Below are 124,990 nucleotides of genomic sequence, written 5' to 3' on the forward strand. Positions count from 1 at the left end.
CTCATTTGAAAGATTTCGGTTTCATTAGCTTCTTATATTCAGAGGTTATATCCAAGAGTGTTGCATAGTTAAATGTTTCAGTCGCGAGTGAATATATGGACAGGCTGCAGGAGTTTGGTAACATGCAGAGCGGCTTCATGGAGTGTAGGAGTCAAGTAGGAACGGCAAAATCTATTTAAATAGGAAATTAAATCAGCATAAATCCAGATAAATCAAATTGGGGAGAACTGAAGCTCTTTTAGGGGGCGACTTTCAAAGGAGGTCCTGTTTAAAAACACAATGACTTTTTATCAGCTTTTCTATTGAAACAAGCATCATTATCAAACAGTTATTTGTGTTATAAAAATGATTTAATAAACCTCATTTTGCGTAACATATACTAATCAGATGGATTGGTCCTGCCTTGAATCGTACCTGTCTTGATGAGTCTGAATGCAGATGTTTACATGAGTATAATGATTTTATGTCATTTAAAAAGATTTTTTTTTTTTTTTTACTGCAATCTAAGGTAAAATCTCTGCTTTATTACAGTCTGGCCAGCCTGAAAACTTTAGCTGTTTCTAATGCACACCTGCTCCATGTGTGTCCTTTATTCTCCAAATCACAGCACATATAGTACTTTACAAAGGCTTTCAGACCCCAAAGCTTTTTTCCCACATTTTAGTTGTGTTTTTTTCACAAACATTGCTGTTTTTATTTTAGTTTCTTTTGACAGAGTAACACAAAGCAGTGCAACATGCTGAAATGTTAGGAAAAGGATGAATGAAATGAATGTTTTGAGTAAATGAATATTCACCAAGGTGTGCAGAAGTGTAAAGCAGTGCTAGGTTATAAAACAGTAATCCAGGCTTCAAAACTTTAAAAGATTGTTGTTGAATCCATTATATTGAAACTGAGAGATTATGGAACAACTGCTAATCTACCAAGACATGGCTGCTCAACCTCGACTGACAGGCCGAACCAGGAGAGCATTGATCAGAAAAGCAGCCAAGAAACTCAGTGTAACTCTGCACAGAACCGCAGCTCAGATGTGATATTCCATTGATATGAAAACTATTTATCATGTAAAACACACATTGATGGAAGCTGGGAAAAGAAGAAATAAGGAAGAAGGAAGCACTGTTAGCAACTGCTACGAGCCATGCAAAGCATGTTGAACAAGATGTTCTGGTCAGATGTGATAGAAATGTTAGATGTTTCACTCAATTTTCACCATGATCCCCATGGTGAAACTTGGAAATGACAGCATCATGCTACGGGGAGAATTTTCTTTGGCAAGGCTGGGGAAGGTAATCAGAGTTTAAGAAAATGGATTAAGCTAAATGCAACAAAATTAACAGAAAATTTTAGATTAATATTCATACAGTAGAAAAGCTTAGTTAGAGTGAAGACTTTAACCCAGCTTAAAAAGGAGGTAATGGATGGGGTGTTTTTCACTCAGGTTGATGGATCATCTCCTCTGTCTTTAGATGTACAAAGAACGGTGAGACTCAACCCAAAGGAAAAACAGGGGATTAACAAAGTATGGCAATGAAATTTGCAGAGGGTGGAGGGGACAATATGAAATAAAAATCATGAATAATTTTGCATGTTCACTTTTTTGCACTACTCTGTATGGATCCATCAAATAAAAAAAAACTCACATAAAATACACTGGACAAGCTAAAGGCATATTATTGCTTTCATCATTTATTTGTTGTTTATGTATCATTTGTAGAACCATACCAGATTTATATGTATTTGATAACATTAAGATATGTTTGAAATGATTTAGCTGCTTTTATCACGTTCAGATTTTCTTCTGCATATTTCCTCTCCTCTCCAAAGCTGTCTGACCTCTTTTTATCTTTTCTTTTCCCTTTTCTCTTTGTGAACTCTTTACACATAATCGACATCTTTAGAACTGGGCTGTTGTCTGGCAGGAAAACTCCATTGCCATTTCTAACCAGGTAGTAAATAATTAATAATAGCAGAAACAGCCAAAAATGAAAAAAAAAAAACCCTGGCACTAAACCAAACTAGTTTTTACGTCCGTGAGGACATGACTGCTTATTTATGCGTGCTGAATATTTTATGAAAATGGATGCAATGGAACCTAAGCATGTTTTTCCACTTTGCTGTGTCCATTTCTGGTTGTCTTGTGCCTCGTTAAATAGAAGAAAAAAAAGCGGAAGACATTAAATATCCAGAGTGGCGGTTATTTTGGGTACATTAGAGTACTGGATTCAGCAAAATATAAATTGAAACCAACAGTAAGTTAATTGTTATGAATGTTTGATATATATATAGAAATATCCTAATGTGCTGCCATTGAGTAAAGCAAATCTATTCTAGATTTTACTATGCGCCAAATATGACAGGATTGCTTTAAAGATTCAACACATTTGCTAATTAATATTTGAACTGCCTTATTCTATAAAAGTTTGAAGAGTTCTGGATTCAAATTTAGCTCATCATTTTATAGTACAGGCTAAACACCTTTTATTTCATGCTTCTTGGTTCTTCATTATTTTATATTTGATAAATATATTCTATTTCTTTTATTTCTGGTTTGTTTTTTTAAATGTCTTATTTTCCAAGGTAGTTTAAAACTATCGGGATGTTTGCTGATGACGCTTTTCTCAAACCATGTAAAGACATTAAATACATTAGAATACAGGTTCGGATGAGGCTCACTTGTTAGAATTAAATTGCCTTTAAAAAAATAAGGTGTTAAACTAACTTGTCATTAAGTCCATATATCTGAATTGAATATATTAATTCATTGGTTATTAAAACAAAATCCCTAGAAAGAGAAATGGAAGCTTAAAACAAGATTCTCTGAGTAATCAATCTAACATAATTAAATTACAATAAATAACAACATTTTCAATTAATTTAAAAAGTATTGAATTAGTCAATTAAAAAGAGATGCATGATGGTCAGGTGAAAAAAAATATGCTGTCTGCATTATATGAATACAAAACATGTATTTAGAAAAGGCTGGGAGTTATTAATGATATGTTTAAAATAAAAAATGTAATGTTGAAGAAATAACGTCTTCATGACTTTTAACAACTACAGTTCTGGGATATTTACACAAGAGTTATGTAATATATCAAATATAAACAGATGAAAAATGTAATGTAAACATGCAGCATCAGTGGCAAACAGGCTTATGTTCTTCGTGTTTTTCATGTTTCTAATGATTAATCGGTAACTAGATCATGACGTAACCAGATCAGAACCATAATTATATAAAAATATAATTACCTTTCTTTCTAACACACAGCAAATAAGACAACATTTTCTCAGGCGTATTACTGTTAGAGGTAGACAAATTATTTATACTTGCTAAATGCCAGAATAGTGACAGAATGAGAAAAAAAAAGATTTTCTTCAAATTCAGAATGTTACATATATGTGCTTAATTACATCTTGACAAGTTTGATTCTAATACCTTAATTTGGATATCTGCAAATCATAATACTCTATAGGAGCTCTATTTGCTTTATTTAATTTTATTTAACTTGATAGTTATTGTTATTACTGTTGATCTTTTTGAAAGGCTGTCATAACCTCTTCTCTGCAAGCATGTGTAATATGCATGAATGAACACAAGTATATCTAAAATACAACATAAGTTTGGTGTAAGCTCTTGAAAGTAAGTCCAAAACAGCAAATAAAAGAGAGATGCCCATAAAAGTGAAACTTTTCTGCTTTTTAAGAGATTTTTAAACAATTTTGAATTTATAATAGAATTAGACTGAATATATGTGTCCTAAACGATTGGCCCTTATTTTTGCCTGATAACAGATCTGGAATTTTCTTCGGTTTGGGGCCGATACCTACCGTATATTAGTATTGGATTGGTGCATCTCTAATAATATCATAGTGCTGTAAGCCAATAATAATAGGCTAACTGGCAAGTTAGCATTTTACAATTACAGAGTTAAATGGAGGAAGAGGAGCCATGGGTGTATTTTAAGGCTCACATGGGTTCCTTCTATCGCATCAGAAGAATATGAAATCAGGCGTGACGTTAGAGTTCAGACCCACATGAGTCTGGTATATCTCTAGTGAATTATATAAAAAAAAAGAAATATCTGTCATTAGTCTGGCATTTGGTAAATTAAAATAATTTTGATAAAGAATTAAAACAGTAAAGGTTTACGTCAATTTCATGTGAGCCAGTAAGGGGAAAAAAGCAGTCGTGTCTTTTTATATTTAGTTTTTCTATTTTAGAAATAGATGTCTTTATTTTCACTGACCTGGAATTTGTGCGCTAAAAACATTCAAAATAAAGGCTTTGCCTTAATTCATTGGAATAGAAAACATACTTTAGTGTAAAATAATCTATATTTTTATGCTTCTTGAGAAGCTGATATCAGTTTACTTTTGAATAATTTAGCCTACCGGTGTTGCTTTAAGCATAGGGTAATTTTTACCCAGATAGAGAAAGAAATTCAGTGACAGAATTTAAGATAATAATTAACTAGTGGACAGCAACCCAACATCAATCATAAGCATCTTTTAAAAACAACAAGAATCATGCAAAACTAGTGCAAGATGGAAAAGAAAAACAATGCATCATGCACTTCAGCAGCAAGTTTAAACAGTGAGGCTTTATGTAAGGGGGTTACTATTATGGGGTTTTGGATTACCTGGTGGTTTTATGCAACTTTGTGTGTTAGATAAATACATATTAACAAATATTTTAAAATTATTGTAACAATGGGTATTCCTTCTTGGCTCATGAAATTTCCAAAGGAACGTAAGGTGCCACAACAAATGCTGTATTTTGCATTATCAAATTACTAATAAGATTCCCCGAAGGTAAAAACGCACAACTTTCACACTACAGTGCATCATGTATATGGCTGCAGCGCTCCCAGATGAGATAAACAAATGCAAGACTTCAGCAAAGATGGATAACTTCTCTACTGCATGCTCACTAGTTAGCATTTAAATTCATTTTCTATCTAGCACATCCTTTAATGCTTTATGTAAATGACATTGTAAGCTCTACTCAGGCATGTTTTTTTCTGGGAACCAGATTGGTTGGCCAGAGTTATCTGTTGTATAATTCATAATGATCCCAGCAGATTTTAATAAGAGATGTGTCTGAGGAAATTACAGTGAGATTGTTTCAACATCTGGATAAAGTCTGCTCTTTCTGACTGAAATAATGCAAATGACTCGCTGTGCAGCCTCAATTAATCAAGTATGGCCCCAGTCTGCAGTAAGAGGTACACATCTATTTTATATGACATGCAAAGAGTTTCATACGAATGATTCAATAACAAACCAGCGGGTCATGCTGCCTCCATTGGGGCATCCCAACAGTAACGACTCTGCAGTTAGTTCTGCGGCTGAGATAAAATCGAACTAGGTGCGTTATTTTTCCAACATGGCACAGTGGAAAAATAAATTATGTACAAACTTTTTCTGTCATCTGTTATGTAACCTTCAAGTCTTCAGTGCTACGATAGCGTAATCTTTGACATCCTGCGTGAACCAGCAGACACACGTCATGTTAAAGGTCGGTAGATCTCATGGACCACAGTGACGCCTACAGATGGTGTGCCTTAAACTGCCTCAGCTATCCAAGCAAACTCTACATTACTGGATTCCAGCTGAGCTCATGTATCGCTGTTACCTGATGGGTCTCTCTTCCTTCCCTCATGAAAAAATATCCTCTTTGTCCAGCTCTGGCGAGGCAGGCCTTGAAATGTCAAAAAGAGGCTGCTCGGAGCCAGTACTTGATTTCCTGGCTCGAAGGAGTTTAAGTGCTTCAGCAAGTTGCGCCTCTAGGCCAGACATTCGGATGCTCAGGCTCTTAATGTCCTCCTTGAGCTCCAGCTTAAGTTCCTGAAGTGAGGCCTGAAGAGTCTGCTCTGGGATGGGGTAAAAGGCATGCCTGGTTTCTGGAGGCTGGGCAGGACTGCGGTCCTGAGGGGTCATGCGAAACTCGCCCACTTTGTCCAGCCGTAGGTCACTTTTGGTGATCCCGCTATCACACGAGTCCGTCTTCTTTAAAGTCGTGTGCGGCTCGTGCTCAGTTGTCCGCTCAGGTAGAGTTTCCATGGATTCGGCTTTAGCCACCTTGTTCCAGTTATCGGCTTTGGCCATGGACTCCTTGAAGCGACCCCAGCCTTTGACTTTGACCGGCTCAGCAGGTCGGCAAGCTGCCAAAGAAACTGTTGAAGGCACCTGCAGCTTTGCCTTGTCTGTAGAGGTGCAGTTTGTCGGCGTTGAAGGTGAAGGGACCGAGGAGGAGGGTGTTGCTGGGCTTTCTGTTACCGTGACGATGCTGGTAGTTGTGACAGGGGCTTTGGCCATCGATACCTCAACATAGGTAGGACCCTTCTCAACGTCCTGTTCGTTGAGGTCCTGTTTTTGGGTGGCCATTCGGGCTTCTTTCTGCTGTCGGAAGCGCTGGAAAAGTTTTCGTACTGGGTGATCCGGTGGCAGGTTCAGAGGGGCTTCATTTTTCCGCCGTTGTCGCTCTTCCTCCTCCCGTTTCACATCACTGATCTTCCGGAAGACAATCTACAAAAGAATAAAGAGAACTCATGATGACAACATAAAGCATCACATAGATCTGATTAATAAAAACATTAGTATCTAATAGAGCATATGACAAAAGATCAACCAAGGTCTGTTCTTAGATCATGCTCTTTAATAGCCCTTTTTTCCCCCTTGTTAAAAACTGCTAATATATGGGGAACTAAAAATTTTTTGGGAAACAAGTCGCACCACTGATTCTTGAGTTCTTTTGTTCTGGAGAGTTTTTGTCAGCTCTTTTTAAATTGGCTCAAATTCAGTTTGTGTCTGGTAACATTTTTAAGGTAACATGGGTGTTTGAGAAGCATTTAGGTCTAGATTATTATATATATATATATATATATATATATATATATATATATATATATATATATATATATATATATATTTTTTTTTTTTTTTTTTTACCAAAACTATTACAAATCTATTTATTATTTATTATCTTTTTTTCAAAATTTTCCAGATTATTCTCCTTTTCAGTCTCCAGTCTTCTTATAGGATCTCCCTGAATTAATCTCCATCAGTCTGTACTTGACCAACTTCCCTTTCCCCACTTAATAATCATCATCCTTCACATTGGAAATAATGTGTGTAGCATGAGGTGCCCTGTTTGCTACAGTGTTTATCATGTAGGCTAAATAATTCAACTTAGGTCTTATTTCACCAGGACATCCGTGTCCATACAGTACATGGCTTTTGGCAAGAAGCAAACTAGACTTCTTTTGGCCTTCATTAAACATGACTCCCTTGTTACCCCGCCTCCAAAGTATTTGCAAGAAAAGTAATGCCAGAGTGGAGGCCTGCTAAACCAGAAACATAAATCAATCGAGAGTCTAGTCTGGGATTATTTACACTGGGATTATTTACACTGTTTAATGGTGTGAAGGATGAACTCACCGTATGTTATTCTGATTATAAATATAAACACTCAATAAAGTCCTTAATAGCACCCATTTTGCCTTGCTGCATGGAGCACAACTTGTCACAGTAATCAATTCTACTAAAAATCAATGCATGAATCAGTTTTTCTAGATCCTTCTTGGACATTATTTATTTAATCCTGGAGATGTTCTTCAGGTGATAAAAGGCTGACTTAGTAACTGCCTTTATGTGCCTCTGAAGGTCCATCTGATTTCATCATGACACCAAGATTTTGGCCATAATCAGTTGTTTCTAGCTGTATTAGCTGAAGCTGTGGGATAACTCTGGATGTCTCCTCCTTTGGTCTGAAAATTATTACCTCAGTTTTGTTTTTATTTAGTTGGAGAAAATGATGCACATCCATGAATTGATCTGTTCTAAGCATCTAACCAGCGCTCTGAAGGGTTCATTGTCACCTGGTGACATTGGTGACTAATACAACCAATTGATCAACAGTATGTGTAAAATGACATGAAAAAAACATGCTGGCAATGAGCCTTGTAGATCAGGAAGGATACAACAAAAACAGAGAGCTACAGTATATCACAATTATTGAAACCAAGTGGCAAATAGTCTGACAGTATGTAAGGGCAACATACCCTGTATTTTAATAATAGTTTCACATCTCTGTGCATTGGAAATTACAAGTGTTTCACATATTTTATTAAACCTTATTTATTGAAGTAAACTAATAGGATCTCATAAACAAATAATGTGTATGAAATATTTTTGTTTATTTAGTTAGTATTTCATACAGCTGTCCTCAAAATTATAACAAATATAACAATGGACTATTTCTTTTAACTAAGGTTATTGTAATCAACTATTTAGCCCTTCAATTTATGGAAAGATTATTTTATGACTGGTTATCAATCTTGGTCAATCTATAGGCTCAATCGTCTTTAGAATAATTAATGAATCCATAACTTGCATCCTTAGTGGTATCAACATATTACCCCTCTTGAGCTGTGGAAGTCTGCAGCCCCTCCTTTATTCCCATGTGCCAGTTTGTGCCATGCTTAAGCCAATTTCAAGTTATATTTTAGACAGATGATTCATCTTGATTATTGTTAAACCTGACATGCTCTATTCTTTTATCTTTATGATGCTTTTTGATTACAATGTTCTCTGCTGAGACCTTCACAGAATAGCCAGTTTATACTGATAATGAATCAAACTAAGGTAGAGAGTAGGTTTTATTTAGGGCATCAGAGTAAAGAGAGCAGACATCAAATTTGTTTTATGAAAAAACGTTTTAAAGTATGTATTGCTTTCCTGCAAATTCTAAAAAAAAGGTTTTACATAAAATCAAAGTAAGACACGATACACTGTGTTGCTGCAATGTGACAAAGCACAAAAAAAGTTCAGTTAGTTTAAACATCTTCTTACAACTTTGTTTCTTAAGGAGGAGTAGCAAAAACAAGACATCAGTTTGATGGCCCATGCTGACTGTAGTGGTCTGTCAGGAAAAGTGTCAACATTTCCAAGTGTGTGCACATTGTAAATGTCACTTTTAAAGAAAGCATTTCCCAAAAGAGACAAAGAAATATCATATCAAGCCGCTGGCAAAGAGACACAGTAAGTGTACCAGGTGGCTGCTGCTGCATCTTTCAGGACACCTAATCTTGACAGCTTTTCAATACAACCCTCATTAACAGAACAGTTTCTAAAGGCATTAAAATAGGGGTTTAATACATGCTAAATAATTTCATTAAAAAAATATTAAATCCAGCCTTTACTAGTTTAAAAGCTCTTAAGTCGAACTAAACTTTAACAACTGTGTGAAGCAGCTCTTATGCATTCAGTGAATCCTAATGTAACTGATGAAATCAAAGCAGCTACTGTGTGCAAACAAAAACAGCTCTATTTGAGCAAAGGCTGCCCGCTAAAGAAGGCTGGATAGTATGTTGTGTGGTTGAAAGCTTTAAATATGTTGCAGCTTAGTTGAGATAAGGAGGATAGCACAAGGATATTGGGGCAGCTGGAGCCAAAAACCTGTCAGCTGACATTATGGCCAGCCTCCCGAAATCAAAATAAGGAAAGCGTACTGTTTGCATCTGCATACATGAACACATACAGGCCTCTGTACAAAGACTTAAAAAGAAAGAAGATATTTATTCAGCAGGATTTCTACCTTGATTTTGTTAGCAGGATATTATAAAAATAAAAATAAACTTTTCTTTTTGGCAAAGAGAAAAAATAGAATAAAAAACCTGCATTGTTCCATTGGTGAAGATTCATTTATCATCTGAAGGTTGGTTTTAAAGCAAAAGAACAAACACCTGCTACGACCTCAGCCTCCTCATTGCCACTTTAGAAAAAAGAAAACTAAAATCGTAATAAGAATCAAGCATACCAGTTCTTGTATTTACTCCATTTAGCTCTGAGCTTTTTAAGTTTTTAAAACTAAAAAAAAAGCTAAATATGTACCTGTCTTATCATCTTATTTCTGTTAAATTTGCATCTGATACAAAATACAGTTTAAACACTTCACTACCTATGGACGAGCTGGGGATATGATGATACTGAGACCATAACTCAGGAACATGACTTGATCTTTTATGAATATCTATCTGCTAATGGCCCAGTGAACACTAGAGACAGGCTGCAGATCCAATGCAACCTTCTAACAAAAAAAAGAACCAATATTCCTAATATTTATTAAATCCTACACAGTAAAACAACTTAAAGATAAATTATCTCAAGGACTTACTGTATTGGTAGTTTTTGCATTTATTTTGGTACAAAGACTTCAACAAAAGTGCAAAGAAAATACCTGCGAAATTTAAAAGTGCACTTTGAGTACAATACCTTTGCATTTTTGCTGTTTGCCATCCTAATGCATAACATAAAGTGCTGTGGTTTATAAAGGGCTCTGGTTTATAATTAAAACACCAAGGGAATGTAATCTAAATTTTCTGGTATCTTGCTACACCTCTATACCAGTTAACTGTCCATGTTTATTACCATTTGGAAAAAAAGTTCCTAAACACATGGAAATGAAAATATTTTCCATATTATTTAATTATAGAGCCATGAGTTTAAAACACAATGCATTTTTATTTCAACCTTTGCATAACATAAGCATAGCAATCTATGCTACTAGGATCGCATGACCAACCATGTGAGGTTTTATGTTTTTTTTTTATATACTGATACTCAATATCAGTTTATCTTGAAAGTAGAAAAACACAATCCTAACTTCATATTTAGTAGGCCTTTATCAGTACTGAACATTTCAGGCATTTCTCTTTTTCTCTGTTAATTAACAATAAAATGGAAGACATTTTTTTTTTACAGATAGCATTGGTTTTATCATGCTTTGAACTCAGTTTGCTATCCTTAGTGACAGAATTTTGCCCTTTTTTCAGCTTTGTCCAGAAACTGAAAAAAATATCTTGTCACGTATTCAGTTAAAGGGTGCAGCCTTAGATGCAATGACTTTTTGCATTCCTTGCTATAAACTGCAGAATGATATAGTACGCTCTGTTCTCTCACTTTAATTCAATAACCTTACTGCTTTGTTCCCTTTCTGTCTGCTTTACACCTCTGCTTATCACCAAACACAGAGCCAGAAAATAGCTCATACTTTCCTTTTTCATTCTATTGTTGTTGTTTGGCATTCTTAACAACATTCGTGTCATCCTTAAAGGAAGACAATTTCTTTCCTTGTGATCTCTGCGACAAACTGTTTTTATAACTGGTACCTGGAAGGAATGTAATTTGCTGACGTTTTTATCTACTGTGCTTAAGGGAAGTCAGTCTCACAAGCGCAGTAGAGTATTAAAGTCAATCCTTCGATCCATCTCTTAGTCCACAGTTTTCCCTGCAGTATACATTTAGGAAATGCGTTAGTGAATAGGGACGTTGATTCAGAAGATGAGATTGCCTTTTTATATGCAGGCAATTCAATCTTACACTCACGCTCTCCCGGACAGGCTAACCATATGGATGAGGAAAGGACTGGTAGCTATACTTGCCCTGCTGATCACAGCTGTACATTTCAGGATTTGAGAGTAGCTTTGATAAATTGTCATTGATTGTTAAACCATGCTTTTATCAAATTTTTATTTGTTTTTGTTAAGGAGAAAGTTGGTGCATTTATTTGCAGATTGCATTATTTGGATGATTGGTTGTCTGTAATTACACAGATGTGGCTGGTAATAACGTCTTTAGCAACCCTAGATTTTAAGTTTCTAAGCAGTAGTTGTTAGTTGGCTCCTAACTAAGGCGTAGGATTCCCAAGTCTTGGAAGACCAAGAATTTATACCAGCTGAACTCATTACTGTCATATAAGGAATTTATGATAAACTATAACAGTGATGAAAATTTGACTGTGAAAAACTGGTGATATGACTCCATAGAACATCAATAAGGAGGATGGATGGATGGATGGATGGATGGATGGATGGATGGATGGATGGATGGATGGATGGATGGATGGATGGATTTTTCACATTTAGTTTTCTTTCTGTTCTTATCGGGTAAAAAAATATATAATTTCTAAATAAATATCCAACCCTTTCCAGCTTTTGTACGCAGAATCAGTGTGTAATAATAAATCCTGTCTTCCATCCACAAGTAGAATCACTGCATTCATTTTTCATCTTAATATAAGCAAAACAACAGATTCCAATTTTAGGGAGCTGTCCTTTAAACACTAAGCAGCAAAACTAATAATTGTGCCCCAAGGTATAAAAATATATCTCGGAGAGATATTATATGACTTACTATTTTCTCATCTCTTATGAAAAATGGCGTAATACAGCACTGGTGAATAATTTGGAGGGAGAAAACACACAACTCATTTCACCAAATCCAGCTTTTATTTATTTTTTTTTTATCTCTTTGTGCCTTGTAGTCTTCTTCCCTTCATCTTTTTGCTCTGGCAGCCTAAATACCATGTATGCTTTCAAGTATCTAACCTAGGGTGAATATACCATGAAGAAACGTTTTCCACTCACCGAGGATCAGAATCCACATTGATTTTATATTTAAGGTGGAGAGACAAACTTATATTGAGGAGCTCACTTTATATTGTTCAGATATAACAACAACCATTTCTAAACATCTGATGACAAAAAGAAGATAAAAACAGGACATGGTCAAGCAAAACATGACTTAAATATCAGGCTAAGAACCAAATTGCTGGGTGTGTAGATTAAAATAAACCATAAGACTAACTCAGAGAGGGGTCTAATCTGATTGTTTCTCTCTGATGGTTTGTGTGGAGGTGTCTCCTCTCATAAACTGCAAGCAAAGCTCTCACATGTCTCCCTTCCTATCCTCCACTTGAGCAGAGCTGCCACTTTAGGAGCTCCTCTGTGCATCTTCTCCCCCACAACAGATGCAAAGCTGTGACTGTGGAGCAGAGCGAATTTGTATTCCTGCAACACAAACACACACAAGCACACACACGCTGGGGTACATGAAGAAATTACAAAGCTGGATGTGCTGAAAACAAGGTCTTTTGTTGTGGGACCTCCTTTTAGCAAATTAAAACAATGTTTTTATCTCATGCATAGAAACACGACATCTACAACCACCCAGGTGCTGAGTGACGAGGGCCTGGCTGTTTCTCAGGGAGGCTTCCTGGCAGGATGTGGACAGATGAGTCTCAAACAGGTGCATCTCAAGGAATTAGAATTTCAACAATTAGGTTTATGTATTCTCGTATTTTAAACAGAAATAAAAAATGTAGATGAAGGTAGATTCTGATATACATGTTGTCATTATGACCTGCAGTTGATAAAAACGAATATCGCATTCTTAAAAAATTAGATACTAAATAAACCAGTGACCAGGATTTTTAAAACAGAATTGTTTGCATCCTAAAAAATGTGTGCCGTACAAAACATGCTCTTAATAACTTATCATAAATTCTTGCATCAGTGCATCGTGGTATGGAGTCAATTAAGCTGTTGTTCTGCTGAGATGTTAATGAAGCCCATGCTGTTTTGTAAAACAGATTAAAAACTAAGAACGGACAGATATATTCACAATTTTCATAGAAATAAAGTGCAATTTTGCCTAAATTGTGTTTTTTTTTTTTTTTTAGATGAACCACTTATTCTTAAACTCTTTGTGGTTTACATGCCCAGCACTGCATTCAAACAGCAGAATAAACTAATGATGAGATCCAATCAAAACACATTTTTACAGTTATTACTTAGAGTCCTTATATGTAATTAGCTGTGATTAATGTTTGAGTATTGCAGTACATGCAGAGGACTCCAGTCCTCAGGTCCCTTCATTGGCTGCCCATCCAACACAGAATAGATTACAAACTTTGCCTCCTCACTCACCAGTGCATACATGGAACTGCCCCGGCTTACCTCAAGGAACTCCTCACACCTCACACCGCCTCCAGAACCCTCCGCTCCACCACCTCCACCCACCGACTGCACCAGCCAAGAGTCAAGCTCTGCACAATGGGAGATAGGGCCTTCCAGGCAGTTGCCCCACAACTCTGGAATGGCCTCCCAGAGTCCCTTAGGGTCCCACAGAGTGTGGAGGCCTTCAAGAAAGGCCTCAAGACATTTTTATTTAAAAAAGCCTATGAACATTAGTTAGTATTTTATCTGTGTGGTTTTATGGTTATTTTACTGTTTTGTTTTTACTACGTATGTTATTTTACTGTAATGTCTCATTTTAACTATGTATACCGTTTTTATTATACGGTTTTGTTTTAACTATGAATTTTGTAGCACTTTGAGATTTTTTTTAAATGTAAAGTGCAATACAAATAAAATGTATTATTATTATTATTATATATTCAACCCAGTCTCATGGGAAAATGTACCCCCACTACGTTGGTCCACACTGCAAAACGTAGTGGAGGTACATTAATGGCCATTTTTTTGTGGTACTGTTACATTTCTTCTGCCTATACGCTTTCTATTGTTTTACGTCCTAGTCACGTGACTTTCGAGATTCCAGCTGGGAGAAGAAAAAAAATATATATAGATGGCCGACATTCGCTCATTTTTTTGTGGAAAGATGAATGACTTGAGTTTGTTTTTGCATTAAAATGAGTTTTGATTACATTTCTAGTGAGAAATGTATACAGGTGCTGGTCATAAAATTAGAATATCATGAAAAAGTAGATTGATTTCAGTAATTCCATTTAAAAAGTGAAACTTGTATATTATATTCATACATTACATACAAACTCATATATTTCAGATGTTTATTTGGTTTAATTTTGATGATTACAAATGACAACAAATGAAAATCTCAAATTCATCATATCAGAAAATTAGAATATTGTGAAAAGGTTCAAAATTGATGGCCCCTGGTGCCACACTCTAATCAGCTAATTAACTCAAACCACCTGCAAAAGCCTATAAATGGTCTTTCAGTCTAGTTCTATAGGCTACACAATCATGGGGAAGACTGCTGACTTGACAGTTGTCCAAAAGACGACCATCGACACCTTGCACAAGGAGGGCAAGACACAAAAGGTCATCGCTAAAGAGGCTGGCTGTTCACAGAGCTCAGTGTCCAAGCACATTAATAGAGAGGCGAAGGGAAGGAAAAGATGTGGTCGAAAAAAGTGTACAAGCAAGAGAGATAACCGCACCCTGGAGAGGATTGTGAAACAAAACCCATTCAAAAATGTGGGGGAGATTCACAAAGAGTGGACTGCAGCTGGAGTGAGTGCTTCAAGAACCACCACACACAGACGTATGAAAGACATGGGTTTCTGCTGTCGCATTCCTTGTGTCAAGCCACTCTTGAACCACAGACAGCGTCAGAAGCGTCTTGCCTGGGCTAAAGAGAAACAGGACTGGACTGCTGGTGAGTGGTCCAAAGTCATGTTCTCTGATGAAAGTAAATTTTGCATTTCCTTTGGAAATCAAGGTCCCAGAGTCTGGAGGAAAAGAAGAGAGGCACTTCATCCACGTTGCTTGAAGTCCAGTGTAAAGTTTCCTAGTCACGTGACTTTCGAGATTCCAGCTGGGAGAAGAAAAAAAATATATATAGATGGCCGACATTCGCTCATTTTTTTGTGGAAAGATTAATAACTTGAGTTTTTTTTTTGCATTAAAATGAGTTTTGATTACATTTCTAGTGAGAAATGTATAGTTTGTTGCCAGAATATTTACTCAGGGAATGTACATATTCACTTGCTTGTTCGTTTCTTGCAAAGATTTTTCAAGATAATGTCAAACTGTAACATTTTGGTATAAACATGGCTGAGATTTCTCTAACTTTTAGTGGGAAAATCAATAATTTCAATCAGTTTCTGCATTTAAATGGGTTTTGATTACATTTATAGCGAGAAGTGTAGGGTTTATTTACATAATATTTACTTCGTGAACATACATAATCACCCGCTTGCTAGTTTTTGCTACGTTTTTCGGATCTCGTCAGGATTATGTGAAATTGCAACGTTTTGGCTGCTACCCATCGCCTAGCATTTAGCTGCCGCCCCGATTCAACATTGAATTCTTTGTGATTTAACTCCATCTGACGGATCAAACCCTCGCCACTGCGTGCGTGGCGTCTGAGGTTGATTTTCAGATCAATGCATTACGTCGTGGCATACGGGAGAAACTAATTAAACTAGTTTAAAAAAAGGATCATGGGTTAAGATCGGATGTGTTTTATTTGGAAATCTACCGGATCCTTTGTGCAATTAACTTCCTGTTTGGTGCGATCTCATTGATGGGTTTTGACCAGATTTTGACCAAAGAGGAACTAAAAAAAAACAAAAAACAATTTGAATACACAACCAGCATATCTGGAATCAGTGACAGAGAGCGACTGGGACCAGAAGTTTATTAATTTTTCCCCACTGATTTCCATTCAAAATGTTTTCGCTCCCACCGGGCTCTAGGGAAGGGGCGGGCATACCGCCACCTACTGTTCATGAGTGTGTAGCAACATTGTTTTACATCTATTAAATTCTATTTTTTAATTTTGTATTCTGAAGATAAATAAATAATGCTTTCCTTAATCTATAAATGTCTTTTATATTTCCCATTAATCCTTTAAGACTCCATTCTTGGCCTGTCCTCTTTTCAATGTCTTCCTTTCAGGTCCAGATGTTTTACAGTTCATCAATACGTGTTCTATATTTTCTATCTCTCCACATCCTTCACATTTATCATTATTTTTCCTCCCTATTAAGTATAAATTGTCATTTAAATAAGTATGACCTACTCTTAATCTGATCATTATTATTTCTTCCCTTCGGTTTCTCTCATTAATATTTCTATTTAATACTGACTTTTGTACTTTATATAACCTTCTTCCTTTTTTATCTTCATTCCACCTTTTTTGCCATTTTTCAATTTCTTTCCTCTTAATAAATGATTTTCCTTCCCCTTTCCCTAAAGGAATTGTAATTGTTATTGCCTCCTCTAATTGCTCATTTGTCTACTACTACTACATTTTCCCACTTTGACCTTTTAAGGTTAGCATATTGACCAAAAGCTGACACCAAAAATAAAGCAATCGATTATGTACAACAATATGCTACATTTAATGAAGACTAATACAGATTTTACTCTCTTATAAGAATTAGTTTTAGGTTTTATAGGGGAGAGTTTGTATCGGCAGTCATCTGGGAATCTTTTATGTATTTACTGGTAAAGAACAACCTCTCAGCCCATTTAATGTAAATGTTGCGTCGAACCAGAAAGTTATTTGAAGAGCATAGATGCATAAATATGTGCATAGCTTTAACAAGGGCCTCATGAAGGTCTGTTCTGTTATTCTCTTTTGGAGAATATAGACATTGTGGGCATTCATTTCCCTGATAAGCTGGTGAAGATTCTTAGACATCCAGGTCATAATCATTCCAAAAAAAAAAAAAAAAAAACTTTGGACTTTGTTTTTCAAGTTTGAAGACTTCCCATTCAGGACGTTTTTCAATTCAAAATTACAGTAGCCCAACATATCCTTGTTTTGGCTAAGAAAATATGAAAATTGAACCTGATGCCTGATCCCAATAGCTTGACTCTGAACCGAATTTGATCCCTATTACTTTTTGGCCACATGCACATTATTGTGCTGCCTGGTCAACCCTAAGAAAATGTTCTGGAACTGCCACTGAACTGACACCCAATGCATGGAGGGTAACCCAAAAAGGGCCATTGTTAGAGAAACTGGGTGCCTACAAAGTGCTGTTTTCAAGCTAATTAATGGAAAGTTAGGTGGAATGAAAAGTAGACAAATAACAATTAAATTCCTTTAGGGAAAGGGGAAGGAAAATCATTTATTAAGAGGAAAGAAATTGAAAAATGGCACACAAAAAAAGGTGGAATGAAGATAAAAAGGAAGAAGGTTATATAAAGTACAAAAGTCAGTATTAAATAGAAATATTAATGAGAGAAACCGAAGGGAAGAAATAATAATGATCAGATTAAGAGTAGGTCATACTTATTTAAATGACAATTTATACTTAATAGGGAGGAAAAATAATGATAAATGTGAAGGATGTGGAGAGATAGAAAATATAGAACATGTATTGATGAACTTTAAAACATCTGGACCTGAAAGGAAGAAATAGAAAAGAGTTGAAAGGACAGGCCAAGAATGGAGTCTTAAAGGATTATTGGCAAATAAAGGAAATATAAAAGATATTTATAGATTAAGGAAAGCATTATTTATTTATCTTCAGAATACAAAATTAAAAAATAGAATTTAATAGATGTAAAACAATGTTGCTACACACTCATGAACAGTAGGTGGCGGTATGCACGCCCCTTCCCTAGAGCCCGGTGGGAGCGAAAACATTTTGAATGGAAATCAATGGGGAGAAATTAATAAACTTCTGGTCCCAGTCGCTCTCTGTCACTGATTCCAGATATGCTGGTTGTGTATTCAAATTGTTTGCAACAAACTACAGGTGCTGGTCATAAAATTAGAATATCATGAAAAAGTAGATTGATTTCAGTAATTCCATTTAAAAAGTGAAACTTGTATATTATATTCATACATTACATACAAACTCATATATTTCAGATGTTTATTTTGTTTAATTTTGATGATTACAAATGACAACAAATGAAAATCTCAAATTCATCATATCAGAAAATTAGAATATTACTGAAGACCAATAAAAACAAAGGATTTATAGAAATGTTGGCCAACTGAAAAGTATGAACATGAAAAGTATGAGAATGTACAGCACTCAGTATTTAGTTGGGCCTCCTTTGGCCTGTATTACTGCAGCAATGCGGCGTGGCATGGAGTCGATCAGTCTGTGGCACTGCTCAGGTGTTATGATAGCCCAGGTTGCTCTAATAGTGGCTTTTAGCTCTTCTGAATTGTTGGGTCTGGTGTATTGCATCTTCTTCTTCACAATACCCCATAGATTTTCTATGGGGTTAAGGTCAGGAGAGTTTGCTGGCCAATTAAGAACAGGGATACCATAGTCCTTCAACCAGGTACTGGTAGCTTTGGCACTGTGTGCAGGTGCCAAGTCCTGTTGGAAAATGAAATCTGCATCTCCAAAAAGTTGGTCAGCTGCAGGAAGCATGAAGTGCTCTAAAACTTCCTGGTATGTGGCTGCGTTGACCCTGGACCTCAGAAAACACAATGGACCAACACCAGCAGATGACATGGCACCCCAAACCATCACTGACTATGGAAACTTTACACTGGACTTCAAGCAACGTGGATGAAGTGCCTCTCTTCTTTTCCTCCAGACTCTGGGACCTTGATTTCCAAAGGAAATGCAAAATTTACTTTCATCAGAGAACATGACTTTGGACCACTCACCAGCAGTCCAGTCCTGTTTCTCTTTAGCCCAGGCAAGACGCTTCTGACGCTGTCTGTGGTTCAAGAGTGGCTTGACACAAGGAATGCGACAGCAGAAACCCATGTCTTTCATACGTCTGTGTGTGGTGGTTCTTGAAGCACTCACTCCAGCTGCAGTCCACTCTTTGTGAATCTCCCCCACATTTTTGAATGGGTTTTGTTTCACAATCCTCTCCAGGGTGCGGTTATCTCTCTTGCTTGTACACTTTTTTCGACCACATCTTTTCCTTCCCTTCGCCTCTCTATTAATGTGCTTGGACACTGAGCTCTGTGAACAGCCAGCCTCTTTAGCGATGACCTTTTGTGTCTTGCCCTCCTTGTGCAAGGTGTCGATGGTCGTCTTTTGGACAACTGTCAAGTCAGCAGTCTTCCCCATGATTGTGTAGCCTATAGAACTAGACTGAAAGACCATTTAAAGGCTTTTGCAGGTGGTTTGAGTTAATTAGCTGATTAGAGTGTGGCACCAGGGGCCATCAATTTTGAACCTTTTCACAATATTCTAATTTTCTGATATGATGAATTTGAGATTTTCATTTGTTGTCATTTGTAATCATCAAAATTAAACCAAATAAACATCTGAAATATATGAGTTTGTATGTAATGTATGAATATAATATACAAGTTTCACTTTTTAAATGGAATTACTGAAATCAATCTACTTTTTCATGATATTCTAATTTTATGACCAGCACCTGTATACATTTCTCACTAGAAATGTAATCAAAACTCATTTTAATGCAAAAACAAACTCAAGTCATTCATCTTTCCACAAAAAAATGAGCGAATGTCGGCCATCTATATATATTTTTTTTCTTCTCCCAGCTGGAATCTTGAAAGTCACGTGACTAGGACGTAAAACAATAGAAAGCGTATAGGCAGAAGAAACGTAACAGTACCACAAAAAAATGGCCATTAATGTACCTCCACTACGTTTTGCAGTGTGGACCAACGTAGTGGGGGTACATTTTCCCATGAGACTGGGCAGACACATTTCTTCTTCTTCTTATTGATTTTTATTGGCGGTTGGCAAAAAACGTTAGGTGAGCATTACCGCCACCAACTGGTATGGAGTGTGGACTGGGCAGACACATTACATGTGTACTGTGATTTTTAAACAGCAACTCGTACCTCTGTATTGTGGAAGCTGTAATTTGCTGCATTGCTGTCATTCTGTAGTTCATTCAACCACACAGATCCTGATGCAAATCGAAGGGCATATAAGCCAGAATGCTTTATACTTCACATTATTCTAAACCAAACAATTATATAGGGAAAGAAGTGCCATACTTTTATACTTACATTTCTATATTTAATAGTATTCAATCCATCTCCTTCCACTCCTCACAGACACTGCATTTTAATGGAAAAATATTTTTAAAGTGAAAATAAACCTCATGTTAACGAATAAACTTGTCAGACAGGTCTTGAAGAAAGCCTCCAAAGAAGGCAGTAGCAGAAGTTTTTTCCAATTGGCCTTCAGCTCACCACGGCCCTGCACCACAGTATAATGTGGTTTAAATGCTCACACTTGTCCTTATGGTTGTATATTTACTGCTGAACTTGCAGCAGAGTTGAATGCAATGCAAAATGGTTCGAAAGGTTACAAAGAGGTAGTCGCAATTATTTTCACTTTATGAACTACCCAGGAAAATGTGACCAAAGGCTCTGTCGTTTGCTAAAGCAGTCTTAGATATAGATCTCAGCACAAGATTTACCCAGAATCCTTTTCATGAGGTGAGAAATACATTTGGCTAAATTGTGCCCAAAGGACAGCGGCGGCCAGCACAACGGACTCCTAAAGTTGTTATGGAGCAGTTGTTTAACTGATTTTCTCTAAATTTGCTGCAGTTATAATAAAAATGTAAATAAGTGAAGTCTGACAGACCTCATAGATTTCCAACAATTATTTCTATGTTGTTTAGTTTTTAAAAAAAAAGGTAAGTCTCAAGGTTTTTTTTTTCTTGTTTATCGACAAATAAATCAAACTTGCATCCATGTTATACTAAAGAATAAAAATAATTCTACTTGTGTTGGATTCAGGAAGAATAACTTTGCAAATAAATAGAAATTGAGCCTGCACACGAAAGAGGTTTTAGCAGCTACAGTACTGCAGGAGCGGAAGGAGAAGCCCAACCCAACTTCAAGCTTTCCTGTTTCAATGAACCCCCTCCTGCAGCCGTCTTTTATTAACAGAGCATAGCACATGATTACAAAACAGTATTTGTTCTGACACAACAATTGATCAGTTCATAAAGACAAGATGCTCCATCAGAATGACAAGGCAAGATGGTCTCCTGACTGCATCACAAGACACAATGCAGCAGGCAGGATGGTCTCCTGAGTGCAAAAATCTTTCATAAGCACACAATTTTATAATCATCATTGATTAAACCTGACAACTTGATTTATTTCTGTAATTTCAAAAGGAAATTGCTTCCTGAAATAAAAATAAAAAAAGTTGATTTGGGATTTTAAGTCACTCTAAATCCTCTACATGAATTCATTTAAGTGTCCTCAGTGGAGATGCTTTATACCAGGCAATATAGTCACAACAAAATGTTCTGGATTGAAACCAAAGCAAATTTGACATTTAACTTTTTTGTTTTTATCTTACACCTTCTTGTATGACTTATAATATTAGATTCAAAAATTTGAGCTCTGCGAAAGGAATCTTTAAAGTTTACACTGAAAAACAGTATCTATCTTACTTGATTTTCTGTTATACTTTCTGTACTTTATTTCTTTAGGATCTAGCTGTTTCAAGCTGAGTTTCCATTTGTTATCCAGCACTGTTTCATAACATTAAATCATCATCAAACAGCAGCAATCTCTTCTCTCTCTACTATTGACCAAACTTGTGAAGATGGGGACGGCTGTTAAACTCACTGTTCATTAGCCAGATGAATCAGTTGAAGCTGGGAATCTCTTATTTACTCATTTAAACACCAGATCACATAGATTTAAGATTCCATAGTGCTTTTCTTAATTCACTATACTTTGTGAAATGATTTTATAAAATTGAGCTCTAGAATAAACATATGAAATCACAGATTGAAAAAACTCTAAATCATGTCACAGACTCAAAACATGTGTTTTTTTGCACCGTGTTTATTAGTCCCACAATGTTTACATTTGATAACTGCTGCACTTTAAGCAATGGAAATGAGAGCTGTACAAAACGAAATTTCCTTTTGTATACAATCTGTGTATACAAAATGACATTTAAGTTTGTCAAAGTGTAAGTCTAAGTCATATTCAACTATTTAAGCCCTTTGTCTATTCTTCGTTGTTTCAGCATTTCTTAACCTAATCCTTGCTATAAGACGGCTTGTGTTCCCGCAACATTCATCTGACCTTTGTTGTATTCACAGCGTCTTGTGAGAGGAGAGATAACCATTAAAACTGTCAGTCCATATGAGTAATGATGCTAACTGTGATCTAACCTACAGCTTGCATTAGAGAGGCACACTCTAATTTACTGCTGTGGTTATATGCATCTTCCCATATGTAAACCTATGATGACGGTACATACCAAACAATTTAGCCCTCTGAAAAATTCATGTCTAATTAATTGACAGAAGGTAATTTACAATCCAGACCTGGAGTCCATTTGCTAAAACAAATGTAACCTCAGCCTTTGCTACCATAAAAACTGCATTTGAAAGATTAAAATGTTCACATTTAATTTTACAGAAATACAATCCAATTTGTTTACTAATCCCATTTTAAAACAATATATGGTTTAAAGGAAGGGCTCTATTAGGGTGACCAAACGTCCGTATTTCCCGGGACATATCCGTATTTTACGTCCTGTCCCGGGCGTCCCGGGTTTTTTTTAGAAAGTGAGGAAATGTCCTGATTTTTTTCGACGCTCCGTGTGACGTAATCCCTGAGCCGCGTCAGTGCGGGCAGCCCTGTTCTTAATCAGAGGCTCTGTTCGAAATCCTGGGCTGCATCCTCCAAGAACGCGGTCTACCTAGACTGGATCCTTTGAAGTCCTTGAAAATAAGGAGGCCGGAAGAGTTTTGGCTGTAAATTCGAACAGGTCCACCCTTCGGCGGGTTTTACCGCCGCGCCGCCGTATGCTCTGTTGCTTAGCAACCGTGAAAGTTGACACACAAAGCAGGAAAAGAATGAATATCGAGGTTTTCAAAACTGTTTGTTTATTTATTTATTTAAAAAAAAGTTAAAGTAAACAAAGACTACACTCACAAGAATCCAGAGTGGAATAAAGGTTCCACCCACCGGGAGCAGGAACAAATCAAATCAAATGTAATGATAGAAACCTTAGTCAGTTAAATAACATGCTGCTGTCATTCTGCACATCTCTGATGTTGCTGCTATTTTCAAATATCCATCACTGTAAAAATGTCCATAGCTGCATATTGGTTATTTATTCTCCAGTTTTATATTGTTAAAACACTTTACAGTATTGTATTGTTTATATTTTAACTCTTCCCTATTATGTTATTCTTATACATTTTTTTAAGGTCCACATTTGTGTGACAATTTTTAATAATCTTTCTGCTGCTGTAAATTTGCCCATTGTTAGACAATAAAGGGATTTTCTATTCCATAAAAGGGTTAGAAATATATAAGTAAATCTAAACAATGTATGTACAAAATATATCTGCAAAATCTCTAATATTCGAAATCAAAAAATACTTAGTTAAGCATATTGTGCAAAACAGCAATAAAAAAATTAAACTCCTATCAGATTTATAGTCCCCACTCTGCAGATATATTAGAATCTGTCCTTAAATTACAGCCAAACCCATTTACACAGTAACAGATTAAAACCTTTAGATAAACCAAACATTACCGCCACATATCTGACTCTATAACCATTAAAACAACTATTTTCATTCATTTCAGACGGAACTATTCACAGAGTTGTATTATATTAAACTGAACTTCCAATTTTCACCACTGTTCGGGGCCAAGTAACATTTCCTCTGATCACGGAGCAAATCCCGATGATGAGACATTATTTCTTTCATTGTGCTATTTATTCATTACAGGAATTGGTAAGCATTTTTAATAAATACATTTTGAATAAAATTATCGTTTGTTATTGGAGTTATTGCTGTTGACTTTTACTGAAAAGCATTTTTAACAAATCAACTGTAAATATAATGTTAGTGTAGGATTACGTAGGCCTGCGTTAAGTGAGTGCATGCCACAGACATCTCTATGTATGGGAACAGAGATCCCCCCCCCCCCCCCCCCCCCCCCCCCAAGGTGTCCTGGTTTTCCCAAATTAAAATATGGTCACCCTAGCTCTATATGAAGAGAATTAGTAAAAATAGCTTACAAGAAGCAGACAAAACGATCATGATTTAACAAAAAAATAACAAACAACTAAGGTTGTGTTAAAGACTGGGGGAAAAAATGTGTTTTAAAAAATATTTAAAAGAAGAACATGATGCAGCCTGCCTAAATGTTGCTGTTGGTCCTAAAAATTACAAAAAGCCTGATCCCCTCTGTGGTTCAGCCTTGGCTTTGGAACGGCCAGGAGCTTGGCAGCTGACAGCAGTATCTTTGAAGGAGAGTGTGGGTGAAACAAGTCCAAAAGATGGATTAAGGCCATTAAGACCTTTAAATATGAATACACTTTTTTTAAAGCACAATTCTCTCACCTGTGTGACTGAGTTTAAAATCAGCACCTGCATTTGAGTACAGTGAATTACAATTACCAAGATGTTAGGTAATAACTGGTTAGGCATTCATTTTAAACCCTGTGTGGACAAAACTGTCCTAGTTTTGGCAACTTGCTGCAGCTGATATGTTATTTAATGGTATGACTACTTGTCATATGACAAGCCATAGAGGCTGAAGAATGGATTACTAAATTAAAATGTGAAAGTCTGACAAACTTAAAGTAAAGAGGAGAAATGAAACTTTTAGTTTAATTTTTAGTTTATTTTTTTATTTTTATTTTTTTTATTTTTAGTTTAATTTTTTACTGAAAACGTTCCAGGTGTCAGGTGTTTTTGCCATACACAGTAAAAAAAAATCTAAAAATGAGTAAAAATTTCTTAAATTAAGTATATTTACCTGTTAGAAAGTCCATGTTGTTTAGATGTTTTTCTGTTGGAAACTGTTCATTTATACTGTGTTTTCGGTGAGATGTCATATGTCCGACGCTCATGAACGCACCATAAGTGTTCGAAGCTTCATTGAACGCACCACACCTGCAAGTGAGATGGCTGAACGTTTTTCCTGCTGATACAGCAGTGTAAAGCTCATTATTTCCCGTTTTTTTCCTGAAATTCTTCATTTGTATGTGTTTACTAACTGGACTTGCTGTGTGTACATGTCAGAAGGTGAGTTTAATGGCGCTTCATTCTACTGTATGCTGTAACTTGCATATTTCATGATTACATGTCTAATATTTACTATTTTATGCTGCTTGATGTTCAGCTACCAAGCTAATTTTCACCATGTTCAATGTGTGCTGTATTCATGCTCACAATATATTAGTCATATGTGTTTCATTGCTAAATACAGTCTTTATGTTTGAATATACATATCTTATGTATATTATGTATGATGTGTTTGTAATGATTGTTATTCTGTATTCCTTTGTAGAACCACAGTAAATCTACAACAAACCAGACATCTGCTTCCGTGTCTTTTAACGGGGACACATTCCATACACCTTGCCGCTCTAAACCAGTTAACTCCTGGAGAACACCTCATCTCCTTTTCATGGTCCTTCGAGCCGGATTAGAGTAATATCAAGGTATGGATCCTGCAGATGCCCACACTGAGCCAGCACGCCAACGTGCTTCGCAGAGAGAGCGATATCCACCAGCTTACCTGAGTGACTATGTGGTTGCAACTCTCCCTTCAGAGGGACAAACCCACACCACACACCCAGCTCCATCCATCCAGAGTTCACATAGCCGGAAAACAGGCATGTCTCGGAGGAGCTCCAACCCCAGGTCTAGATGCTCATCTCGCTCAACCACCAGCAGATTCTCCTCTCACATCTTATCAGAGTTAGACACAGCTCAACTTGAAGAACGAGTGAAGGAAATGGAGCTTGAGGAATTACAGCAGACAATAGAGGAGGATCAACAAGTTGATAACGAGCGTCAGAGGCTTCAAACTCAAGCCAGAGAAGCCCAACAGCTACAAGAGGAAGCCATCAGAGCACAAGAATTGCTGGCAAGACAGATGGAGAAACGACGCCAGCTAAAGAAGAAATGTAATGAGCTGGAGATAGCTAAAATGGTTACTTCTCTCCTCAAAGTGAGATCCCAAGATTCTGGTGACACCGGATCCTCCTCTCATCCACCAGATCAGCACAACCTAAGTAACCCTGTGCCTCAGCCAACTCCAGCTCCTCTTCCCATGGCTATTGCTCCACCTGCAGCAAAGCAACGTCCTGCTCCGCCTCCTACAGCTGCACCTCCACCCTCAGTAATTGTAGCTCCGCCTCAAGTACTTCATGCAGCTCTACCTTCCACGGCCTCAGCTTTGCCACCAGTGATTGTGTCTACGCCTCCCATGCTCCATGGAGCTCAGCCCATTGTAGCCCCGGCTCCTCCTCCGGTGAGTGTAACTACACCTCTCACTGTTCCAGCTCCGCAGCCTGCAGCTCCACCACTGGTGAGTGCAGCTCTGCCTCTCACTGTCCCAGCTCTGCATCCTGCAGATCCACCTACAGTGAGCGTGGCTCCGCCTCCAGGGCAATGTCCACCCTCACCTCTTCATCCACCATTACAGTCAGCCTGTTCATCTATGCTTCCTGGTTTAGCGGCGGTGGACTACAACCTAGTCCCTGCTCCATACTCAGTTTATCCAGCGCAGCATCAGCCGACTCAGTCAACCATAACATATCCTGTTCAAACAGCGTCCTACCCTTCAGCCTTGCCTCAATCCAGTCCACAACAACCACAGGCAGCTGATGTTTCTCAACTCTTTTCTCCTTCCTATGGTATACCCAAACCTATGATTCCTTTCTTTGAGAGCGGCAAAGAAAGCGACTTTGATTTACTAAAGATAGCGCTCGACAATCTTCTGAACAGCCATGTTCACCTGAACGAGCAGTACAAATATCAAGTGCTTCTTGGACATGTGAAGCTGCAGAGCGCGCTTCAGCTGGCTAAAGCCTTCATGTATGATCCAAGGCCATATACAGCAGCCATGCAGGCTTTACAAGATAAGTATGGTCAACCCCGTCAGCTCGTCCAAAGTGAACTGGGTGCCATCCTAAATGCTCCAGCACTCAAGTTTGGTGACTCTGAAGCATTTGATGCATTTGCCCTATCTATCCAATCACTAGTAGGCCTGCTTAGGACCCTGGAGGGTCAGAACGGCTATGAGCTGCGATGTGGATCTCATGTCGACCGACTGCTGAGCAAGATGCCTCCCAGCTACCGTGATGGGTTTGTGGAACACTGTCTTAACCAAGGTATTCTTAGGACAGGTACTGACCAAACTTACACCTTACCTGATCTGAGTTCCTGGTTACAGATGAAATCCCAAGCTAAACGCATAGCAGGTCGAGCAGCTTCGATTTATAACTATGAAGCTCCCAAGCCACTGAAGAAGGACCAATGTCCCTTCAACCGATCAAAGGAGAAGTCAACAGCATTCCTCCTCACTGCCAGTGGAGACCAAAGCCCCAAAGGATAAAAGTCTTCACCGCCAAAGCCCTCATCCAAGCCCAAACCATATTGTCCTCACTGTGACAGTAAAGAACATTTCTTAAATGCCTGCACAGAGTTCAAGAAATTGAACATCAACCAGGTTGTGAGGTGGATACAGGATGGACATCGATGTTGGAAGTGTGGACGATCTCATAAACCAGAGTTTTGCACCCTCAAGCGACCGTGCAATACCTGCAAAGAGCAACATCTCACAGTATTACACGATGCAGTCCAGCAAACTCAGAAGAGTGTCTTCATGGTGACGGCTCCGACTGAAAAGGTGTACCTGGACAGACCAAACAGATCTCCCAAGGTGATGTTAAAAGTTGTAAAGGTCCTACTCCATAATCAAGACAGAGTACTAGAGACCTATGCAGTTCTGGATGATGGTTCGGAGCGAAGCATCATTTTGCCACAGGCTGTGCAACACCTGAATATCACCATGCGGCCTGAAACACTTACCCTCCGAACTGTTCACCAGGATGTGGTACAGCTTCATGGTGCATCTGTTGCCTTCTATGTGTCTCCACTGCCTAAACCTGAAGAGAAGTATTACATAAGTGATGCATTCACAGCTGAGAATCTTAGTCTCTCAGAACATTCATACCCAGTGAGAACCCTCCAAAAGAGATATAAACACCTCCAGCACATACCATTGCCTCCTGTTGATCACGCTCAACCCTTGTTACTAATTGGATCTGACATGGCTCATCTCCTGACACCGATAGAGCCGATCCAATTTGGACCTCTTGGGGGGCCTATCGCAGTCCATACCAAACTGGGCTGGTCACTTCAAGGTCCCACCAGCTTTGACCAAGTTCCTGGATCCAACCAGCAGTGCCTGCTTACAGCAACAGTATCGCCTTCCTCTGAACTCTTCAAGAACGTTGAACGCCTCTGGCAGATTGAGACACTGCCATACACAAGTGAGAAGCAGGTCACCCGATCGAAGCAAGATCAGCAAGCCTTAAACCTGCTCCAGACATCCACTGTCAGGGTAAATGTCGAAGGGGTACAAAGATATGCTACACCACTGCTTCGCCGAGCCATCTCCACCATCCTTCAGGCTCCTATGGAAGCAGTGTTGCCAAGTCTTCGTAGTACAGAGAGAAGACTCGCCAAAGACCCACAGCGTGCAGAGGTCTACTGTCAAGAGATCCATAAACTAGAGAAGATGGGCTACGTAGCAGTGGTACCACCAGAGGCAGCAACATCAACTCCAGAATCCTGGTTTACACCACACCACATGGTGCGACATAACAATAAAGACAGGATTGTGTTCAACTGCTCCTTTCAGTATGGAGGAAAGTCTCTCAACAACCTTCTTCTTCCTGGACCTGCCCTAGGCCCATCTCTGTTAGGAGTCCTCATACGGTTTCGTCAATACCCAGTTGCAGTGAGTGGGGATATTAAAGGTATGTTCCACCAGATTCGCCTTCTGCCAGCTGACAAACCTGTTCTGCGCTTCATTTGGCGGGACATGAAGAGAACAGAGGAGCCAAAGATCTATGAATGGCAAGTTCTTCCCTTTGGCACCACATGCAGCCCTTGCTGTGCCATCTACGCCCTGCAGCGGCACGTCCAGGATATTTGTAAGTCTAACAGCCATCTCGTCGATTGTGTTGAACAGTCTTTCTATGTGGATAACTGTCTCCGCAGCACCCACTCGAAGGAGGAAGCAAAGGATCTGGTGGATGGTCTAAGTCAGTTACTCATCACAGGGGGCTTTGAGATGCGGCAGTGGGCTAGCAACATCCCAGAGGTCATTGAGCACCTACCATCTGACATGAGATCTGAGAGCAGTGATCTGTGGCTTTCCCAATCCAGCATGAACCTACAGGAGCCAACTCTAGGGTTACGTTGGGATTGCCTCCGCGACTCCCTGAAGTACAAACATAGAACAGTGGAGAGAACCGAGCCCACATTAAGGAACGTCTATAAGGTACTTGCCTGTCAATATGATCCCCTAGGTTATATTGTACCGTTTACCACCAGAGCCAAGATTCTGGTTCAGGATCTTTGGAAAGAACAGATCGGCTGGGATGAGCCAATTCAGCCACAGAGTCTCCGTGACAGATGGCTCGCCTGGGAACAAGAGATTCCAGAACTCATCCACATGGAAATCCCCAGATGTTATGCACCAGCTTCTGCAGACTCACCATCATCAACCAGAGACCTGCACATATTCTGTGATGCTTCTGAGAGAGCCTATGGGTCTGTCGCTTACCTGAGAACAGAAGACAGTCAGAATAAAATCCATGTCTCCTTTGTTCTGGCCAGGTCACGTGTGGCACCAAAGAAGCAACTCTCCATGCCACGGCTAGAGCTGAGCGCTGCCCTCACTGGTGCACAGCTAGCCAGTGTTCTTCGCACTGAACTCACCTTACCCATCAGGAAGATAACACTCTGGTCCGACTCTACTACAGTTCTACACTGGATCAGGTCGGAATCTTGTCACTATAAAGTCTTTGTGGGTACCCGAGTGGCAGAGATACAGAGCCTAACGGACGTGAACAACTGGAGGTATGTGGACAGTGCTAACAACCCTGCCGATGACATCACCCGGGGTAAGACCCTGAAGGAGCTGTCCCGACCACATCGTTGGCATAAAGGCCCTGAGTTCCTGTGTCACACAGAGGATTACTGGCCAACCAGTCCATCATCCTATCCAGAGACAGATGATGGTGAGCTAAAGAAATCATCCTTCTGTGGACATGTAACTTTTGACACCTGTCCGCAACTCCCTGATGTGAGCCAATTCTCAACATGGAAGGACCTGATGCAGACAACCGCACAGTCCCTTCACGAGGTGGCTGAGCCAAACTCTGAGCCACCTAGTAAAGCAGCTGACTACATCAAGGCAGAGAACCTCCTCCTTAGAAGGGCGCAGTGGGAATCATTCCCAGAGGATGTCAAGGCTCTCATGTCCGACCGACCTTTACCAGCCTCCAGTCATCTGGGTTCCCTTTCTCCAGAGTACGACAAGGACACAGGACTAGTCAGGGTCAGAGGGAGGTTACGGAGAGCAGAGCAGTTACCACAAGACACCATCCACCCAGTTTTGCTGGATCCCAAGCATCCACTAACCAACCTGATCATTCAGGATTTCGATGAGACCCTCCTGCATCCTGGGCCCGAAAGGGTCTTAGGTGAGCTGCGTCGTCGGTTCTGGATTCTGCGGGGAAGGGAAGCAGTAAAGAAGTGTCAGATTCGTTGCATGCAATGCCAGGCATGGCGGGCTAAACCTTCTGTTCCTAAGATGGCAGATTTACCACCTGCACGTCTACGCCTCTACAAACCACCATTCTACTCAACTGGAGTTGATTGTTTTGGTCCGTTTACAGTCAAGCTTGGACGGCGAACAGAGAAACGCTGGGGCATCATCTACAAGTGTATGACAACCCGCTGCGTGCACTTAGACCTCCTAGAGAGCCTAGACACCAATGCTTTTCTGATGTCTCTACGACGTTTCATCTCTCGAAGAGGCAAACCTTTTGAGCTCTTGTCTGATAATGGGACCAACTTCACTGGTGGAGCCAGAGAGCTACGTGAGGCCTTCGAGGCAATGGGCCCTCAACTGAAGGAACAGTTGGCAGCACAGCAGATTGAATTCTGCTTTAATCCCCCAGGTGCTCCTCACTTCGGTGGAACATGGGAGAGAGAAGTGAGGTCCGTTAAGACCGCTCTCAAGGTGGTACTTAAGGAACAGACAGTGCCTGAAGCAGTGCTCCGCACGGTTTTAGTGGAAGTGGAGGGCATCCTGAATGCTAAGCCCCTTGGGTATGTCTCGTCAGACGTGGCTGATCCGGATCCCATCACACCTAGCATCCTGCTAATGGGACGTTATGATGCATCTCTTCCACAAGCTGTTTACGATCCTAGTAACACCCTGGAGAATCGTCGATGGAGGCATAGCCAGGTCCTTGTTGATCACTTCTGGTCCAGATTTATCAGGCACTATCTGCCTAGCCTGCAGGAGAGACAGAAGTGGCTGAAGGATCGAAAACGGCTCCAACCAAATCAAGTGGTGCTCATTGTCGATCCACAGCTCCCACGGGCTTTATGGCCTGTCGGAAAGGTACTAACCACTTACCCAGGGGCTGATGGACGCGTCCGGACCGCTGCCATCAAGGTCAAGGATCGGACATATGTCCGACCAGTAGCTCGGCTGGTCCAGCTGCCTAAACTGGAAGAGGCAGCCGAAGATTTAGTTACTTAAGTGGACTTTCTATCTTGGATTCGACTGTGCGTAGACAGTCGGGGGCGGCTATGTTAGAAAGTCCATGTTGTTTAGATGTTTTTCTGTTGGAAACTGTTCATTTATACTGTGTTTTCGGTGAGATGTCATATGTCCGACGCTCATGAACGCACCATAAGTGTTCGAAGCTTCATTGAACGCACCACACCTGCAAGTGAGATGGCTGAACGTTTTTCCTGCTGATACAGCAGTGTAAAGCTCATTATTTCCCGTTTTTTCCTGAAATTCTTCATTTGTATGTGTTTACTAACTGGACTTGCTGTGTGTACATGTCAGAAGGTGAGTTTAATGGCGCTTCATTCTACTGTATGCTGTAACTTGCATATTTCATGATTACATGTCTAATATTTACTATTTTATGCTGCTTGATGTTCAGCTACCAAGCTAATTTTCACCATGTTCAATGTGTGCTGTATTCATGCTCACAATATATTAGTCATATGTGTTTCATTGCTAAATACAGTCTTTATGTTTGAATATACATATTTTATGTATATTATGTATGATGTGTTTGTAATGATTGTTATTCTGTATTCCTTTGTAGAACCACAGTAAATCTACAACAAACCAGACATCTGCTTCCGTGTCTTTTAACGGGGACACATTCCATACACCTTGCCGCTCTAAACCAGTTAACTCCTGGAGAACACCTCATCTCCTTTTCATTACCCTTAATTTGAGTGGGTAAATATGATGATTTGCCAATGGAATTAATGTTTTTACTCTTAAAATAAGATAATTAGGCAATATGCACTTAAATAAGACAATACAATAGTTATTTCATAATTTAAATGTGAATTGTCTTTGGCAAGGTGTCTCCTTTTCCTCCAAAATTCAAGAAAAAAAAGCACTTATTTTAAGAAAATATGATTTATTTAGATTCCAAATTTCTGCAGTGAAGAGGCTTTAACTTAGAAAGGTTATTAGTTCTTAATATATGTATTTCCAAATGTAATAAATATACTCCAATTAACTATATTTATATTTTTTTTTAAATCAGTGTTCGACTGATTTTACAAAAATAAATGCATACAGTACACTGTGATTACAGGTTTCATATAGTTTTAACTATGGTTTTAATACTTATTTTGGGAAAGGCTGGTGACATCATGTAAATTTTGTATACCAGTATTTACAGATAAAGCTTATAAAATTTATAAAGTATCAAAATCAGCAATGACTACTGTTAATATTGCCAAAATAATATGATTTTTAATTGCTAAAAAGTAATGCAGTTTGTGTATTCTGCTTCTTTTTTTTTTAACCCTTCACTATTATGTTATTTTTGTACACTTTTCTAAGGTCCACATTTCTGTGATCACTTTTACTATAATCTTTTAGCTGCTGTAACACCAGGATATCCCAATTGTGGGACAATAAAAGTGATTTTCTATATTTTTTAATAGAAAAATCATGGTTCAGTATTTTCACCTCAACAAGCTTCTTTTAGCTGCAATTTCTTGATGACTGGATCACCTTTTCACCTCCACACCGTCTCAGACTCAATGCAACATAAAGTAAAGACACAAATAAAACCTGACTCGTGAAATGAATGAAGATGTTTTTGTAGTTGCTTTTGCAAACCATTTGGAGAAATAGGCAAAATCAATGAATAGGTGGGTATTTTTGTTCGTGGTGACGTCTGCAGGGTCACTTACCCTCTTTCTTAGGTTGTAAGTGAGCAGGAGGTTTCTGGAGAAGTGGTTTGCAAAAGCCGTGTAGAACTCCAGGACCTTCTGCAGTGCATCGCGCTTAATGACGTGGAGGTCGCAGTAGGTCAAGGCTCTGACGTTGGCGCAGGCCGGAGCCAGAGTCACCTCCTTCCAGAAAACATCCCCAAATACATCTCCCTTACCTGCAGGGAAACAATCTATTTTAAAAAGAAATCACCGTAAATCCTGATCTTTGAGTTAAGACAAAGAAACAGGTATGTCTGTTCCCTTGTAGAAAAACGAATAGAATGAAAGAAATGTAGTGAATACATTAAAGTTCAATTGTGAAGTGTATCTCTCATGAGAATACAATTTTAGGTCACTGGATCTTGTTCAAAATTCAGATTTCTGCTAAGGAAATCCAATATATGTGTTTTGTTGATCTGCTCTAAAGCAGTTTCAATCGAGTCAAAAAAGTTTTGTGACTTCCAATTCCAATTAAGAGATAAAGCTAAAAACAGTTTAATTGAAGAGAATTTCAAGACTTTTTCTCTTTTGGTTACAAGTTAAATATTATACAAATAACCCATCAGAAAATCCTTTTTTGTTACTTATTTCCAGCTTATATAGTACAATGAGTTAAAAATGCAAACCCAACTAGAGTTTACTGTAAAAAATATCTAATAGCTTTGTCCATTTTACTTCTAATTCACACTTTTACACTAATTCATGTTTTTCAGCCATTAGAAATCCAATGAAATCATTGCTTTGTCGTTTTAAAATGACAAAATATGGAAAGTGGTAGGAATACTCTGGTTTTATACTGCTTTATTTATTCAGTGTCTTTTTTTATTATATTATACTTATGTCCAACTGTCGACCCAGAGCTGCTAAATAGTGTTTTTTTTTTATCATAAAATGTAAATAAAGTAAATAAAATCTATTCTACTCTCTTCTACTTCTTGCAAATTTCATATAAGACAAGCTTAGTCAACACAAACAAATTAAATTAATACATTTCAAAGTACTACCAGTTGTACAGTAGATTCCTGGGATTAAAGGTTTTCGGCTGCTCAATAATGTAAGTTTTTTATTATGGCTGAAAATGATTATGAATTATAGATTGGATAGATTTTAAAGAGTATGATTCAACAGAGCAGTTAAATGCTCCGTATGCTGCAAGGTGTGACTCATGCCTGGACTATTATAAGTTGAAGAGCTCAACATAACCATATGAGACGTGAAGAGCAAGAAAAACATTACAGCATGATGTAACAGGATGACTTACTCAAGAAAAGACCAGAAAACTACATAAAGGAAAAGAACAATTGTATACATAGATATTTAATGTGAAAACATCTTCAAATATAATGTTTCATACATGTATGACTTCCAGGGCTTTTGTAACAATCATAAATTGAGATTTATGGTCACTACTTTAACAACAGATCTATTTAGACATCTATGATTATTATTGATCAGAGAAATAACTAATTATATGAAGTGAGTGTAAAAGAAATACCAGATTTGTCATAAATCTTGGCTGCTGGATTGTGTGTTTCTTTTGTGTTTACAGCATTATGCTTGAGTGTAATTTATTAGTTTATTCCTGAATTCTGTTCCTTGTACATTTGGATTTATGTCTCTTAGTTCAGAGTAAAATTTCCACCCTTGGTTTCCAGTTATTTGTGTCTCATTTCAGCTTCATCTGTGTTGATTAGTTTCCCTCCCTCAGTTTTCCTCCTTTCATTCTGATTAGATCCTCTGGTTCATTTGTCATTCTCCTAACCTTCCTCAGTATATCAGCTCATTGATTAATTAATTACATGTCCTAGTCCTCCTTGTGCTTTTCCCCCAAGTTTGCCTGTTTCTTTATCATGAAACCTTTTGTTTGCTACTTCTGGAATTTTGTTCCCGCCTTAAATGAACAAAAGCTGACAAAATAATCTTTAGCCGTTACATACAATTACTAAAATAAATAACGTTAACCTGGAATATGTCAGCGTTTTTAAACTCACACTGATAGATTTAGAGTTAGTGAATAAAAGCTGGATCCAAAGTGTATTTCTCTTAAAGGTTAATAATGATTAGTTATTTAGATCTGCATTTAAAAATGTATCCATGTGCTTTGGATATTTGAGGGTCAATACTGCAGGGCATCCACTGTTTTGGTCCCCTGGAGACCTTTATTCGTTTTTCACAGATGTATCAAACCAGCTACAAATTGGCAAAGAAGTCTAAAAAATCAATATGAATTGGACTCAGCCATGCGTTCGGGGCATGTCACTGTCAGGAGTGTGTGACACAGTTATTGATTCACACCCTACAAGGAGTTTATGATTGTGGCACTGTTTCAGAGAAAGAAAAAGTCTAACAATCTTCACCTTGTATCTATGGTTTTGTACATTTATGGATATAATACCAACTGTACACAATTTGCAAATCTCTTTTTGCTAAAATAACATAATAATACTGTTGTCATCACCAGCTTTCTTTGCCGCTTTGTACCTTGCCTTGCAAAATCTTTGTAAAAGTGTCTATGGAGCCAGAATAAGTAATGAGACCATGTGCTGTGAAAGCTGAAAATGTCAAATTGGTCACAAAATGCAGCAGAGAGGATCGTGTATTAGACTGAAGCAAACAAATTCTAGTCCAAATCCTGAATCATCACTAAGCAGAAAGTGATCCTGAGACAGCTCAGCTTTCACTTCACTCAGTAAGAATTTACAAAGTGCTGCTGCACAGAAACAGAAAAGCAAGATTAGAGACCAAAAAATATTGTGGAAATCCATGTTTCCATCCTCACTGACTGCTTTTGAGGCTAATGTGCTTTTTGGAATGAATACAAAACAACTGCATTTGCATCAAAGCGTGAGAAAGCATAAATTAATTTTTAATAACATTGATTAAAACTCTGCTTTGAGTGTCTAAAAACCACCTTGTCTTTGACCACATCTCTCTGTAGATTTGAAGGGGAATTACATTATTTAATAACATCCATTGCACATATAAGCTTTTAATTATAAAAAAAAAAAAATCCTTTTTTTTTTTACCACTGACTCCTTGCTTTACTGCTTTAAGTGACAGATTTGTATTTTCGTTGTTTTTTTTTACATCAGTCTTGAGGTAAGATGAAACCAAATAACTTTGATGAAGAGCTGCTAAGCTCCAAAAGCCAGGAGGATGAGTTCTTCAAGCATATTGATCTTTCTTTCATCAAAACATTTAAAAGGGAACCATGGTGGACAGAAATTTGTAACCAACTTGAAATGGGGAACCGTTAGCATATTGAAACGCTAACACGGATTATCTTGGCTGACATTAAGCACAGCTAAACCATTTTAAAATGTTATTATTATTATTATTATTATTATTATTATTATTATTATTATATATTATTATACCATTAGGTAATACTATGCAGTTATTTGTGCACAATAATTATGTTTTTGATTAAAATTATTTCGCTAAAATAACATCAGAGCGCTTATATGAGACACACTTATTGATATTAAGTGTGTCTCAGCCCCCCCATCACTGTCCACCACATTGGATCAGTCCATTAGTTACACATTTGCAGAAAGGTCCAAACAGACAGCAGCAAACCATTTGAAAACAAACGATGCGAAGATCAGTGTTGCAAACTTAGCACTTTTGTCACTATATTTAGTGACTTTTCAGACCCCTATAGCACTCTTATTTCAAAAAAGCGCTTAGCACTGAACTCTGCTCTCCAGAGCAAGTACATTCGTAACCCTATCATGATTAATGCAGCAGACAAGCATGATCAAGCAGATCATGGCTTGTCTACAGTGAAAAGATGGACTGAGTTATTTACTTTTGCCGTCGCCTTTTTGGAAACACAGGAAGTAGCAATTGGATAAGTAGTTTAGTGCTTGGAAAAAATATTTAATTCCTTTTAAGACAGCATGAAAAGTCAGCTGAGTACAAAACATATAGAGGAAAACAAGAAAAGGGACAATAAGAGAGGGACAACAAAGTAGAACGAATAATGTGTGTGTATTCTATTAAAATTTCTGTATCCGTATAATGGGTCAGTTTTATGTGTCGTCTTCTCAATTCAGAGGGCCCCCTACCTGTCTTTGCCTAGGGCCCCAAATTTCCTAAATCTACCCCTGGCTAAAACTAACATGTTTCTCTGGATTTTCCACTTTAAACACTACTCACTAAACAAACTCGGTTTTAAATTTTACTAACAGCAGAGCGGCCATTTTGTATTTTGAGCTCAGAGCTGTACCGAAAACTCCAACTTTCCCACTTGGCTTTCTGACCTCATATGGGCTGTCCAACCAAAATTTTCAAGGTAAAGATTATGCATTTCAGCTTTGCCACATGTAATGTTAATTACAAGCCCTTTTATTGTAATATTTTGAAAGTGGGAAGTACCAAAAAATTGTTGTGTTACAAAATCATAAAAAAAATGTTTTGTTTTTCTTACTTTACATAAATCAAAGCTTACCTAAAATAGCCACCACCTCATCATCTTGTATGACTTCTAAGGATCCAGACACCACGAAACAGAGGCTGTCCACGCTTTCACCAGCGTGGTATATCAAGTCACCAGGAGCGCAGTGGATCATCTGAAACTCCATAGCCAGAGCCCTGAGACACCCGTCGCTGGCCAGTCTGAAAGCTGGATGCTCTTTGAAAACTTTGCGGTTGAGATGAACACAAATATCTGCTCTCATGTCTTTTGGACAAATCTGTAGCACCTGGAAGAAAGGAGAAAGGGACAGAAGGATTTTGTAGTACAGTAAAACATGCAAAGGACATTCACCACAACATTTCATTGTGTGAAATATAAGAGTAGTAATATTTTTAAAGATTGAAATCTACATCTTTATTAATTCCACATTAATGTAAGAGGAAGTTAATTAGATGTACTGCTGCTACTGGCATCCAGTGATGCTGTCAATAAACTCAAAACTAAAAATAGTTCCAAATTATTTCTAGCTTAAATATACAATGGAGCCCCTTGTAAACATGTTACAACCCTTAGAAGCAATAGGTCTAATGCAAGAACCTTTCGTACCAACAAATTCGTTCTTATGTTCGTGTGAGTGATTTAGGAGAAATTATGTATTCACCATTTTTCTCCTATTTCTAATCTTCTCTCAAATACAAAAAAAGTTTTCCAAGTGCTGCAGACTTAACATAGGTATCCTGCACAATCAGCTGTTATCCAAACCTATTTTTTCACTAAATGACCAAATTGTTTTATTTAGAAGCAATTTTACATTTGATCGGACTACATAATTATATATTATGCAATGCTGCAATTATAAATTCCATTTTTATTCACTGATGACAGAACTATCGGTCACTAAAGCTGCTGCTGGTATGTCAGTATCCAAAGAAGACTGGTTTAATTTGTTGCCATTTCGTAAAAAGAAAGAACAGTAGATATACTCCTAGTTTTTGGTTCCTGAGCTTCCTGTTGATCAGTTCTGGATTATGGCTTCTGTATTTTTACTTCACTTAATTTTGCAAGAAATGTTTCTGCCTGTTCAGCTCAGCATTTGGGTCCTCAAAAAGTATTCATTAAACTTGACACTTTGCTTTTAATGGTCCTTTAATTCTGCTGCTCAGTCATCAGATCGTTGATCTTCAAACCCGTAAAGTTTTCCTTCTTCATCTTCAATGCCATTTCTATGAATGAAGACTTTCTGACAAGCATGGGAAGTTTTGGCCCTCCCTATTATATCGCACTATCAGGGCAGTAATTATGCAGATTTGCATTTCTTATTATCGCATGTTTATGTGCTCACAGGACGACTGCATTATATTTGCTCTAATTCATTTAAGTTAAGGTTAGTCGATTCCGATGCGAGTTCGTAAAAGCCCACGATAGGAGAGAAAGAGAAGTGTATGACAAGAATATGAAAATGTTCTCCATGAGACCGATTGATTCTGGACAGTCATTTTTTAACACTCTCGCTTTCAGTTTAGAAATAGGTCATGGTTCCATGCATTTTAGAAAAGGTTCCCAAGGTATTTGAAACAGAAACATGCCCAAAACATTTTAGATCCTCTACCGCAGGATACCCACTGTCCTTCATGTTTGAGATGTGTCTTCTCAAGCACACCTGATTCAAATGATTTTATTTCCTCCTCAACAGCCCTCAAATGCTGCAAAAGCCTGCTTATTACCCTTTCATTCAGGTTGGAGTAGTGTGGAGGCAGGGAAACACCTAATACATGTAGGACAGTGGGACCTGAGGACCAGGGTTAAGAAACCCTGCTATATCATACTTAATGGTGACCAGGACCTGCTTTTCCACATATTCATCCTTTGTTTGACGCCACCATGTAAATGTCACTGTAAATGTCAACTTTGGTTTCATTTGACTAAAGAAAGCAGTTCCAGTTAAAGTCCCAGTTCAATTCTGCATGTAGAGTTAAGTAATTATGACATCTAATTTTTTTTTGATGAAATGTAAATAAATACTTCATACTTCTTATTAGTCTTTATGGATTATTTTACGTTTACATTGTCCTTTCAAAGATGCCTGTGTTCCCTCTCAGAGACAAACCTGTTTGACTGCATAGTGTATGTGAAGCAACTTAATCAGTAGTCAGCTTAAGATGCTTCTTCCCAACCGCCATCAGACATCTGAATGTTGAAAAAAATCTAAATCACGTCAAAGACTTTGCATCAAACTGACCATATCAATGAGTTTTTTTTGCACTATGTTTTTTCTTCCATAATGTTTACATTTGATCACTGCAGAACTTTAAGGAATTGGAAATGCCATGAGAGCTGTACAAAACAAAATTTAATTGACAATAAGTGTTGTCTAAATCTAAGGAGTTCAACATATCACTAGGTTATCATCCAGCCACAGGCAGAAATCAAGTGGAAAGTAAAAGTTTTAAAGTGAAATGTTTTAAAAATACTTAATTTAAGGGATTGTTACTGGTATCAATACTTTTGCTGCTGGTCATTTATTACTGAGCATTGGATTTTGTATTAAATCACTGAAGCATTGCACCGAATATAAAGTCTGAACTTTTGTGTAACAGTGAGATTTTGCATATCCAAAGCAAAATCAATCAATTCTAAGGCTTTTTATTAAAGCACTTTTCATCTTTCAGTCTTACAAAAGGAAAGAGCGAAGGTAGCTATCAGTGCAGCATCTTTCTGCTTGCATGCTGAGTGTCACAGAGTGGCATCATGTTGTTCACATACACCTACTCTACGGGATGCCAGGCTGTCGCAGGGCCCTACTTTTAAAATAAATCTCTTTGAAGATAAATGGCAGGCAGAGAGATTATGTGCCGTTTCTAGGACCTTTAGCTCAGCCTGAGCCTGAAAACACACAAAGATCCAGTAAAAAACTAAAGGGACTCGATGGGTTCAGTTTAACATTTGATTACAACATTAAGTTATAAAGAAATCCTTGTGGTAAGATGTATGTGTTGTTTAGTTTAGCTTCTAATTTCAAATAAAATGATTGGATCAAATGATTGGACTTTAGACAAGTGTTTTTTTTAATTAGATGCACAAATGAACAGTTTCTGGCCTCAAATCACCTGAGTGGCTCCAGACCAAATTTGCTGTTTTCCACTTTAAATGTCTAATTTCAAAACACTCAGCTCATTCTACCATCATCTGCCAACATCCAGAGCTGGACGTAAATGTGAGCCATTAGAAAAATAAGAACATATGAATTTGATGGAAAAAAAACTAATAAAGAAAAAGCTTTGTATTTTTTTTATAATTCAGTTGTCCTGCATATTGTCAAATAAGTGATATGAAAATAATAATACTGCTTAATAATAACAATAATATGATAGTATATTATTTAATTCAAAAGCTTAGTCACTGACAAAGGTAAATATAAACACTCTTGAATCATCCAAATTAACTCAAAAGTTCACATTTTTAGACCAAGAAATAAAGATTCATACACCATAAGAAATTATAAATATATTAACAGACAATGATCAAAAGTAATTTCACAAAATGAAAGTTTAAAATATAAAAAGATGAAAGCCGTGTACAGATCAAGGTAAATAACTCCATCACAGCGAGCGATGCTCTAAAAGGAAAATCTGCTTGATTAGATGTCCTCATGAGTGTACACTTGACCCTGGCTGTTCTCTTATAACTCAGTTAAAAGATAAATTACATTTAAAACCAGCAAGATTAATTATCTTTTCAATTTACATCCCTATAGACAATGCGGGTGGGATCAAAATGAGCAAATATAGTGTCGAGCCAAAACTGGATTATACACCGTAAGCAGTAAATGGATCTCCATTTTTATTTTACCTGAACATGTATCTAAAAACATAAAATTCTCACCAGATGTGTGTAAGAAACCATCCAGTCCCCACCCAAAGAAATTAGACCAACAATGCATCTACAGTAAATTATGTCATTTGAAAAGGAAGGTTCAAAAAGCAATAGAAAGTTATGGCACCAGCTGAGATCAATGGTCATTAGAAGGCAGTCCTTCCTCTTAATGCATGTTGGTATCAGCTGGGTCAGTTCAAGCAGAAGGCTTAAAAAAGGTGTCTGATTAATTAGTTCTTACACAAGAGACATCTTGGGATAATCAGGGAGCTATCCAGGTGAAATGTGCAGCCTTTTTTTCACAAGGAATAACCATGTAGATGACAACAAAAACATTTCTAAACTACTTAGGATTCAAGTGAGTGATGTTGGGACCATAATTTGAGGTGGACAGTACAACTTTTAATCGTAGACAGAGTAATCATTTCTTACCTCTTAATCCTCTTTAGTTTGTTTTACTGAAACAGTTGAATAATTGTTTCTCTGAGCGATCTAATTTAAGTTCAAAGTACAAAGACAATAACCCTTTATTTTAGGGATGCACGATATTGGGATTTTGCCCAATATCCGATATGCCGATATTTTAAAACTCATGTAGCCGATAACCGATACCGATGCCGATATTAAAGCTGGACAAAAATAAGCAGTCATTGAAAATAGCAGTTTTGTTATCCATTTCTGACACTTTAAAAAATAATATACTCAAATATATTTCCATATGCTGATATCAAATTGATTTTTAAAAACGCGGTATCGATCTATTTTACTTTCGAAATCTCGTGAAATTTCATCGTTCTGTTACAAACTCTCGTGATATTTTGCAAATTCTTGTGAGATTTTGTTAGTAAAATAGATCGATAGGTCGTCAATATATCAACATATAAAAATATGGCAAAATCTCTTAAATTTTTCGGGGGATTTTGTAGCATAACGATGACATATAGCAATATTTCATTAGTAAGAGACTGATATGGTGTTTTTAAATGGCAATATATCAGCATATGAAGATATTGTGATATTTTAATGTATCAATATTTTTCCCTCGTCTTTAGAAGTTTTTAAGTCTGTAAAAAAACTTTTTTTGAGGAAGAAGAAGTAGTATTTATGTATTTTTTTTTTAGACTTTAGAAACTCAGAAGCTGATCAAATATCGGGTTAAATATCGGTGGGGTGGCCGATGTCCGATATTCAGTTTTAAGGCCGATACAGGCCGATCCCGATAGGGGGCCGATTATATCGTGCATCCCTACTTTATTTATATTAACCAGTGTGCGAAATACCTGTCAATATTTGGGGGGGGTCCTGATCTCCCAATTGTTGCGCAATACCGATCTAAATTTTCTCAATATGCAGTAGGCCTATAACATTTCAAAGTCAAAGTCAGCTTTAATGTCAATTTTTCAGATTCACCAGACATACAAGGACTCGAGAGGACGTTTCTCATTCACCAACAGTGAAACAGATAAAGCGCACAGGCACAACAGATAAGATCAGTTCCTAATACTAAAATTTTAACATTCAATTTCAAAATAAAATATAAAATGTCACATGTCCTGCTTTAATCCAGTTTCTGACGAATGGAAATGGGTCGAATTTGTCCAGAGGAGGTCCGTTGAGGTCCACAAACAGGAGTGAAGACCTGCTGTCTTCACGCAATCTGTTCCACGTTGCCCGTGTTATTAACTGCGGAAAAGCACATGGCTAATTTGCATACGCAAGCAGGATTGGCTGGCTCCACTTGGCAAAAAACAGAACATATTTGTTAATAAAGCTTTTGAATTTTAATACTAGACATGTTGAGCTTAAAAACATTTTAGTGACCATTAATGACAAAAAAAATGTAAGAACCACTTTAAATTTTGCTTTTGTGGCTTTCAGGGGGTCTCATGGGTTAATCGGAGGGGTCGAGCTCCCCCGGACCCCCCCGTATTTCGCACTCTGATATTGACCTACACAAACACCTTAATGAAACCATATAGAAAGATATTGCTATTATACATATGTATACAGTAAAAATAAGCGTGCAAGTATAACATAAAACTGACAAATATCTTTGGAACTAGAAATTGAAAAAAAGGTGTAGTTTATAGTTTTTTTTCCTGAGTCTAGGGAAGGTAGAGGAGAAATAAGCATATGGAAAAAAAATCCTCAACATAAAGCCCTGTGGCATCTTTTATGACATTCGGAGATGGATTCCTAATGTTCTTAATTTAACAATTTTGGAATACAACTAAATATATATCAAAAAAAGATAGTTACTAGTTATTTTTTCACTAACATACAAAAATGTATTTGGTAGGACTATTATAACTTGACAGCACACAATGGTAGTGTCAATTTTTTTTTTTTCCAATATTCCATATATATATATATAAGCCAAATATGATTAAAAAGTCAAAATGCAAATCAAAATCTTTATTACTGGATCCCAGTTGGTCTTAATACACATCTTTGAGGCCCTAAATTTGTGTTGATCAAGCTTTGAGTGATAATAATTTTATTATTATTATTTTATTATCTATTTGCTATCTTTAGGTTTGTAATTAGAACAAAATGATAAATATATATACATGGGTTCTTTTTCGTAGCCACCTTGCTTCATTTTTGTCAAAACACCCTTTTTTCAAACCAGACATGACTTTCTTTTTTGATATGATAAGAACCGTGCCTATCAGGCTGTTAAACACAACCTATACTGTAGGCTTGGAAGATTGGCCTCCTCATCCACTGTTTCTCTTCCTTTTTTTTAACTGTATCACCATTTTATCTGTATCACCATAAAACAAGATAAAGCTGACCCAAAGCCCTTTGACCCTTTCCTATTACCCCTGACCTGAGACCTCTGTAAATCAAACCCATTCTTTCTAACAGTATCGGTGATGTATTTTCCTGAAGCTTTAAAGTTGTTTTGATTGAATAATGGACCTGACATTGCATAGTTGAATATGCTCTTACATTTACCAGTAAACACTCTCAGGAACTCTAGTAAGTATGCCTTTTAAAAAAGTGTTTAACAGATGTTTACATTATTACCAATGGATCCTTACCAGTGAATGTTTGGTCCACAGTAGTTATCCACAGTCTTCTATTTAACTGCTGGATGCATATCAATAATTCCACCACTGTCTCTTTTTTAACTTGCCTCTTAAAAGAAAAGTAAGTTAATCACTGCCATGGTTGATAGTTTTAGCTGCGTAAAGTGAATATTCTTCGGGGGCGGGGGGGGGGGTTAAGTAGATGTTTGCAAATGCTTTCTATTTGCAACAGAAAAATTTCGTCATCTGACAACATGAAGCAGGTTTAAGTATATTAAAAAGGAAGATAGGAAAAGGAAGCTGCTGACTGCCACTACCTCGACATCAGTGTTTGCCAGTTTTGGGTACTCTAGCCAAGCTGAGTTTTGCTGAGTCAAACTGAGATTTTGTCAACCTGAGTTTTAACCTTGCTGTTTTTGTCTTTGCCTCTCGGCAGGAAGTCATCCTGCAAACTGGATTTTTTGGACCTTCTCCCCCCTGGAAGGATTCTCTGAGCATCAAACTGAGCTGAGGATTCAAGCTAGTGGTTTGGATCTACTTTCCCCCAAGAACTGTTTGGGCTTCTCTCTGAGCAGGGGATTCATCTCCACAGGAAACCGTTCAAATACCGCAGGAAAACTAAGTGGCAGTCAGCTCCTCCGTTCCTCAAGGAAACACCGCAACCTGGGTAAACCCTGTCCGCCCTCCAACGAGCAAGTCATTCACTGGAACAACCCACACCGACTGGATTCAACAAGAGACACCTTTTTCCGGAAACGTGAGTCCTGTTGCCTTAATTTTCTTCTTCAAATCAAAGACACAAATTTCCCACTGAGCCTGAACTAACCGCAGAATCTTCCCCTTCACTTTTCAGTCCCGGTTCGACAGTGTTCAGAGCAGCACTAGACTCCTCTCCACCTACTCTCAATAAAACCTGTTAAACTTTCCCCTGGTCTGTCTGTTTGGTCTTCTGCATGTGGGTCAGTTATTTAGATAAAATCATGACAAAAATCAGAAATCTAAGCAGACACTGTTTTAAAACGTTATATGAAAAGTTTGTAAATCCACAAAAAAACTAATGGGTATATTAATAACACTGCTGAGGATCTTTTTTATTCTAATGTAATTGAAAATATTTATTTAGAGCTCATCCCAAGTTTGTAGTTTGATAGAGGAACACATTAAGGCAAACTATAAGCTCCTGGTAAAATAAAATGCGGGTTCTCTACGCTTGGAGCATCTGTTACAACTTAAAACTTTGGCTAAAAATGCCTCTAATATAATAAACTGTTGCAATAAATGCCTAAGTCAATATAAGAAATTATGAATCAAAAATTACAAAAAAAATAAGCAGTTTTTCATTATTTTGGTATTGTTTGGGACCCAAATGCAGAGATGAGGATAGCAGGAGCACATAAAAAAAAACAAACAGAAAAAATCTGGTTTGATAAGCCAGGAAGAACAGTATGGAACAGTATCACCTGCTACACAGGTGAGTGAATGCCAGATGTGGAACAGCTTTTAAAGATCAGAAAACTGAGGCATTGAGATAAAACACTCAAAAAGAATCAAAAAGAGCCAACTGACCTAAAACTCCAACAGATTAGCTTCAAATTTGATAACAACATTTTTATTTGTTATCCCTGTCAGTTAAAATAAATAGTTACAGAGGGCTAAAGAGAGACCTTAACCTATTTATTCATAAACAATGAACCTGCTTAATGGAAAGAGATGATGACCGAATCCATAGATACTACAGGTCAATGATATTAAAGTGACTGACTAAAGAAAGTTATAATTGATACGAGGCTGTTTGTTGCATGGAGACCAGATTATATCCTATAGTGGGAATACACACAATTTTTGTAGGTTATGTGCTGAAGAGATTAAAGTTGGATTTCACTTAAAAACAATCCTTGAAAGGTTGTTTTTTACAGTTTGTGAGGAGGAAGGCTGACCGCCTGCAGCCTGACTGCCTGCAGCATGTTGTGCAAAGTTTTCATCAGTTCTTATCAGATTTTTGAGGATTGAAAGAGAGAAAAAGTTTTGTTTTTTTACCTTTCTCTTATTTATCTCTTAACATTTGTTGCTGTTTACTTTTCAAATAAATATATTATGTTAATGCATTTTATGCAACTCAGCAGTGTGTTCTTTTTTTATTACTAAATTATACAGTGGTTTATGAATGTCACTCAAAAGGATCAAATATGCACAGAGTAAAATTAAGAATTTTTTTCTTAAACTTACTTTTTGCTTCCTTGTAGGGAAAAATAGATATAAGGGGAAATCTTACAGAATCGGGAGTAATGTAATCAGATTTGCTTTGCGTCAGACAGAATTACCGGTATAAATTTCTTCCAAAAATGATAAAAGATCAGGGAAAGCAATTGCTGCCTTGTCCAGACCCTTTTGATTTGCTAGATGAGGTATCAAGAAATATATCATGAATTATCTCATTTGCATTTTGGCCACCATTCACATTCTGTCAGTAATATGGGCCACTATTAATCGGACTAATGCCTCCAGAGTGTTCAGTTATTCTCTCTGTGAAAGATCTGTGGAAAAAATGTCACTGGTTACGAATGGATTTCATTTATAGACATATTTCATGACAATGCTGGATCCTGCGAAGCTGATCTGTCAATAACTAGGCTTTATTTTTTATCCAGGAGAAGTGTTGAGATTGATTCATTTTAAATAACTTAAACCCCTGTTAACAAAAGAGGGAATGTATTAATATGAGGGTGGGGTTGTTGGCTTTTGAAGCTATTTCCTCACAATTAACTGACTGCATGTTGTTACTTTTGCAGAGAAAACATTAGGCATTACATTTTATTTGCTTTCTGAGTAATAATATTACCTTGATATCCTCCAAAAGACATAAATATAATATATTTTGAATAAAATGCATAGAGAATATCAGTAACATTTGAACCTACCTTTTCTGTGTCAATACCCCGTGACATGGACCAGGTAGAGGCGATGTAATCCATTACTCTTTCACTCAAGCCTTTGGGGACCTGGTAGAGTTTCAGGAAGTCCCGGACACTGTTGAGCATTTCGTGGTAACGATTAGTGTTGGCATACATCTGCTGGAAGATGGTGGTCACATTACCAAAGATGGTGGCATAAAGAAGGGCTGGAGAAACACAGAGAGAATTGATATGACATCAACTATTGCAAGATTATAGATTGTTTTCATGATACAATGAAAACATACAATACCTCCATCGATGATAAAAAGGAAATTTACTGACTTCATTTTGATTTAAAAAGCTATAAATGCCTTTTTTTTATCATTTCTTATATAAAAAAAGGTTTTCCTCATTAACCACAAAGTATCACTTTCTGATACAAGCTTTGGCTATAACTCTTTATTAACATTAGAAATGTCCTTAAAAAAACTGCTTTGTCGAGTTGATATGTTAGAAATGTTGATATGAAAAAATATTTTGTTTCAACTACAACATAATTTTAAATTCTAGAAACCATAATTAATTAAACGACAAGTAATGTTTGTTTTTTTCATTGCTCATTTGTTTTTTTATTCATCTAATAAATAAATTCATGTAATTATAAAAAAAAATTTTTTTTTTGGTTGAAATTGTCTCTTTGGGACTCAAATGTGTTTTCATTCAGACAACTTAGAAAAAAATTACTCATGCCAAGCGGAATGTTCTCTGGATGGAAAATAAGAACTTTCATAATCAATAAATACAGCAGAGTGCAGATGGAAAGGTTCTTATACTTTCTCAAGTGCGAGACCTTTCACATAATGCTTCTTCAGGGAAACTTTGAAAACAACAGCAGCATCAAAAAATGTCTTTGGAAGTTTTTTTTTTTTTTTTTCCTGCATCCTCAAGCAGAAACATTCAGGCTGAAAAAAAGGCGGGGTGAGGAGCATCAGTGCAGAACTATTTTTAGGTTGCTCCAGAGATGCTCATTTTGTTTTCAGACCTCTCCAGGACTTTTACTCCCTGTGGCCCTCAATGTTCTTTATTGCTGTTGTTCTTCGTGATGTTGCCATGCCAGAAGTCAAACCTAAATGTGTGATTTTGATTGATCTTTTCTATATAAAATTAAGCTTAAGTCATGTGCTTTTAACTATATGTGGATATATTTACCTGATTATGTCATATGAAGGTATAAACTAGCCCCCTGAGAAAGAGCTTAAATTTGTTGGGAGCAAATAGAGATTTGGTACAACGCATTGGCTTTGTACATGATCTTCTTAAAAAGACCTAAACCAAAAGTAATCATTTACACCAAGATAACTTTTTTTTTATTTTTTTTTAAATTTCTTGTTTACTTAGAGGCCAAATATTTAATGGTTCTAATAAAGCCTCAGATGCAAAAATCCTAAAATTCGGATCAAATTCCTTCTCTTGTAATCTCTTTATAAAACCTGAAGATTTTTGGTTTCTTGGTCTGTGAATAATTTAAGATCCCTTTGGCAAATTCCTAATAATGAGAGAGGGTCTGGTAATTCTTCTATAAAGCTTTTGTTGTTTTGGACCAATGGTTGCAGCTCTGAAAAACTCTCCCATCTACAGAACCTTGTAAATGTATTCATAACCTTTAAAAATTTTGTCATCTCACATCCACTTGCTTTTATGTTTTTATTTGGATCATTTGAAATGATAAATCAACACAAAATAGAGTTGATTCATTAAAAAATATTTTTTGAGATTGTCTTGAATTTAGCCACATTCAACTCCTAATCAACTTTCACCAGCTTTCTTTAACAAAACTATCCCCAGATACTGATACTGCCACCATCAGTAGGGTGTTCAAGGTAAACAGCTTCTCCTGAATGTTTGCTGAATCCTCTATAAGAATTGTTGCAAAGGAGACAATAGACAGGTATCCCGCTAGCAGGGCTGTGGAGCTCAGCAGCTCCTCCAGAGTAACATGCACCTCTTTCTGGCTTCTCTGAGTAATGCTTTCTTTACCCAGCTAGTTAAGTTAATCAATCATGTCTTGGTAAATTTGCAACTTTCAGCCTGACGTGTTTATGATTTAATTTTAGTCCAACACACACAGTAATATCAGGCTATAAATGCAGTGAGATGTGTGGTTGACAGGGGCATGAAAGCTGTTCCTTTGCAAGGCGCCTCATAAATAATGTGGATGATCAGGACCAATCAAGTCTCCAGCTTGAATATTATTTTAGGCTTTACTGTAAATGCTTCAATAAATCATTTGGGAAATTACAGAGAATTAATAATAACTAGGCCCAAATATTATCAGACATCTTGCCAAAAGGGAAAACTCACTATTACGGCTTCAGTTTAAGACGTTTGGAGTTGCTTTTCATAATGCTAAGTCCAACATTACAAGTTGAAGGAAGAATTATCAGAAAGGGAAAAGAAAAGAGTCAAGCGGCGGATCAGAGGTGGAACAGCTGGCGTGAGGGTTTGGATCAAAGCTATCAGATGTCTGCTCTGTGTGAGCTGTGTTCTCTTGGCAATGGAGCCCTAATTAGCCCTGCTTGAAGGGACGGAGAGGGAAACATGCCAGCCAAACATTTCAATTATCTTCTGACGGCGATGACAGTAACCTGCGCATGCATCGGTGCATGTTTGTTTATTTCACAGCGCTCAATCAAAGTGCTGAAAAACCTGCGTAGGGGAATAATGCTAATTAAAACCAGCTCAGGATTCCTTTAATGGGGGAATCATCTGCATCCCTCTGCTGTAGAGACATGCCATCACAGGTTGCAGACCCAAAATACTGTTTGTGGCTATTTAGAGAGACTTAGGTGGATGACTGGGCCTCTTTCCAAGCAGGAAATGCTGTTAGAGAGGAAACTCAATCTCTCTGAAAGTAGAGCTTCATCCAGCAGGCAACATCCTCATGAGCTTACTGTCACACAAAACATCATTGAATGGCCTCAAACAGCTGGCTCATTTGCAGGTAGTTTAAGCACAGTTGATAGAAACTCCAGCCCCGGGGCCACCAGTTTCTATGGAAACAGGACACATGTACAGTAAACCCCCTCCCCTCTTCCCCCTACTGTTTCCCATGCCACCCTACCATCCCTCCCCACGCTGTGATCCTCCACTGCCAGCGCTGATCCAATGCCGCTGGTAAAAATAGCAAGAATCAGTGCATCCATATTTCATAGAGAACAGCCGCGGAGTACACATTGCATCTACAACAGAATCCTCCCGACGCTGTCGGATTTTGGGAGATTTAAGGTGATTTGTCTCTCACAATGAAAATTTGAAACAAAGATGGGTCTGAAAATGAGTTTTTTCTGCCTCCCACCCCCACCTGCACCCCACCTCCAACCCGAGAGAGTATTCATAAACGCGAACAGGCAAATCGAAGAGAAAGTAGAAGGAGGAGAAGGGCGGGAGAAGAGGGGTGGGGGCGTGTGTGCAGGATTGTTTCTCTGCTCTCAGGGTTGAGACTGTAGCTGACAAAAGTACAGCGGAGGTGAGGGGTGATTGCGGTGGGATCAGAGGGAGCGCTGTGCTAAATTGATCTGGCAGTGTCAGTTATTGCTCCGAGGTTGTTCTCTGTGTGCAGTAATATGAGCTACAAAAGCAGAGATCCTCATCAATTACACAACGTGAAAAGAAGGGAAATTTTGCAACCCTATAAATCCTAAATACTGATTTATTTATAACCACAAAAGATGAACATTTAACAAGACTTTGTGAAAAAAGTAGCAAAGTTTTTCCTTGGTTGTTAAATTCCAAAACTTTAGAAATTCATTGGGATTTATGAGTGGAGTGAAAGGAAACTGATCAATGTTTTTAAAACTGTTTCAAGCATCAATGTATTTGTATTGAGGTTAGGACTGAGCAATATGGACTTAAAATCATATCAAGATGTTAACCGAAACCATGAGATAAAAAAACAACAAACAAACATCCTTATCAGAATAAGGACAAACAATATGATAAATGTCCATCCCTTAAGCTCTCTAACTTAAAGTTATAGAGGATGATCTTTTATTTCCTGGTGGATCATCTAAATAAGTGGTCCTCCTAATTGTCAATAATTCTGGTGATATGCTTACGTAAGGCTGTCCTACGTGCTCATCCCCGGTTAGCTCTCTTTTTCTGCACATGCGCACTTTCAGGCATATACACTATATTGCCAAAAGTATTTGCTCACCTGCCTTGACTCACATATGAGCTTAAGTGACATCCCGTTCCTAATCCATAGGGTTCAATATGACGTCGGTCCACCCTTTGCAGCTAGAACAGCTTCAACTCTTCTGGGAAGGCTGTCCACAAGGTTTAGGAGTGTGTTTATGGGAATTTTTGACCATTCTTCCAGAAGCGCATTTGTGAAGTCGCACACTGATGTTGGACGAGAAGGCCTGGCTCTCAGTCTCCGCTCTAATTCATCCCAAAGGTGTTCTATCGGGTTGAGGTCAGGACTCTGTGCAGGCCAGTCAAGTTCATCCACACCAGACTCTGTCATCCATGTCTTTATGGACCTTGCTTTGTGCACTGGTGCACAGTCATGTTGGAAGAGGAAGGGGCCAGCTCCAAACTGTTCCCACAAAGTTGGGAGCATGGAATTGTCCAAAATGTCTTGGTATGCTGAAGCATTCAGAGTTCCTTTCACTGGAACTAAGGGGCCAAGCCCAGCTCCTGAAAAACAACCCCACACCATAATCCCCCCTCCACCAAACTTTACACTTGGCACAATGCAGTCAGACAAGTACCGTTCTCCTGGCAACCGCCAAACCCAGACCCGTCCATCAGATTGCCAGATGGAGAAGCGCGATTCGTCACTCCAGAGAATGCGTCTCCACTGCTCTAGAGTCCAGTGGCGGCGTGCTTTACACCACCGCATCCGACGCTTTGCATTGCACTTGGTGATGTATGGCTTGGATGCAGCTGCTCGACCATGGAAACCCATTCCATGAAGCTCTCTGCGCACTGTTCTTGAGCTAATCTGAAGGCCACATGAAGTTTGGAGGTCTGTAGTGATTGACTCTGCAGAAAGTTGGCGACCTCTTCGCACTATGCGCTTCAGCATCCGCTGACCCCGCTCCGTCAGTTTACGTGGCCTACCACTTCGTGGCTGAGTTGCTGTCGTTCCCAAACACTTCCATTTTCTTATAATACAGCTGACAGTTGACTGTGGAATATTTAGGAGCGAGGAAATTTCACGACTGGATTTGTTGCACAGGTGGCATCCTATCACAGTTCCACGCTGGAATTCACTGAGCTCCTGAGAGCGACCCATTCTTTCACAAATGTTTGTAAAAACAGTCTGCATGCCTAGGTGCTTGAATTTATACACCTGTGGCCATGGAAGTGATTGGAACACCTGATTCCAATAATTTGGATGGGTGAGCAAATACTTTTGGCAATATAGTGTATCTGTGGTGAGCTACGGTTTAAAACAGTCATCGAAGCTCACCTTTCCTCACCACAGGTCTTTAAAAATGGACGAGGGCTGTTAGAGAAAAAGTTTCTACGAAATGTATGAGAAGAAAAGAAAGGCCTCAGAAGTGGCAGATATATGCTACCCCCTACCCAACAGCGGCGACTAATAACAAAGATGGCACAGGCACCGTGTGGTGGAGCAGGAGTTACGTGACCAACAGGCAGCAAAAATTAATGATCATATGTCTGAACGATAAGTTAAGTGAGTTCACTTTAAAGTCCACTATATAGTCTCTGCTCTATATAGGGATTGAGGGATTTGGGGGACACAGTAAGCCTGTATGAGCTACGAGAACAGCAACTTTTAAACAGAGTGTGCACAAGGAGAAATGGGCTTGTGCATGCTCTTGCATGGCGTTCCCTCTCAGGAGCGGGTACAGGGTTGTTCATGCACATTTTTTTTAAGTGCAGTGGGGAGGGCTTTTAAAAAATTTGCAAAAATCCTCCACAATACCTTTAATACGTGTTGAACCACTTTTGGCTTAAATTCCAGCTGAGTTGAATCTCTACTGTAAATACAGAGACTGAAATTTTACCCATTCTTTTTGGCTTTTCAACAACAGTTTGCAAGTCTCAAAGGTCCCATATTATGCAAAATTCACTTTATAAACATTTTGTAACAGTGGTATGTGTCCTGAAGCCTGTGTATGCGATTCACGAATGAACATTTTTTTTCCCACTCTAACTGCCTTGCTCCACCTCTTTGCTAATGTGTGCTACCAAATGCTCTGTTTGAAAAGCATTCCCCTTATGATGTTATAAGGGGAAAGAAGCTTTCCAGAGCAGACTATTGCAGCCCATCGGCTTCAGCCGTCATCTAACGTGTTATCCTTTGCTCCTAGTCGCTATCTTTACAAACTCTGACTGGTTGTCATGGTAGCGGGTAGTGGGGGAATAGCCTTTGGGATGAATTTTCTCCGTAGGATTTAGTAGGATGTAGTTTCGAGCTGGACCATTCTAACGAAGCGTGTTTGTAGTTGTTTTCCAGCTGGAAAGTGAAACTTAATCTCTTTTTTTTTATAGGTTTCTATCCGAAACACCCTGCATTTCACTTTGTCCTGTTATTCCATTATCCTCCCTGTCTGTTTTGAAGAACTGAAAGCCCTCAGTATGGTGCTGCCAGCATTATGTTGCATTGTGCGGATGGCGTTTACTGTGCAGCCCCCCCCCCCACACACACAGAAAAGGTATTTCTTGGCCTTTCTTTTGAGAAGTTGTTTTTTTGTCACTCTTCAACTAAAATCTTGTCCCTCCAGCCATGCAGAAAAACCCTGGGGCAGGAATCGAACCCAACACCTCTTCTTGCTGCAAGGCATCAGTTCTACAAATCTTCCTGCCCAATTAAACATTAAAAACACTTAAACGGTACATTGAAATTTGTGGTTGTAACTGAATTTGAAAACATTTAAAGGATGTAAAGACTTTGCAAGATACTGTAAACTACTTAATTTCAGGCCTACGACTTTCAGGGGGCATTACAAAGTGTTCACTAGAAGATCTAAATATCTGTGTTATCACAGTAGCCCTGGGTCATTGTATTGATTCAGACTGAGTGAGTCCGACAGCAGTGCTGATGAGATTGTGATAGAAAATCTCATCTTGCCATTCATTAAAGCTCTCTATATCATGTTAAATATTCGCTCTGATAGAAAGGCTTGTTATGTAATGCTGGTTACAGTAGAGATGAGGTTTCAAACCCACTGAATGCTTTCAATACTACTGAAAGCAGAGCAAACAGAAGAATTGTTGGTAATACATACTTACTTAAGCTCACAAATAAATAGCAAACTGATATGATTGGTATTATTTCTGATGTAACTGTGGTGAATTGGTGAGTGCATGGTGCCAATTGTCATTTAGAATCTACAGTAATGGGGATATACAGTAAAGTCATTAATGTAAAGTAAATTAAAAAAATCTACTAACCAAAGGGAAAAAAGGGGAAACTAAGGCGTGCATTCATAGTCAGCACCAATTTTCTTTAAGTTGCTCCTTTTTTTGTACTTCATCTTTGTTGCCATTTCTGGATTTTATCTCTTTACCAACTTTGCTCAACCAGAGACTAATGTTTTTGCCCATTCCTTTTTTGCACAATCTAATTAGACAGAAAGCATCTGTGAATATCAATTTTCAGGTCTTTTTCTCATAGATTTTCAAAGCCCTGAATTTGACTAAAAACTCATAATAAAGCCTTGTTTTAAATCAGTTCATTTTGGCTGTTTCAGTGAACTGTTCAGCCTCTACCACATTATTTTTTCCCCATAAATTTACTGTTTTTAGCTCCATCTCTATTCAGATTGACTCAGCAAACTTCCCTGTGCTTGTGTTTTAAAACTTCCTCACAGCATGACACTGACACCCCCATATTTCACACTCTTAGGTGTTGAATTCAAGATTAATTCAACATTAATATTATTTTTTTTGTATTTTAGTTAAAAAGTGTATTTCCTAGTATCAGAGTAAGGGTGTAACAAATACAAACACATGCCAGATTTCTTAGAAAATTCCTCCCTCTTCCTAATAATAAGATACTTTGCTCTAAATTCTCAATGAGAACATAAGTGTGGGAACACTTTTGCGAGGCATTGTAGGCAACTATTAAAATCGACCCAAAGCCTGTCATTTTAGCATCTTATTTACCATTTCTGGCTTACTATTTTCAGTATCGAAACAGAAAGCATGTGCTAGAAAATCTAAATATTTTACCATGTTATCACACAACAGACAAGGATAATGAGTAAAATGTCACTTTATATCATTGTATTAAACTAGGCTGAATGGAGGCGACAGCAGTGCTGAGATTGAAAAGGAAACTAAGGGAGGGTAATTTATTAGTGCTTTCTCTGTATGATGTTAAATTTGTGGATATAAAGCCTGAACTAGGTTACATTTCTTTAAAAAGCTGTTACATAACTTAAAGTCTTGTTCTAAGCTTAGGTGAAACGGCAACCCAACAATGTGATTCAGTGTTAATTAAGGCCAAATATAGGTGTAAAAATACATTATAAGGTGATCAAACTGAACAGCATAATCTAGGTCAAAGCCCAACATAGTGCTTGGTCTATCATCTGGTTGAAGTTTCCCAAAACTTCCATGACTCCATTAATAATTCACTTATTTGCAAATTAGTGCATTGCAATGTCATTCTCAGGTAACACATATCAGCATCAGTAGAGAGAACAGACACCACTTCCACTCACATCCAATCATCATCATGGCCACAGCAAAGATTTTCTCCCCGTCGGTCGTCGGAGCGATGTTGCCGAAGCCGATGCTGGTCAGACTGGTCATGGTGAAATACAGGGAGGTGATGTAGAGGGAGTCCTTGTTCGGGCCGCCCTCCCATATCCCTGAACTGACGTTGAAGCGGTAGGGCCTGCCCATCGAGTTACCCAGGATGTACAACCAGCTGTCTGTGCGGACAATATTGGTTTCCTCATCAACCACCTCATAGTCGCCAATGCTGTACCTGAAGGAAAAATAATGATATAGTTCAATTCGATTTTGTCATAACGTTGGTTTTCATTTATAAGGCACAATGTTCAGGCAATTAACTAAATAAACATTAAACAGCACTGAAAAAAACTTCCAGAATTCTGTCTGTCCAACCAAAGTAAACAAAATATATCCTCTTGAAAGTTAAAAAAAATCATTAAATATATGAGCATAAACATCCCAGTGACCCAGTTTTGTGGAGTTAAAGTATAATGAGAGTAGAAATGGAACCTCCTCACAAAGCAAAGTCCACAATGAAAACTTTTCACAAAACTAAGCTACTGTTCAAATCAGAAGGCTCTTATGTTAATAATAAAAGTAACTTATTATGTCCACACAGCAACAGCTTTTTTGGATCTTGATCCTGCATTTTTAGGTTGATAAAAAATCTTTTTTATCAAAAAATCCAGTCCTCACCTCCGGACTAACCCCCCCCCCCCCCCCCCCCCCCCCCCCCCCCAAGAAAAAAAGGCCCTTAGATAAAATATTTAACACAATAAGAGAAAGATTCAATTGTGATCAAATGATATTTCAGAAGTTCAGGAGACTGACAACACAGCATGCCGCTGATGTAATGAAGGCTTTTGTTAAAAACAAACACACAGACAAACTTGAAAGTGGATGCAAAGCTGATCTGCTAACCGGGGACACACAGGGTTTGCGTTTCTATAATGAGTAGACAGCTTTATGCAGAACATATGCTGATGACCAAAAAGTGCTAAATATTGAAATGGGGAATATGCTATTGTAATGTCTTACTGCCTGCAAAGGCATTTATCAAACCTGAAACAGATTTTAGTAGCAGTTTGTGTTTCCTTAGTTGGCACATTTGAAAGTTGCACACAAAAATGTCTGCAATTGTACATTTTTAGACAATAAAAGAGACTTATGTATCATCATCCCAGCAATATAGTAGTACAGCTTTAAGGGACAACAATGTTTTATCTGGAATCCCTGAAGGAAAGAGTTTCTATGGAGCAAAGAAAAAGTTCCACAAATATACTGCTGTGTGTTTAATAAAATGAAAGGGTGGGGCGGAAGATGTCTGTGCGGGAAAAAATAAGGTAGCAGGCAATTAATTCAAAATGAAAAAAAAAATGATGCAACAACTAAGTGTCTGTAGCAGGTTTATATACACAAACAAAACTGAACAAAACAGCCACAAAAGAACAAGAAAATATCGGGGCTTGTAAAGGGAGAGGCAACAACGTCGTCCTCAGCTGATAATATGACGATGCAAGGCTGTGATGTGGGTTAAAATGGGCTCAAATCATTTTTTTTCCAGGTGTTATGGATATTATATCGTTTTACTTTAACCTTTATTATTATTATGTTCTTTGCTGTTTTTGCTGGGGTTTTTTTTTTAAGTCACTGTACCACTGGTAGATTATCACACCACATGCACCATGTTTCAAATTAAAACAAACAAAAGTTTCCTCTAATTTCTGTTTTTAAAGTATATTATTTCTTAATAAAAGTAATTAAATTAGCATTCCACTGCATGTCTAAGTTCATTTAAATAGTTGAAAGCGTTTCTGGTTGTTTGATGTTCCTGAAAATACTTTTACTAAATCCTTTTGAAAAAAAAACTATTTAAGAGTTTGTTTTTGCTTTCGTCAGCATCCTAAAGACATGCTGGAAAACATTTCTCAGAATCCTTCTCACCCAACTAACCATCTGTGGGGTCTGATTAGAGACTCATAAGTTGTTTGAACTCTATAAAAATGTTTATTATTGGGGAAAAAAAACCAACAAATTTTCTCGGGTTAGAACCCTTTGCACAATGAGATAATTACAGTGTTTCTCCAAATATGTAACAAAATCAATAAATTATAAAAAAGAAAACATGCAGAAAAGACATTTGAAAGTTATTTTTAACTGAGGAATGACCAAAGGGGAATCAAAGTGAAATAGCTAAACAGAAAAAACAACAGAAAAATACATTCAACCTGTTTACCAAAAATTTATTACCTCAGAGAGACACAGCTGTGACAAAAACAAACACTGAAATTGTAAAAAAATTTAAAATTAAAAGTAAGTAAAGCAAGTAAGAAAAGTAAAATAAAGCAATTAAAAGTAAGTAAAGCAAACTAAACTACATGATGAACAACTAACAATAAAACAATAAAAGTCTACAAAAATCCCTATAAATGTAAATACAAAAGAATACTGTCCAAATCAGCCTAAAGCGATCAAAATGGCCGGAATTATTCAATTAGGAGGCACAGTAAAAATTAAGGGTCTCCTGATCCTGTATTGATATCAGAAATCAGTCCAATATCAGAAAATCAGAAATATTAATTTGTAGAAAGAACTAAAAATAATGGCAAAAGAACAAATAAAAAAACTGACAACTATTGCATTTGAAGTATTTCATGTATTAAAGTAAAAAAAAAAGTCCTCTCTATGTGTTATTTTTATGAGATAAAGAAAATCAGTGAGTATTTCAACAGCTGAGGGATTTTGCATGGAAAAAACAATTCATCATCAGGAGCACCTGTCTGGGTTCGCTATTTGCATATGAAAATAACTGGCTTCCTGTATAAAAGCTTTTTTTTTTTTTTCTTGTCTCCCAATGAACACAACAAAAATATGTGCTTTCCTTTACCCCTCTGTGGAAAAAAAATAACAATTCTCTTCATAAAACAAGCAACAACAAAAAAAATCCAATATTCTTATTCAAGGGCAAATAATCTGCTTTTGTTTTTTACAGCCATAGTATTAAAGTAACCCTTCAGCCCCCTCCATTCTTTTCTGGGTAAAAGAAAATGACAGGCAGAGAGCAGGAAGCCAGCTCCTGCAGTCGCTGCTGTCATCCCAGTTGACGACGGTTAAACTTTTCTCGAGTCGCCGACGCGGCTCGGCATGTGTCCATGGCAACCGCTGAAACCACACAGGAGCTATTTTTACTGGTATGGCTGTCTGGTTTTGGAGCACCATCAGGTACATTTATTCAGGTTTGATTATACTGCGTCTGGACCGACGCTTGACGCAAAACCACCCCGCTTGGAGCCTCCATGGGAAACGAAAAGTGGGTGAACATTTATAATAAGTGTGTAAAAAAACCAACAACCAACGAAACAGAAAAAAAACACATCTGCATAAAAGATCAGTATATTAATGAAAACAACAGCAAAAAACTGATTCCCTGTTTTGTGTGGGTGTAGATTTAGATATTCAAGATAATGTCTTCCTCATTATGTCTGTAAACCTTCTCATTAACATAATAAATCAGACACAACACATGATGGAAACTTAATGCTTCCACTACACTCTATAGCCCCCCTGTCGGGTCGATGATCTGATTAGATTTTGGAGGCCCATCTCCATAAATTTACATACAGATGAGAAAAACAATATTTCTCCAGAAAGTGCAATAACTCTTTAGCCTTTGAGATTCTGGGTTCAATGAATCATAAAAATATTTCCTTATACAAAATAATGAAAGCACAGATCAGCATCATAAGTGACCCCTTTGGTATAAAATAGATGCAATCAATGCTCTGTAATATTCCTGTAAAAAAAAAAAAAGCGTTATGTAACGTTTTGCTGATCTGGGACAAACATACCAGATGCAGGCCAACCAGTGTGCAGCCAGCCCAAAAACACAGACCAGCAGCACCAGGACGGCCGCCCCATACTCGATGTAGTGGTCCAGTTTACGGGCGACCCGACCCAAACGGAGGAGTCTGACTACCTTAAGAGAGCTGAAGAGACTGCTGATACCCTAAAAAAAATAGAAAGAATAGGAAAAATGTTAGAGAAGAACGTTCAAAGATCATGATAAGAGGTTTGAAAGCTGCTAAACAATTTTTTCTTTTGTTTATTTTCTATTTTTTTGCTTATAAGTGTCATCGCAACAACCTTATATAAGAAAAAAACATACCCTTTATTGGTTCTATTTAACACATTTTTTCAGTGCTCTTAGAAAAAAATTTGTAACATTTAATATTTTTTAATTCCTGGAGAATTTTTTTTCTATTTTCTCATATATTTTTTTATTCTGTTATATTTGACTAAATCAAATTTCTATTAGAATACTAACAATTATTAGGAAAAGGTAATCTGTAGTCTTTTAATTAGCTTTGCTTCTTAACAAACAGACATATAATTAGAAGCATCCCATTAAAGTTAATCAGCTAAAAGCAGTTTCTGAACTGTTTGTTTTTCAACATTTTTAGGTAAAATCCAACAGAAAATTATGAAAATGAAGTATGGGAAAATATTGAAAAGGATTTTCTGCATCTTTAGAGCAAATAAAATCGATCATCTTTAAAATATTTATATGTTGATGAAAGCGGAAGAAATGACAAATACTGAAAAAAATGATAATTATGAATCAACATCAATATTTGAGTGTAAAAGCATTCTTCCACGCTGTCATGAAACTTTACAACCCTGGGCAGCAGTAACCAAAGGCTAAATGTCTAGTCAGCTTAGCTGCAGCCTGAAACACCCTATCACTGATTCCAAGCGACAACTGTAATCCCATCAGTCTGCTCTGCAGTTCTGTTGCTATTCTTTATGTGTGTGTCTGTGCACTATCCCCGTATTGATTTTGCTAAAGTGCTGTGGTCTGCAATGCGAGTACAACTGCTGTGCTAGCTGCCACCTGATCTGCCCATCAGACACCTAAAGTTCAGCTTCTATGAAATCACTTTCCAGCCTTTAGATCAGACACTTGTGATGGCCACTCCTGAACATTGACTTTTTTTTCCTGAAGCCACTTTCAGACTGATTTGGTGATATGCCTTGGGTCACTGAGCTTTAACCCTTATGTGCCAGATGTTTCTTGACAATTTTACAAATTGTTCTACTCTGGTGATGTCATCTGCTTTGTAAAATGCAGCCACACACCATGGTGTTGCCACCCCTATACCTCACAGGTAGGATAATGTGCAAACATTTACTTTTTCTTCAAAATCAGACTATGATCATTAAGACCAAATGTACTCAGCCTAAAAGTGGAATAATTTCACAGCAGTTAAAAACACCCTCCGACAACATCTTTATGAGTTTAGTTATTTTGTTATGTTAAACCTTTGTTACCAAATAGATTGACCCTGGGATACACATATTTATGATGGCTGGACATCCCGCTGATTATACCAGCATATAACTGAACATATATAGGTAATAGGAAATCATACCCATTTAATGAATTAGGTTCACACTGGAAAAACGATCTAGAAATAAGTAAAGATTTCTTAAATTAATTTATTTACCCTTTATTTGAGTAGGTAAATAGGGTAGTTTGCCAGTGGAATGAGTATTTTTACTCTTAAAATAAGATAATTAGGTAATATGCACTTGAAATAAGACAATGCAATTGTGTTTTCCTATTTTAAATATAAATTGTCTTGTTTCATTGGCAAAATATCTCTTTTTCCTCCTCAATCCAAGAACATATGCACTTATTTTAAGAAAAAAACAACTTGATTTTTTTCCAGTGCACAGTTCTCCCTCTGATAACTTGCTGATATAATAATAATATTGGTGACCCTAACGAGAAATTATCTGATTTAATGTCTCAGTGAGATTAAAAATGACATTGTGTCTGATTGTACAGTGTACAGCTATCTGTTTTTTGCTGACATATTCAGTTAATTGCTTTTGGTCTCACTTTCACTCACCATATAGGTTTTATTTTATATGGTTACTAAGTTGAAGCTGAAATATCTCAGTTGCTGAAAACTATTCTCATAAATATTTGTTTTTCTCAGAGTCTCTAATGTGAAGAGTATTTTAAAAACTTAAACATTTGATGCACAGCCCTCACAGAAGCCAGAAAGAGTAGAACAACCACTATGTACAAAAATGGCTTTGGGAAAAATTCAATAAAGTCAAGATCTCTCCTTAAGTTTGTCATAATTTATGCAGATCCAGTTAACAATAATTCAGTTATTTGCTTCTCACCAGCTTTATAATTTTACATTTAAACTATGTCACATTTTCTAGGCCCTTCTTGCTTAGATACACTGCTCAACATAAACTTGCTGAGGTATTTAGTCAACAGCAACGCCAATGCTTTTGTTAGAGCAATTAGGTGGTTTTGGTCAAGCTCTGACACAATTTTTTTTTTTGGTTAATAAAGACAACAGAAAGAAATTTCATCACAATTAACGGGCAGCCATTTTACAATATACAACAATCTGAATAAAAACAAGTTTGTTTCCTTTGGCCCTGTGCCAATGACAACAATCTATTTATGTTGAGAATGAGGGGAAAAGTTTTTTTTTGTTTTTTTTATCATACTTTTTAGGTCATTGCTATTTCCATATGAAAAGTCTGTGATTCCTTCACATAACTTCCTGTAGTTTTCAATCAACCCAGAGATACATTAGGCTCAATACTTAAAACCTAATCGCTCCACTGAGTAGAGATGTTTAACCTGTTCAGGAAGAAATTATGATTTAAAAAAATAAAAAGATCTAAAGATATTCAAACGACAAATTGAAAAACCGGGGGATATAAAATGAGACATACCTAATTTAGCATGAAAAAGGGAAGAAAAGAGATCAGAGAAGTTCATCGCCAGTTTATATTTTATTCCTTTGTAAATACCTTTAAATCTTTCCAAAGATTTTTATATTTTTGCAAAGACATAAAAAAACTGTTTTTAAAACCGCGTAAATCACAATTTCTTTAAAATCTCAATCTGCTCTTTTTTACAGCAGCAAAGTTTATTTTTCACTTATTAATATTGCATATTGGTAGGTGTGTCTTTGTTCTTTCATTTGCCTGGCATTTTTACTGGTGATATACCTGAATTTCCCCAGTATAGGGAGAAAAAAGATCATGTCACTTCATTTCGTAAAAGAGTCTAAATGAGCCATACAGCAGAGTATAACGCATTAGTAAATATTCTGCACTTTGATAGATCAACAGCTTAATTTTTATGTGTTTTATTTTTGCTCATTTTAGTTCTCTTACAGTTTTCGTACCGACAAGCTGGGATCTCTCTTTCTAGTTGTGATCAGTTCATGTGTCATGATGTGCAGACGCTAGAGGTTCGCTTTAAGTGTCTCTTTTTCAATTCATTAGGCCCCTTCGTGCCTTGTTTACATTATGGGCTCTGTTTTATTTCAGTAGTCTGCCTGTGAATTTTATATCTGGATTTGCTCTCCCACTTTTTTCTGCCTGTGATTATATTTATTGTTTCCATCTGTGTCTTATCAGGCCTTACTGAGATTTAAACTGCTTTGAACTTAAGACTTGTTTTATTTATGACAGCCTTTCTGGTATTTCACCTTCAGTAGCCAACAACCTACCTTACTTCTGCTGCGTTTTTCTTTAAAAAGTTTTTCTGGTCTTTATATTTGCATTACAACCTTTTATTATGGTATCCTGCATTTAGATGCTATCATTTCTGTTCCACATGAGGTCAGAGGTCCCTTATTCAGAGAAAAATAAATCCTCAAATATAATCCGTACAACTAACACAAGTTTAATCTAGTTACCATACAGAATGAATATACAATTAGGTACAAAGCTTTATTATAGAATTCAAATAATTACATTTTTTTTCATATTTTTATACATTAAAACCACAAACGTCATGCACAATTGTTGTTTTAGAACAACAATTGTGCATGCACACCAATATTCATTTTGGTGTGGTGTGCATTTGTATCCAGCTCCCTCTACTCTAGTACTCTTGAAAAAAATCCAGTTCAACAAATTGCCTTCACTTATCCTCAAATTAATAAAGCCAGTCCGTTAGTTAACATTATTATAGCTGCAAAATAAAGGTAATCCATAGCTGTATATTTCGAAAAAGAAAAAAATGCACCAGTAAAGTTTGGGATATGGTGATGGATAATCTAAAGCAGGGTTTGCTTAAACAGCAAATATTTAAAGGTTTGAGCATTTCACAGAGCACTGCTTAAGTACAAACCTACTGTATATCTGAACTGGCATGCAATGACCTGGCATGAAAGCTTTAACTGGCATGAATGCTCTAACCATGAATGCTTTAACCAGAGAGGAAGCCATGAGGCTCAGTCTATCTCTGGAGGAGTTGCAGAGCTCTAAACCTCAGGTGGGAGAATTTCTTGACAATTCTTAGATCTGTTTTCTGCAAATTGGCCTTAATGCAAGAAAAAAAAATCAAATAAAGTTACATTTCAACCAGTAAACGTGGAAGATGCTACTATTAGATCAGATTAAAACTGAACTTCTTGGACTATGCCTATAAAGTGCTTTGTGAAGCAGACAGCTATCACCCCAAAAAACACTTCATGCTGTGGAGATGTTCAAAAGGAATATGACTGATCCGAACTGATGGGAACACAGACAGAGCTGAATGCAGACTGAATCTGAAAGTAAACCTACTGGGGGCTGCAAGACACTTGATACTGAGACAGCGGTTCCAGGAGAAGGCGAACAACAAGCCTAAACATGCAGCATTAGACCAGGATGGTTCAGGCTGCACTTAATAACTTCTGCTTCAAAAGAAATCTGCAATTAAAGCTGGTTCTAAAAAATATCGAGCCAAGGGGGTGAATCCAAATGCACACCATACATCTAACATTTTATACTGTCAAAGTAAATGCAGTTTATTCTTGGTTTAAATTCTTTTTTTTTCCTGCACCTCGTATCTTAGCAACATTTTGCTTCCTTATCAACTAATATCTTAATAAAAAAGAGGTTTGTAGGTAGGTAGACCCTTATAAGGCGGGAAAGAAAGAAAGCTGCAATAGGGCTTTTAAAGACTTTCAAAATTTTAGGAAACTGTGGTCAGCAGGAAAATTATTTACCCAAACTGTTTGTCAAGTGTCCATTTTTTAAGTAAAAACACTGTGCATTGTCATATTCTGATCAAACTGAAGCCTACTTGGGTGACAGCTCGGTGGTTCCAATTCTTCCCATCACGTCCCATGCATGAACACAGGCAGAAGAGGGAGGGGGGGTGAGGCCATGCAAACAGAATGGGGGGGTGGGGGGGGGAGAAGAAACAAAGGCGAGCAAGGTGAGAAAGAATACTTATTACTCATAAGCAACAAATAAAGACATGGAAAAAAATACAACGATCAAAAATGAAACAGGAAAAAAAAGCAACCTGATCTAAACGCACTGTGATCAAGGCATGCACTGAACAGCTTATAATGTTTATAATCAACCACTGTTTCTTTTAAGATTTGTAGGAGAGAAACAGCCATCAAAGTTATTCATGTCACACATTAAGCTCTAGTGCGGCAGCAAGATGTCTTTATCTTTTTGTGATATAAAATACAATATGCTAAGTCATTTCAAACACAGTGAATAAGTGCTTTGCAGATAATCAATAATCAAAATGATATCCAGGGCAAAATAATCTTTTTTTACTTTTCATTATTATTTATTGTTTGTCTATTATTGAAACCCTTTCCAGTCAAACAATCCTAAATGCTTTATTATTCCTTTAATTGATTTATTCTCATTTTCCTAATTCCTTATATAGGTCAATTTTTACTTATAGCTTCTGTTTATTTCTTTATTCCACTCCTTTTTTAATTGTATGGTTAATAAACGTTAAACATTTTTCAACTTCATCAACTATTGAAGTGTAATTAAATTATATATCTTTAAGTTTTGATATATTTTTTACTTAAAACCCAAATCACTGTATTATTCCAGGAATGCTTTTTGACATTTTCTTTCTACAGAAAAGCACAAAAATCCTTCATCAATTGTGTGCATTGATGGACAGCTAAATTACATCACACAACTATTGTTAGATTTTTGGTAGCTATTCCTATTATCCAGCATCAATCTTTTAAACAACTCAGGTTCATTTTTTTTTCTCAGGGTTTTTTTTAATCCTGAAGGTTTCTCCCACACTTGAACTTGTCAGCATTTCTATCGCTGCAGCTCTGAATGATCCTGACAGGACCAAAATGCTGGTCTTGCAGAAACAGATCAATGAAGTCTGCCCACACTGGAAGCCCTATTTTAAAGATTTAGTAGCGATTTTTGTGTTACCTCAGACTGTGCGAGCAACCTAATAGTCCCCAAGAGCTGAAATCCAGAGCTGGACTTATTCTGATACACTGCAATGTTTAATGCTATCACAGTGCTTCACACTGAGACAATAACACACATAAATCATGAACCTTGACATGTTTAAGCACATTGAGGGACACAATCATGAGCTACAATGACAGATGATGAATGCAACACCACACAGCTGAGTTTAATCACTGTGAATCAAATTAAAAACAGATAGTGTACTTACTTCTGGACCAGCAGGCACAACTCTAAAGGAACCTTTATTTTCTTGTATCCAATAAGCCTTTCAAACAAATCTAGATAATTTTTTTCAAGCTCTGTCAATAAGTTTTTCAGGATTTAGTTTATCAAATTCACCTGTATGAAATAATACAAACAGCATTCCTTGGAAAAGTGGGTAAAAATGCCAAATAAAATTAATCTTTATTTGCAGTAAATGTTGAAACCTCTTCCTTGTTTTAAAGGTATAGTGGAGGACGTTCTTTTTCCGGGTGGCTCATCAAAATTAGTGTTCCTCCTAATTGTCCATCATTCTTGTGATATGTTTACATAAAGCCGTCCTACGTGCTCGTCCCATTTTCACTTACCGGTGGTGAATCTGACATAGTGGAAATACTGCAAATCTTCTTTTGGAAAGTAGCTTGTATGAGCAATGCAAACAACAACTTGTAAACAGAGCGTGCATGAGAAGAAATGGGCTCGTGCACGCTCTGGCACGTGTTTAATAGCCGTTCCTTTTCTGGAGCAGGTACAGGGTTGTGCATGTGCATTTTTTTAAGTGTGAGGGCCGGTCTTTTTTTTTTTATTCGCAAAATCTTCCACTGTAACTTCAAAGTATATTACTGGCGCGTAAGTCATTATCTTATCAAATGATGCAGCAATTCTTTAAAACTAGGAAAAGAGTCAATAAGTCAGATGTGAGTTGGTATTTTGGTCTGAAACGTCCCATAATTGTAGTAAATAAAGGGTATGGTAGACTAATAGTAAAAACCACAGCCCTAGTAGTTAAATTTTTCTCCTGTCTTTAAATCCTCAAGGGATAAAGACAGGAGAAAGGTTTAAAGTGACAGCAGTGTGTAATTCAATCAGTGATTCATTCTTGGAAAAGACATGTCAAGAAGGTGGCCCTTATTCATGCTAAATTTATTTATATAACTTCAAAAAAGTGCTGAATAGAAAGCACCAAAAAGCATTTAAACACGAATAAAAGAAGACACGAACAGCATGTGTACAGTGAAAAGTATTTACCTCTGTAGGAGGTTTTTTTGTTTTTGTTTTTTATTATCACATTACATTTTTTTTTCTTTATCTATTTTTATAAAATAAATCCCCCAAAAGTGTTTAAGTTGTGCATATGTACTCTTTTTTCTATGAAGCCCTGACAACGTTCTTGTGTAACAAGTTCCCCTCAGAAGTTACATACTTAATGACATGATGGTGTCACATAATTTGTCAGTTTAAAAACACATTTTTTTAAAGATTAAATGTAACCCTTAAAGAGTTACAGAGTTCCTGCAGCAGGGGCTGAAGTGTCTGTCCATATAACCGCAATAAATGGTACGATCCATGGAGATGGATCTTATGGAAGAGTGGCCAAAAAAGGCATGAGAGCAACTCCCCAATGTATGGAGGAACATGTTCTGGTCGAATATGACAAGTATTTTACTTTTCATTCATTAAGAGATGTTATGTCTGACATAATGCCAACATATCCCATCACCCCAAGGACACATTCCCAGCAGTGAAACATGGTGACAATAATAAACTTGCCTAAGGCAAGGGAAATGGCGGATGGTGCTACATACAGGAATATTCTTAGGTAAAACTGTCTGTGATTTCAGACTGGGACACTGGCTCACATGTCAGCTGGACACTAACCTGACTCATACCGTTAAACTAACTGGTTTCCACTTAATTGGTTTGAGGGGAAACACTTAAATGTTTTGGAATGGTGTAGTCAAATACCAGACCTAATTGCCATTGAGAATCTATGTGGTTAGACATGAAGATTCCTGTTCACCATTAAAAAAAAATTCAGCATTAAAGGAGCTGGAGCTGTTTTGCTTCAAGATGGGGGGGGAAATCCCACTAGAAAGATGCGTCCACCTCTGCCAATTAAACCACTTGCTGTTTTAAATGGCTCTACAAAGTGCAAAATTTAGAGATCAGGTGAAGAGATTTGAAGTTTTCTTTCATATAGGCCTATTGTTGTTCACTTGACAATAACCGAAAAAAATAATACATCTTCAAAACTGTTGACATGCTCTGTACTGTAAAAAAAAAAAAAAAAAAAAAAAAAAACATTTTCAAACAACCAATTTTGAACATAGGTTGTGAAGCAACAAAACATTAAAAATGCCAAAAAGCTAAATACTTTTTCAGGCTATTATACTTGATGATTAAAGTGTATTACTTTCTACAAAGCCAAGTAAAATTTGAAGTTTGAGGCCTTGATCTAAAGGACTCAGAATTTAAGGAGGTATGTGGGAAATTAAAGTAAGCACAGAAACAATGAAATGTTAAGCTGAAAGGTTCTCAGTTGCTTTAAAATGGACATTAGAACAAGAAAAGCATGGAATAAAACACAAGGAAAGTCCCAAAAGCCAGAAACTCAGACAATGATTACTTCAGCAGAATATAAAACTTAAAATGAGTTCAGATATTTATGAGAATGATACATCTTTATGCGTTTTTCAGCTACATGTTTGAAGTTTGTAAAGGAAAACTACAATTATCTTCTTTTTTACCTCACTTTCTTTAGAGATATTGGAATTTTGATTCATATTTTCAAATTCTGGCCAATAAATGACCAAATAAACAAACACCCCTGAATACAAAATCAGTATTTTTTCATAACCATGTAGATTTCTAGACCTACGGTATATGTTAAAGAAACCCTGTGGGATGAGCTAAGAAGAAAATGGGATAGTCGAGAACTCAGCAGCCTGGATGATCTATGGAGAATATCTAACGGGGGGGGGATAAAATGTCACCAACCTTGTAAAATGTCTTACGTGAATTATTCCTGTTCTGTAGTAAAAAGAACTATTGCATGAATGCACATATATTTATTTTGTTGTTGTTGTTTTTTATTCCAAGGCTTTATTCTAATGGCTGCTATAACTTCTGGAGGATGCCATAAACTTTCTCAGAGAGAAAAAGGAGGGGTAATAAAAAATAAAAAAAATCAGATAATCAGAAAAACTCCATTCACCTTACCTGAAATAAATTATAAAAATAGCATATTCAGCTAAAACTGCAGAGCTCAGCACCACTACTATAAGAAAGGAAGCCAACTTTAACCCACATTTTCCGATGATTTGGTCCTTGCCAGCTGTCAGGAGGCATTAATGGTTTTCCAGTATCAGTGTCGCAGAGCTCTGGAGTGTGCCCTAGTTTAACAAAGCAATGCCTCTTTGCCAATTAAAATGTGCCAATTAGCTTGAGATCCTGTGTTGGCTCTTCAGCAAATACTCATCACTACGGAAAACATTTAGATAATTTATAAATGATTACGCTCTTAGTTCAGACTTATTCTCAACCATTCAAAAGAAAAGAAAACCAAATAAATTTTATGTAAATTGGCAATTAGATGTATTTTAATACAGAAGAGAAAGTAATCTGTCAATTTCGTTTAAACCCTTCAATGAATTTTTAACATTCAACTTTTAAACAAACTTATCTTTGATTGACACCTCTTCAATCGCTAACAGACTCACCTCATCTACGTTCTCGAAGGCGTTGATGACATCATAGGGCAGGCAGGAGAGCAAGTCGATAACAAACCAGGTCTTCAGGTAGTTCATGCGGATCAGCTTGGGGTCCGAGATGACCTCGCCTGCGGGCCCCACGAACGTGGTGTGAAAGTTTAACACGATATCCACCAAGAAGATTACGTCCACGATGCTGTCCACCACCAGCCAGGTCACGTTGTTCTGCTTGGTCTTGAAGGAGACGTTGTAGGGCACCATGATGGCGGTGTAAAAGGTGAGGATGAGGATGACCCAGTCCCATGTGGTTTTGAAGAGGCAGTAGTGCAGGATGATGTGAGGAGGGGTTTTGGGGGTTTCCTGTTTGTACTGAGGTAGGATGTCAGAGCCAAGCTGAAGTACCTTCCAAGCAGCAGAGCACAATAAAGATAACAGAGAAAAATATACCGATTTTTTTTCCACCATGGGCCGAATTAAACTGTAGTTTTCTGGCTAAATTGAACTCACCTCAGCTAGACGGGAGTGCTTATGGACATTTTCTCCTTTATGAACCGTAGGCTGTAGCTGCTGTAACACTCCCCTGCTGCTTGTTAGAGCTCGAGTCAGTCGTGCAAACTTCCCCCAACCTGGAGTTTATACAAACACATTGTGGATAAGAACCAGGTACTGTATGTTTATTTTCAATCAAGAGAGACATTCTTTTAAAATGCCCTTTTCTGCTGCAAATCTGTTCATCTTTAGGTAACTATAACATCAGATAGTAGAGCATGCCTCACATGTGTTGCAATGAGAAGATGTTGAATGCCAATGTGCCTCTGGGAAAAGAACATCTATGAATCTGTGTATGCTAGTGAGGGTGGATGGGACCAGAAATGAATTATTTAAATCCAGTCTATTTGCTGTTTTTCTAGATTTAATATGCTGCAAGGACAGCTTTCAAAACGAGCCCTCTAATCATATGGGATCACTTAATATCAGTATCAGAAGATGGATAAACATCACGCCTCTGTGGGAGAGATTAGTTACTGTAAAACTAAATGAATGCAGACCTGACATTTTTAACATTTTTTAGATCAATCAGCACAGGTGGCCTTATTAGAACAGCCTTACAAGACACAAAGCAGGCTGCCAAAATCTTGATCTCTTTTGTAAACTGAATTAGCCAGGGACATTTTTCATTTGTTGTAGCAAAAGTAAAATATTTCTAAATGATCCTTATACCGTGCTCCTTCCTATTTCCTTTTCAAATAACTCACCAATAATATTAAAAGTTACACATACCGACATGATGCAGAGCAGCGCTGAATTTAAGCATCACATTGCTTTTCAAACCAGCAGCAAGAAGCAAACATTTTTGCAGTTGTTTCCAAACAAATGGTGCAAGTTCTTAAATTTAAGAACTTACACATTTAAGAACTTATACATTTCTAATAAAATTTTCAAATGTTGCTTTTTTACATTTTTTATGTTTATTGCCATGCAGAAAGAGAAAGTCAGGAAGGAGATGGACCGGAGGCCAGCAGCAGAGTCCACCATGTAGGTTCTGCACAGGTGAACAACGAATAAAGGTGAGATTATAACATCCTGAAGATTATCTATTGCGCGGAGAAACCAGGCAGGTATCAGGAAGAGATTTTTAGATATATTTTACAGGAAAGGTGGAATTGAAAGCAAGAGACTAAAAAATATGTCAAAAATCCTGAGAGGGTGGTTACACTCCTGGAAATATGGTTTGGATTCTTTAAATTATGCTATTGTTGTTATCATTGGGATTGTTGTTATCTATCTAAATGTCATTCCATCAAAACATTCCGCATTGAAAAAAATTTAAAAAATGAAAATAAACTTATGACAAAATACTATTTTCATATTATTTTATAATTCACAATCCACCTGCCAAACAAGCTGGGGGCCAAAAAAGGTTCACTTCAGGCCCTTCTCATGAATGAATGTGAATATAGATATTATTTAAATTAGTTAAAGTTTGGAATATGTTTCATAAAAAAAAAACAAAATTGTGGAATGCTGGGTCTGACCTTTTGAAGAATCATCCTCAATGGGCTGTTTAAAGGCTGTGATATCGCTGAATGTACAGAGGAACAGAACCACTTTCTCTTGTTCATTGCGAATGGGAGCAATCTTCACAAAAAACCAAACCGGCGTTCCTGGAAACACAGAAGACATGCTTAGCTTCATCATCTGCTTACTTTGAGAGGAAATTATCTATTATGAATGAAGAACAAAACAGAACTTCTTAAAGGAATGCAAAAATGCCTACATTTTATGTACAGAAATTGATTACTTTTTATTTAATTCAGATTTTCTGATATACTCTTACTTTTTTTCCCCCACATCTTTTAAGGTACATGTATAAATATATTTTGAAAAAGTAGAGCAGGTTACTATAAAAACGACTGTGTGCCTGCCATCTTGATTTTTATCCCTTAATCTAATATTACCCATTATAAGTATTTGATATCTTACTAGATTTGATCATTTTATAGTATAATTGTTTTGCCCTGTAACCAAACAAATAATATGTACCTTGAATTTCTAATGAAATGTACACAGTTATAATGTTGTTAATATTTACACCAAGAATAAGCTGATTTTATTAATGGTGAAAAATGCACTGCTAGATTCACATCACATGTCTAATTTTTTCATCCTAGTTTAAAAATAAAAACATATCTTAGAATTCCCTGGAAAAAGATGTCATCATTCTAATAAAATTTTAGAAAGATTAAAAAAGCTCATATCATGGTTTAAGTAGGTGGAAAACTTGGGAAATTTATATGTATTTTTCCATGTACTATTTTTATCCAGACATTAAAAATCACATTATAATTTAAGAAAAAATAATACTTTTCAGTCTTTTAAAGACTATATAAAAACCTATGTTTTAATCAATCTAACTGTAATTCTTATCATTTTTACCAAATTATTAAATATTAATAATTCTGTCTTTGTTTTCTTTTATGAACATGGTCAGTTTTGTTTAGATTTATTCTATATAAATTGAACCATTATCCCTGACTTATTTTAGTTTTATTAGAAGATAATGTGACTCTTTCAGGGGAAAAATTAATAATAAGAAATAATAAGAAAAATGGGAAGTGATTATAATGAATATGTGCTCTAAATAATTATTATTCACTGAGTTCATGTATGTGATGATTATGTAAAAGCAACTTATTTTGTTATTTGTGAAAGAAATCAATATGGGTTTGGGAATAATTCAAATTTATTTCAGAAAATTATTATTTTTGTTGTTTGTTTCACTTATTGTTCTAATTAAGCAGAATTTGTAAATGGGCTTTGACTGTTTCTTATATCACTACACTACACTTTAATATTCTATTAAATTTCACCTGCACATGAAAAAAAGCAGCAATATTTTCCTTTGGAAGGTGTTCTAGTATGAATCTGGCTCTTAAACCAATTAGCACATTTCTACAGACGCTGAAATGTTCTGGGCTGCCTTTGAACTACAGAGGCTCTGAAAGCATTTGCATTACAAAGACTGGAGACTCTCATTTCTCTGTTTCTTCACATCCACTACTGCTACTTACTGTTCTTCTTGTACATCAGGATCTCAAATGAGTTCATCTCATAATTCTCGAACGTCAGTCGGACTTTTTCCGTGGTGTCCTTGTCAGTGAGCTCCCCGTACATGAAGCTGAAAACAAGAGAGAATACATTTAAATACTTGATTGACAGCCAGGGGAAGATTGCTAAGCAAAGCTTAATTTATGAATATATCCAAGCAGCAGCTGCTATTTTTGTTTTTGTTACTGTCTGTCAGTTTGAAAAAGCATGTGAAGGATGGGTTTTTTTTTTTTTATCTTTTTCCACAAATGATAAAATGCAGATCAGGTTTCTTATCAGCTCTGCTGTCAATTCTAGACAAGCAGCACCCTCAAGCTGCCAAATTTCCCCTTGTCCTTTAAATGAGCAGCTGCCTCTACCTCCATTATTGTTGTAAACCCTCCAGTCAATCTGCTAACTGTAAATTGTCTCAGTAACATGCAAAATACACCATGTTGTCCATTGTCTACATGCACAACTTATTACTGGGAATGGCTACTTTAAAAATAATTTCTTTCCATATTTTCAGCTAATTTATGGCCACTTTTTAGCACTGTTGAGATTTAATATTAATTTCTATCCAGGTAAAAGTTACCGAACGCCTTTTTCTTGAGTCTCTGCTCTTTATTTGGGCTGTTTACAGTACATTTAGCCATGCCCTGGAGATACCTCTATGCTGCTCAGTGAGCAGGAAAGAGGCAGTATTTCTGTCTAAAAATGTTCCAGTAAACTCAGTTATTGTGTTTAAAGCTGCAGATTTTGCAGAGGGTTGTCTTGATACAGGCTCAAACTGGGATCCGTTTTTTTCCTGTGTAAAACCAGCAGCTATGAAGAGAAAGAAATGTAAAGAAGGAGAAAAAATTGCATTTTTTGTCCCCCTTTATAAAAGAAATATAATAATATAAATATAAAAAAATAATCAGAATGGTTCTAACTATACTATCTGTTAATGACACAAGGTGTACGCCAAAGCATTTGGAGCAGCTGAGACAGATTCCAGCTTGTACTAAAACAAGAAAAAGAATAAAATGTTAAGATATAATTCCTTTTTTTATTCTATTTTATCTGTCCTATGTGTTTTATTGTGAAATTGGCCATTAATATTGGCCCAGAAATGGCCATTGCAAAAATAATTGTCAATCACAAGGAAAATAAATATTTACTAAGAGTCATTTCCTGAGCCTTATAATCACTTGTCATGTCTTCTTTAAAACTTTTACAGGATGCAGCACATGTTAGGTTTCAAAGTGAAGGTAGAGATCAAAGAATTCCCTTCCCTCAGTTTAGTAAATCCATGCAGTTGGTGTGTCTGTGCAGCAGACTGATTGCGGATCTGCTGGGTTATCATGACATATTTTATTAAAGTAGTTAGTTGTCTGTCACAGATGAAAAACTGCAACTGCGATTTTGTAATCATTTATTCTGGAGTATATTAACGCTGGGAGTGAGAAATGATTCAGCTCTCTGCTGTATTTATTTGAGCCTATTCACTCATATTACTAATCCGAGAGAACAGATTTCCCTAACCTCTATTTTCAATCTGAAACCCGTTTCTTTCTGGGAGCTGAAAACCTGAAACAAAAATTACCAAAACAAAGAGAGAACAAAAATTACAAATATATGTTATTTTGCTTATTCAAATTGTCCTACCACTAGTCTGCGACTTATGCCAAAAAATTAAAATATAATAATACATAGATTGCTGGTTAGAAATTTTCATGCACTTATAATCGGGATGGATGTCTTAATTTAGAGATAACCTAAAATTTGTAGAAACATATATGATTATACAGCATGTTAGACAGTGTCATGCTGAAGGCTATTTCTCTAAAACATCTTATCAAAGTAAATAAAATAATTGAAGATGGTTGACTCCTTCCAAAGATCAGCTGGATGATTGAAACCTTTACACAGGTTAGTCCCCCAACAGGAAAATATCCTAATAACACTTGAAATCTTAACAAACACTGATAAAGGAAAAGCATCACAAAGATGGCTACAAAAAGTAACTTTTTCAGCAAATCAGTCAAAATGAAAACAAAAAGATTTTGAACACATCTTTAACCAAAGAAGGGATATTATTTCACAGTAACCATAGTTTTAAGGAAGAACTGGGACACGATCACTGCCTCCTCATAAAACATGGAACTAATTCAAGGAGATGTCTGAACTAAATCTTTAGAAACTGTCCCCAAATACATCTAAAGGCTTGAGTGAAATAAAACGGAGCACTAGAAGACACAATCTTACTCATAAGACCAGAAAACAATGAAGGGTTAATAATCATGATGTCTAGCAGAGTACCCACTAAATAGGAGTTTAACCTAAAGATTGTTGAGGCAGCCATGAGCATTTTGAACCAAGCTCCAGAGCCATTCAGCTCACTTCATGTGTTCCTGCTGCCTTAAGCAGCCGTTTCCAGCATGATCTAAATATAACTTGTTATGAAATACAAAAGGAGGGCCGTATCTAATAAGACAGTCTGACGCTTTCAGAGTAGCGCTTGATGTAATAACGCTGATTAATGTCGCCCCTTGCTTGTTCTGTCTTTTCTTTGCCGGAAGGAGAGCAACTTTCTTCAAAGAAAAGTATTGCATAATAATTTACAAAGCGACTTCCTTGTCATGTGTGGAAATTCCCAAAGGTCTGCCATAGAGTTTACAAGATCCAGCACGATAAAAACATCATGGAGACACAGGAAGAGCTGTTAAGATGGTGATAACATCTTTGATCTAAACATATCTATGAGCCACAGGGATTTAGATTGTAGACTCTAGGGGAATGAGCATACATTTAGGGTTTACATCGTCCTCAAAAAACATCCAAGACCCTCAACGACTGAATATTTCATAGTAGCACAACCAGGCTTAAAAAGATGGTTCAAGACAGAAACTAAAAAAGGCTCAAAGACCATGTGATAATTAAAACCAAAGTGAAATGTTTGAAGAGAAATGAAAGAAAGAAGTGAAACTTTCTGAAAGACTATCCATCTAAAAGTAATTAAGGCTCAAATCCTACAAATTATGTGTATTGTCAAAAATTTTCAAAAGAATTTCATTATTAGTTTGAATGATCAAAAGTTTCTAAAAGATGTATATATATGAGAATCAACAAAACGTTAGCAACAATATACGTTTGGGTACAATTAGAAAAAGTAAAATTATTGGACTGACATGTAATAACACAGAGCACATGTCAGATTAAATAATACTACTTCAGCAATAGAATCCAGGTGTTACTTTATTGTATGTCTCGTACCATGTCTGTTGGTTGTGCTGTCCTTATTACATCTCTTTGCAGGTGATGAAGCAGACTGAAAATCTTTTGTCATTATCCCCCTTTTATCTCCTCTTACATATTTTCTCCTTTTTTTCTGTTTTTCTTCTTCTGTTCTACTTGCATTGCAGTGTCCATATAATCTGTAAAACTTCCTGCATAATTATAATAAAACAATTTATATGCATGAAACAAGCGGAACACTATGGCAATAGCTCTACTGCTCCACTTGTGAACGTAAAATCTGTTGGGCTCTTTTTGGCATCAAGACAATTATTCTTATTGCCACATTGCCAGGCCACTGTTAAAAAAAAAAAAAAGAAAGAAAAAGTCCAATTATATATTTACATACACAGTATATACAGTAAAAAAGAAATATATTGAGTTGTTTTAGTCTAGTTAGGAATACCGAAAGGGTTAGTATGTTATAAATCCTGGAACAAAAAGAAAACTAACTTTTTTATTAATTCTAACATTTTATTTTTTTCACAATTTTGTAGACTTGCCATTCAGACTATATGACTTCTTTCGTGTATCCTTTAATAAGAATCTTGCAGAAAAGGTTGTAATTTTGGCCCATGCCTTTAGACAGAACTAGTGTAACTCGGTCAGGTTGCTTGGATCTACCTTTTCAGCTCTGTGACTGAAGTCAAACTCATCTGTTAGGAAGAACCACTTTTATCTGAGCTTTAATCTTCAGCCTAAATTTGTGAGATTCTGTCTCAGTACTTCTGTATATAGTCTCTCCATTTTCTTTCTCTCCTTTTTAATGAAATACATAGCTATGTAGACACTAATGCATTTGTAAATGCATGCAGTGTTATGCAGCCACGCCATACTTCACAGTTAGGATTTTATTCGCAGATTTGCAAGCTGGTGTTCTTTTCTTTGGTGTTGCAAAACACATACTCTAATTTAAGGACATGTCTCTAAATATTATGGTTCTTGACCTGGAGAGCAGCCGCAAAAAGTTATAAAATTTTTATGTTGCTTTTGGATGAGGGTGTCTCCTAGTCTGAGAGAGTGTAAATAATTAACTAAGCAAAAACAATAAAATGTGTCTAAAATCTTTATTCTATTATCAGTATTCTGAGATTCTGCCACTGGAAATAACGTTTGCAATCATAACTGACAAAAACATGTAAACTTTAGTCTGACTGAATGTCATGGAAAAGGTTATATATAGTAAATGTAAATATCTGGTTTGACTGTCATGTCCCAATATGAGGGGTTAACTCTGGAAAACAAGATGCAGCAAGAGCAGCACACCCTCATTAACTGTACCCAAGTTCAGCACTGGTTGCTGGGAGACTGTAAAGACATCCAGGAACTCTGCAGTATTTTTCAAGGTGCAGACTGGAATCCAGGATGTGTATGTCAAGCTGTTGGATGAAAGCCGTAAGGCTACGTTAACTGATCAGGACAAGGAGGACAAAGGTCTAGCTGCTCAAATGGGGTTAATAACTTTCACTTCTGATTGTTTAGGCTCATTTAGAAACAATATTACAGCTTATTGAGATGTTGGGAGAGTTGTGCAGCATCATTCAATTGCAAAACAGCATCCAATTAGCAATAACTCTTACTGAATTTTAATGTGATTGGCTTTTTCTGAACTGATGTTCTGCACTGCATTTTGGGATTTTTATTGGCTTGGTCTCTCTGTGTATTGTATCCTTTATTTTACAGAGTCTAAGTGAGTTTTAATATGACTTTAACTTGGAAGCTGAGCTTGACACAAAACAGATTCATTTAAAACTCGGACGTTAATGGATCTAGGATGACTAAACAAAACATAACCAAAACTGGTGTTCTCGTTAGGCTTCCCGATAGACCAAGTCTGAGTAGCACCATCTCACTGCAGAGCTGAGTCTGACATGGTTTTTAGACATGCAGCGTGAGAAGGTAGCATCAGAGAGTCGATTCTCACAGTTTGAGAACATGCATCGTGAGCTGTGAACTTTTAAACCCTGTGGTTTCATTGTACAGTTTGAGCTTTAAAGCTGCAAGCAACGATTAAAAAGATTGTACAATGTATGCCCGTATTAAAATGTTGGCTAACATAATGTACTTATGGATAAATAATAAAATAATAAATATAGAGGATATGTTAGGTTTCTGTGTCTGTTATGTTTTTTCTTTTGGATGTTCAGTTTTGCTTTGCTCTTTGTTTTATAGTTTTTTTTATAGTTTAATTCTTATTTAAATTCTTATTTTTTTGTGTTCCTCTTTGCTGGGTCCTCGTCTAACCTCCTCCAACTCTTCTCTCTGAGCCTTCCTCCTTGTTACAGTGATTCCCCTGATGTCTCCATGGTTTTTGGTACGTTTTGACTTGTTTTCATGTTTATTTGATCTTTGGATTTTTGGATTCCTGGTTTCCTGTTTATTTGGACTTTGTTTTCATATTTTGGATTTTGGATTACAGATTACCTGCCTCTGTTTTCAGTTTACTTTCATTTAATCACCAAGAAATCTCACCTCTGCCTTCCTGCCTCTGCTTTGGGTCAACTAACCATAACCAAATCTTGACAGGATATACCTAATAATAATTAAATAGGACATACCTAACAAACTTTAAAAAAATTAAATAATAAACTGCTTCACTCCGAATTAATATTTTGTCTTCTTAAAATCGTTTCCTCATTTGTCTTCTATTTAAACTTTGGCTTGAACTATAGAAATAACAGGCACTATTTTTCCCTTCATGTTTTATTAATCAAAGAGATATACAATGGAGAGAGTCTGGAGAGTGAGTCAGCAGCTGATGGCTTACAAGATAACATAATAACCATAATGATAGCATTTGTTCATCTACAATCATCTTCTTTATTATATAGTATAGGTCAGATTGATCAATTCCAAAAAAGAAAAAGCAATGAATATAGTCTCTATCACTAAAAATGTACAAAGAGTTTTTAAGGAGTCTGGTGCCTTGGCAATGGAATCAAGACTAAAAAGCACATTCAGTTTCACTAGGTATAGGTTGCTTATAACGGCATCTATAAATGTGCCAACTCTACATGTTGGAATACAAGACCAAACAATGGCAACCAATTTCACATTATCAAAGAAATCAAGTTTCAAGTCATTAGGAGAGGACAGCTTAAAAATTTTGACACTACGTCATCCCATGCTGACATTAATACTCTGCTCGGCTATCGCCAAGAGTGGCAGACAGCATGCTAGCTGATTGCCAAAGAATGCATTTAAGGAGATTTATAAAACTACTACAGCCAACACATACTTAAAAACTGGAGCTATAAGGGGAACCACCATCTCTGCATAAGAAATATGATTGAAAAATATTCATCATATACCATAGAGAGCAACAGCTTTTTTTAAGACGCAAATCAAAAGGATTTCCACATGCATGCTCCAAGGGCAACTCATGTAACTGGGACTAAAGAGTTGTCAATCCTTCAGAGAGTCACTGAGGCTAATCAGGACTAAAAGGCTTTAAACTGCTGGAGCCCATAACGTATTTGACTCTGGAGCAATAGAACAAGGTCATATAGTCTAAGAGTCGAGGTTTACAATTTTCTAAGAGTAATGGGCACATCTGGGAGAGAAGAAAGATAAATGAGGGGATATTCCCATCAAACCTCATGCCTTTCACCCAAGGAGCTGTAAAGGCAGGTCTATAAGCTGGGGAGATGCAGTTTCTTCATGTCTACTTTCAACAACTATCTGAAGAAACTGAATGACAGGTTTTTCCATTAAAACATGTCCTCTTCTCTGATCTCATTGATATGCTCCAAGATACCACCGTTAGGCTCAATTGTTAAAGAGGAGGATTACATTTTCTTTTAATCAGACTGTAGTAATCCATGGTAAACATTTGATTGCAGAACTCTTTACTTTGCTGCAAGAATTTAAAAATTCTTGCAGCAAAGTGAAGAGTTCTGCAATCAAATGTTTTAATTTCTCCTGCAGGACACTAAAGTAGATAAATGTAAATAACTGTCACCTAAACCAACATTTTCTGTTAAATCTTATGTTAGGCCATTTTATTTATGCTACATTTACAAACTAACACATAACACTAAACTAACACTAAAACATAAATCATTATATTGGCTAATATATAGTTCTGTAATATAGAAAACCAAATAAAATCAACGTCTCCTGAAAGTAAAGCATCCCACTTAACACTTGTGTGTTATCAAGTGGGTAAGAATTGCTATGAGCTCTCATGTCTTTTTTTAATTTGTCATCATATACTATATTTAGTTTGTTTTGAAGTCATTTTTTAAATTAAATTTAGAGGCTAGTGTTACAGTATAAAAAGATAATAACAACCGGATTTTATAATCTTAAATTAACAGTTTTAAAGAAAAAAAATTTAGAATGCTTGTTGTTGAGTCGGAAAACTGCCTTTATTTTTTACTGCCCTGGGGTCAAATCATTTCAGAAAATAAAACACATTTTTAAATGGACCCATAAGAATTCAACAAAGCTATTATAAAACCAACAAATGAATTATTTTAATGGACTTATTTCAGTTGAGTAAAAAGGTCAAGGTATTTTGGTTTTTATATGTTTAATGAATTTTCATTGATTTACTAATTCTAAACTAATTATCTCTATCCCTTTTTTCAATTATCCTTCATTGTCCATCAGTGTTCTCACTTACCCTTGCCATGTAGGCTGCTTACCATTTCACCACCTATTACTCATAGAGCAGGGTCTGCATACACTATCCCAATCACTCCTCACTCTATCATTTATTATCATTGTTTGGTGCTGAATCCTCTGTCTTTCTGTTTGGAGATTGTCCTCTGGATTTCCTGTTTTGTTTCTGGTTCTCTCTTTCCAACCAGAACTCACTCTATATTTGGTTCATTTTACAACCATACCAGAAAACTGAACTGGAAGTTAATCTGCAAAGGTTTTAGCAATTAGAAATTTGTCTATCAAAAAACAGTCAACAACCTTGGTAAACCTAATTTCCAATAACCAAGGTGACAGCAGTAATACGTCGATTACCCTAATTTTATAAAAACCAAACCACAAGAAGTCTGCAAAGGTGAAGATGAAGATAAATGTTTGCTTTCATCCTGATTTAATGATCCAATTAAAAAAAAATCCAGTCAGCTGAACTACTTGAAACTAAAGTTATAAATGAGTAAAATATCTAAGTGTAGAACTCCTGGGTTATTTTTTATTTAAAAGCTTTTCCTGTGTTTTTGGAAAAAATTTGATCCTATGAGCAGGAACACTGTAATAATGATGTTGCAATAACTACATTACATACTTTAGAAAAGAAGATATGAAGCCTGGCTCAAGCAGTGGAAGGCAAACTGCTCTGAAACAACTGTCTTCTCAGGAATTACCCATCTAAGCTTACATATCAGCCTAAAAGGAACCATAGTCAGAAAGTTGGAAAAAAAAAACTCACCATTTATTTGATTTCTGGCACAGAAACCGTGTGCTGACATCTCTTCTAAATATATTTAGTTTTCATTCATCAATCATTCATCTCCCATCTACTTACCAAAAACCATATTAGCAATTAAATAATAAAAGCACCATAAATTAATGAAGGGTCCAGATGTGTGACGGATATACCTCTATCATTATTTTTCTTTATATAAAGTTTATTTCTAAGAACAGCAGTTTAGTGATTAAGTTTTTTTTTCTTACTGCATAATCAGACTCTTTTTCCATAACACTTATTTTCAGTTTAGCTTTAAGTATCCATCGTTGCAGAGGTAACAATAACAAGAGTAAGATTTTTCATAGCAAGCTCTGTTTTAAAAGCCAAAGCCACGAGTTATTTTGGAAAAAGGAAATCCAAAGGAAGAAAAACTGTAAATAATTCATACTTAAATCAGCAATCCTGATCATAATAGCACACTAGAACGTACTCCTTCCTTTTTTAAATACAAAGCGTTAGTTTCCCATCTGTGGAAGGTGTCTCTCGCATGACTATATATCAGTAAATAAGGTATATCCATCTGTTTTTCCAGTGTGAGTGAGCTTCCTGTTAAAGAGAGGATCTTTGCAGGTGGATGGACCAACCCATGTTGCTACACCTGAGAATATATCTCATTCAAGATGACTAGCATGTTTATAAGGAGGGAAAGGATCGTCTCTCTACACCGGATGATTATCCCTTATGGTATTCCAGCCAAAGAACTAAACCAAGCCAGGAATATCTTTCTTGTTGAATTCGTCTTCTTTTCAATATTTTATTTTTCCAGACAACCAGTGAACCTCAGTTTGTATCTGATCTTCATGAAAAAGATCTTCCCTGTGTGCAGTAGTTCTTAGTCTTCATCACCTGTCTGTCCTCTCTCTAGCATAATGCAAGTACCAACCCTCTCCTATCTCACTCAGATTTTCCTGGACCTCTGGGGGATATAGACTGCAAAGCCTGCTGGATCAAACCCTACAGATCCATGCTACCTCTCCTTCTTCTCTCAGTAAGCAAATCCATCAACCATCAGTTGTCATCAACCAACTCCTTCCAGTCTGCCTACTCCTGAGCTATCTCTATAGTTATGCTGTTATTGGCTTAGACTGCTGAAGGACACAGGGATCCCTTTTTCATCGTTCTGCTTCAATCTATTACTATTCTCCCACTCTGCAGAATTTGTTAGTTTAATCTCAAACGCTATGCTCTCTTTGCTTTTTCTCACAGTAGCTTCATCTGGTCTGTTCCTGTATGGCGGTGACACCATCCTGAAGATAAATATCAGCTGTGCTGCTGCCATCAAAACCTTTGTTTATAGATATTCGAGATTGGCCTGCTTTTCAATGTAGTCCTGTTTCTCTGACTGTGACTGGCTGGATGTGCTCTCTTCATCCTTTTACATGGGAGCTGGCTCAGAGCTTGTCTGCTGTGTGTTTCCTGGACCGGGCCGTGTGTGGAGCTGGTTTACATCGCCTTTGTATCTCTGCTTCTTTCTGTATGTCTTCTTCGGACTCCTTAAAACCCCGGTCAGCCTCGGCAGGTGGCTGATCACACTGAGTCTGGCTCTACTTCCTGTTAAAAGGGAATTTTCCTCTCCACAGTCGCTACAAGTATACTTAGTGTGAGGGATTGCCTTTGAGTCAATGAGTCGATACAATCAACCTTCAGCAGAACCAGGCTCAGAGTGAGCTGCCATCTGCCGAGGCCGACTGGGGTTCAAGAAGATAACTATTTTATCCTTAAAGCTGTTTCTTTCGCCGTCGGATCAGTGATGTATTTCCGCCTTGGGGCACATAAATCTTTGCCCATAGACCTGCTAAAAGTTGTACATGCGCAGTAGCTCCTCTGCAATGCAAAAAATATGACCATCGTGGGGCGCAGCTCTCCTGTCCCGAGAGTTGAAAGAAACTTTATTTGCACACCACCTACCGCCATTATATAGTTATTTAGCAATAAGGCATGGCTAACTGCATCCAGCAAGGCTAACACTTAATTCTGCTTCCCCTGCCTCCTTTTTCAAATGTCAGAGTCTGACCCAGCCTGGATAAAGACAGGTAAGACTGATTTAAAGCACTTTTTAGAGAATTTTATAATGTTTTTTTTTTTGTTGTTGTTGGCAGCCATGTAAATATACTGTTGTGACACCATAGGATTCATTTGATTGGTTTGTGGTATACATCTATTTTAATGTACTTTAAAATAGATTTGTTTTGCTCTTTAAATAAAACGTTAAAATTCACTGGTTCTCGATGTGATTCTGCATGTGGGTCAAAAAACCTACAAACCAAAGTGACACCCTCCTCCAACTCATTTCAATTACCTCAGCTCAGGGTTTGGAGGAACTTGTCATTAATCATTCATTAATTGTCAGGTGGTGGTATCGAGTACCCTCCAAACTCATTTGTGAGACACATTAATAAATGTTAGCAAAACGCTTTCTATCAGCTCCTCAATTTAGTCAGGAGCTTTCCAGGTTTTATTTCCTTCCTCTTACACCACTTTTCCTCGCAGCGGTCTGAAAATACACCTAAAACAAATCATCTGACACTCGCTTTTTATATTTGTGCTGGCAAGTGTTCTGAAGCTTATGTTAAGGGGGCCCGCAGGTCTGAAATAGTAATAGCCGATGTGCTGGCTGTGACGAACACCAACTCCAAGAGCAGATGAAATCTCCCACGGTTTCTTAAATCTGCCAGCACCAACTGTGATCCTATTTATATGGGCACAGACTTGCTTATTACAGGCACAGTAAAACACAAGTTGGATAATAGCTCCCTTAAGCAGAAATATTGCTCATTTCCAATTGTTTTTATTGCTTTATGCAATGTTTCTGCAGCAGACTGTTGGTCCACGGTTTTACAGTTACAGTGACAAAGAAGTAGTTTCAGCTCTTACAGCCTCCTTACATCACAGATCTGTGGCCCCGTTATCTGCAACAGGAAACACCAACTGGACTCAGAATATCACATCAGATTTTCATTATCTACTTTAAAAGAAAAGCAATACTGGCAGCAGTGTCTACGAGACCATGTTTGATGCACACGTACTTTAATCATTATGGTAATTACCATGAGCTCTTGACTTAATTGACAGCTGTGTAAAGTTTATTATAATGGCAGATAAATGGAAAATTTATAATTTTGTCACAGCTCTGCCTTTAAGCCTTATCAGCGTCATGATTCTGTCAAAGTCAATAAGTCAACAAGTCTGCCACTTTGGGTCACCCAAAAAATCTCCAGAACTCTCTGCATAGATAGAGGGAAAGTAGGTCAATGATCATGATTCAAAGAGAAATTTCATTAGAATATAAAAAAGGCTGTTTTGTTTTGCTGCAACAATTAAATCCTTTTGAGGAATAATTTTAAAAAAAATGTTTTAATGCAGAAATTAGTGCACACTAATAAACAAATTACTAATTAAATAAGTTACACAAATAAGGCTTGCAGGTCTGACTTTGTCTCTCCGTCTGCTGTACTTGAGCGTTCCTTCGAGTCACCTTCCTGCAGAAGAGGCTGTCTTCTAAACAACGGACAGAAAGCACTGCTGCTGCAGAAAATGTCCAGATTGACACTTGTTCTGTGCTCCTCTGGCCTTGGATTGATGTTTTTCTTTTTTTAAACAATGAGGTATGAGGAATCCTCTCAAAGCCCATTTACAGCAATGGAAGCTAGAGCCAAGGGGGTTTCAGTTCCTGCATATTTAAGCAGGTTGGGAAAAACTCTCTATTTTCGAGGGGAAAATAAACCAAAAACTACATTTTAGGGAAAAGTAACTCTTCACATCAGCCTGAACGAAATGAAACACAATAGTGGCAGAATCATCATATGGGAACAGATTCCTTTAGCAGGTACGGGACAGTTTATGTCAAGCCCGATGAAGCATTTATGGTTCAAAGAGAAACTGTTAGAAATGACAAAAGACTTGAGAAGTTCATCCTGCAGCAGAGAATCAACCCTAAATATACAACCAGAGCTACAAAGTAAGGGTTCAGCTTTAAGTTCTCCAAGAGAAGTTCAACTAAATCCTATGGTACCTAGACTGCCTTTAATAAAAATATAATTGGCATTATTCTTAGGGCTGGGCAATTAATTACTCACTACAGCCCTTTAGACGGCGGTTATATATTTTTTTTATTGTCCCTGCCTCCACACAGATGGGAAGAGAAACTCTATGCATGAAAGTAGAAGTAAGCATTTTCCACTCAACAGTAACAGTGAAGTCCTGCATCAATGTACTTTGGATAAGCAGGCGTTGTGAAAAAAAGGAAACACTGGAGTGAAACCTCTAGATGTGTGTGGTTGGGTTAATGGAAAGAATAATTGAAATAAAACTGCACTGAAAAAAATAATGCAACCCTTTTTTCATCTACTTTATTACTGTATTAGTTACTTTAATAGAACTGTTTTTTGTCCTACCATACTTTCAAAAATGGTGTCAAAGTAAATACATATGATTAAGCCAATACAAAGAAATGATTTTTCATTATCTCCAGTTTTAAAAAGTTTGTAAAGAAGGTGGTAGATTTTAATTATTTTAACTAATCCACCTTCCTTCCTCTGCCTCCATTATTGCAGTTGACTTAAAGTTTAAACTGCACACTAACTTTACACGTAGATCTGGTTAGCACTCAAGCTAGTCCCATCCATGCATACTGTACACCTTGAGTTAAAGATGAAAGAGTTGGGCCTGTTTTTTTTGTGTTTAGTCCTGTTTCTCTCCTAAACATAGCTATGGACTCAGCTTTCACTGTGACTAACTGTAAGTGCTCTCTTTCATCCCTGCCATTAAAATTGGCTCAGAGCTCATCTGCTTAACTGTTTTTTTTTTTGTTTTTTTTTTGCTGAACAGAGCCACCTGTGGAGCTATTATATTAGTACATTTTCTACCAGAGAAAGTATTTATGTCTCCTTGAACCCCAGTCGGCTTAGCAGAAGGCCACTCACACTGATCTTGGTTCTGCCGGACGTTTCTTCCTGTTAGAAGAGTTTTGTCTCTCCGCTGTCGTGGCAAGCACGCTAAGTTTGTGGGATTGCTATAGCTTCAACGACAAAATGCAAGCGAATATTTACTGTCGCCACATGCTCATCCAGAAACAGCATGTCCTGCAAAGTTAATGACTCAATACAATCAGCTGGTTTCGTTAGATGGAAACTTTTTGCCAATCTGACTTGTGTTAGGTTTGTCAAATTTAGCCAAAAAACACAAGAAATTATTATGTTTCTACCTGCTCAGAGGAAGCTCTGCAAACTCTGTCAGTAGAGAGCTCTAGTAGATCCAATGCAAGTCTATCGGTAGAATTTATAAGTGCATTTCATTTGAAGCAATGAATTTATAAGTGCATTTCATTTGAAGCAATGTCCAAACATCAACCAGTTTAAAAACTAATATAAACAAATGATTTTTACAAGATACAGGGAGGAGGGGGCTTGAGGGGGAATAGAACTTGCTCTGCCACTATGAATTAAAATCGATAAGAAGTCAAGAGAGATGAAATAAAAAATAAATAAAAATAAAAAAAGTGTGAGAGAAAAGGGTTTTTGGTTTATGGATATGTATGGATATATGTGTACGTATATGTAGATAGAGATATGTCTATACTGTCTATAGTAATTGGGGTGTGTATGTATATGCATGTATGTGTGCATGTGTTTGAGATACGGGTGTATGTGTAAGTATGCATGTGTGTATATATATGTATAGGTATCTATGAGTATGTGTATGTATATATATGTATATATGTATGTATGTGTGTGTGTGTGTGTGTGTGTGTGTGTGTGTGTGTGTGGGTGTGTGTGTGTGTGTGTGTGTGTGTGTGTGTGTGTGTGTGTGTGTGTGTGTGTGTGTGTGTGTGTGTGTGTGTGTGTGTGTGTGTGTGCGTGTGTATATATATAGATATGTATGTATGCTTAAACATAGGTAGAGGTTAATATAGAACAGGGGTAGAATTTAATAAGTTTTATTACTTCTTCCTACTCCTTTTCGAACATGATGGGATGTACATATGTTATTTTTTTCTTTTTCTTCTTTTTTGTTGTGTTTTGTTATGACTTTATTAATTTACTTATATTTGCTTTTTATTAAGTGTTCGAAATAAATGATCAATAATAACAATAATAATAATTTCTAAGTTTTGTTTAACTGTAGAGGCCCGATGAGGGACTACAGAAAAACAATATTTATTAACTGAGATCTAGTTTACATTAGAAAACAGGGTCAGAAAGTCAAATTCTATCCTTCTCTCATTACGTTTTGTTCATCTATTACAAAAATACATCAAAGGTTAACAAAGAAAGAAAAAAATCTGAGTATAAACCATTTTGTACATCATCTATAAATGTAGCTAAAAAGCCCATCATGAAGTTGTTCAAATAAGAAAGGCGATCTAATTTTAAAAACACATGAATGCTGAAAATGGAGTCTAGGCGGAAGTTCAACTAAATAAACTGATTACTCGCCTTCATCCGTCTCCGACACCAGCTAATCAGCTTTGAACCACACCTCCACGAAAGCCCAATCAGCATCCAGAGTTTATCTTAAAAGGTCTCCAATCCACAACTCAGCCTGCTACCCAAAGTGCAGGCAGTGGTCGCGCTATATCAGACTTCAATTCAGATTACCCCGTTTCAACCCCTCCTCCACCATCGTAGCTAAAGCTTCATCAGAGTTTCATTCCTCCCGGACTCTTACTTTGTTCCCTGTCTCATTTCAACCGGTCCGGCAGAATACCACTACATGAGCCTGGTTCTACAAGAGGTTTCTACCCAAAGGGTAGTTTTTCTACTCCACTGTTGCTTCATGCTTTCTTATCATGGACAAGTTCTCTCAACCTGTGTTATCCAAGCTGGACTTCCATCTTCCAGGTCCCTGAGTGAAGCTTTAGTATCAGCTCACGCAGTCCACTGGTTCTCTCCATACAGCTCAAGCATACTGTTTCGCTAACCAGCAGTCTATCGACTGAACAACTTCATCTATCTCACCTCCACCACCAGTTTCGGGGGGGTGTTCTTTATTCCTGTTCATGCTTAGCAAACAAAAGTCTGCTCTATGTTACCTGCCGAGGTCTGAGCACCAAAAACTAAAGTAACTGTATCAATAAAATTCTTCTACCGGTAATTGTTTTTTTCTTTCAGTGTGAGTTTTTCAGATTGAAATCTTTTCGATTAATTATATTAATAAAAAACATAATTATACCTTTGGAAATAATCATTATCCCATTTCATGCTGCTGTAGGTGAGACAGATTGATATTGTAGAAATGTAGTTCTACTTGATTAAAAAAAAAAGTCTTTAAAAAAAATTGATATAAGTCATTTTAGTCAGGATAGAGAAACAGGGGGGGGGGGGGGGGGGGGGGGATATTCTTAACAATCTTTCAAAAACAAACTAGAAATATCTGTTTCCACTGCTGAAATAACTTCCAAAAGTATTGTATAAAAGCAAAACCACCGGTAATTTGATGTGAGTACATCATTATTTTCTTATTCAGATTTGGTCTTGTGAAGGTTTACATGCTTCCACATGGTGACTTATAGGTCAGCGTCTCATTGTCCCTACCTGCAGGTGCTGCTTTTCTGCATCACCTCCGCCCTGTGGTATCCTGACAGCTTGCAGAAGCCATCGTTGCTGTAGACGATGGGCCAGTCTACTATCTGAGCGTTCCCAAGGACAAAGTTGGTATCTGCTTTAAAGAGGAATTAGAAGAAATAAAGAACAACTTCAGAGGAAAATGTGTTTTTCTAAAGCTGTTACACAATTTAAATTTGACTCTAATAGGGGAAGAGATCAAGATGAACGAGTTCAGCAGTAAAAAGTGTTCAAACTAGAGCATTATATGACTTTAAATTATATGGAGATTAGAAGAGTTAAGTCTTGGTCAGGTCTTATTACATATGTTTTAATGCAATGTAGCCTTGCAACAACCTAAAAGGATTGAATTGAGCCATAGTGTTTACCCAATAATGTTTGCTTCAATAATTAGAGCTAGCAGATATACTGTCTCTCAGTGCAATGACAGGTTGATATAGTACACATATATGTATATATATGACATATGTGTACACATATATGTCTACAGCTCATTACGTTCTTCACCCTGAGTAAGACTCTTAATTGAAGTACAGAACACCACAGAACCCACTTCTCTTTTCTTTCTCTATAGAAAGCGTGACAGCTAACTAAGTCTAAGTATTTACATTTCTAAGCGGAAATGTCTTCTTTCAACATGTGAATGAACCTAAATATTCATATATATTTTCACTTTGAGTCCAATGTTTGTGTTCACTCATCAGGGGGATGAGTCGTTCCTGTCGTTCTTTCTCCTGGGTGGAAATAATCATTCAACAAGAAAATATATCCACTTAAAAACACAAGATCATATACAGCCCTGGCAGGTTAGGTAATCTTTTAAAATAATCAACATCTTCCTTGAGTCTGGAAGTGATTAACTCAAAGATGCCTATTTAGAGTCTTGACTTAAATCTGATGGCGGATCTTTGGAGAGAAAGGTCTTCTAATCTCAAAGACTCGAAGCTCATTATCAAAGCTGAGTCTTAGAAATAATAGCGGAAACATGTAAAAAGTTGGTCAACGATTATAGGAAGTTTTCTTTCCATTGTTTACTAAGAAGAGTATTCTATAAATAGCTTTCAGAATTCTGTTTTAAATAAATTCATAGAAAAACAAATCCTTGTCTGCAGCAGCAGAAAACAAGCTTTGATGAGTGCCACTTTTGGCTTTATGTACCAAAAATGCTAAGCTACTGAGTAGAGAGCCAGGGTTTGACCGGATATTTAAGCTCCTGATTTCCCAAGGGACAGCTCCCAACAGTTGGAGCTAAGCAGATCTCACCTCTAGCTAAAAAGCTTGCACTAACAACAACAAAAGCTGACTTTTGTGCTTTGGTGCAGGACGCTAAAGTTAGTCCTGCAACCAGTTCAAACTGCAGCCCCCTCCGTCTTAACTGATGTATTGTTGGGCAAGCCTCACACTCATTATCTACTGATGGGGGTCAGAAGACCTGGTGGTGTTTGTATACGGTGGCCTTGCTTCTGTCAGAGCGCCCTGTACAGTATGTAGCTTACCATCATGGATGAGTGAATGATAAACATGATATACACTTCTGTTGGATATATTGGATGTATAAGTTTTGAATTTCAACTCCCATTCAACAGTGTTATTTAACCTCAATCTAGTGTATAGTGTCCCTATGAGTTAATTTAACACTTCTAAATTCGCTGATAACGTGATAAAGCAAAGGAGCCTTAAACCTTTTGGAAAGTTTTTTTTATTCATATCTTTATGAATAAAATGGCATCCAATCATTCCATCCTGGACAAAAGAACGACTCAGATAGATTTTCAACCAAATTAAAATAACTTTTGCCTATCTATGTCATAATGTTTTTATGATACAGTATTAACAATGGGTTTTATCACCCAATTTATTATTAAAATAATTATTTGGGTGTTAGAAGTACAATACTTTTGACCAGACTTTACATAAAGATATAATTTTTTTAAGTAAAATGTAGAAATTGTGTTTGATCTTTTAAAAGTAAAGACATTTGAACAAACAAAAACAGTCTAAAATTAATTGTACTCATTTTTAAAGTAGATGCAATAGTGTGTTTTAATCTATTTAAAATCTCTTAACGCTAAACACCATGTGACAATATAAGGCGTGCTAAAAGAACAGGGGAGAAAATGGCCACAAACAGCAAACTGTAATCAACAAGGAAAGTCACACTGACACAAATGGCAACTTCAAGCATCAGCACACTGACAGAAGATGAAGCACAAGACATGACATGCCCATGTGTCCTTCACAACAATCGCATGCATGAGGATGTGTTGAAAAAGGGGGCATAAATTAACAATCTCTGACTGAATTATCTCTGAACAAGTATATTTTATACAAATAAACCAAAGAACTATAAAGTGATTTTAAAGTAACAGCATTTATTAAAGAACATTACAAGAAAATTGCAATAAGGAACTCGCTGTGTTAAACTTCAATGTGTACCTGTCTGTCTATGTGGCAGTGTCCAAACTGAAAAATTTGAAAAGAAAAGAATGTTAACAGAGTACAGGGAGAAACATTTGAATGAATGAAGAATGTCAGACAACGATGGTGAGCAATAAACAAAAGACAAACTGGTCTGGTTGTTTAATCTAAACTGTTGTACAATAAAAACTCATAGCTCACTTGTTTACAATGTTTTTAATTAATTCAATACATCTTAAGTGAAGATACTATATGTTATATTTGTTCATCTTTAAAGCATATAACATTTAGGTAAAGATGTACCAATATGAATTTTGTAGCTGATTGCTGTTGATATAAAAAAAAAACTCCAAATTGCTAATCTATGTTTTAGTCGCTTCTTATTATACGTTTAATTCACAGCTTTACATGTTTTTCTTTCTGCCAGCAGTAATTATTTATAAATAGGAGCTCCCACAAAATCTGTCTGCACTAATTTTTAAAAATGCATCAACATCTAAATCATCAGCACAACTAGCATTACTGAAAAACCCCTTTATGTATTGTTTTCTTCAAGACTTACATCATTTCCTTCAGTGTGTGATTTCTGAAAAACTGTCTATATTTCTAAATCCAGGAAACTTTATGATGGACTGAGGCTGGAAGCTCAAAAGGATTAAGGAGAGCAGCTCTGCTATGTTCTTTTAGCCATCCTGTTATCTAATCTGATCTGTCTAAATTAAAAAAATGAAAATGTTTATTTTAGCTACAAGAACCAAAACATTTGAACCTACCCCTAAAAGAAACCTAAAAGATATAGGCTGAAGCCCAGGCTTATGATGCCTGCCCTACTTGCCATCCCATCAACCAAAGACTGAATTCAATTGTCCCAAAAAAATTAAAAATTAAAAAAATTAAAAATACATCAGAAAAACCGTTCCACACATCTCCTCTAAGAGAAAGTTTTTATTTTGATGTAAGTTCTTCCCGTTTTTTTTGTTTTGTTTTGTTTTTTTTTTACATATTTTCACCGCTCAGATGAAAGATATTTTCCCTATTTAAAAACAAACGGAAAATATTTTCTGCCAACAACTTACTTTTTACTTTGTACAAAAACAGCGGTTTTTATACTGGCCAGATCATAAAAACACCATGCACATCATGTATGGTACGACAACAGAACAATAGAGCAGGGGAAGGACCGGCTGGAATAAAGAAAAGACTTTTGTGTAATAAGGCTAACAATTTTAACATTTTATTCTGAACAACCAAATGTTGTTTCCATGATAATTTATGATCTAATGTTATCCCAAGAAATTTGATTTAATGTATCCATTAAAAACTATTTCTTCAATCTTTCAGTCCTCACTGTTTTCCATTTTTGTTATTATATATAATGTATTTTTTTTTTTTTTTTTGCTTATAATAAAATATAATAAATTTTTATCAAACCAATGATTCATTTTAGACAGTTCTTTAGTCACATCAGTCATAAGTTGTCAAATATTGTCTCCGGATTCATACAGGGTTGTGCCGTCAACAAAAAGCACAGATTTTTATATTTGAAAAACCTGACAAATATCGTTTATACACAATATTAACAGCTTTGGACCAATCAGAGAACCCTTGGGCGCCCCGCAAGTTACACCAAGCCTCTCTGCCTGGTGCTCATTGAAGTGAACATACTTACACCTGTTAAGATAACTTTTTATCCAGGATAAAGCTTGTTCTCTGAAGCCATACGTTTATTAAGCAACAGTTTATAATTTAAAATGTGACAGGCTTTCTTGAGGTCTACAAAAACAAAACAAATTTATTTTAATTTATCACTGATTCAATATAATCCACTAATTTAGCAAAAGCCGTTTGAGTGGATTGGCTGCTTCTAAAACCATATTGTTCATTACTCGATACCATGGTTTTAATATACATTTTTTATTTATTCTGTCCCTAAAACAACAGAAAACAGTGTTTGAAAAAGGTGTATAGACCTTATGAACTTCAAATATATAATTAGCTTGATTGTTTTAGCTGTATTTCATATACTGCATTTCATATACTTTGCAACGAGCTGTAAAAAAAATTTACTTACTGAAAGCAAGAATCAAGACATATCTCTACAAAATTTTAAAACCCTAGCCTTTAGAAGTGTATTTTTTGCCACCATTTATTCAATATACTAAAAAAGGTGCCAAGAAATAATAAATATAGGACCTGACAGTATACGGCATAACATGCATCACACATACACTATATTGCCAAAAGTATTTGCTCACCCATCCAAATTATTGGAATCAGGTGTTCCAATCACTTCCATGGCCACAGGTGTATAAATTCAAGCACCTAGGCATGCAGACTGTTTTTACAAACATTTGTGAAAGAATGGGTCGCTCTCAGGAGCTCAGTGAATTCCAGCGTGGAACTGTGATAGGATGCCACCTGTGCAACAAATCCAGTCGTGAAATTTCCTCGCTCCTAAATATTCCACAGTCAACTGTCAGCTGTATTATAAGAAAATGGAAGTGTTTGGGAACGACAGCAACTCAGCCACGAAGTGGTAGGCCACGTAAACTGACGGAGCGGGGTCAGCGGATGCTGACGCGCATAGTGCGAAGAGGTCGCCAACTTTCTGCAGAGTCAATCACTACAGACCTCCAAACTTCATGTAGCTCAAGAACAGTGCGCAGAGAGCTTCATGGAATGGGTTTCCATGGGCGAGCAGCTGCATCCAAGCCATACATCACCAAGTGCAATGCAAAGCGTCGGATGCGGTGGTGTAAAGCACGCCGCCACTGGACTCTAGAGCAGTGGAGACGCGTTCTCTGGAGTGACGAATCGCGCTTCTCCATCTGGCAATCTGATGGACGGGTCTGGGTTTGGCGGTTGCCAGGAGAACGGTACTTGTCTGACTGCATTGTGCCAAGTGTAAAGTTTGGTGGAGGGGGGATTATGGTGTGGGGTTGTTTTTCAGGAGCTGGGCTTGGCCCCTTAGTTCCAGTGAAAGGAACTCTGAATGCTTCAGCATACCAAGACATTTTGGACAATTCCATGCTCCCAACTTTGTGGGAACAGTTTGGAGCTGGCCCCTTCCTCTTCCAACATGACTGTGCACCAGTGCACAAAGCAAGGTCCATAAAGACATGGATGACAGAGTCTGGTGTGGATGAACTTGACTGGCCTGCACAGAGTCCTGACCTCAACCCGATAGAACACCTTTGGGATGAATTAGAGCGGAGACTGAGAGCCAGGCCTTCTCGTCCAACATCAGTGTGCGACCTCACAAATGCGCTTCTGGAAGAATGGTCAAAAATTCCCATAAACACACTCCTAAACCTTGTGGACAGCCTTCCCAGAAGAGTTGAAGCTGTTCTAGCTGCAAAGGGTGGACCGACGTCATATTGAACCCTATGGATTAGGAACGGGATGTCACTTAAGCTCATATGTGAGTCAAGGCAGGTGAGCAAATACTTTTGGCAATATAGTGTATAATGCTTCGTAAGCTTCACTGCTCTGAGTGCCAATGTTTTCTTGGCTGCTGATGTCGATGCAACAGTAAAGCAATATTTAGTCTTGATGCAAAACAGGCACAGCAACACAAAAAACAAAACTGTTTGATTTTCTTCCAGATTGTTGACAAGCAAGAATAAATAACATAAGCAGAAAATATATTGACCACTAGGATGACAGGAAATAAAGTTAGTATTGGAAATGAATGTTACTGTTAATGATATAAAGAGGATTTACAACAGCATTCCACTTTTGAGGTTTATGGGGGGTTCACTTACTATCCCTGGTCCTTTCTCTTCCTCAGGGAAAATCATAGTCAAAAAAGAAAATTTGCAATCAAAAGTGCAATGACATTTCTAATTATCTAATTAGGGCTGCAACTAACAATAATTTTGCAAATCGATTATTCTGTTGATTATTTTTCCGATTAATCGATTAATAATAGGATAGAAAAATATTCCTTGAAGAAACATTTTTTCACTCAATTAAACAAGATGAAACTCAAACTTTGCCACTTGAATAGTTCTGGATAGAGCACATTTTTTATCTTAAACCCAAAATGTTTATATACTCTTTTTTACAATTTTGATATAATTACTGCTCTAAGTGGGTTGCTCTGTTAGCTAGAGGCATTTTAGACCCTCTATACTTAAGATAACAAGTAATTGATTACTATTGTTGACTATTATTTCAATTATCGATTAATTACGATTAATCCCAATAATTGTTACAGCCCTAGATCCAATTCTATAAAAAAAGTATGTTTTTAGACACAACAGAAGTCAGAAGTTCCAGATATTTTTTATACAGGCATGAACCAACAGTATGTTTTTAATGCAGCTTTTTTCCATTTTTGTATATTAATGTACAATAAGATAAAGATTAGGGATATATATTTTTATGCAAAATTAGGAATAACCTTTCAATCGCTTTATTATCGGTTAACCAAAAGCAAATACCTCTTTTTAAAAAAGCAGCAGCACATTTAGTTTCCTTATATGTCCTACAGTCTTTTGGAAAAAAAACCCAAAACAAATCAGTCAGAGTGAAAATAGGCTCGACCCGGAAATCAGTTTCAGTCTAGAAAAGCCTGATCTGTGCTCCTGCAGTTACAAGAAATACCTTTTCCTGGACTATCGGACTCAATTTCCTGTTCCATTGCCACAACACAGAAAACAAGTTAGACACATGTCACAGTACTGATATCGGGTCTATAAAAGGGCTTTTCAACAGGCCGAATGCCACGAGGCCCATCAAAGCCCAGAGATTTTACTCTGTGTGGGCAAATAAGTTATTAAAAATCAGTATCAACTGTTTCAACATCTCCTTACTTCCAAAATGGCTCAAGTACAGATAAGGAAAAAACTGTCAGTAGCCCTCATGAACGATACACTTCTTTTATTTCAGTCATTATCTCAAACAGGTGGTTCTACTAAAATGAACACTTTAACTTGAACACATTGGTTTGGTAGGAAAAAACATCCACGTAAATATATATATATTCTAAATTTATCACAATGGCTCTTAGAGATTAATTAGTACATGTTTTATTAAGATCAACACCAATTATTTAGATATACTGTAAGTCGAAATGAACTTTGACCTGTACTGCAGATTTTAAAGCCAGTAAAAATGGTAAACATTTATTAATCAAACATAACACTAACAAAAGAGGTGTCAAGTAAAAAAGTACAAATGCTTTGTTACCTTTCTTAAGTAGAAATTTTGGTTATACATACTGTACTTTACTGGAGTAATTCTTTTTTAGAAAACTTTTTACTTCTACTCCTTACATTTTTTTTTACAGTTATCTCTACTTTCTACGCCTTACATTTTAAAAATGGATTTGTTAGTGTATGGTCTGTTGTTCACCACATACCAAAATAAATAATCTTTCAAGAAGATGCTAAGTGGAATTTGGCACTCTTGCCATTAGGTATAAAACTAAGAAAATTAAATATAAGGATGTTATCATCCAGAATTGTAGAAAAACTGTTCCTTTAATAGTATAGTAAAGTAACGAGTATGAGTTTTAAAGCCTTAATCCTAAACATTTTTTTCCTGCATTACTTCTACTTTTATACTTTAAGTAGTTTTTTAAAAAAAATGGTACTTTTACAATTTTACTTGAGCAAAAAGCTTAAGTCGATACTCTAACTTCTACAAAAGTGTTTTTAAACAGTAGGATTTATACTTCTACTTGAGTAAAAAACAAATACCTTTGACACCTCTGACTACCAATGGATAATAAATGGAGAACGCAGAAATGAATGCGCCTCATGTGATCTAAAGGCAAGGCCTGCATAAAAGTATTGCAAGAAGTATCAGTCTACCCCTAGCAGAAATGGTTTTAAAATGAATTAAATTACTTTTTCAACAATTCAGAGTTTCTAGCTATTTGTATAGTAATCCATGACTTCTTGTTTCCCCAGAGTATAACTGTAAAAACAGATGCAGAGACCTGTTTCTCTTAGTCACTAGCCTGGAGGCAAACATACTGTATATTTATCCAGTTCCAATGCACAACGAGAAACAGTGGTTAAAAAAATCCCGGAGAACAGCACTATTGTCTCTTGGGGCCACTAAGCACCTACAGCAACAGTTAAACTGGGTGTATGAGAGTGATGCCACTAAAATGGCCTTTTTGTCCTGCCTTCGCAAACAGAAGCCTGAGATTCTCTAAGCTCCACTGGGACTTTCACTGTAACTGTGTGCCTCAATCAGATGAGACCTAAATTATAAAAAACTCACTCTGAGTTAATCAGGAGTGAAACTAGGTTTTGAGAGAAGAGCAATAATTGTGTGAATCGGTTTGAAAAATATAAAGAAAATCATGCTATGAAGAAATTCTCTCATCATATAAATATATACTTCTACAGTGGTGCAGCTTTACCAGAGGTGTTAATAATGGAGGTGAGTATTAGTGTATTGTGTTCATGTTTATGGATTGCTGACAAATTCATCCACATCTGCAGGCTGCTATAAGGTCCGTGGTGTTCTCTTTGTTTAAAGGTGGTTGTTCACTTTTTTTCTGTTATCTCTATGCTAGAATGTAAAGATGTCTGCAGAGAGAGATTTATAACAGGTTTTAATGGAGGCTTAACAGCTTGCCATCATTAGGCAATTAGTGCTATGAGACAAGCAACTGGCAAGGAATGGGAAAAATCCATAAGACTAGGCACTTGTGACGAGCTGTTTATTTAAATGTACATAAAATGAAATGTTTTATTTATGGTCCATGAGCTTCCACACACCACTGTCTAAATGATGTCCTGTAGGATTATAGATTGCATAAAATGTAAACCAAATAACGAAGCACAAGGCCATTTTTACATTTTCTTAAAACATTTTATGCCCAAAATCTTTTTTTTTTTTTGTCACTGAAGAATCTAAATGCAAACAGCTATCAATGATAGTGAAGCTGAAGCTTATTACCGTACATGAAAAATGAAACTCAACAGAAAGCTATGATTACAGCTCAGGACAAAATGAATGGGATATGCACACATACTGTACAGTGTGGCCCAAAAGCTGGATCGCACTGGAAAATACACTAGGATCTCTGCTCCAGCGTCACAGATCACTGCTCAGTGTTACACCTCTCCAGCACATCCTGTCACTTTCTATTTCATCAAATAAAGGCCAAAGGGTGACAGAATACAACACACAGGGCTTTCAGCTGAGTTTTCAATTTGCACATGGGGTTAAACACATTTCTGTGTCCATTATGATGAATTATCCAGTCTCTATCAGTAAACATTTGTGTCCATTCCTATTTCAAGATATTATAAAATTTCATTATTATTTTTTCATGCATGCTTTGTTAATGATTGTGAGAACAGAGATTACCACAAAATTTTACCTTGATTCAGTCTGTAATCGCTTGTTTAATTATGCTATTGTATTCTACTTTTTTAAAAATCAGCACTACTCCACATAGGAAAAAAAAAAAAAAAAATTTTTTTTGTTTTGTCTTGATGAGCAGAATCTTTTGTTTAGTTAATGCTGGATGTTAAATCTTAACATCCTCAGGGATTTGCAACAAGGGCTTAAGTTGAGTTTCAAACTGTAGCCTCAAAGCTGATTCTCCACACCAGGAATGATAATGAGCTCTGTGGCAATTCTGCACATTGCTGGATGCTCAAAATCAGCATCTTTTAGAAATCCCTCTCCATCCTATCAGGTCCATAATCGACTCAGCGGGAGACTTCCAGTGGTCTTATGTAATCAATTTAATGATTACAGTAACCTGCTGTCTCTCCTCTCTTCTTGCACTGCAGGGACTCCTGATTTCAAATTGATGCTTTTAAAAAACCAATCATTCTGAAAATAGATTTCACTAATTTCATTAACTTGATCCAGACACGCTCCAGTAGTTTTCTGAAAGAACTTTTACATATAAAAAGAAATGTTACATTCAGTGCAACTAATCAGCCTCTTTCCTCCTTAGATGCTTCAGTTATTGGATTGTTTTGTTTCTGTTTTTTTGTTTTTTGTTTTTTTAACCTAGATACCTTTGCAGCTTAGTGAACATTTGTTATAATCATCATCCTTACCGTTCGACCGCCTGACAATATTTTCCAAAAAAGTATTCTGAGGGGCCACAAGTCCCCTCCGCCCCCCCGCCATGCTGCGGCTTCACTCAGTCCTCTGCAGATGAAGATGTACCCCTCAGTGCCTCGGTGCTCTTCATGCTTCCTCTTGTTTCTGAGAGGATGCGTGCGTTTCGTGGACAGGGGCTGTCTGCTCTGCTCTGCTCTGCGCGTTATCCGCCTCCTCCCCAGTCGTGTTGGATGTGCTGCTGCTTCAAGCACAGCCTCATCATGCAGGAGTGGAAAACAGGACCGCAGCGCACCGCACAGGAGGGGCAGCTGCAGACCCAAACGGTTTGGAGCGCCATCTGCTGGGTAAAGCTCAGAAACACAGTTTGAGTTTCTGATATACTAGGACCTATAACTTTATTTATCCATCCATTTTCCATCCCTGCTGGGGTCGCGAGGGGTGCTGGTGCCTATCTGCAGCTGTCTACAGGCGGGATTCACCCTGGACAGGTCGCCAGTACATCACAGGAAAACACAGAGACAAACAACCATTCACACACATCTAAGGAGAATTTAGAGAAGCCAATTAACCTAACAGACATGTTTTTGGACTGTAGGAGGAAGCCGGAGTACCTGGAGAGAACCCATGCATGTACAAGAAGAACATGCAAACTCCATGCAAAAAGGCCCCAGGCCGGGAATCAAACCCAGAACCTTCTTGCTGCGAGGCAGCAGTGCTACCCACTGAGCAGCCCCAACTTCATTTATTCCTTCATTTATGTATTTATTTGCATTTTGAAACATTTACATACAAAATTCAACACCTTTGATTGATTTATTTGGGTCTTTCTGCATGGAGTTTGCAAGTTCTCCCATAGCATGCGTGGGTTCTCTCCGGGTACTCCGGCTTCCTCCCAGAGTCCAAAAACATGACTTTTAGAGTAATTGGCTTCTCTAAATTCTCCTTAGGTGTGAGTGTGTGCACGAATGGTTATTTGACCTGTTTGTCTCTGTGTTGCCCTGGGATGGACTGGTGACCTGTCCAGCCTGTAGACAGCTGAGATAGGCACCAGCACCCCTCTCAACCCCACTTGGGAATAAGCATGTCTGAAAATGGATGGATGGATTTGAAGACAGAATAAAATAACACACCGATTTATGTTTTGGAAAAAATTTAGACTATTTTACTCCCGTCGACTCATCATCTGGGTTTTAATTGTTAAAGAGGGCTTGCCCTAAACCAGTGGTGGAAGAATGATTCACCAGTAGTACTTGAGTAGAAGTGTTGATACTCATAGTGAAATCTTATTAATCTACAAGTAAAAGTTACTGGGTCAAGCATCTACTCAAGTTAAAGTATTGAAGTGCTCAGTAAGGTTACATTTTTTTAAGTTACAAACAAAAAAAATGTTATAATGGCAGTGCGTTTATGTATAATTTGCAGAGTAATTGTAACTTTCAGAAACCACAGGATGTATTGATGCGTAGGACCACTCTGCTACATATTCAGTGTAAAAATGCCACGCAAAATTACGACAGGTATTTTGATAATTATTTCTTATTTAAAAACATTCCAAAGTGAAAACAGGAGAGTCTTGATTCTCCTTAAACTTTCTCTATGGAATAGAGGTTTAAGGTTGAATCTATTACCACAAAGAAACCGCAACTCTGAGAAATCATATACTAAAAATCAAATGCTAAACTTTTTTTTTTTCCCCAGCTCTTTTACGTCATTACACTGTCACAAGTACAGAGCAACACATTGAACTATCAGCATTTAACCCATCCCCTTGGGGAGCAGTGGGCTGCCATTGTGCGGTGCCCAGGGAGCAGAGTGGGGTTAAGGGTCTTTTCTCAGAGACCCAGAGTGGCAGTATGTGGGAGTGGGACTCAAACTCAGAACCTCAGGATTACGAGCTCTATGCCCTAGGCCACACTGCCCTAAACGTGTCACCATGGCAACTACTATAAACTACAAGTTATATCTGCCCTGAGATTGTTACGTTTGTGGAATTTCATGCAAATCTCTGAAACAGTGGTGTCCAAATTCAGTCCTAAGGGCTTCTATCCTGCATGCTGAAATTGCATTTCAAAAACAGCAACAGCAGATTACAAAGCTAAGCTGAGCCAAACGTAACGAGTAACTACTAGCTCCTTCGAAATGTAGTGGAGGGAAAGTTATAAGTACGCCCCTGGGCATTAAAGGCCACACTAAGATTGAGGAGGATGAGGATGGAGAGGAGTCCAGAATCAGCAGCTGTGAGGAGATCATTTGGGATTTTTAATAGGGCGTTTTCACTACTATGCGAGGGGTGAAAACCACACTGGAAAGGCTCGTAAAGACTGTTGAGGGTAAGATAGGTATGATTTTAGCCCCAGAATGTTCCCAAGGCGCTGCACACTGCACTTTAACAGGATGGGTTGGCTGCAGAAATGACAGAGAGAGAGAAATGACACATAAATATGGTTATTTTTTTCAATATTAGATTTTTTGAGTTATAAAAATATAACAGTGTAATATATACACTCAGTAATAATAATAATTATTGTTATTGTTGTTATTATTATTTTATATATTTTCATCATCTCTTATCTATTGTCTGAACAGATACAGCTATTCTGGGACAGTTTACATAGAAACAGTGCCCAGGGCAGAATTGGAAAAGGGATGACTGCCATACAAAAAAGCTGGCTTTAATAGGAAACAAGACTTAAAACTGTTTCCGTTCTAAAAGCCCTTCACCCTCACACAGAAACACACTCCTGCTCAGAAACACTCAAACGCACCTCTGCTGGCAATCAAATAAACCACCAGCTCTTTTACAACAAGCCACACTTTAGAATGTCTACTTGTTCTACAAATGTTTGTAAGGTTAATATTTTGTGGCGTTTCTGTGTTGCTGCCATTTATTTTCTGAGAGGGTATATTTTATATTATTTTATGTTTGTGTGTTTTTAATGTCTTTAATTGTCTTTTTCCAATATGTTGAATTCAGAGTCAGCTGTTTTAACCAAATTTCCATATGGTGTCATAATGACAATAAAGATGAGCAAGATGTTAATCTTTCAGTTTTTAAGATATAAACAGCCCTATGAGAAATCCAAAGGAAGTATTTAGAGGTTTCATCATATCTACATATGCGTTTACATCCCCACAATTAATGAAAAGTTGGCTCCTCCTGGTGGTGGGTAGGGACACCTTCCCTGCTGCTGAGAACAGTCTGTTAATGTCTTTCCCTGTAGGGTGAAGTTTTATTTATTTATTTATTTATTAATTTTTATTGAACTCTTCTTTTAGCTGGAGTAACTGTAGGGTATATTTAGCTGCACCCAAGCATGACATGCAAGATACTCAGTTTTTCACAAACCTGCACCTTTTCAAGGTCCTATTTGTTATAAAAGAAGCAACCAAAAAGGAGAAAATAAAATGCTTATAAAGAACATTTCAAGGCAATAGGAATAGTTTTTAATAATAGAAACTGCATTCTGTATTTACCTTAGGTAAAGCAGGAGGTGGATCTTGGGAGTTGGTTAGGTTAGGGGTCTAGATAATCAGAAGAAGGGGGGGGGGGGGTTGATTGTGGAAAAATATATATATTATGATGACAAGTTGCGCAGAAAACAGGTCAGAGATGAAGTAGTGAAGAATCTAAAGCAGAGTTAAGTTATAGAAAAAGCAAAATGGTAGGAAAATACCACAGCTGCAAAACTGCCAACACTGAGAGGTCAGCAAAGGAGAAATTGCATCAGAGAGGAGGCCCCTGTTTTCTCTGGAGGAGCTGCAGATTATTTATTAAAGCTTGTGCAGTAGCTGCACTGTGACAGAATGTAATAAAATGTAAAGGAATACAAACAACCAGCAATATGAACACCCACACTGACAGTTATTGCGTAGTTCCTAAATTGGGCTACTGATCGGCGCACTCTCTCTGTGCAAACTCCCCAATCTACTGCCCTACAACACACCAACAGTACCTCCAGCCTCACTTTGTTTCATTTTGCTACATTCTTAATATCCATGAATGGAGATAAGGAATTCCCAAAGCCAAAAAAACACAAATGATGGTGATTATTTTACTCAATTTTTACTTAAATCTCAAACCCTAACACAGGGGTCTTCAACGTTTTCCAGGCCAAGGACCCCAAAGATTGGGCGGGGACCCCTAATTGTAGATATTGTATGAAATAGTGTTATAAAAAAAGTGGTCCTATAGTCACTCTATTACATATGGAGTAATGGAATTCAAGTAATTTCTCCCTGGGATTATTCTGATTCCTGGTTGATGGGACAGGTGTTGTGAATGAAATGGTGCTTAGCTTGAAAGAGCTCCTGTGTGTCGCTGAATGTGTGCATTGATGACTGAAATACATCTTCTGCCTCCATTTATCTGTTTACTACAGTGTGTTGAATTCATGTTAATGTGTATTTAAAGATATTTCAAACAGTAGAAAAAATTTCAGGGGGGAATATATATAAAAAAAAAAAATCAACTAATGAAGTTTTTTCTCACAGCCTGGGAATATCATTGTTTTTCAACACACTAAGAAAAAAGGGAAAGTTTAGGTAGCATCTATTTGGGAAACAGTTGTTTTTAAAATAAAATTATGAAAAACAATAAGGAAATAAATAAATAGGCTCAGCTTTTTTTAGGATTTGTTTTTGCAAGAAGTAAAAATGTATAATGTGGAGAAATCACAAAAAAAAAAAGTAGAACGAAAGCAATGAAGAGGCTGCCAGATTTAACCCTTTCATTGCCATGAGGAGCCACGCAGACAGCAGGATGAGCTGCTATGAGCATGCCCAGTGGTTATCTTCATTGCCTCAAAAACGAGATGAAAGTTATTTTTGTGGAGCCCTTCCAAACACTAAATCACTTGGATTTCATTGTATTACCTAAATATTATCAATACAGTATTATTATTTTACATTGTTCAAATTCTTTTAACCTTGCAGGGTGGTAAGTGCTGATTTCCAGCGACTACTGGGAAAAGATGGGGTTCAAGCCAGATAGGTCACCTGTCCATCACAGAGACACACAGGATAAATTAGACAAAACCCCCAACCTGATAACTAAGGGAAATATAGAGACCTCTTAGCCTAACAGTCATGTTTTTGGACTGTGGGTTTAGCTGGAGAGAAACCATATGTACCGGGAGAACATGAAGACTCCACACAGAGAGCCCAGACAGATTTTTAGATACATTAGTTCATTACTACGGTTTAAGTGTTTTAAAGCCTGAATGAGTCAAAGCGATGACCCTGGAGGAATCTCTGTTTTTGGTTGAAATCTTCATATTTATATGATTTACTGGTAGGACCGGTAGAGAATTAGAAAAATAAACACATCCAACAATCATTGCAATGCTAACTTTGTGTATTGAAATCATCAGAAAAAAAATTCAACTAAAGAACTGCAGTGAATCAAATTGTTTCAAACGTTTTCCAGCTTATAGTTGTAAAAACAAAATTTTACAAAATTGAATGCCCTGCTCCCTGTGCATTTGCATATAAAAAAAATGTTGAGCTTTACTTACATGAGCTTTGGAAATCAAGTAACCATCTTATGTCCTTATAAGGTCAGATAACTTCTGAATGAACATTCACTTGTGTGGTGTGTGCCTGCAGTTTATCCTTAGATGGTAATGAAGACAAAATTAGAGTCTTTTTTTCTTATGTTGCCGTTATCACATAAAGGCGGGGTTATAAAATACAAGCAGTTTATCTCATGTCATAAACAGTTTCATCATCAGTAATGTGTTGATAAAGCACATCCTCCCACATTGCTAAGAGGAGGAAGTAAACTAAAATTCATGGGGTCAACAGGATTTAAACCAGCAGTTAAATCAAAAGTTCAAGCTTTGTATTAAAGAGAAATTTGCTTATTTTGAAAATATGGTCTGGAAATATAAACAATTTCCTCAAATAATATTATTTTATATAATGCTATTAGGCTGCATGAATCAAACTGAACTTCACAATGTTTTTTTAATGATCACAGAAACATATTTACATGGTGTGAAGCTGTTTTAATCTTAAAATGACAAATTACACAACAAACAATCATTTTATATCACACCTTTATAGATCATGTAAAACTCTGCTCAAATAAAGTTAGTAAGTAACCATTTTGTTTCTTTGTTAAACAAGTCTTTGGATTTATATAGCTTCAGATGTTAACTTGACCACGTCTTGGAAATTCTCAGATGACTTAGATGATCGGTTATGTGCTTGTGCTCCGGAAAGTTGGCTAATCTGGCCTCCCTGATGTTACGCCAGTTCTGAGCCCTGCGCTCAGCGGCGTGGGATTGCTCCTGCTCCTTTGTCATGTATGGGCGGCTGAGCCAGTACTCGTTCTCAGCCTCACGCTCCAGATGCTTCACCATGCCGCTTTTCATCTGCCACGTTATCTTCCGCGGGCGACGGTACTTCCCGATCCACTGCTTTCCGGGAATACCTTTCCGCAGGAGGGCGAGGGTGAGGAACATGATCGTGAATTTAACCTAAAATGAAGAAGGGAGTAAAAAAAAAAAACCTTGATAAAGATACACTTTGCAAACCCTTAGACTCTTGATATTATGATTTGATTACAACTTTTAGTGTTTAAACAATTTTCCTTACTGTTTGTTATACAAAATCGCCTTTAGCGTTTTTAAAAAGATATGATACACAACTAGACTGCTTTATGGAGAAAAATATGGTTATTAAATCATGGGTATGCAGTCAAAATAGACAAAGCAATGTAAATAAAGGGATCAAACCTTGCATAATATAAATAAGGCACAAAAAAAACTCGCTTAAAAATTTAACGTAATGACGATATTTAAATAAGTTGTATTATTAAAAAAAAAATGCAGAATGAGATTCATAAATTTAACTAGCTATCCTTAGGATAAATGCAGTATTTTGTGCGGGTAGTGACATATTTGGAAACTGCTTTAGGTTTTATATTTAAGCTGAAGCTACAGTTAATTTAATCAGCCCCTCCAAGTAAATGAGCTTCAAAAATAACAGAGAACATAGTTGCAAATGTGATAGTTGGACAATTTTCTGGGGGGCAAGCAAGCAAAAAAAACTATTTATAAAAACAACTCTTAAATGATTGATATTTATGTGTAATTTTCTCAACATACGCTCTAGAGAAAGGCCAATACGTCAGCCAGATTATATTTTGGGACGATATTAGCAGTGTTTTTCTGTATCTGCCCAAACATGCAAGCATCCACCGATTTATTACGGCATCCAGCAGCAATCATGTGTAGCATTTGCACAGCTGCTCCCTTCATCTAAAATTTGTAGGTAATGTTGTGTTAGATTTGTTGATAACTATTTCATTTTTGCTTAAATTGAGACTTGGATGAAAACATGTTATCATTGTCATTTTTATCATGTAAATGTGGGAAATTTTGCAATACTGGCTCCAAAATATTGCAGCACATACTAGGGATCGGTTAGACTGATGTCAAAATAATTATCAGTTGTCTTTTTTTCTAATAATGAAATATATTAGTGCATATTAATTGTTTGTAAATTTTAGTTTAGTCCAAGTTTATTAATGCATTAAATCAACTGCTTTAAAACTGTTAATTTATCTTAAAATAAATAAACCCACTAATAAATAAATCAGTTTAACAATAGTTTGCCTAATGTTTAGTCATCACACATGTGAACAGCATCCAGTTCTACAGTGGCATATTATATCAATAACATTTTCCCCACACAAATGTCGTTGTTTGCGTTAGTCTCATTGACGTGTAATGTTTTTATTACATTATTTGGTATACTAAAAGCTGTGCTTCATACACTGAGTCTCAACCATGATTATTTTACAGCAGCAACACAGCTGCTTTAAAAAAAATCGACCTTATCTCTGCACGTTTAGTGGGGTTATTGTGGAAAAGGGCTTCAGATAAGGATAAACGTAACATGTAGACACCCCATAATTGTGACGGTTTTAAATTACAGATAAAAAACCAAGCTGGTGAACGAAACCTCGCTGTTTTATCATTCTAATTAAACTAATATAAGCTGAGTTAGCTTAGCCTGACGTTACAGACAAGGGCATCAAACGTAATGCGTTCTTTTCTATAATAAAAATATAACTGTAAGATACACCTGTGTTATTTGCCTACCTTATAAAACCGTTGAACACAATCAAATCGTCGACCTTGAGGTTAAAACACGTCCAAAATTAAATCAGAAAAGCTAACCGTGAGATGAGATTAGCAAGCGGATGGCGTCATATGTTTCACTTCCGGGGCAGGGAAGGTTAACCTGACAACAGTTGTCAGGTTAGTGGAAGGTGTCGTTGGTGACTTCTTCTTCTTCTTCTTCTTCTTCTCGAGTTTTATGGCGGTTGGCAACAAACTGTTAGTAGCATTACCGCCACTTACTGGTATGGAGTGTGGCTCGTGATGGTTTAAATATTTATCCTGATATATTCTACCCTAACTTCTTCTAAACATACATTCACACATTCACACTTAAAAATATAAACAAATTTGTGCACAGCTTTGTATATCATTCCTTCACTCACAAACACACTTACTATAATTAAATTCTATGGAATAATTTTGTTTTCTTTAGAAATCGAATAATTATTTGTATGTGTTTACTCCCTAAATTTTTCCTCAGTATATCTAATAAATTAACCTTCTCCTTAATGTCTTCAAACTCTCTTCTCATATATCTTCTCTCTCTTTCATATTTATGACATTCTAATATAACATGTTCTATGGTTTCATATTTATCACAGAAATCACATTTGCCCGTTTTATGTTTTTGTATTTTAAAAAGTGTATAATTAAGTCCTGTATGACCAAATCTTAACCTTGTTATCACTCTTTCCTCCTTTCTATTTCTTCTTCCATTTCTTCTTTCTCCTACCATCTTCTGAATTTTATAAAACCATCTTCCTGTTTTATCTTCATCCCACCTTTTTTGCCAAATTTCCATAAGTTTCTCTTTAATAATACTCTTTCCTTCTGATTTACTTATTTTAACTATAAAACTAATAGAATGTTTAATTGCCCTTTTTGCCATTTTATCTGCCCTCTCGTTTCCTTCTACCCCAATATGTGCTGGAACCCACACAAATGTAACTATCAGCCCCATGTTTCGTATTCTGAACAGTGTATGATTTATTTCTAATAAAATGTCCATCCTACTATCTGTTTGGTTATTTTTTAAACTTAACAATGCGGAGCTTGAATCTGAACAAATGACTGATTTTAACGGTTTTATATCTTCTACCCATTGTAATGCTAATAATATTGCCAACATTTCTCCTGTGTATACTGATAATCCATCTGTAATCCGTTTTCCTATTTTTATATTGAATTCTGGTACTACAAATGCTATTCCTAATTTCTCAGTCATTTTTGATGCATCGGTATAAATTTGAATATATTGATAATAACTGCCTAAATGTAACTGTACTAAATTGATATCTACCGTGTACGATTTATCTTGTTTCTTTTCCATTAGTGACATATCTACTGTTGCTTCTGGTAGAATCCAGGGAGGTATAATTGATATTGGTGTTGTTTGACTCATTTCTAAACTATTCATTTTAAATTTTTTAATTTTATTTTCAATTGTCCATCCAAAACTCCTCATTTCTTTCTTTTCTTTTTCCCAGCATGGATTTAAAATGTCCAAAGTTGGGTGATCCCCTTTATTTCCTTGTAAATTTAACCAGTAATTGATTTCTAATTTTGTTCTTCTTAAATCTAATGGCATTTCTCCCATTTCTATTTCTAATGCTGCTGTTGGTGTGGTTTTAAATGCTCCAGTACATAATCTTAGTGCCTGATGTTGGATAATGTCTAATTTGGTTAGATGTGTTTTAGCTGCTGAACCGTAAACTAAACAACCAAAGTCTATGTTGGATCTAATCATACTTGTGTAAATCTGTTTTAGTGATTTCCTATCTGCTCCCCAGTCACTGCCAGCCAAACATCTCAAAATATTCAAGATTTTCTTACATTTATCAACAACTTTTTGTATATGTATATGCCATTTTAATTTCTCATCAAACCATAATCCCAAAAATTTTATACACTTTACCTGCTCTAACTCTTGTTTATATAATTTTAATTTTATTTCCTTGTTTATTTTTTTCTGAGTAAATAACATTACTTTCGTTTTATCAACTGAGAATTTAAATCCCCATTGCAACGCCCATTTCTCTATTTCAATAATAACCTTTTGTAATTTTTTAACAATAAAATCAACATTTTTCCCTCGTTTCCAAACAGCTCCATCATCTGCAAATAGTGAACACCCTATATCTTTTTCAATATCTTTAAATACATCATTTATCATAATTGAGAATAATAGTGGACTTATAATACTCCCCTGTGGAGTTCCATTTTCTACTTTATATTTTCCTGAGGTAGTTTCTCCTATTCTAACTTGTATTTTCCTACCTGTTAAAAAGTCTTTAATCCATTTAAATATTCTCCCTTTAATACCAAACTTGTATAATTTAATTAATAATCCATCCACCCACATCATGTCATATGCCTTTTCTATATCAAAGAATATAGCCACTACACTTTCTTTATTTACTTGTGCTCTTCTAATTTCGTGCTCTAAACAGAGCGTTGGATCGTTAGTGCTCCTCCCTTTTCGAAAACCACTTTGATATTTTGATATATATCCTTTACTATTTAGATAATATACTAGTCTATTATTAATCATTTTTTCCATTATTTTACATAAATTAGACGTTAAGGCTATTGGTCTGTAGTTTTCTGGGTTTGAATGATCTTTTCCTGGTTTGGCTATCGGTATTATAATTGATTCCTTCCAGTTCAACGGTAATTTTCCCTCCTCCCAAATTTTATTATATAGTTGTAATATTATATCTTTAGATTTTTCACTAAGTTGCCCTATCATTCTATACCAGATTTGGTCTTTACCTGGTGCTGTGTTTTTTGTCTTTTTAAGTGCATTGTTCAATTCCGTTTTTGTAAACTCAACATTTAACAAATTATTTGTTTCTTCAACGCTCTGTATAAAATCTTTATATTTAATTTTTGTATTTTCTCTACCTTTTCTTCCATTTTCACTAATATTATTTGAACTATGAATTTTACTAAATGTTCTTGCCAATATTTCAACTTTATCTTCATCTCTTATTATGTTTTTATCATCTATTTTTAGAACAGGATAGTCAAACTCTCTTTTTATACCATTCATTATTTTGATTACCTTCCAAATTTTTTCAATTTTTATTTCTTTCCCTATCGTATTACAGAATTTTTTCCAATATTCTCTTTTTGCATACTTTATAGTTCTCCTTACTATTGCTTGTTTTCTTTTATAATCAATTAAATTTTTATAAATTGGATTATGTTTGAGTGTCTTAAATGCTTTATTTCTTAACTTTATTGCTTCTTTACACTCATTTGTCCACCATGGAACCATTTTCTTATCATTTTTACTCCCTGATTTCTTTATAGAATTATCTGCTGCTTCCATTATTATTTTACCAATTATTAAATTTAAATCATTTATATCCATACTCATGTCTACTTTTTCTAAGTTTATTTGACTCAAATATCTAAATTTAGTCCAGTCAGCCTTATTAAAATTATACTTTTTCCCAATTTTAATATTCCTATTATTTAAATTTAGCCCTACTCTTACTATTATGGGGTAATGATCGCTACCTATTGTAGATTTTTTATCAATAAACCAATCACAAATACCAGCTAAAACATTTGAGACAATTGTTAAATCAATAACTGATTCCATCCCCGTTCTTATATTGATTCTTGTTCCCTTTCCATCATTAATACATACTAGATTTTTCATTTCCATTATTTCTTCTATAACTTGTCCGTTTTTATCATTACATTTACCCCACACTGTACTATTTGCATTAAAATCTCCACACCAAATTACCTTCCCTTCCAAATATTCAGTTAACTCCTCCATTATTTCAATCGATAATGTTTTACATGGATTATAAAAATTTATTATTTTTAATTTACCTTCTTTTTCCCATATCTCAATTACTACATATTCTAGTTCTTTCCCTTTCCCCAATATCTGATATTGTATTCCTTTTTTGATAAATATTGCACATCCTCCTCCACTTCCCTCTGCTCGATCTCTTCTTACACTATCATATCCTTTGATCACAAAATCTAATGTTGTTTTTAACCATGTTTCCTGAACACAAACAATTTCCGGTTGTTCTTCCAGCTCATCAATATAACCTTTAAGTTCGTGTCCATTAGCGATTAAACTTCTAGCGTTCCATTGTAGTATTAACATGAACCGTTTTCACCCGAAGGTCCTGGTCTCCCATCTTCCTCCAACTTTTTATTTATGTTCTCCCATGATCCCTCTTTAAATCCCAAAAACTTTTCAGCTCCTCTCACTATTATTTTAATCTTCTCAGTTTTGTGTTTGGCTTGGTCAGTGCAGTTGACAACATAAGCTATGAATAATATTAGTTTTTCCACTGGAATTGTGGCTTTTTCTTCTGTCTGTACTTTGCTTTGTTGTGTAGTTTGTCTCACTGTTTGTTTAATCTCTCTTGTTTCCTGTTCCTTCACATTCTTAACTGCTTCTGCATAGCTTATGTTTTTAGTTGTTTTAATCTGTACGATTTCTTTTGCCCTTTTCCTTACTTCGCATCCTCCAAACGTGACTCTATGGTTCCCTCCACAGTTACAACATTTTTCTTGTTCTTCTTTACACTCTTCTAATTTGTGATCTTCTCCACATTTTGGGCATCTTTGCCTCCCTTTGCAGACTGCTGCTATGTGTCCATATCTTTGGCATTTGAAACACCGAAGTGGTGGAGGTACATATGGTCTGACCTGAAAATTGAGGTATCCTATTTTGATGTTTTTTGGCAGCTCTTCATCTTCAAATTCAATAAGGATTGACAAGCTTCCTACTCTTTCTCCATTCACTGTTTTTGATAATCTTTTCAAGTTGTTCACCTTTGCACCCACAACACTTCTCTTGATTTTATCAAGATCTTCATCAAGAGGGATCCCATAAATCACTCCTCTAATTTTTTTATTTTCTCCCATGATTTTTTTCTCCAGAACAGTTCTTTTGCAGATACTCTCCACATTTAAAGCCTTATTCTTTTGTTCTATATCTTTACATATCACCAATAGGTTTCCGTCTCTCAAAATCTTTACCATTTCAACATCTCCAATTTTCTTTTTTATTTCTCTTGATACCACAATGGGACTGATTTTATCCTTTTCTTCCTCATTTTTAAGTTTTAATATTACTTTAAATTCCTCCCTCACAACTTTCCTCCTAACCACCCTTTCTTCTTCTGAGCTACTTCCTTCCAACTCCCGTTTATTACCTTGACTGTCACCTTTTCCCCTTCCTTCATCAGTTTTATTTCTTCCACGACCTCTCCCTCTCCCTCTTCCCGCAGGCGTCCACCCTTCAAAATCCTCGTCTTCCTCATTTCCTATCTCCATTTCCATCCGAACCATTCACATACCAGTTTATGCCAATCCGCCTTCTCACAAGTGATGTTTTGAATTTTTCCGCGTCCAACACAAACGTTCACCACACGTGCTCAACCGCTCGCGAGACCAACCGTCCTGCTCCTGTTGTTTTCCCGTCGAGAGCACTTTTCCGGGCGATCGTCGTTGGTGACTGATTCAATCCAATGTGTTTAGTCTTTCAAGTGACGGATGAATGGAACGCAAATATGAATTTAATGCGAAAAATTTATAAATTATTTAAATATGTTACATAAATTGGTTTATAATATGGTGAAGTTTCATTATTAAACAGAACAATAAACTAAAAAGCCAATTGAAGCCGAAATGAACGACTCGTTCCGGCGAGCTGAAGCGAATTATTCTGATAATATAAAATCTATATAAGGAGCCATTATTCCAATTGCTTTGTGAAAAATAAGTTAGTTTAATATAAAAAACAAAGCTGCTCAAAGCTTATATTAGTTATTTGGTAGGGAATGGTTTAAAGTAAAGGCAGTAGTTTGCATTAAAAAAGAAATCAACTGCTGTTGAAGACCTACGGTACGACGGAGTATTAGGGCCACACATGAAGAGAAAAAATATTTTTGCCATGACGAGATTAAACTCGACATGTCAACTTTAAAGTCGACATGTCGACATTAAACTCAACATTTCGAGAATAAAGTTGAAATGTCATGTTGAGTTTAATCTCTACGTGTCGACTTTAAACTCGCCCTGTCGACTTTAAACTCGCCATTTCGAGAATAAAGTTGATATATCGTGGCGACTTCAATCTCGACATTCCAAAGTTTGGAGAAAAGAGCAACCGCGCTCCACAGCTGCAGTCTGCTTTTTATGAGTGAAGGTAGTCTTTGACGTGCTGCAATCATCACAGGAAGCGGTGGCCTACCAATAATAACGTAACGTCTTTCCCTATGCTTACCCAGGCTCGCAGTTCTGAATTTGAGAACATGTCAGTCATTTCAACTTTATTCTCGAAATGGCGAGTTTAAAGTCGACAGGGCGAGTTTAAAGTCGACATGTCGAGTTTAATCTCGTCATGGCAAAAATATTTTTTCTCTTCATGTGTGGCCCTAATACTCCGTCGTACTACGGAGCCCCCTAGGGGACTTGGGGATTTTTTTTTTTTCATAACCACAAATATGCTGAAGCGCTGTGCTATAGTAATATTAGAACTCTTGCTCCAGTTGACTTCAGTTTCTTTATTTATAAAGAACCAATTTACAAACACTTATTTCAAGAACCTTAACAAAAATCTAAACTTTTTTATAGTAAGAAATAACAGGTGAAGATAGAATGACAGGAAGGATCCTTCAACATAACCAAATCCAGTAGGCAGCATTTGATATAATTCAGTCTTTTAAAATAAAAAATAAAAATCACAGTCAATGTCATCAATTTACATGAGAGCTTTAAAACAGAAACATGTAAAAGAAAGTAACACAAACAGAATGAAATTCAATAATAAACATCAAGTTAGATCCTATTTACAACATGATGAGGATACATTTAGTGTTTTATTGCGCTTAAAGAAATATATTCAATCCAAGAAAGCTCAGCCAATCACATCCAGTCATTAACCTTGCAGCAGTCCCTCCTCCTGAGCAATGACGTGGTGATAGTAGAGAGGAAAACTAGCTTGAAGCAGGAAGGATCCTCCAGCAGAACCCGGCCCCATGTCAGCTCCCATCTACTGCGGCCGAGCGAGTCTTTAACAGGACAGCAGACGTCCAACAGACACAGAGGGGCCAGTCCAAGGAGCAGCTGAGAGTAGTTAGTGAGAGAAAACGCTAGTCTGTGACATTTAAACACAGAAACACTGGTAGAGGTGTAACTTTAACCAAGAGAAGAGGAAAACACACTGGGAGAAGCTAAAGTTAACAGCAGTGATAACTGTAGACAATAAATGCGAGTGAATAAAGTGAATGTGATTGGTCGATTATCAAGAGGGTAGGATTGTTGTGGCGGAAGGTTTGCAAGCTGTACTTTGCTTTGTTGTGTAGTTTGTCTCACTGTTTGTTTAATCTCTCTTGTTTCCTGTTCCTTCACATTCTTAACTGCTTCTGCATAGCTTATGTTTTTAGTTGTTTTAATCTGTACGATTTCTTTTGCCCTTTTCCTTACTTCGCATCCTCCAAACGTGACTCTATGGTTCCCTCCACAGTTACAACATTTTTCTTGTTCTTCTTTACACTCTTCTAATTTGTGATCTTCTCCACATTTTGGGCATCTTTGCCTCCCTTTGCAGACTGCTGCTATGTGTCCATATCTTTGGCATTTGAAACACCGAAGTGGTGGAGGTACATATGGTCTGACCTGAAAATTGAGGTATCCTATTTTGATGTTTTTTGGCAGCTCTTCATCTTCAAATTCAATAAGGATAATTCAGTCTTTTAAAATAAAAAATAAAAATCACAGTCAATGTCATCAATTTACATGAGAGCTTTAAAACAGAAACATGTAAAAGAAAGTAACACAAACAGAATGAAATTCAATAATAAACATCAAGTTAGATCCTATTTACAACATGATGAGGATACATTTAGTGTTTTATTGCGCTTAAAGAAATATATTCAATCCAAGAAAGCTCAGCCAATCACATCCAGTCATTAACCTTGCAGCAGTCCCTCCTCCAGCAGAACCCGGCCCCATGTCAGCTCCCATCTACTGCGGCCGAGCGAGTCTTTAACAGGACAGCAGACGTCCAACAGACACAGAGGGGCCAGTCCAAGGAGCAGCTGAGAGTAGTTAGTGAGAGAAAACGCTAGTCTGTGACATTTAAACACAGAAACACTGGTAGAGGTGTAACTTTAACCAAGAGAAGAGGAAAACACACTGGGAGAAGCTAAAGTTAACAGCAGTGATAACTGTAGACAATAAATGCGAGTGAATAAAGTGAATGTGATTGGTCGATTATCAAGAGGGTAGGATTGTTGTGGCGGAAGGTTTGCAAGCTTTTCGGTTGTGGGAATTCCATTGGCTAATTTAACAACAAAAAACTACAATATCATTTAAACACAAGACCACCATTAAATTGTAAGTAGATTTCAAATTCAAATCTTTGTTTTACTGGTGAATGGGGTTTAGAGTTTTTTTCAGGATGTTATCAATAAAAAAATACGCTCTAAATGGTTTATATATTTAGTTTATTTCTATTACGCTCCCTGCAATTACACAAAACTCCCCCTAGGGGGCACGCGTCCCCCTTTGGGAGTTGATGACCCAGGCTATTCATTCTGATTAGTTCAGATTAAAGGACATTTTAAGCTGTCAGTAACGCAAAAGTTTTGCGAGGTAATGCAAAATTTTTGCACGGTAACGCCATACTTTTGCGCGGTACTGCAAAAGTATTTTGAGGTAACGCAAAACTTTTGCAAGGTAACGCAAAAGTATTGTGAGGTAACGCAAAACTTTCGCGCGGTAACGCAAAACTTTTGCGAGGTAACGCAGAAGTTTTGCGAGGATTGCAATACTTTTGCGAGGTAACGTAAAAGTTGCGAGGGAACGCAAAAGAAAAAAAATTCCCCATCTCCCCTAGGGGACTCCGTAAAGATCAGTTTAGGGGGATATAATATTAATATTTGCTTTAGGTGAAATAAATATATAAAAAATTAAATCAAATTTAATTAAAAAAGCAAAGACAAAGGATCAAGAAAAAATTGATTCCCTGATGTTTTCTACAACAATGTGGACCTTGTTTGCTATCTATCAGTTGTTTATTTCACAGTCCAATAAAAGAGTCTAATTCTTAAAGTGTATTTCCCTTTCTCACTCTGAAACATTTGGTATGGAATCCGGTCATGTATTTTTATTTTTTTCAAAACGATGGGTTATCAGGACCAAAACCTTCTGTTTCTTGAAGCCTGTTGAGCTTTTTGTTGGTAAAACCTAAATACAGCAAGAAATATGGAAATGAAAGTGCTGATTAACTTAATTCACTTGTTCCCCTCTTTTTTTTTGCAAGCAAACATTGATTTTTCTAACTAGAGCCTTGATGGCTTCTCTTTTCTTTCTTACCCTATCTTGATTTTAAATTCTGCAGGGATTGATTACCTTTGAGCATGAATGCCAAGCCAAGTATGGGGATTGGGTTGTGTAATTGAAGGAATAAAGTTTGTTAATTCATTTGGGAGTCCATGAGCTATGAGACGATAATGAATGCTATGTTAAATGTCTGTACTTTATCACAGGCTGTGAATTATTTAAATTTTTTCCCCCTGCCTTTTTTCTGTTTGTTTGAGGAGCGAACCCTATTGCTGATGGTTGCTGACCCTGAGAATGATAAAAACCATTTTGGTTAAGGAGCACTTTACGAAACCACAGGGCAAGATTGTGCATTAAACATGCAAGATCCTCCATGGTGTTTTTTTTAAACATTTTGCTTTATTATAGGACATTTTAATTATGTTTAAAACAATATTATACCCACCTACTGAATAATAATTAACTTCATATTCTTTACTTAGGAATTTTTCATTCACACAATTTGGATATTGAGAAATGTCTAGCAAGGTTCTGAAAAATAATAAATACATCCAAAACAACAAGGCTAAACACTCACAGCATATGAATCAACAGGACATAAAGCTCTGTTTTATTGGCCTAAAGAAAATTTGGGAGTCTGAAACTTTCATATAAAAGAAATCATAGCCTTCCCATAACCTATCCATACTCTACAAAACTTCTCAGGTCATTTTTTTTCTCTCTTTTTTTTGTCCACCAGGTCTTTCCAGTCTGGCTAAGTGTGTAAAAAAAGAGGAAATTGTCTTCCCCTTGACCTGTTATTGACCCTTAGGTTAGCCTAATGGTCTCAAAATTACAATATGCTGGTGTAATACACAGAAACAGTGTGCCAAACAAACAACAAGCTTATTGTTTTTGCGCTTTTTTTTTTTTTGGTGCAGGTATATCTTAAAAAATAGAATATAATAAAAAATTTATTTGGAAAATGTGAAAAGCTTATATTATGTTAAATCATTGTATATAGACTAAAAACAATAAAGTTTTGTACTGTATTGATTAATTCTCTATAGTGTTTCCAAAGGATGGACTGTTGGGAAAAGAAATAGACATTAAAACTCATTGTGTCACACTCTAATCAAATCTTTAACTCAACAGGAACACCTGCACGTGTTCCGTGAACCCTCATCGAATAGGCTACTTAATCATGGAAAAGACTGCTGACTTGTTGGCAGAGAAGCTGTTTATTCATGGACTATTGTATCCAAGCATATTCATGGAAAGTTGGTTAAATGAAAAAGTGTGGTAGGAAAAGTTGGGCCATTAAAGGAGCTTCACAATAAGAGTACTGATGTTACAATTGGAGCATTGAAAACTTGTTTACCCCACATCACAAAAACAATTTGGGAACATTACACACAAAAGTGTAAAGAAATTGTCATGATGACTGGATTATTGGTTAATTCCATCCATATGCTTAGCTCCATCCAGTTTTCATTACCTTTCATCAGATCCACCTGTTCCAGCTTCTCCTTAAACTGTATTCTGCCTGCTTACAACCTTGGCTCTGTCTCCTGACCCCCTAACGGTACCTCTATGATCTCTGATCTCCTGGCCTGGGCTTCTGCTGTCTCATCAACACCAGTTTTGGCTTCTCCTACCAGAAAGTCCTGCTCTTTCTCATCTGCTGGCTTCTGCTCATCAGTTGGCTCTGTAGCCCTCTTGGCTTCAACTCCAGAAAATCTCTGGGCTGCATACTCTACGTGCTGTGGCAAATGGTTTGGCTGGGTTCCACTCCTTCCACTGGGCTATCTCCGTTTTATGTTGTGTTTGGTTTTCAGCCACCGGTGTTCACCATTTAGGAGAAGGATTCTAAGGCTCCCTCAGCTTTTTTATCTGCTCTTAGGTGCCAGCAAACCTGGAGAAGGGCTGGGCAGGCCATTTCCAAATCATTGGTTAGCCAAGCTAATGCTGCTAACTGTTGGAGATTCTGGCACCCCTATATCGAGAGGGCCAGAGAGTGTGTGTCATGTTGGGTTCAAGGCGTCTAACCCACATGCAGAAACACACTCGGAAACAGGGAAAAGGTTAAATGATTTATTTACAATTATTTACAAAGAGGGTTTTGCACGGGTTCTGGGTTCTGCGGTCTGGTCACAGGAGGAACACCACTTGAGGAGGACAGAGCAGTTAGAATGGATCCAGGAAATGGACAGTTTACAGATGACGGGGTAAAATACCTGCTCAGAAGGGATTCTGATCTGCAGGGGGGGAACCTTATGAGTCAAGAGGCTTGTTGGCAGGCAGAGGGCTGAGGGCAGAGGCAGAGACTGAGACTGAGTGCAGGCAGGCAGATTCCAGGCAGAGATTTCTTTCTTCAGAGTTTCAGGTTTCCAGGCAAGTCAGGATCTGAGAGACAGAGAGAAACAGGGTCAGACAGGCTCACAAAAACAGGGTCTAGATCAGGCTGGCTGGCTCAGGTTTTGCTAACCATTACTGGCAAACTCTCTGGCAGGGAAGTGTCAGTGTCCTCCTCCTTAAGTAGGTCCTCTGATGAGGAAACAGGAAACAGGTGTGTAGGTGAGCTCATGCCCTCAGGAGAAGATCTCAGGCGCCATCTGGTGGAGAAAGTGGACAAGCCTCCAGATCCCAACAGTGTGGCTATCTACCGAAGACCTTCCCCTAAGGTTAGATAGTAAGAAGCTGGCACCTCGTTTTATCAGGACATTTCCTATCACGAACGTGGTTAAACCGGTGGCCGTCCGCCTCCAGCTTCCTCATACTATGAGAATACACCCTATGTTTCATGTGTCCTGGGCCAAGCCTGTTGCTACCTCTAAGGTTGTGCCCAGCTCCAGGCCCCCTCCACCCGCCCCAATTGTTGACGGGGAACCTGCATACACAGTCAACCGCCTTCTGAGGTCCAGGAGAAGAGGCAGGGGGATCCGGTACTTGGTGGACTGAGAAGGTTATGGACCTGAGGAAAGGTCCTGGGTTCCTGTCAGGTTTAGACAAGGGCCTGATTAGGGCTTTTCATATGGGGCACCATGAACAGCCCAGAAGGGCTTCTGGATTCCATCCTTGAGGGGAGGCTTCTGTCATTAACTTGGCACTGATGACTTGATTATTGGTTCAGTCCATCTACCTGCCTAGCCCCACCCAGTTTTCATTACCTTTCATTTGATCCACCTGTTCCAGCTTTTACTTAAACTGTTTGGTCCCAGCCATCAGTGCCATAATATTACCTTAGATGAGAGTTCTATAGCATACGAAGTGTGTTATTTTGATTGCCTGGTCCTGACTAGTTTCTGCTCCTGGACGTCTGAGCCTGCCTGTCCCTGTTCTGATCTGTATGCCTGACCTGTCTTCAGACTCCTGCTGTATTCTGTCTGCTCGCTACCTTGGATCTGTCTCCTGACCCCGGCTTGGATTTCCCTATGGTACCTTTTTAGATCTCTGATCTTCTGGCCTGGATTACAACAACCTCATCGATACTGGTTTTGGCTTCTCTTCCCAGAAACTCCTGCTCTTCCTCGGCTGCTAGATTCTGCTCATTGGACTGCTCTGCAGCACCTTTGGCCTCTACTCCTGGAACTCTCTGGGTGGCGTCTGCAGCGTGTTGTGTGAAATCATCCAGCTGGATTCCACTCCTTTCTCTGGGCTCAGACTGAACTTTAAAACCAGGTTAGTGACTCACACGCTTGTAATCATCCACTGTCAGATTTATGGTGTCACTAATGTGAGTTTTCCCCTTTATAGAGATGACGTCTTTTTTCTTCCTAGCTGCTGAGTCACAGATTCGAAGCTGTCAATAAGTGCTATTGTTGACCACATCAGTCTGTCTGCATGAAATTCTGGGTCCAAAATTCTGAGCCCTGACATTTATGTGCAGTTCAGAAGCAGTAGTGAAGAATTTTAATCAGAATTTACACACATGCATCCCAGACTCCATCAGGTCACACAGGAGTATCAGCCATAGTTCCTCCATTCAAAATTAATATAGGGAGAAAACTAAATGAAGGGTTATCTGTAAAAACTGCTGTTGGTGAAATGGATTGAGGAGACCACATCACTGAAAGCCGTCAGATTGTCAGATTCATGATATCTGGCTCTATAGAATACAAAGGAATGTTAGAAAAATAAAAAATAAATGCTAGAAGAAACAGAATAAAAGAAAGGACCATATCTAGATTATGGTGGGGGAACATAAGATTTAATTCTAATCTAAATATGATGGGAAAAAACGGAAGATAGAAACTCTTCGGAGAAAGTGAAACAATAGACCTTGTAATGTATAACTAGAAATTAACAGAGGGAAAGAACATAATTAACAAGGAAAGGAAAAGTTTGATACATATTTTAAGAAATTATACTTTTGATAAGTGCAATAAAAATGATATCAAGGTCATCACACACACGGTTTTCCTTTAATCAGCATCCAGTTTTTAAAGTGGCATATTTTATCATTGACATTTGCCCCATACCATTGTAATTGTTAACATGAGAGTCTGATTTATGTTGTAATAAGTTTGTCTGGGTTTATTGTTTTACTGAACTGGCCTTTGGACACTGAGTCACAAAGATTTTCATTTTACAACAGCAACATAACCTGGTTAACAAAAAGAAAAGTGACCTCATCTCTGCATGTTTAGTGGGGTTGTTTTCGAAAATGGTTTGAGATAAAGAGAAATATAAGATATACACAGATCACACAATTGTGAGATTTTCATATAAAGCACGTGCTAAACATAGCTGGTGGACGAAACACTATCATGTTAGCATTCTGTCTAAACTCCTGATAAAAGCTAAGTTAACTCAGACTGATTTTACAGACTGGAACAAACATAATGGGGCAATTCCTGCTTAGATCCATACGTACATCAAGGACAAGGCTCCAACAGACGACATCCTCACTGAATGTCTCAGACGATGGGGAACAGAAGATGAGGTGCCAGAGACTCCATCTTGGGAGGATAAGCCCCTACACAGGATGTATCACCGGAACGTACTCGAAGTGGCAGATATCGGGAAATCCTACCAATAGCTAGACAAAGCCGGACTGAAGGAGAGCACAGAGGCACTCATCATGGCTGCACAGGAGCAGGCCCTAAGCACCAATGTAATAGAGGCTCAGATCTACCACACCAGACAAGACCCCAGGTGCAAACTGTGCAAAGAGGCCCCTGAGACAATCCAGCACATAACTGCAGGGTGCAAGATGCTGGCAGGGAAAGCTTACATGGAGCGTCATAACCAAGTGGCTGGAATAGTGTACAGGAACATCTGTGCAGATTATGGGCTGGAAACCCCAAGATCAAAGTGGGAAACTCCTCCAAGGATGGTAGAAAATGACCGAGCCAAGATCCTGTGGGGCTTCCAGATACAGATGGACCGGATGGTAATGGGAACCGGGCATTGTGGTGCTGGACAAAAAGCAGAGGAAAGCTGTTGTGGTTGACATAGCAATACCAAGTGACTGTAACATCAGGAATAAAGAACATGAAAAACTGGAGAAATACCAGGGGCTCAGAGAAGAGCTGGAGAAAACCTGGAAGGTCAAGGCATCAGTGGTACTCGTGGTCATTGGGGCCCTCGGGGCAGTGACACCCAAACTGGAGGAGTGGTTACAGCAGATCCCTGGAAATACATCCAACATCTCGGTCCAGAAAAGTGGACCCTCAAGCTCCAAGGCCTCTAGTAGAGGACCCGAGCTTGGAGGAAAAACAGGGGAAGGAAGAGGAAGATTTTTTTATATATATTTATATATATATATACTTTATTTTTGTATATATGGGCCTATATTTACTTTCAGTTTTTTTTCTTTTCTTTTTTTTTTTTTTTTTTTTTTTTTTTTTTAGAAAAGGCAATTAAAAGTCAAATGAATATATTTTGGATCCATTTTTGTGTGTTCCAATCCAAAGGCTCCAAACTATCGTAAAACATTTTCATCATTCAATTTTTAGGTATTTGTTTAAATTATATTTCTGTACTATATACCGGGGAAAATAAAACATATCAAGGAATAACCCTATAATTTTAATCTCATCGGCAGAAGTAAGTTTGTAAGAGTATTAAATACAATAATAAATAAATAAAAAGCATTGAAAATTAGCCAGGGGTAATTTGTTGCGACTTTTCGCTATAGTCAGATTTGTGAGCGCTGCAGTGAGCGATTAAGCGACTCAATCCAAGTAGCTACATTTAACGTAAATTCCACTTTCCACTTGAATAGCTTCAAATTATGTTTAGGTATAATGTCTATAAAAGGCACCAATGTTTTGTCATAAAAAAGGAACAATGAACTAAAATACCACTGGGAGCCGAAATGAGCGGATCTTTTTCTGTTCATCTCCAACAAATGATTTGAATCTCTAAAATAATTCCTTTGCTTTACGGATGGCGTAGCTATGGCAACAGAGGAACAGGTTAAAACGCAAAAATACACCAAAACTCGCTTTAACGTATATATATAT

At 37.0% G+C, this 124,990-nt stretch overlaps 2 protein-coding genes across 7 annotated transcripts; both read right to left on the reverse strand.

Moving 5' to 3' along the window:
* Positions 1–3,684: 3,684 nt before the first annotated feature.
* On the reverse strand, positions 3,685–101,336 carry kcnh1a (potassium voltage-gated channel, subfamily H (eag-related), member 1a). Of its 6 annotated transcripts, XM_038295665.1 has the most exons (14): positions 101,076–101,336; positions 93,052–93,078; positions 90,586–90,712; positions 74,328–74,434; positions 72,792–72,920; positions 71,263–71,381; positions 70,765–71,157; positions 65,892–65,918; positions 60,625–60,782; positions 56,761–57,029; positions 48,083–48,282; positions 38,290–38,542; positions 33,816–34,012; positions 3,685–6,531 (listed from the first exon to the last, which is right to left on the reverse strand). In XM_038295665.1, the coding sequence occupies exons 1-14, from the start codon at positions 101,146–101,148 to the stop codon at positions 5,662–5,664; spliced, it is 2,949 nt and encodes a 982-aa protein (XP_038151593.1). In that variant the 5' UTR covers positions 101,149–101,336; the 3' UTR covers positions 3,685–5,661. The 6 variants fall into 6 exon arrangements, with proteins under 6 accessions (XP_038151593.1, XP_038151597.1, XP_038151595.1 ...); XM_038295669.1 differs by lacking the exon at positions 93,052–93,078 and having other exon boundaries at positions 90,586–90,709; XM_038295667.1 differs by lacking the exon at positions 93,052–93,078.
* Positions 101,337–107,066: 5,730 nt separating this feature from the next.
* mrpl57 (mitochondrial ribosomal protein L57) lies at positions 107,067–109,310 on the reverse strand. The gene is made up of 2 exons (XM_038295719.1): positions 109,191–109,310; positions 107,067–107,561 (listed from the first exon to the last, which is right to left on the reverse strand). Exon 2 carries the CDS (start codon positions 107,544–107,546, stop codon positions 107,235–107,237), a length of 312 nt encoding a protein of 103 aa, XP_038151647.1. The 5' UTR covers positions 107,547–107,561; positions 109,191–109,310; the 3' UTR covers positions 107,067–107,234.
* Between the last annotated feature and the right edge of the window lie 15,680 nt (positions 109,311–124,990).

This window comes from Cyprinodon tularosa, unplaced genomic scaffold, assembly GCF_016077235.1.
Source record: "Cyprinodon tularosa strain WSP-4 unplaced genomic scaffold, ASM1607723v1 ctg359, whole genome shotgun sequence".
Classification (NCBI taxonomy): domain Eukaryota; kingdom Metazoa; phylum Chordata; class Actinopteri; order Cyprinodontiformes; family Cyprinodontidae; genus Cyprinodon; species Cyprinodon tularosa.

Bases quoted from the DNA above. Each gene is read 5' to 3' on its own strand.
- kcnh1a (XM_038295665.1), bottom strand. From the start codon at position 101,148: ATGGCGGGGGGGCGGAGGGGACTTGTGGCCCCTCAGAATACTTTTTTG. The intron at 74,435-90,585 runs GTAGGGACAATG...TCTTGTTTTCAG, and splicing joins CAGAAAAGCAGCACCTGCAG to CTTCATGTACGGGGAGCTCA. The intron at 34,013-38,289 runs GTAAGCTTTGAT...GTTTCCCTGCAG, and splicing joins TGAGGTGGTGGCTATTTTAG to GTAAGGGAGATGTATTTGGG.
- mrpl57 (XM_038295719.1), bottom strand. From the start codon at position 107,546: ATGTTCCTCACCCTCGCCCTCCTGCGGAAAGGTATTCCCGGAAAGCAG.